This window comes from Eutrigla gurnardus (assembly GCF_963514095.1).
Source record: "Eutrigla gurnardus genome assembly, chromosome: 2".
NCBI classification, from domain to species: Eukaryota; Metazoa; Chordata; class Actinopteri; order Perciformes; family Triglidae; genus Eutrigla; species Eutrigla gurnardus.
The window spans coordinates 12,098,068-12,213,914 of NC_139916.1; the positions used below are offsets into that span (position 1 = coordinate 12,098,068).

General features: G+C 41.0%; 2 protein-coding genes across 3 annotated transcripts; both read left to right on the forward strand.

The window, feature by feature from the left end:
- Positions 1–879: 879 nt before the first annotated feature.
- On the forward strand, positions 880–68,185 carry LOC311024082 (A-type voltage-gated potassium channel KCND3-like; the record flags this gene model as incomplete). 2 transcript variants are annotated; one of them, XM_084026311.1, is made up of 6 exons in its annotated part: positions 880–1,982; positions 52,798–52,966; positions 59,721–59,822; positions 65,487–65,579; positions 66,998–67,260; positions 67,650–68,185. In XM_084026311.1, 6 exons carry the CDS (start codon positions 880–882, stop codon positions 67,885–67,887), a joined length of 1,968 nt encoding a protein of 655 aa, XP_083882437.1. In that variant the 3' UTR covers positions 67,888–68,185. The 2 variants fall into 2 exon arrangements, with proteins under 2 accessions (XP_083882437.1, XP_083882438.1); XM_084026312.1 differs by having other exon boundaries at positions 52,798–52,960.
- A 10,080-nt stretch (positions 68,186–78,265) lies between these two features.
- inka2 (inka box actin regulator 2) lies at positions 78,266–92,063 on the forward strand. The gene is made up of 2 exons (XM_084038687.1): positions 78,266–78,683; positions 88,641–92,063. Exons 1-2 carry the CDS (start codon positions 78,612–78,614, stop codon positions 89,844–89,846), a joined length of 1,278 nt encoding a protein of 425 aa, XP_083894813.1. The 5' UTR covers positions 78,266–78,611; the 3' UTR covers positions 89,847–92,063.
- The last annotated feature ends 23,784 nt before the right edge of the window (positions 92,064–115,847 follow it).

Consider the following 115,847-nt stretch of genomic DNA (forward strand, 5'->3'; position numbering starts at 1 on the left):
AGACTTGGGGTTTTTGTGCCCCCCCTCTCCACTTTTATCGGTGAGTGTCTTTACGCGTTTACTCCATTGCTGTTGTTGGAATATTTAAGTTAACAAATAGTGTAGAACGGCATCATATCTATTTTTAATATTGTGCAAAAAGGCAATTTAATTCTAATGAGCTCATGTTAAAGATTATTTCTAATATCTGCACAATCTGGAGCAGTCTCCTCTTTATTCTGATGCAACAGGTTTGTGTCAGTCACATAATGATGCTGCTGCAGACGGATAGATCTGTTGCTTGTGGCTCTGCTGATGCTGATGTTGTTGGTGTATCTGATTGTATTCACCGCACATCTAACTGTAGTATATCTGTGACAAACGTGGGCTCGGGACCCAAAGCAGAAGTCGTCATGCAACTCGAGAAATTCATATCAGTCACAGTACAAAGCAAACTGTTGCAGGAACTCGAACCCTAAATAACGCAGCGAGATTTTCTGGTCTTTACGTTGAGGTTGTGTGTTTAAAAACCGTGAGACTTCACCTTCACTCGCCTGGCTGGTTTCCCAGCATTCGTGCCTCACTTGTTTCCATATATCAGCTTTGTCCCTGAGATCTGGTGACATTTTGAGGTGGATTTTATGTAGATTTGGACTGAAAAGCAGGGGGAGAGTGACTGGAAATTTAATAGGGGAGGGAAACTCATTTGGAAATGTCACAAGCTCCATGCTGTTTCTTTTAGTACCACAATGGCAAACGCTGATAATTGGCTTGATGGTCCTGTGTGCTGCGGTTTTCAGCTTCCTCTTTTTTGTTGCTGCTTCGTCCCCTCAGATGTCCATTGATTTTAAGGAGAGTCGACCCTGAGAGGTGAGGAGGACTATTTAGTAAGACTTCACCATGGCGACAGGAGTGGCGGCGTGGCTCCCTTTCGCCAGGGCGGCAGCCATTGGCTGGATGCCCGTCGCCAACTGCCCCATGCCCGTTGCGCCAACGGACGGCAGCAAGAGGCAAGACGAGCTGATTGTCCTCAACGTCAGCGGCCGTCGCTTTCAGACCTGGAGGACCACCCTGGACCGCTACCCCGACACCCTGTTGGGCAGCTCCGAGAAGGACTTCTTTTACAACGAGGAGATCAAGGAGTACTTCTTCGACCGGGACCCTGACGCCTTCCGAAGCATCCTCAACTTCTACCGCACGGGGAAGCTGCACTACCCGCGCCACGAGTGCATCTCCGCCTACGACGAGGAGCTGATCTTCTTCGGCATCATCCCTGAGATCATCGGCGACTGCTGCTACGAAGAGTACAAGGACCGGAAGAGGGAGAACCTGGAGCGTCTGCAGGACGACCAGGAAGAGAACAAGGACATGAAGCTGCCCAACATGACCTGCAGGGAGACCATGTGGCGGGCCTTCGAGAACCCCCACACCTCCACCATGGCACTGGTCTTCTACTACGTCACCGGCTTCTTCATCGCCATCTCGGTCATCACCAACGTGGTGGAGACGGTGCCCTGTGGCTCCACCGCCAACCAGAAGGACATGCCATGCGGCGAGCGCTACACGGTGGCGTTCTTCTGCATGGACACGGCCTGCGTCATGATCTTCACGGTGGAGTACCTGATGCGCCTGTTCGCTGCGCCCAGCCGCTACCGCTTCATGCGCTCAGTGATGAGCATCATCGACGTGGTGGCCATCCTGCCGTACTACATCGGCCTGGTGATGACCAACAACGAGGACGTGAGCGGCGCCTTTGTGACGCTGCGCGTGTTCCGGGTGTTCCGCATCTTCAAGTTCTCCCGACACTCGCAGGGCCTGCGGATCCTCGGCTACACGCTGAAGAGCTGCGCCTCGGAGCTGGGCTTCCTCCTCTTCTCGCTCACCATGGCCATCATCATCTTCGCCACCGTCATGTTCTACGCCGAGAAGGGCTCCAGCTCCAGCAAGTTCACCAGCATCCCGGCTTCCTTCTGGTACACCATCGTCACCATGACGACGCTGGGGTGAGTAAAAGACATATGCAAACACACACACATGTCCTTTATGTCCCACGCTATACATACAGAAGTAAAACAATGTTTTCTGGTGTTAATAGATGCATTTTTGTGGATTTAAAAGAATAAATAAAAGTGAATTATTTATGAAAACCACTTGGAATTTCAAATGAGCGTTAAGAAAGCCTGCCCTGATACTTCAGGATGCTACAGCTTATTTGAGACTGCCACTGTGAGTAATGGTGGGAAGGGTGGTATTTATCTACCAGCACAATCACTCCTGGCATCTTTGTTTGCCTCACTTAGAGCTTGCCACATTAGGAGACAGTGGTTGAATACATACAATACATCAGCCCAGATACCACACAGGGCTATACTAAGTCTTTTACGGGGGGCCTTTTGAGATAATGCTGCACAACCTGTAGGTCGACCCATGACACAGGGCAGCGGTGAAACATTATGATTAAAATAATACCGGTGGGAACAGATTGGCCAACCTATTCATAATTATCCAAAAAACTAACACATCCTTACCATGTTTGCACTTTGCACCCTTGTGACATTTTAGATGACACCTCCTCATTGTCTTTGGATGAGAAGTGGTTCAGTTTGACTGCTTCACAGGGAAATTTCTTTTAAAGAGAAAATAGGATTACTGTCCTCATAACTGGGGCAAGAATTCACCATTCTGACCCGGCGATTGATAAATAAAGAGCACCGTATTCATGGTGAAAATGTCCTCGTGTGGAATTAATTTAACGGCGTTATGAAGTCGTATCTCTCCACCGTCATCCTGGAGGCGAAGGCGTCCCATGAGATATCCACCGTCACCTTTATTATGATTCCCCTCTGCTCTTAATCTTTTACACAACCTCGCCGAGACTCGTCGCTACGAACGGCAGGGTGAACTTGAAAGTGTTCCCGAAGTTGGGCTGAGGGAAGTGTTATGACGGCACGGCAGAAGAATACTTAAAAGTTCCTAAAATATTTTCTTTGCGGCTCTCTTGCATGTGGATCTGCCTTTTGGAATACAATGGCATGACACAAAAAATAAAGTTTAACTATATCAGAGACTAATAGGAGTTTTGTGATGATGAATGACGATGTCGATGGAAAATAATTTAACAGATACGTTTTAAAACCCTATAAAAACATTCTTAGTCAGTGTAATTCTTCCTGTTGCCCATAACAGAAACTCAAAATAAGTGGTGTTAAAATGCATTCTTAAGCTTATATGATGCCGTTTGAGTCAGACCAATTAAATGGACGTCTTGTCTTCCAAAGTTAAAGTCTCTAGCTGTAACTAATGATTCTTCAAAGAATCTGATTTCATGAATAATTGATTGATACAGAATTTCAGAGAATATGAAAAATGCTCATCAACATTCCCCTGAGCTGAAGTTGTTGTTTTCACATTCCTTTTTTAGTGTTTGACCAAGAGTCCATATTTAATGTTAAATGAAATGAAACAGAAAAGGCGCTGTTATGGATTATTTGAATAGCTGTTGATTATATGTTTGTTCGGCAACTAATCGATTAATCAACAAATCATTTCAGCTCGTCAGTCTTTTTATTACTAGTCTTCCCATCTGTTTTCCCACTACTGCAAACAACAAAGAAACACTTGCTGCGGAAACACACAAACTGAATTTCTCACTGGAAAGCTTGGAGCTTTTGGCAGATATCCACTTGTTATGTCTAACTTCATCACTTACACTGACGCTGTGTTAGGAATGGATCTGGACAGTAGGAACCATTATGGCATCAAATAACTGCATGTAAGTGTGGTTTAAAGTGTAAAAAAAAAAAAAAACTTTAGATTTTCACAAAATCAAGCCCCATATTTAATACTTTTCTGCTGTAGCCATTCAATATAATTACTATGAATACTATATCTACTGTCATTCGTGTGCAGGGTTTGAATAGCTATCCGGGACTGAAATCTAAAATTCATCCCTTTAAAGCTTGAAAAATGTGAACCTATCATTATAACTATTAAATAGGGTATGCCATGTCAGAAAAAAGAATAAAGATATAGTGTAAGACCCACTTTTAAACAGCAATGTCGTGTGAAATGTTCTGTATTTTCTGCTGTGTGATCCGCTCAGGGACTAAGAATACCATGCTGCACCTCATTAGGACCAAAACAAGAGAGAGACTTGTTTGGGCTGGCAGACTTGAAACAGTGAACAGGGGAAGTTTGGGGCCTCCTGCTAAAACTGCTGCCCCGGCGACCCGACACCGGATAAGCGGCTGAATATGAGATGACTTGAAACACCCTGTCCTATTTAAGGTGACATACACAACTTAAAGTGCCGTCTTTTCCATAAACGAAGAAATGGAAACCGAATGAAAAGTCAAGCACGGACTTGGACCAGAGTAGCTCTATTCGTCTGCAAAAAGGCCTTTAAAGGCTGCCTGACCTTACCTGAGCTAGAGTATGTGTCTGTTTTGTTATGAGAGGATCTTTTGTATCACACAGAATATAAATGCCAAGGTGAAAGCATTATGTAAATGGTGAACCCTGAACAAGGTGTTCGAGTGGGGAGCCATTATGTCCGACACACAATAGCCGGCAGCAACGAGAGTCCATCCACACCTCCGTCGATGGCGCTCGCCGAGGGCAGTCGTCTACAATCAGGAAAACAGTCGATCGATGCATGTTCATGTCTCGCACGCACTCATTACACAAGTGTTCACACTCAGCATCTCTCTCCACGCAGCCACGGGGCTCTGCCTTCATCAGACGTGGTTAATCCTGCAGCAGATGTTGTTCGACATGTTTGTTCGTGGAACTAAATCTAAGAGATTACAACAGCGTATGTTCAGACTTTTCTGTGCTTCTTCTTCTTCCGAGGATAGAATCGGTTCCTTTTGTTTTGGCTTTCCAACCATGACGTGAGAACTTTTCTTTCCAGAGTCCAGATGCCGATGAACAAGAGCAAAGTTCAGAATGTTTGGGATTTTAAAGGCAACAAAAAGTCAGGTTATTTTAAATTCAGATTTTAAAATGAACAAGAATGAATTTTTAATTTGATCTTTGTTCTTTACTGATAATCTGAATATGACCAACACAGTGTCCATGCACTGTAGTGACCTTTGATCAACCAAAATCAAAGCCAAAAGATAAAAACGTATTCAAGAAGTGATGCGGCGTGCAGCGTGTGTGCTGCTGACCTCCTCTTTAACGCGCAGTAAGAGAGGCTAATCTGTGCATCATCACGACTGCAGCAGCAGCTTCTCACGAAACCCGGCGTTCCCTCCCGCCTGTCGGTCTGTTCACCTGCTGAAGGATGACATACGCTCAGGTGATGAGGTCATCAATATCCCATCTGTCACAGCACATAAAGAGCCACGCAATCTTGCAATACATAAAAAAAAGATCCCAGTGTTAATTTACAAATGTTTTTTTTTTTTTTTTTTTACCTCCATATTATATAAGATACTGGAATATTTTTTTGGCTCACTGTCATACCTTTTTTAAATATTGATTTTTAGCAACTGCGAAGCATTTGGCAAATTCACTGTAGGAACACTTTGCATCGTTGTAATCACAAACCCAGATAATGCGTCACCAAACGTATCACAAGTACTCAGGTATTTATTATTGCACATGAGTACAGAGATGACAGAGATCTCAGATATCTTTATTTATATATATATATATATTCTCCATATTCCAAAGAGCACAGAATCTTGTCTCTTTGTCTGCCTTTATGTCCTCTCTCTCTGCGTCTGCATGAGCCCAGACTGCTGGTGCTGGGGAGGGGGGGGGAGGGTCTGACTGACTGTATAATCAGGCGCTTTCACTGTCCAGGAACAGGGGTGTTAAATCAACCTCAGCTGGCTGATAAAAGGATCTGGATTGAATTTCAGCGTGCTGCGCACCCCGCGGCTGCCTGCCGCCACTCGCCGTCGCTGCACCCGGCCGGATACGTGGTCACCAGCATCAGTGAGACGGGATCTTAAAGATTGATGAGGAAGGAGAAAGCCCTCTCTCTCTCTCTCTCTCTGTCTTTGCCTCCCTTCCTCCTCTCATCCCCCATGAGTCTCCCAGAGGAGCAGCTATTTTGAGAACATGGCTCCGCGTGTGAAAGGGAGTTATCTGTTGTTAACTTATTATCTGATACGCAAGCTGAATGGATGAGAGCTGTCGTTTGTTTTACCTGAAAGCGAAGGTTCACCGGCACGTCACCGACTCTCCCAAGTCTCCCACGCCTCTAAAAGCATTATTAACCCAATAATAAGAGAAATATTAATGAGGTGTGCATTTGGAATCTGACTCCGGTGTTATAATTAGAGTGATTCTCCCAGTTGTGGAGTCCTGGTCCTGGACGGAGGCTCCTTGCGTAGCAAGAAAGTGAGAGAAAAATGTTGTTATGCATGTAGGTCATGTTCCCATCTCTGCCTTAATCAGTGGCTATATATAATCCGCTTCTTTCTTCTGAGAGACTTTTTCTGCTATCTCCCCTCTGTGTTCTCCACTCAACATCTCTATTAATCTGTGTGGACTCGGCCCAGGGGCCAAAGGCAGGGAGAGGGAGGTCAGATGAGTCATGTTTTGGGTTCACGAGGACTCTGCGGTGCAGGGTTGGGTTGAAACAAGAAGAAAGTGAAGTGAGAAAAAGGCCAAAACAAAACTTTTCTTTCTTTGACTCCACATTCAAGCGCTTTTTTGATCTTAGTTAACATCGTAAACATGAGTTTGTGGTTTTTAGTCTCTAGTTTCAAGTCTTCTACAATACAGCATGATGTCCATTTAGTAAATGATGGAGGATGAAGCAGCGTATCCTGTAGAGCGTGGCTGCCTTATGATCGACAGGTCGCTACCAATGCAGTTAGCTTCTGAGATGATTTTAATACTTAGCCGAGACGTTTTTATTAAATTATAGAAGATAAGTTTGTTAACGGCTTCACACCAGAAGCCAGATGCAGCCGCTCAGCCGCTTGTGTTCGTCAGATCCACCCGTCGCTCCTCTGCAGTCCAAATATGGTCACTTCCGTTCACTGGTTGCAAAAAGATGGCGACGACCAAAATGATGAACTTCAAAACCGTAGTGAACATACCAATGTGTGTTTTCCACTTCTTATATAGTGTAAGGTGTAGCCACAAGTGCCCACATGATGTAAATGATGTGAATGAAAATCGTATATCGAGTTAAAGCATCTGCATTTAAGTGACATGAGGCCTTTATGGCAATTATGACGCAGGGAACTCATCTGATGTTGTTGTGGTAAGGATATTTTCCTTCTGAAAAAACATAAAACACTTTACAGTCACAAAAAAACATTCAATTTCAACATCTCATTCAATTTGGAGGAACCTATTCAGAGTCTGTTTGGGAGTAATAACTTCATCACTGTTCAACCAAATGTTCACAAATAGTGAATAATGCCCTCGAGGAGTTCTCTGAACACGAGGTACATCAAATGGCTTCTTTTTTTTCAGTCCAAAAAACAAAATGTGTTTAGCTTTCGGCGATGCAGAAACCTGGAAAAAGCAACAGAAGTTTACATTTAACAAGCAAACACAAGCATACTGTTCTGTAATCACTACTGGGAACTATGTGATGGTTAGTCAAAGAAGAAACTATTCCATCATACCATTTTATGTAATTTAATTAGAAAATCACGACCATCCTTATTGTGCATGAACTTTGCTTCTGTTTTAGTTTTAACTTTTGGATAAAAGTGATAAACTGGGTTCTGCGTCTTAAAGTTTGTGTGTGTTAATCTGCTTTTATGTAATGCCATCTTTTTAATTTCATGTTTAATTTAAATTAAATGGATTTAATGGATTTTTATGTGCTCTGCTTTGCTCCGTCAAAAGCACTTTGTAAACTCATTATATAAAGGTGCTAAATAAATTAAGTTATTATTATTATTATCATTAATATTTTAGTAAATCAGGTTATTCTAACTTGGCCTGTTATCTCTGAGTTTGGGGACAACAAAGGAAACAATAATCTCCGACCCGTAGTTCTGATGAAAGGTATTCTTAACTACTTCCTCCTCTCTGTAAGGGGATTAATCAGCATTATGGAACAAAGCATCTCATGTTGGGAGTCAATCAATAGTCTGTTTGAATATTTTAGTTATAAAGCATGCATGTAAGATCTAAAACATCCTTTCTGCCTCTTTTGATTCAAATCTCCTCATTGCGTGAGAAATCATTGGATTCTTGTGTCTTTTTGATTTACTCGATATGCAAATGATTTTTCTATTTTCCTAGTGTTTTGTGTGCTAGATGCATTGTGTTTGCACTTAATAATGGATAATTGGTCACAGAAGTGAGGAGTTTTGCCAATTAATTCTGGAATGACATACATTGTTTTGTTAATAATTAAGGATCTCTGCGCCGCACTGAAACAGAACTGGGATGTCGAGCCGCAGAGTTTGTAAGTGGGAATGTTCTTTCACACAAATCATCAGAGGTTGTATATTGTGGTGGTTTTTCTCTTTTGGCAGCCTGCTTTCAAATAGAATTAATGGGCTATTTTGTTGCCTTGCTTAAACCCCTGGGGTCAAAACAAGTGCAGCTTGTAGGAAATTAGAAATATTCCTGCCTTTATCTGGCCAATATGCTCTTGGAGCCAATTTCCCAACACAAGGCTCTTTAATAGAAACCTTTCTAATGATAGCTGTGGAATTTAATTTAGCTCCAACACGGGTTCATTTAACACCTAAACTCATTTAAAAAGAATTAAACTTGCAAAGGATAGTGGTGTCTGGGAACCTTAACTACCTTGGTTCTTTCTCGCAATTTCTCTCTCTCCCCTCCCTCTCTCCCCTCTCTCTCTCCCCTCCCTCTCTTTCTCGTACGGTGGCATTTTGCAGTCTACAATTCAGCATGCTTTGTGCAGCAGATATGAGAAAGAGATTCAAAGTTGAAGGTGCAATGATATGACAATAGTTTGTGCCAACTGAATGCATTCTGTATGTCTACATACTTTGTAAGGGCGGCCCGGCATTATGTTCTAAAAGTACGAAGAAAAGGTGCTTTGGAAAGCAGGGTCTTCACAAAGGAGCTATCGTCCTCCTCTTATATAGCCATAAAGCAATTATTTTACCAGGTGGGTAGGGTAGTTGCTGACTGAACTACCACACACACACACACACACACACACATTACACAAAAGCATACACAAGGGATCATTCCCACATACAGTCTAATTCCATCACATCTTATGGAGCAATTTCAAATATAGTCGTATAATCTATGCTTTGAGGCGGCATTATTCTGTCAGAACTGCTTGTCAGATGGTCAAATAGCTTTTCAAACTCCCTCTCCCCATGACTGTTTTTTTTTTTTTAGCGTCCTTCTTAATTTTTGACAACAATTTCTGTCACTTTTCATTTGCATAACTGAGTGCAACACTATGAATCTCAACGAAGAGACTGTCCGTGGACACCATCATTACTGCCAGGTGCAGTAGTTATCATTTTACTTTAATCTTCCTTAATGCAGTATCCAAAAGCTTTTAACACCAAATGTACAACCTTAAACGGTCGTTATTGTGAACAGCAAACCATTTCCCATCCATATACATATCCAGCAGACATGTACCAACATTAGCATTCATCTGGAGTTGCGTTTCCGCCCAGCTGATGAATGCTCAATAGCCCAATAGTCGATCCCGTTTTCACTCGCTTTTGGTCTCCACCACCTACTGATGGAAACGTCTGTCTCTTTAGCTGCTAAATGCTTCAATAAGTTCACCAGTTAGTTGCTTACTTTATCTGTCTGATGTTTGGTGCTTGGCAGGAAATGTAGGGTTCAAGAGTTTTTTTATTTATTGTTAACTGATTATCATTATTTATCATAACTATTATTATTGAAAACTTGTGAGATTAAACCACTAAAGTTCAATTGTGGGCTGAGGACACTAACAGCGCCAACTAATTTTTCCTGAACTAAGTGAACTGTAGACTCAGATAATAGTTGTTTTGGGACCTGAAACATTACACAAGTTGTATAATCTATTGTTAATATAAATGTGTATCTTCACTGTGGCATTTCGAGGAATAAATAATTAACAAACTGTTTTCCCAGTGGATCTTCTCTGAAGGTTTTTTCCTCTCCCTTCTAAAAGAGTTTTTGTTTCACACCATCAGTTTAATAACTTCGTTTTTTTTAATTAATTTAGAGAATTCTTTTATAGACACATTAATCTGAAAACAAGCAATCCCAGCACCGCTGAACAATCCTTCATCCACCTTCACAGTGATCCAGCTTGAAAAGGCCGAACTGTTCGCTCTCCTTCTCTGCCGTCACTGGAGTCCAATTTTTTCCCCTTTCATCTCGTTGTCTCTTTCTAGCTCTAACTCTTTAAGCCTCTCCCTCTGCCAGTAAGGTATAACGATTGTTTTTCATACTTGACTTGGGATAATAAAACAGTGAGAAAACCACCGACTGTACGGTAAACACCAGCAGCTTTATGTGCCAATATTCTCTCCGTGTTTGTCAAAATAGCAGTCGGACAAATAATTTATTGGTCTTGTTTTTTGTCGTGATATCGTCATATTCTCTCTGTAAACTAATGGAGAGAAGACGAGCAGCCTCTACTTTTTATTGCAACTGGGTTTGATTTTAGTTTTATATCAAAAGTCTTTCTGCTGTAAACAGACACTATCACACAGACACACACGCACATGCACGCACACACACACACACACACACACACACACCCTAAGCTGCTGGACTTTTCTGTGCATCTATCTATCTATCGATCCATCCATCCATCCACGGGGGGATGCCAACTTTTTTTGGGACGAGATGCAACAGGAAGTCGGAATTTAAGGAACCACAAATCGGCTGTTGGGTTGCCTGCTTGAGTTGCCCGTAGCATTTTCTGTAAGTCGTGCATGTTTGATGTCACCCTGAGAGAAAGACGATAGCAGGCTGTTAGCCGAGTGGCCTTGGGGGAGCGAGGCACCGAGGCAAAGTTGTGTGGGTTGCGTTTGTGTGAATGAATGAGGAGCGTTGAGGCCCACAGCGAGGGGAGAAGTGAAGTGAAGGGATGGGTGATGTGAAATGTAGGTTAAGGGAAAGTCAAGAAGTGCAAAAGCACAGAGGAACATGATATATGGCATGAAAAAATATCCTAACAATGTGATGGTGGGAGGAAACGGGAAGAGATGGAAGGAGAATGAAAGGCAAGCGAGTAGTGAGTGAGCGTCAAAGCAAAATGAAGGAGGATGCAATGCTATCTCGTACAGTTTCCAACATGCTATCTCAAGATGTTTGTGTTTGGGGGGCACAAAAGGAGAACCTTGAATGACACAGCATGCTCCGTACCCCGAACGAGCAGGGTTTATTTTTAGATACTTGGCCCTTATCGCACTACGCAGCTTGCAAAAGGGTTTAGCTCGGAGAAAAGGTAACAGAAATGTACTAATAACCTTCAGCGCGCTGTGAAGGAGGATGTTCGACTGTTACAGCCGCAGAGGACAGTTGAGGTTAATTTGACCGCGGAGTGAAAATGAAATGCAGTGAAACTTTTGATTGTTCCGTTTTGTCAAAACTGATATCAAATGACACGTAAGTCTATGTGTTTGAGTGTTTGTTCTCTATCTAGCACAGGCGAGTGTTCCGGTATGTCTTCTTGACATTGCAAATAATACCAGCATGTTTATGTTTTCCATTACAGTCTCCGATGCCGCTCCAGGATATAGTCTGGTACCTTCCTTTTCACCTTTAAATATCAATTTATATGCAGCCAGAGTTCCTCAGATGTGAAAGAAAACAAAATGTTTATTTATTTTTATTTGAATCAAGTGTTTGTTTTTTGTTGTTGTCCAACTCCAGCATCACAAGTGAAGGTGATGATGTGGTTTTATTCCAACTTTCATGACGCAGGAGATGAAATGCATTGACCACAATGAGCTTTCTGATTGGACGTTTACATTTGTGAGTTTGTCACGACGGTGCGTTCGCATTCTTGTTATATTTATAAAATGTGTCATCATCAGGGAACGGTGTGCAACAGAACGGTTACTGTGTTTGACTCGAGCAGCCATTTATAGCAATAGGATTTGTTATTAGTGTGTCATAAAACACGAAAGTGTTATCATATCATGATTAGACCCTAAAAATATATATATTTATTTACATTTTTCCATTTTGTTTGTGTTTTTTATAAATCAGGAAAATGTTTTGTGAACCAAAGAAAATTGTAGTACTTAAACTAAAAAACGTTATCAATGTTGTTGGAATTTTGACCATTTAAAACAGTTTTTGGAACAAGGGGACGTTGGGTTCGAAATCCTCTTCAACAGTTTAGAGTCATGTCACATTTAGTTATTTGCAAATTTCATGAACATAATATCACAAGGTATCACTCACAGGTGATGACATCTTTGGGTTTAATCACCGAGACACTCTGCACCTTTCCAGTCACCATGTATCACATCAGAGACAGCAAAGAAAGATAGATCACATTATGCACTAATGTTAGACTGACCACTGATGTCACGTTGTGTATGAGACACACGGCAGAGCAGCGCTGTAATGATTGTGCTAAAGGGGCGACGGCTTTTACAACACACAACTCATTAATGTGCAAACTCAAACTAATATTAAATATAACAACTTGGATGGTTCAGACGCGTCGTTTTAGAAGCAACTGTCCGGGGAATCGAGCCGATGTAACAATTAACTTGTTAAATAAGCTTTTGGACACACAAGCTGCACCCATTTACAGTTGCCATAAAAGCTTTGTGAGTCCGACTGACTGACCTACAATTTGAATTTGATGCCTCCAGCTGTGCTTTTATCCAAAAAAAAACACGAAAAAAAAAAGGAAAAGCAATCTATTGTGAGTTAAATTGGAGGGAACAATGACACAGCGTTTTCAACATGAAAGCAGTGACGATTAAAAAGGTAGTGAAGAATGAAACATGTGTCCCTTGTGTTGCTGCTAAACCAGGTGACTGCAGAAGCACCTGGTGACCCAGAATGCAACATTTTGGACTCGTGCATGAATTGAAATAGAGCACGTTGGATGAACTCGAAGGATGTTTGATGTTTGAGCATTGGTGAGGGTTTGATCGTTGTTGTGGAATAATCATATGAGCCGTAGTAATGTAATTAAATAGCAATACAGACAGTATTTAATAATAATTATACTATAGTCATTTTTTATTAAGATTATTTTGCAAGTTACTGAACTATACAACCAAACTTATTTCACTATTTAAAGAAAGTATTGCCATTCAAAAATGAAATGAATGAATGAATGAAAGTAGAATTTCAAATGTAACAATTTAAAGTTTATTGTACATTTTCCAAGTCTCATAGCCTTCAGTCTTATAGTGTGTGTGATTGCAAAGATATTCATGAAAAGTGTATTTATTATAACAGCATCTTTTACAGCACGGAACAACTGGGTGAACAGTGTAAACCTGTTTCTCTAAATTGGAGACAATAATGTGTGAAGGCGAGGTGTCAATAATCAAACCATCCATGATTATATTATATTATATTATATTATTTTATATTATTTTATATTATATTATATTATATTATATTATATTATATTATATTATATTATTTTATATTACATTATATTATATTATATTGTATTATATTATATTATCTCCCCTGAGGTGAATCCACAGCTTCGGATGCCATTTCTGGGAGATGATGATGCATTCGCAGAATAAGAAGCTTCACTGAGGCTTGTTATCCTCACCCGGTTACGTTCTTCATAATTGCTTCTGTGTTTTGAGTTCAAGTGCTGGTGAAGCCGAGTCCACAACCATCATTGAATAGAAAAACAGCCAGAGAAGCTGAATATTTCTGTTCTGTTTAGCCACTACCTTCCATTTTTACCTTTTGTTTGAAATCATATGAAACATGTGTTACTCCCTTTTTTTAACATCTGGAAACATTTAGTCATGTGGGTTAGAGTTCATATTTAGTGTACAGATAAATATAGATTTTACTTTGTTGGATTTGTGAGGTTTTGCCTATTTTTCATGATAAATTGACCTCAGAATTGAATTGTTAAAACTTTTTCTCTCTATAGCAGCTGGAAACATTTGCTGATTACACAAACCTCATAGAACATTATACATTCTCTTCATTTTAGTCTTTAACTATTTTTCCTAAACCTAACCAAATAGTTTTATTGTCTCAACCTCAAACTGTGACTGAAAGCAGAAACTAATAATAATAAAAAAGTAAAGTATCTGTAAACATTCTTCTACAAGACTGAAACCCCCAGTCTAGGACAAAACCTTTAAACATAAACTTTCCCTGAAGTTTTCTAAAGTCAAAATAAATCAAATAAGCGATGGGCTGAACTATCTAACAAATCAGGAAGCTTGCTGTGAGCGGGACGTTGCTACAGTAGCGCTTATTATAATTAAGTTATTTTATCGGCAAAATCGGCTTCAAAATGACCGATAGCGATGACCATAGAAATGGTTAATACCTAATCCAAACATACTTAGGCTTCGGTGCCACATTGTTGTTGAGCCTGAATCAGATTAATATAAATACTACTAGTAATTATATTTAAATTGAATATATTGTGTTTGCTTCTGATACATTTTAGTTTTATCTTCAGTTGGCTGTTGCTGATGTGTTGCCCCCCCCCATCTATTATTTACCTCTTAGTGGAGTATAGAGATAAAACATGTGTTTGAAGCAGGTTGAGCTAACTTTGTTTGATCTGTTTGAAGGCCACCTCTTACCGCGGGCAAGCAGGAGTCTTTCTTACACAAGGTTTCTTGTTTCTTGTGTGTGTGTGTGTGTGTGTGTGTGTGTGTGTGTGTGTGTGGAGGGGCTTTTCCAAACTTAAAGCATAGCCACTTCAGAATGGTGAACGCTGTCATGGTACGCATTAAATGTAGATGTCTTTCAGATAATCACTTGAGTTTATTGCTTGTGATGTCTAGATATATTACAATGAATAGATCTTCTCAGGAGGAGCGGGTTGTGCTGCCCGCATGCTTAACATTCCTCTGATGACCAAACTTTTGGTGAAAGGAATCTATTGACTGGGACTTTATGACATTATTTTGGCCAAAAGGACGTCTGATGAAAAACCAAATGGCACATCTTAACAGCAGGAAAAAGTTTAACGCTGCACTCTGAGACATCTTCATTACTCGTCTGTGCTGAATTCCCACACTTGGTTGAACTCGGGTTTACTCATGAAATCTAAAAATACCGTCCCATGAGAGCCTCTGTGTTCTCACTTCTTTTAAACCTTCCAATCCTCTGGCTCGCACATGCTAGTCAGGTTGCATATCAAAGAAACTTTTTTTTGTGTTTCAATTAGGTTTAGGCCTTATGTTTTATAAATACATCTTCTTTTTTTAAAAAATAGGAAAAGAAAACAGTCTCCAGAAATGATGGCAACCCTTTCAAAGCCATTAAAAATATAATTGAGCGGTCGAGAAGAGATAATGGCAAACCAACTGGAGGAGTAAATTGACCAAGTGCAAGTGCATATCAAGTTTGGATTAAAAAAAGAGCTCCCTGCATTTTTCTGAGCAGTTGCTAATAAATAGCAGCTTGTGCCGACAGATTGGTTCTCCTGTGAGCAACAGAATAATCGTGCACAGTGACTGTCCAGTGCAGTCGTTTTAAATATCAGCAGCAAACGATAAGATACAACAGGCTTTCACACATCACACGACACCGAGGGACTTCTGTTTGAGCGCTGAGTCGTGATGGACATGGAACATGAAGGGTTGCATGATTCTGTTACTACACAATAAAAGCACCCAGGGTTAACGCCTGTTAACCCTGTTTATATTATATGACAACCAATTATTAATAAGACACGTGAATCTTCACTGGTCTCACGTGTCGATTACTCAATGTACAGCCCCAGTTTTCTGTATTAATAATTGCATAGAGGTTGTTTTGTCCAGAGTAGAAAGACGATTTTGATTTGTTTAAAGTGAAAGAATGGTCAGTTTTGCATGTAGTCCAGAGAAAATCCCCTTCAGGTGCTCCCAGATATTCTCTGGATCACATTTAACAGCTCAATAGGTTTCCGTTTAGTTTCTTTTACTGAGTCATCCTTTGTGATGGACTGTTGAACACATTTACACATAAAGTTGTTATTTCACGTCCTTACACAAGCAAGTTTTATTAGTTCAGAAGTTCATCTCAAGTTATGACAGTGTTGTGAGACTTTTATTTATTTATATTAATATTTATTTATTTGTTTTTTTAGCAGCGTGTGCTCCTGTAGAATATATTACGCTGTCCTACTTTTCTACAAGCCGTTTTTTTTTATGCTGACATCGGATCAGTTGTTCACCTTCAAGAGGTTCAAATTTAAACAAGCATCCTTTCTCTTTTATCATATGCCTCAAATAGCCTGTTTTCTGTTGCTTTGACTGGTTCTATATCCGCCTGTCACACATGTTGACTGAGGACCCTGACCATCAAATGATACATTATAAATGTATTCACAGGTTTTATTTAACTCCTCAAAGATTACAGCAAATGAAACTCAGAGACAACCCGTACTGTGATTTTTGTCCAGACAATACCATTGCTACTTTTTATCATACGGTTTCGCAGTGTCCAGGGGTCAATAGATTTTGGCATAATGTTTCGCTCACCATGTGTAGTATCATCGAAGAAGCCATCCCTCATTCACAGTCTTTGCTTCTACTTAACGACACATCATCTTTAAAGCGTCTTCTACTGGCTGGTCTCACAGCTGCTAAAAGAATGATAGCCTGCCGCTGGAAACCACCACATGCATTGTCGATGAGGGAGTGGCTTTCTTCTTATCGGGATATTGCACAGTTGGAGCTCTCTACAGCACGTTTACATTATGCCAAAACATCTAATATTGATTGCTGGTCAAAGTTATTAGAGAAAATAAATGAAATGTTGTAAATATCTATGGTCAAACGGTCCTTCTCAGCTTTTGTCTACATTTGGTCTATGTTTTCCATATATCGTTCGGACTCCATAATGTACATGGTATACTATGTATATCACTTGGGTATTCCACTCTACGTTCTTGCTACTTCCGTGGATATCATCATATGATGGAGGAAAGTAGCACTCATTTAATATGTATACATTATATGTATACTCTATGTGACTTCTGTGGATATCATTATATGATGGAGGAATTTAACATTCATTTGACATTTCTATGTCTGGAAGATGTATATATATATGTATGTGTGTATGTATGTATGTATATGCATGTATATTGTGTATGTATGTATGTATGTATGTGTATGTATGTGTGTATGTATGTACGTATGTGTATATATAAGTGTGTGTATATGTGTATGTGTATGTGTATGTATATATATGTGTATGTATGTGTATGTATATGTATGAATATATATGTATGTGTATATATATATATAGATATTCTCTTTTGAGATTCCGGGGTGGCAAGGGGAAAAGGTTGAGAGCGGTATGTGTGTGGTTTCCCTTTTTTTTTTTTTTTCAACATTCTGATTTCAGGGCTTAGTGGGTGGGGACAGATTGGGTGGGTTGGAGGGAATGCGGGGAGGAGAGGGGGAGCAGGCATCAGAACAAGCAATATTTCACTCTGCCGTTATTACTGCTTATAATTTTTGCTTTCACTTTGTTTCTTTTTGACTGTAAATATGCTTCCCCCTCCAAGATGTGTAAATAATGATTGAATAAATAAATAAAAAATTGATCACAAAAAAAAATGTTGACTGAGGAGTAACTTCAGGTTTCATCACCTTCTCTCTCTTAGCCACATAACGCTTTAAACGCAAGTCTTTACGGCTGTTTATACTTCTAAAATCCACCGCTAGTACCGACAGAATTCACACCACAGATGTCATGAAAAATAACACTATAAATCCCATTCTGCATTCTACTTCTGTCTCATCAGAATGCAGAAGGTCAGCGTTGAAGTGCAGAGTCCAATATCAGTCTCAGGTTTTTTTGCTTTCAGGGCCATTAAGCTTTACTATTGGTGTCCTTACATTATTGTGTATCCTTGATTTGCTTGTTCGGACACCACTGGGCTTTCTGAATATTTCTCTAAGTGGCCCCATAACAAGGCACCATGTCGGTCGCATTCTCGACTTAATTTAATGACACTTCCGAGTGGCAAAGGGTCAAATATAAAGAGCTCATGGAGCTGCCCCCGCTGATGATCACGCCGCTGTGTGTGCGCGAGCCTGTTTTACTTCCATTTATTCTCCACATGGGAATTACTGTTTGTCAATTTTTCATAAAACTCCCGAGGATGTATAGATTTGTTTTTCCACACAGCCAGTGATTGCCACTGCTAGTGATTTTGTTCGTGTTTCCGTCCACCGGAGAGCTCATCTCTGCTTGTTGTATCTGAACCTTTTTTATTTATTTATTTATTTATTGCTTTAATAATTTAAGACGCGGGTTAGAAGATGGAACTGAGGAGTAATAATTGTGATGGCAGATGCCACTCATATGAAAGAGCATCAAATAAAGTTTTAAAAGTTTCGGGGTTTTTGTTGTTCTTTGCGTTAAAGTTAAAAATCCTTAAGCTTTCCATCATAACTGCACTTCTAAAGACAGATTTCTCTTTAACGCCACATGCTATTGTATATCATGTTGTTCAATGTAGTCGGATCACCGATTCCTCTCAGCAGGTCTGCAACATGAAAGTGTTTCTTGGCCCCCGACAGACACCAGTGAGGAGATATCACACATCACGCACCAATTAATCACTCTCATGTAAATATAAATAATTAATGCGCTGATAATTATGGACCTAGTTAGGGAGTTAAGTTCAGAACAAAAGTAAAGATTTGTTTGCCTGTGGTGCGTTTGTAGATCGTCTGTCTCCTTGACAACAAGTAAAGCACCAGGGGAGAGTTTTTCTTTTAGGGACTACTTTTCCAGACTGAAATATCTCATCATCAGTCAGATGGATGGCCGTGACATTCATGATCCCCGATGGATGAATCTCACTGACGTCGGTAAACCCCTCCGACTTTGCCCACCCAGCAGGTTGACATTTTCTTTTTTGTTGTTGTTGTGTGTGTGTCTTATATCTCTAGTGCCACCATGGGTCACATTTTTAATGCGTCCGATATTTTTGGTTTATGACCAAATACCAGAATTTAAAAAATATATATTTCTTTGCTCATTTCAGTTTGTTCATTTTGTGTTTGAATGAATTCTGTGCAGCTCCGTTCCATTTGTCATCGTTTGTCTGCTGTCATTGGAAGACTGAAGACAGACTGATTAAATGTCTCTTCCACGTCACGCCTACTTTTAACCACATAACCCCAAGTCTTGTCCTCGTCTAAAAAAACAACCCCTGAAATGACATGACCCAAAATGAATCAGAAATAGCTCCTCAATCACAAGGCTTATATGCATATTTCTGGTCTCCTTTTAAAGGTAAGAAGCTCAGGAATGTGAGTCAATTATAAGTAAACCTATTTATATTACCATTCCAGACTAAATAGTGATGGAATAAAGGGGGAAAAAATATGATTTTTCCATTACAACTTTTTGTAATTATGCCACAGGAGTGGACCCGGTACCTGGTCCATCGATTTAAACAGGTTTATATAGTTTGTTGTTCAGTGGTGAATCATTTTTATACACAACTGAACTTTGCTTACTGTGTAAACATTAATACATCTAATTAAAGATGACAATTTAGTTTTTTTCATGGTCGTGGCAGACCTCCCTGGCATGCAGAGGTGCTGTGCAATGTGTTGAAGTGCCTAACAAGCCATTTTATCCTTCCTGGAGAGTCGGCAGTCACAAGGTTGCATGGATTGTTGTGGACGCACACAGACACTTTCCCAGTGAGGCTCCACAACATCACTTAGTTTAGTTTCAAGGTTGTGTCTGCCTGGCAAACTCGGTTTGGGTTTCCGACAACGTATCACTAGCGAGAAAGAGAGTGTGTGAAGTTAGCAGTAATGTTATTGCTGTGAACGTAGCGGTGTGTGTGTGTGTGTGTGTGTGTGTGTGTGTGTGTGTGTGTGTGTGTTTATTAGTGAATACATGACCCGAGCCAAGTTAGTAACAACTCCGGCTCAGGCGCTCTTCAACACTTCTTCAACAGCTTTTTTTTCATGTTTTTATTATATATATTTCTTTTAGCGTTTCATTTAACAGATACCATTAATCGATCTCAAGTCTTTTTGTCGGGTCATTGTTAACTTCCCTAAATCTTGTGCGATGCGTAATTAACTGCGCTTGTGATATCCTCTCACGTTAAAGTGTCTTAAATGCATATGCATAAAGGACATCTGTGCACTTCACTGATAGCACATAAAGTGTTCCTCAGATGTCTCGCCAACTGCTCTTCCACGCTGCTGTGTCTGTTAAATAACACAGACTAGTGGCGGAGCACCTCGCCAACAAGGCGTACGAGGCTCGGTCGATCATGTAGAACTACACCCTCAGAGATGATGGGATGCTTCACCTCTTTGACGTGATACTTTTGAGATGCGCTGATGAACTAATCAACCAGTAAACATTGCTCAGGCTTTTCATCAACAGACGCTAGGCCAAATCTAAAGGAAAAAAACCTGCTCAATATAGGAAGTCTGTTTTGATACGCATCACTTAAAGGGCCCCACCTGTTGAAACGGTGACCTGTGAAGATTTATTTTTCTCATTTCTGGAAATATCACTCTCCTCCTCATCATCCTGTTCTCCTCAGCGGCTTTGCTCCTTCATCCTGGAAATCCTTGACATCCTTTTTTTATGAGGTTACACGAGAGCTTCACTCACCTCTATATTTAGCCGATGCTATAATGACAAACCTGTTGGGCTGACAGAATTCAATTACACAAACATGGCGTTTTTCAGAAGCACTTTAATCTCCAGAGTGAATTTCTCCAGCTGTTGGGACATAACGCTCTTAATGCTGATAAATAAGGACTCTTTAAGATGGAAGGTTTGTTGTGGCAGGATGCTTTATTTTATACGGTCCTCACCTTGAAGCATGCCAAATTACGTGTGTCCATTGTCCTCTCAGAGACATCAACTTTCAAACCATTCCTTACATCCGTCACGTACTCGCTTGAATGCTGATGTACAGTTTATTTGGCGATGTGGCATTGGTGCAATGGATGACAAAACTTGGATCATGTCATGGTTTTGAGTCGCAGATCGGATTGGCAAGAAAAGAAACAAGGGGTGCAAATAGACATTTCATGGATAATTTGGCTATTTTGTTGTAGCAACTGGTATAAAAAGGTTCCAGAGCTCCTGAACAATAACATAATCTACCCCAGATAGTCTGTTCAGGGAATTCCTTCATGCTAACATGCCGATGTTTTTGTAGGTATAACCATTACAATGTTCGCCATCGTAGTTTCCCGTGTTAGCATGCTAACATTTGCTAAATTGCATAAACACGATGTACAGCTTGGACTGATGGAAATGGAGGTTTTGACCTGATGATGGTGCAATGTGGTTCATCCCCAAATCTTTCATATAGCCCTGCAGATTGGTGAAAAAATCTTTCACTTTGTAATTCAACCATCAAATTTGGCACTCATTTTTTTCTGGACCTACTTATTCTAAAAAGCCTGGTAGCCATGCCGAAAACATATTTAAAGATTGAACTTTTGTTGGCACTATTGAATTTGTCAAGCCAAAATAGTACATACATTTTGATGCCTAGATCAAAATGTCCGTCATCTTGGATTGTCAGGTGGCTACTGGGCTTTCCTGAAAAAAATAGATCCTAGGCATTATGCATGCCAAATTTGGTGCTTGTACCATAAAGTGAAAGATTATTCTGAAATATTAACTTAATCTGCAGCACTCACTGTAGGAACAATGAATATTCTGACCAAATGTCTCTGCAAACCATCTAATAATTGTCTGGACATTTCACAGAAAAAAAACAAAAAAGTCACCAAATTCAGTAGGATTCATCCTCAGGGGACCATGAAATCATGGTATAGTAATTAAGATGTAGTTATCTCTATCTCTGGACCAAAGAGATGGATCCACAGAGCCACTCCAGGACACACACATCTCTGTATAGACTCAGCGCTCCCTAAATCTTATGGACGGGAGAACTCGATACACATGAGCATGCAGTTGAGCTTGTCGGTGTGCATGTTGGTCAAATGGTCGCTGTGGGAGGCTGCTGGCTCTGCTTGGCCTTCACTGAAAGACTCACACCACCACTGAACCATCACGTTCAACAGCTCTCCTTAGACCCCACTAACACGATAACGAAATGTTATTTCCTCCCAAGGTCATCTCATTCAAGGCGTTCACGTACACGCGTCAAAAAACACCCTCTAAAGAAGGGACATTACTTTCATCTTGGGAGAAGTGCACCGCTTTCAAAGAGAGGATGCTCATGACTAATGCTCCGATAATGTGTTCGTCCTTTCCCTGCACGCTTAAAGGAAGTTGAAAATTCCCTATGGTTGAATCACAAGCGTGGTGAAAGTTCAGCTTTTTTTTTTTTCTTAACGGCCTTTTGGCATCTTCAGCCGCTGTCGGTGGTGTTTGTCAGAACCGTCACGGAGAGATAGAAAAAATGTAATTCAAACATTCAAAGGATAAGATAACAACATTCTTTCACAGTCACCTCCAATGTTTCTTTTCTGGAGTGAAGGTCGAGTCTGAATCACTGTAAGTGCATGCGGCTGCTTGTTGTGTTGCCATTGTCGTACATCTCTTCAGAAAATGTTTTTCAAAACTGTAAATTCAACACCGGCAGCAAAGACAGCATCTGCATGCATAGGAAGCATAAATATAACTAAAGTGCAATGAGGAATTTCCACACATATAAACTGTTAACCTCAGTTTATTGCGATCAGTGTGCAAAATGCTCACACACACACACACACACACACACACATCTTTCTGTATGGTGATTTCGGCTTCCGTCGTATCACCCGCAGCACTGTAGACTCTCCCTTTACATTTTTTTGTTTTTACTATTTACTACTTATTTCAAACCCAAATTGTCTCTTTATGAGTTAGAGGTATACTCCATGTAAATTAAATGTATTGCAAAAGCAATTATAATGTGGGCGTAAGCTTCTCTTTACTGAGTGTCACAACAGTAAAGGTTTGTGGAAATGAATCTATTTAAATAGAGCGGATTAACGTCACACAGATAACTCAGGATGGTTGTGTGATGGAGTTTGTCATGTGTGAGGGATACACACATTTAATTTCCCTCAAACATTGTATAACAAAGTTGAGCCAGCTCTATGCCGCTGCTTAGATGACAAGCTAAACATGAGCGAAATGTAGCAACATCTTAAGGTCACCACTGATTACATTGCATGACTGTTGAAACACGTAGGCATATAGCTATAGCTAAAATGATTTCATTACTCATTTGACATGACTGTCTGTCTGAGTCACTCGATTATGAGATATGTTGTTCAATGAACTGGCTACCACTTGTTGTTGAAGTAATGGGAGAATGCCACATCTCATGGCTGAACGTTATTAATTTCTACTAATAGCACCTCAAAAGATATTAGTCGGGCTTGGTATCGGGTATTCATTCAAAATGTCATGACTGTTATAATGAGCCGTCATTTCAAGTATTCAGAATGTTTACATAACAAACAGTTTTAGTAGATAAAGAAAATGTTATTATTTATAGAAACCGTAAATCAGAAGAATAAAATGTTCTTTTCTGGCTCTCTCACGTCGGATACGTTCTAAAGCACAAATAAACACCTTACAAACCGCTTCATGCTTCATCCTGCTGTGGACTGACTCTGTGATGTCACACACACACATCAGTTTGTAGCTACATGTCAATGTCCTCCACCTAAAATGAATTGAAGACTGCACAAGGCCTATAAGTTGAATTTAACTTACAATAACTTCCAAGACCTCATCATTGTGAGGTGCAGTATGTTTAGATTTTGTTTAAAAAAAAAAAAAAATCTTGTTAGCAGCACCAAGTCAGACCAAGTCTTGGCTCTTAAGGAGTCACCATGGAGACGAATGAACTCGGTCTAGATTGTCTCCAGTGGCCTTTTCGCTCCCGTCATTGTCTCTTCAGACGAAGTGGCAGCATTTCATTCCCTTGAGCTGTCAGTAATGTGTTCCTCTACTGTCCTCAACACAATAGACTGGCTGTCTTGTTTGGTGCTGGTCCTGGAAAACCTTGTGGCTATGGGGAGCTTTGGCTCAGATACAGTATCATATGTGCCATAAAAAAAGCTTTCTGGTAAATCTGACCGTAAGTGATTCATCCAATTATATTTGACTATAGGGAAATGTGCGCTTTAGAGTTAAAAATTCAAAGAACTACTTGTTTTGATATCTGCACTGATGAAGAATGAGCTGCAAAATGTAGCCGTCTTTTCCTCTGCACGCCATCCCATCATTAATTACACCGGAAGGACACACTAATGGTTTCTCTCTGTGCCGTTTTCTCACGTTGATGCCGTCCATGACACTTTAGGGGATATTTTTTGCAAGCCTGATGCAAATTACTGTCAGGGGGGCAGAGGTTTGTCAATGCAATTGTTCAATTTGGTGAGGGTTTTTTAGCAAGTCTACAGATGTAAATGAGCCCGACAGCAGTTCATCTGGAGGGTAAAATAGTGTTTTCTGCTACTGAGCTTTGAATATTGGATGTGAAGGCACTTATAGTTGTATGTGTTCATCATGCGAGGGAAGGTGATGTGTAATAGAATAGCCGAGTTGCCTCATGTCACCTCAACAAAAGACCAATGTGGGATGGATTTATGCAAAATCTGTAAACGCCTTTGCTTGAAAGCCTTATAACAATAAAAACACTATTATTATCTGATTCTATTATATAGAGTATGGAAAAATACAAGCAGGGGGCGACTGAAAGACACAGACAGGTAAAGTCAAAATGACTGGTTGTCGAATGCCCTTTTGTTTGTGGTGCCAAACGAATTTTAAAGAGGTAGAACACAACTTTTAAATGTTTCTGCTGTCAGGAAAGTGTTTCCACTCTCTGAAGTTTTATCATTGTTTCCACCTGGCTACAACACGCTTCCCTCTGCTGAATCATTCTCAACACAATAATCTGTATTATTTGATATAAATAACAAATGTAAGTTGTTAAATTATAAGCATTGAAAGTACATATTGAAACTGTACCAACAAATCAGGCTCTCTTGCTTCAAACAAAAGTGACTCCCGCTGGCTTTTAATCTTAATCTGTGATTCATTACAAAATGAGAAAATTCGAGTAATGTGTGTCCTTTGGGAAAAAAAATATTTCACTACTTTTCTCATAAGTGTAATGAGGTTTGTCATTTTTAGCTGTTTAATTGTCCCTTTTAAGATCTCATTTCCGTTGAATGTTCAATGGATTGATGTAAATCATCAAATTGCATGTCTTAAAATGCAATGTGTATATAGAGAAAAAGAATCCCTTTCAATCAGACTTATGACTCGCTAGAAGTCCGTGGTGTCTGTATCTACAGAGACTGCCTGTATTTTCTATTTTTTCTTATTCTGCTGTGTTCAGGAATCTCCTTGGCATCAGCAAAGAGCATTCGAGCCCCATCTGCCAATGTTATCTCCAGCCAGTAAGCACGGTCTGCAGCCGGTTCTTATTCCCAGGTCAAACACCGTCTTTTTGAGAGAGCACACAGGCCACAGAAGGATGAAGCATTCATTCAAAATCCTGTACCTTCTCGCATGTTTGTGAGGAGGTGCGGATGTGTTTATATGTGCTTTGCGACGTAATCCACGTAACATACATCAGAAGAAAATCATGTTTCCTAACTTAGGTACTAAGTAATCATCGGATAAACTCAGTCTAAAATAATTATTTAATTTAATGGCATTATCCATTTATTTTGTTTGTTTTCTTCAGATGCAGCAGCTGTATAATTTTCCATTCCCTGCTCTAATTCTGCAACATTAAACAGGAACACCTTATAGTAAAATATAGGAGCCGGAACATTTTACCTGCACAAATCTCATTGTAGTCCATTGGTAAATAAGGAGTTTGAGTGTTTACTGCCTAAAGAAGAGGATGTAAATCCTTCCATTCATCCATTGTAATTTTTAGTAACACTTTAAGCTTTCACATGCTTTGTGTCCTCCATTGTGCCATCTGATTTGATACAGTAGACCACACATACAGTATCTAGTGCTTAATGGTTAAGTGGTTGATGATGATGATGGCTTGGCCCCTTTTATAAGTGAGCTACAAGATGACCACTCGAGCATGTGAATGTGCCAGGATTTAAATGAACTTGTTAAACCCACCTACTCTAACTCTTCAGACACGGTCTGTCTCTGTCCATCTCCCTCCCTCCCTCCCCTCCCAAATCTGCAATTAGACCTAATTTATTCGTGAGCAGTGTATCATCATGATGAGCCAGCGGTGCAACTGACTCCCACGGCAAACACACGAAGAGATAAAGCAGCTGATGTTCTGAACCGCATTAGATCTGACACTTAGCCTTTCATGAAGAACAGAAGGCCCCGTCGAGAACAACATGCAAACAGCAACGAGCGCTAACTACTCCAGCTGTAGATCAAAGTGATCGTTGCAGTACTTGTGTACGCCCCAGATCATCTGGCATGTGGTGCAGGAAATCGGAGCCGAGAGCCAATACTCCCTTGAACCCTTGAGTACGTACTGTATTTAATGAAACACGATTCTACTTTAGGGAAACTCAACAATGCCTGATGTCGTTTCCATTAAAACATCCGGATGAGGACTTGAATGTTAATGATTCTGTGCGTCGACATCGTTGATGGATGTCCACCCACTTCCTAACAGGTGGCTTCCTGCAGGCACAGCTATGACACAGCCTTCTCATCAATAACACGCTTTGTTGTTAATAATGTTTGCTTTCCAGAGTGTCTAAAAATGTAGATAGACAGACTGTGTGTGTATTCACAAAAAAAAAAAACATAATCATTAGCTCTGGGACTAAAGTTTCCAACACACGACATGAGCACCAATTAGGACCACAGCCAGACATCGCCATTTTTAAAATGCCACAAAGGCGACGATCTTAAATTCCACTAGAGGTTGTTAACGATAGAAGGAATTCATTCTGTGACCTTCAGGCAATTGTGTTGCATTTAAAGTCATCTGTAGTTCAGACAAATTGAGGTTAGCGTAATATGTGTATTTGTGTGATTTACTGTCTTCTCTTCGGATTTTAGAGTGAATATGCTTTGGTTAATGGAAAGTTTGACTTATACTCTCATATGATACTTATTAAATTGTGCCGTTGTGTTTGTGACCTCAGGGTTCGTATTTCTCCGTAGTCATCAAGGTAGAAGCAAACTTAACACCAATCCAATTTTATTTCACCCAAAAATAAATGAATTGCTGGTGCATTTGGGATTTAAAATCAAATTAAGTGAAAGTTATAACCTGCAATTAGGGCTCAAAACTAATGACAACACAACGGATTAACTGGCCCAATAATAACAGCAACAACAGGGAAAATGGAACAATTGCTTTGCTGAAGATGATACACGGCGAAAGTTGGAGTATCATGATACTTATGCTAGTTTGTCTTTGCTTGATATGTTGCCTGCAGCATATCTCAAGATGTTTTTTTTTTTTTTTTTGTATGATTACTTGGTGCAATTTGCAAAAAAGGTTGACTTTAAATAATTCACTCATGATAATATGGTGCATGCTTTGGGAAATAAATTATTTCACCTGCAATTTCAGGAACAATGGACCCTAGTTTCGTAGACCAGGCGCAGTCAGCTAGCGCAGTCAGCTAGCGGACCTGCGCCGCGCCGACGGGGTGTGTCCGCCTGGACTTTTCAAGTTTCGTGCACCGCGCAGGCTCGCGCAGGCACACCTCCCGTCTCGCCCACCGGCGCAAGTGGGAAAGAGGGAGGAGAAGAAGGCGTGAGTGGGAGACGAGGAGGAGACGAGGCGTGGACTGGGATTAATACAGCCGATTCAGATCTTCACCAATCAAATGAGCTCCTCTCCTCTCCTTTAATGCATTAGGGGAGGTTCAGTGCAAGTTCCGTCATTTGACAACCCGATGACAGAAGCAGCGCCGCCGCTCCCACCACGCTCATCACGCGCTGTGCGTGCGTATCATAATAATAACAATGCCGATATTATAAAAAACAGGAGAGAGAGAGGTAGATGTTTTGGTCCGAGAGGCTGAGTTTCCGTTACGCGTGCCATCCGCCTTTGATCTGACGTCAGATGTGACGGGACAATCTATATAGATATAAATTCACGTGTTGATTCAATGAGTTGCATTAAATAGTGTTTGTTGTGATTATTTATTGCATTTAAATGTGCCTGGAACTGTGGAAACCTGCCTGTGAGGTCTCGGTGACGTGTACGCACTGCGCGCCGTCAACCAAACTTCCGATCCGCCAGCTGTGATTCGCATTGAATGAATGGACTTTATTTACGCCTTGCGCCTTGCGCCGAGAGTAGACCAGGTTGGAGCTGGCGAGCTATCAGTGCAGGCTCGGCGAGGCTTTTTGCCACGAAACTTCCGCTACGCCAAGCTGAATCTGTGACGCCTCCCCCTGCTGCGCCGCCACACCCATCTTGGCGCAGGCGATCCACCAAACTGCCAAACTGACGGTGCGCAAGGCTGCGCGGGTCGAAACTTGCATTGCGCCGGCTCCGCCACCCTGCGCAGCCCTGCGCTGCACCACGAAACTAGGGCCCTATGTGTTAATGCTTTGAATGGATTTATGTTAAGCATGTCTAGCAGATAGCACTGCACTTAAACGCTTTAAGCTTCACAATTGTTTCTCTGCCCCATTTTCAGATGGTAAAAAATGTAAATAATAACACGCCATATGTGCCCTTAATTTCCTTAAGACATGAGTGTGGAGTTGCAGCCAATCAAAAGCTCATCTCCAATTCCATCAGGTCAAAAAAGAGAAATGCAATCTCAGGGGCCATATTTGGAATCAGCCTTAAGCAGCTGCAAAACAACCTTCCATATGACAACAAAAGATACAGGGATTTAGTTCACGCAGCGATGCTGGAACATAAAAACTCAATGGAAACCAAAAGCCTCGTTGGTGTTAATTAAAGTGCTGCAGCTGACTAGACCATCTGTTAATGTGAGTTTTTAACTCTGTGGTGTACATACGCTATCATGGTGTTAACCCAAGGCTCCGGTCCCCTGGGCCCTCGGCAGAGGCTGAGCCAGATGAGTGCCCGATCACACTGCTCAGTGGTCCTCCAGAGACCTCCACGAACACTCGAGTTCACATGAGTTGAATGTGGAGTTTCGATGTACGCTTGCCTGTGACTGCTTTAGACCGAGTGCCTTTGTCTCCTCACAGAGAACTCCAAACCAAAGGGGATGTGAAAATAAATAAGGTTTATCATCCTTTGTTGTTGCAGTTAATATCCCAGCCAACTGCACCATGCTTCAGACAATAAAGACAGATCAAATAAGGCTTCTGGCTCAAATTGAAAGATACTATAGCAGTCCCAGATATGCTGTGTAATCTGACACACAGTATACTGTATGCTGCAGGCTAGAAGTTGTGCCCAGCTTTTGAATGATGGATATGCCGGGCTGAACTCCAAAACTTAAAATCACTGTTTCCCCCCCGATGTGTGAGCAGACAGCAGGCGGCTCTGTAATGACTATTAAAAGATAATATTCTGCTTGGGCCCAGCCAAACTTGGTCAAAGGCATTACCGTATGTACATATTTAAAGTAAAAAAAAAAAAAAAAGACAAATGTAATGGTAGAAATGCAGTAGCTGTACATCCGATCATTAATTTCTGTCTTTCTGAATAGGGTACTATAGAATACCTGATCTGAATAGTAGATTCGCAATAGTAGAGTACCAATCAATACTTGGAGAAAACTTGGTGATGTATCTCCTGTTAGCTCTTACAGAACAGAAAAGACGAGGGGAAATCAATGTTGTTGTTTCCACGATATTTTGAATTGCTTAACTTCTGAACATTAATATAAAAGCCTTGATGCAATGGTATATAGTACCAGACTGCTTTAAGTACCTAGACTGCTTTAAGTGTGAGGGGGTGAATGTGGGAACAACTTTTTTGTATTTTTTGGTCTTGGTTTCCATGATAATATAATGGAGCTGTGTGTATTTGTAGGATGAAGACTGCAGGGGCGTTTGGACCTTTTGCATACATAATGGAAAATAAAGATATTGGAGAAAGAACAGTTTCAGAAAGTTAATCATTTTTGACCACCGCATTCCACATGGGCACGCCGTGTATTAAAAGGAAGAATGAATTGAATTCTGAGAAGAGATATGCAGGAAAAGATTATTTCCCCTCTGACTTCTGTCTCCTCTGTACAGTGTGTCCAGAGACCCATTTCTGTTTCCCTGCATACTAATAACAAATAAGTCATTCAGTCCTCATCCTCTGCATCCACCGGAGCCTTGATCCCAGTGTGGCACGTTGCTGAGGTTTTTTACACCTTGCCCAACGGAGAAATTGTTGCCGCTAAGTGGCTGGATGTAATTTGTGGAATCTGCCGTGCTACTGCTCACTCCGTTTGATTGCGATAAACAAACATCCCTTTCAGTCCCTGACAGCTGGGCACCGTGGACGGCAGTTAAACAAAGGTGATTTGTAAATTACAAGGGCTTCTGTTCCAGGCGAACCGCGCTTGGTTCCCCGTGAGTGGTGGCAAAGGTCGACAGAGTTATTTGATTTCCGCGCTTGCCGCTCGCCCCTCAATAGAGCAAACTTACAGTTCAAACGCTTTTATTGGATGCCATCGCCTGTGTTACAAGAATGCTAAGCCCTTTGTGTTGTGTCATTACCGCCGGGTCTCTCTGTGTTTGTGTATTTGTAGAAAAGCAATTATCCTCTTATGAAAGCCGTGTTAAAAAATGAAAAAAAAAATAATAATAATGTGGTTTACCTCGGGCAATGGTCTCTGGGTGACGTTGGTCTGTCCGCCACATACGCTCAATTGTCGATGTCAAACCGAACAATAATCCAATTGTTCCACGTTCATAGCACCTAGACGAGAAATCTCACTCCCCTGTATTTTCCGTCGGTACCACCATGAGGTTCTTTGTCATTAGCGAAATATCTAAACTAATGGATGCATTACCAGTAAATTTGTTTGAATGGTGGCTAGAGAATTCATCAAAGTGTGTTAACATGTCTTTGTGAGCATTTTTCCATGCTGATGTTAACATTAAGCTCAAAACACTGCTGTGTCTCGGTGTCGACTCTTAGCTATGTTTAACCTGAGGATATTCTGACCAGGACCCCTGCCTCGAGGCTTTAGTGAAATCGCAGAGAAACTGGGGAAGCTGGTCTCCTCGTGCTTTTCTGCTAAAGGTCAAGGTCAGTTTGAAAGGTCATGAGGTGAAGCCTCAAAGTGTGAGTGGGACTGGGGGGTACGTTGGCCTGCAGACTCCCCTGCTGAGCATCACAGTGGGTGGAGAGCTGTGAATCGCTGGAACATGTTCTGTTCTTTGTACCGACCCCATCCTCTACGAGATGAAAGCGAGAGAGAGAGACGTGGTGTAAGTATGCTGCTTAAGAAGGGTCGATAACGGTGTGCTGAAATGTGAGTGAATTTAGTTATCATTTTGAGTTATTCATGGCGGTCGGTCAGGGCCATGCATACACGTGTGCGACCTTTTTTTTCCTTTTTTTCTGGTATACATTGAGATGCCTCGAATTTCCACTCATCTTTTCCTGGCTTCTCATTTCTATCATCTCCTCTCCTCGTAGCCTCCAGCTATTGTGAAACTGATTTGATCAAATCCTTTTCTTCTTTTTTTCTTCTTCTACTCCCCCCCCCCCCCCCCTCCCTCCCTTCATAGAGCATCACCTGCATTTCCTTCCAGTTCCCAACTTGTCAGTGAGTTAGGACTGATCTCAAAGAGATGAGAACGGACACCTTGTTCCCTGTCACACTTCAAAACAGGAGTCTGGCAGGGTGCCAACTGGAGAATAGTTTTTTCTCTCCTCACAAGTACCTCAGTTTCAGTAGCCTGCAGGCTGTCTTCTAGAATTCCAACCTATCCACATGTGTGTTGGCTCAAACTATGGAGTTTGGGGTTTTTTACTCTCTAATCTCAGGGACCATCATTACTTGACCGTTGCAACTACTGAGTAAGGGCGGGAATCACAAAGTAACTCACGATATTTTGCCAACGATGACGATGGTATCGCGATTCTGCGATACACAATATATTGCAAGAAATCATCTGTGATATGCATCACGATATCTGTGTATCTGAAGGAGAAAAGACACCACTGAGCAGGAGTTAATCGTATACTGTGTTTATTCGCTGCATTGTCAGTTTCACAGAATGTGTTATCTTAGTCCCTCTTTAACACACACACTGACGGAACACGTCAACGTGTGACATCATTTCAATATAGACATAAAAGAGCAGTCATGAAGTAGAGAGACTGGTGAGGAAAAATGATAACAGGCTTAATGCAATCAATAGATGACGCCTGCATATTTGAATTATAATTAAAAAAAAAAGATTGTTTCACAGATTCTGTGAAAATATTGTATTATTATCGTATCATGAGTTACTCTGTGATTCCCACCCCTAGTCAATACCAATGCCTTGTCTAAATTTCATGTGAATAGCTGCTTTGGAAATATGTTTTTATCGAAAAGAGCTGTTGACTGTTGAATATGTATTTCCCTCACTGTATCTAAATTCAAAGCATCCCCGGGTGGAAGCGTCAGCCAGGTCTTATCCGTCCCCCCGTTGCCCTTCGTTGTTTATTCATCTCACTCTTGAGTTTTACCCTTCGTCCCGTTTGTATATGCGTTCCTCCAGGAGCAGATTCTTAACCACAGCCAGCCTGCGAAAAAAACTCATCATGATGTGTGACCTCTACACGATGACATTATTGGCTATAATCAGGTTTAAATTTGTGCCGCGGCTGGACTCACAGTTCTACGCCCTTATGTCAGTGTTGTCAGTGTAAATGTAACGTGTGTGAAGGTGAAGTCTTTGTAACATACTGTATTATGGCTCCAAAACAGTAAATGAGTGGAAAGAGAGGGAGAGAGACCAGCAAGATGATGGTCGTACACCAGCTGTGTATGACAATTGTGTGTGAGTGAATGAAATTATTTTTTATATTTCAATGAACTAATAACACAGCATGACTCACGCTTGCACCAGGTGCTCACACAGAATGTTCGGCAGGTCATTTATATAAGAGACGTGCAGCATATTGTAGCATAGACCTCATTTAACATCTCCTGATTGGACGCTCTGATTGAACAGGAGCCACACGTGGCGATGTGCTTTAATGTGATCCACTGTAATCTGTTGTTGAAATCCAGTGAATTGATGAAAGTTATTTGTCGTTGTGCTCCGTCTAGATGAAATTTCGAAGTAAAAATCAGTAGAGGCAGAGGGATGTGCCGAGCCTGTAGGGTTTATTAAGATTCGCTGTCTGATTGTGATGAAAGTTCCCTCAGACGTGATTTGACAGAGGATAAATCTACTGAATTGCATTGCAGGAGACGGACAGGGCACAAGGTTAGGTACACACAGAGACATTTTATTTGATGCTGGTGGGTGGAAGACTGTTTTGGCTGGCTTGTGAAAATGATGGGCTACTTTGTGCATCATTTGGATGGTTTCCTGCAGGTTTCCCCTGTGAAATGTTAGACTCACAGCCTTGATGATGCGACAAAATGTATCATCAGCATCATGTCATTGCTAGATAGAAAGATATATCGGTCTGAAGTAAAACATCTTTATTCTACACATGTACAGGATCAAATTTCATTTTTGGGTAGCTTACATTTGGACATGGAGCGACTCACAGGGAGAGAGAGAGAGAGAGAGAGAGAGAGAGAGAGAGAGAGAGAGAGAGAGAGAGAGAGAGTGATTGGGAGATAAAGAGAGTGAAATGAAATACAAAGTGGACTGAGTCAGTAGAAATGGTGAAAATCACCGGGACACCAACTGGAAACTGATAAGACTGCATTTGTATTTTGTGTTGAGGTGTGAGACACACAGCAAAACAAAAAAAGAAGGGAATTAAATAATGTAGGAAAATAAACATTTGGTTCTACTGGTGCCAAATTGTAACCCCCCTTGTAAAATGTCAAATATAATTTAGTCTGCCACTTCCAGGTAGCTCGGGGAAGCTTTGCTGCCTGACATTTAAAACCAAGCTGAGCTTTAAAATCCCAGCTAAGCAGATGTTTGCCCAGGGAAACGGCAGAGTAAATACTGTTTGTTTAAAAGCCTAGTACACAGAGAGAAGCACCAACGGGCACTAATAGTCTTGGAATTGCCTAAATAGACGCCTAAAAACACACATTGTGACAAAATCCTCATCTGGGTTGCAGCTTTCCCTCACGTTTAGAAGCTTTCATCATTTGAAATGTCATGCTTCGACTGCCAGCTGACCTCATCTGACTGTGAAGGTTCAGCTGTCGCCTTTTTTCCCCTCATGTTTCTAATTTGTGTTCATTAGGTGCCGTCTCTGACATACGCTCCAGATACGACAGGTTTTTCATCCCATGTTTTATTAATTAATAAAACATAATATGCTGTTTATCCTGGGCTGGGTTTTAAAGTGGGCACCAACAATATATAAGGGATACTGAACAAATATTGTACTTTAAAACTTTTGGATTATGTCATACTGTTCTATACATGATCTGTGTGCTGTCACACTAACAGCGAACAGATCATAGATAAAAAAAAAAACAGCCTCTTTTCACGCTGCAATTAAGCATTTATCGCGGCTAAATTTCCGATATTTACCCGATTTTTTTTCTTTGCGTCCTATATAACCTTTCGTATCAAATTTGCTAATTTGCTTTCTGAGACCTCTATCTTATCAACATGATCAATACTTTCCTTAAAAACCTTTTGTATATGACCTGATACATGTATTCTGCCCTCTAGTGGATTATCATTCCACTGCAGGCAGTGTAAAGGCTTTTTTTTACCTCTTCCAAATGGCTGCTGTCAAAAAAAGAAGTTACGGTACGAATAACATTTATATTGTTACTATTTCTTTTCAATAAATATGTTTTTAAATATTAAAACAATGCATAATTACTTCACGATGAATTCTTTATATAACAGTTAAATGGTGTTCAAATGTGCGTATCAAATTTGATACTGCAGGTATATAAGGTGCGTTATCATTGAACGGTCATGTCACATTTTTTTTAAGTTGCAAAATTTATTTTTGTTGATTTTTTTAGAAGGTTTGATGAACATCACATTTAAAAAAAAAATAATAATAATAATAATTCCAGGCTATTTTTTGATGCGTAAGGCTTTACAGGGTTAACTTTGATATATTTGTTAACAGAACTGATCGGCCAGTCAAGATTGATTGGCGGCTCATCCACCAGTTGGATGGGAGATCAATAGCGGTTGAATACTGCAATTTGCTGCAGCAGTATAAGTTAGCTGTGAAATCAGTATTGTATCCACTGTGCCTGAGAGGAAATATCTTCTGTTGTTATTCGCTGATTCTACGACCACCTTGGTCTTCGTGTTGGAAAGAGCTAAACAAGAAGTGGTCTTGTGTTATGTTTTGGGTTTTTCTTCATGTTGGTATGGATTCAATCAGCCCGCGTGCACAATTTACTCAACCAACAAGGGAAAACAAAGATGCCTTAATTAGGAACATCAGAGAAGGGAAAGTCATTACTGTTGTGAATGAGATGAATGGATGCCTGTGGCCGCAGTACTGCCTAATTATTTATTACGCCACAGTGATGGAAAAGAAAAAGAAATGTTCCAAGATATGCACATGTCCAAATATCTCATTAGACATTAAAGATACTTATGATCCTTGATCCGCTTGTTTTTGAAGTCAAATCTCTTCATGGAAAAAAAAAAGGATTTGACCGTTCCTTTTCTTGTGGTGTTCAAATCGGTTTTCTATTACTAAAAGGAAAAAGCACTGAAATGCTGCATATTTTGGAAAGTACGGTTGATGTTTGACTTCATGATGAAATTCCCAGCAACATTTACTTTTTTGACCTTACGGACCCTGTGGAAGAAACTCAAGTTATGATATTTTAGCATCCATGCCTGAAAAAAAATCTGCTTTGCCTTTCTTTCCCTTTTCTCTCTGCATTAGTGAACCCAAAGGCTAGCTGTTTTCATCTTCTTCTTTTTTTTTGGAAAAACAAATCAAGCTACCATGTTGCTGTTTGGTTTTATTAAATTCCTGCTGAGCCGTAACTTAAGTATGAGTCTTAAGAAAAAAAGAACAATCCTATTTATGAAGCCACCATAGTTTGTTCTGTTCAAACACGATGCTCCCGTTTCTTTGTGTTCTTGTCGTTCTGTCCTCTCATTAGTTTTGTCCCTCGTAGAAAAAAACAAAACAACTTTTACTGTTATCATTTAATTAGATCCTATCTTTGTCTCCAGAATTTAATTAAGATATCTTATTTAAGGGCCTGTTCTCTGTTTTGCTGAATTTTGTTTCGGTGCCTAGTAAATTGAAATAGATGGCTCCTGCATTTACATCCTGTCTGGATTAATGGCATTATAAACTTTTGTTAACCGAATCTTCTTCTGGCATAATAACACCACTAAGTCTTCATTTATTGCTCTGTATTGCACATTCTTAAAGGTTTTCTCTCAACGAAAGTTGATTCGTCGTACCTTGGCCCACATTTTAAACATATGAGATAAACGGCAGAGAGACGGAGCGGATTGATCACGCAGTTAACCTTTCCCGCCGTGTGTGTAGTTTGTCATGGATGAGTCAGTGTTCAACATGGTGTGAAGATAAACTGAGGTCACTTTGTATAGTGTTGTTGAAACGGTGCTAACACTTCCATTGCTATCTGTTAAATAGCTGGTAATGGTACAAGTTACGGCAACATTTGTTTTCCCAATAATGTTGCCCACCGTGGCCCAATGAGCATACCGTGGAACTGAAGCCCCACTGGTTTGATTCTGGCTGTAAAACCTTTGTTGCCTCCAATCGTTTGGGAGAATAACATAATTTCCCTTTTGCCTTCCAAACTCTGCCAAATCTCTGTTGAGAAATAAATTGGTTATATGAATATGTGGTTCAGGTTTATTGGGTTCAGGGACAAATATAACTTGAACTAAGGTTGGGGAAACAGGAACAATCGTGATCATTTAGAAAACTAGTTTGACCGTCCAGTTGAAGAGGAACGGCGGCCTCCGCGTTAAAGTGGGATGTTTAGCTGAACCCATCCATCCACCTACAAGAATGTTATCGCTGCATCGCGTCACCTGACTTCCTCCTTAGCTCCTCCCCTTTGCGTCATATCCAATCCAGTCACTTGAGGTCCGTGTCACCTGAGCATGAACTCTTTTTTTTTGTCTTACCCATCATTTCCTGTCTGTATATCTGCTGTCAAAGAAGATTCTTCCTGCTTGAATATTTAATATTGATTATTTTCATTTTCAGCAGTCAAACCAACGAGTTGATCCACTCAAACAAAAGCACCTAAAGAGGGAAGTTTGCATAGGTATTACCAAAGCAGGTGAATGGCCCTGTTATATCACAAGTCACATAAGATTGTAGCGATACAGCACAAATACTTACAAGTCGTAGTTTCTCTAAAACCCCCCTTTTTTTTACCTCCCGGGCGGATGCTAATCAAATAATGAGGAGTCTGTGATTAAAGCTATGGGTTATTGGTGAGTAAAATTAAATTTTCCATGCAATCCTGCTGCGTAACAGCATACATCTTCTGCCCCACACAGAAATAAAATGATCTATTACAAATTTCATGCTTAATTATAATTTAATTAGCAAGGATTACTTCCTTTTATATAATGAGGAAATTAAATTGGTTGAGATTGGCCACAGCAGGAATTAAATGCTGTAATTTAAAACTTTGTCAGAGTTTTAAGACGCACTAAAAGAGGTATACGGGAGATTTATACGCAGCGCCTTTCATGCTCATTGGAATACCAAGGTGTCTTTTGGCTGTAAAAGAGGACAAAGTTAGTGCCAAAAATAAGGATATTTCTATGAAATTGACCTAAAGATGGATTAATTCTGTTTCCAATATTTAGCAAGTAAAGAATGTGAGATATTCTACTCCAAATGAAAGCTACTTTTCAGGTGTTTCATTCCGTCGACCCCGCTGTGAACGAACCCTGCACTCCGCGAGAGGCCGATTATGCTCAATGTGCTGCATCACAACCACCACATCTGTATCCGTCTCATCATGTGGACTCCTGAAGTGAGATGCCACTCCTCTTGAGTGATACACCAGTAGCTCCTTCGGGTCTCCGGAGCCTTTCTCTCAGCCTACTTTCTCCTGTAACCTACTTAGGAGGCTTTTTAAAAAGATCCCAAAGAAAGCTTTTCCATTTCTGCTCTCATCTCGGGTTCTCTAATGGAGCTGGATGGAGACACAGCTGATTGGGGGGGGGGGTGTTGGGAGGGATATACCTTAAAGGGTGGGTGGACATGTTGGTAGGTGCCCATCTGATTGGACAGCATATCTGTACTCGACGTCTTAGCGGACGACTAGAGGTCGAGTGATGTCTGAAATAAACTGTTTATGAAAGCAAAGCATTGTTCAGGCCCTGCCTCATGTTGCCACCAGTAATAGTAACACTAATTCACACCTGCAACGTCAAACTCTTCTTGCTCATTAAAGCAGATTTCCCTATACAGCCACTTGACAGTCTAACACGTTTTCCCTCTGCAGCATTGTGTGGGTTTTAATCAGCCGACACTTTTGTTTGAATGTTTAAAGAAATGTTTAACGAAGGTCGTGACCAACAAGCGGCTACAAAAGACTAGTTTGGCTTTCAGCCTCGTCGTGTATACGCGCTCACGCTACTGTGGTGTTCATTCATAGCCATAACGTTTGCTTTTTTTACTTCTGCCCGGTGCATTCACTAACAAAAATCAGGTGTAAGTAACACAAACTTGTGTTTGCCACAGAGTTTATTTTCTGGCATATGTAAAAAAAATAATAATAAAAGTCCCATTTAGTTATTTGTCGAGGGAACCGCTGCAATGCTGCAAAAAATGAGCCTCCAAAAATGTGTCACCCCCGCAGCTTTGTATTGCTCATGGAAGAAAGGCAGGTTCAGGGTTACGCAATACAAAAATAGATATATACTTGGGTAGGTTAAGGAAAATATTGTGGTTTGGGGTTGAAATAAATACTTTCCGCTAGAAAAAGCCCTGAAGGCAACCTTCTCCCATGTGCCACTTTGTTGCCTGTCACCTTACAACTGTATACCGTCACAATAGACAACCAATAACTTTCATTCTATATCTTCTGTTCGGGTTTGTTGAAACAGCCCCTCAAGGTCCTTGTTTATGTTGAGAATCCTTTACTTTGAAGGCTCTCTGGAGAGTCTCTGGCTGTAATCCAGCAAAACACGTTTTACTCACTAGTGATCAGCTGCTCCTCGTTGAGCATCTGTGGTGGATAACGCGTCCCTACGCTCTCGCATCATCTCATTTCTCCTGCCAACACTCTCTACCTTGCGAGTCATCTGCGTTGTGTCTATCTTATTCATGCAGCTACAGTAGCAGTCTGCATGTGGCAGAAATGGTACGTTAAAAAGCAGCTTGATCGTTTTGAAAATTGAAACTGTAGAAACCAAAACAAAGTTTTATCTCGAGAGCCAAAGGCGCTAAGGTAATGGGATGTTCTCCTGCAACGCGTATCATCGCAGCCTGTCGAAGAGAGACGTGGAAGGTTGTTGGTTTTAAGTATTTAAATTGGCTCATAAAAAGGGTGAAGTGAAACGGATATTAGAGAGACGGAGCACGGCAGAGACCTGGATTAATCATGGCAATATAACATTAAACGTGGGATGCCATTACAAGGCGGCATCCATTACTACAGATACTAAAATTCAATTTTATTTATATTGCCCCAAAATCCTGAATCACAAATTTGCCTCAGAGGGTTTTACAATCCGTACAACATCCTCTCACCCAGGACTCATTGGATAAGGAAACTAATAAAAAAAACATTTTAACAGGTAAAAAACCTCAGGGAGAGACACAGGATGGACAGAAGTGCAATAGATGTCATGTGTACAGAATAAACAACATATTAATTCCAACACAGTCGACCTAAAAGACACACACACATATATATATTTATATATAGTTATATGTGTTGCTTTGTTGTTGGATACTACTTGGTGTTTCTCTGGCTTGTCACTGTTGATGAGGATGGACATGTTTGTGTCCTGGCAGATATCCGATGGGTTGTCATGACATTTTGGTCCAGACACCGACGTCCCCCTCAGAATGAGTAGGAATACGCTAAGCTAAGATGGCGAACAATAAATGTGCCAAACATAAGCTACTTAGCATGTCATTGTGAGAACGTTGGCATGCTTCAACTTGAAGTGCTCTCTAACTGTCATGAATGGCAAAAAAATGATGGATTTAACCTGTTTGTGCATCTGTAATCGTTTACAGCAGAGCAGCTTGATACGAATACAACCACAGCACCCCTGCATGCAAGGCAATAATCTCAGTGTTTAATGGTTAATGAACGGAATTTTTTTTTTTTTTTTTAAACTTGATTCATACTATGGATTTACTGTGATTGTAAAACCAGTATGAAAAGGTACGAAAAAGAGACTGAAATGTTATTTGTGAACTTAAAACATAATGTTTTTACCCCCGGTAGTAGGGGATAACAGGGCCATGGAGACACGCTTTTGGGGTGTTTTATTGTCCGGTTCCACACAGCTGGTGTGAACTTGATTAGGCCGTGTCACAGAATTAGACTTTTCCTCAAAACTCAATTGCTAATGCAAAAATCCCTTCATGTCAAAGCAAATTTGTACGTCATAATCCAGCTAACCTTTGGTGTTATTTCAATTTTTATTGCTCCGATGACGGCGCTCAATCACAGAATTACCACATTGGGCCCATTAGGGAGAGAATGACAGGACAGCACTTCCTGCTTATTAATTGCCACATTTAATTTCCTCGCCCCTCAAATATGACGGAGGTCCAAGTTCTCCAAGATCCACCACTAATTGTGATGCGATCCATCACGTCATGGTTGAGTTGGCGACAGCGCCTTCCACTGGAAACTGGATTCAAGAATGATCATTTAAGTCTTAAAATGTGTTTTTTTGTTTGGTATGATGTATTTATAAACAAAAATATATTTTTTTTTCTGTAAAAAACTGGTTTGTTGTCACAGTGAATACTATTGGCTACCATGTCTGCCTGCTTTTGAGCCAAATAAGCCGAGTAGTGATGCTGCAGCTTGTATTTCAGTTGGATGAGATAATGAAAAGGAACCTACTAACATATTTATATATAAAGGACTTTCTTTTCAAAAACATCAGCTCCCTGATTAAAACATTCACAGGCTTTGCAAACATTAGGTAATTTTTTTTCAGTATTTCATCATTTTTGAAACATTGCAAAAAAAAGTGTTATTATTCAGACAGGATCAGTCCGTCTGCAATTCACTGCAGTTGCAAGTGCTATAAATCCTCTGTTCACGAAGAATGGAGCTTATTGAACAATGCTGTGTTTTACAGCTCTGTTTGTAATTGACTCTGCTATTATTGCCCTCGCTCATTGAAATGCAAGATTTACCAAGTTTAATGTTTCATTTGTGTCTCTTGTTTTTAACCACAATAAAGTCGATACAAGTCCTGTCGACTGGCTTAGCACTGATACACGATTGTTCCCGCGTGATCTGCTGCCCCAGCACTTCTCCGACCGGCTAACGCCGCTGCAGCGCTGCTGATGACTGAAGCACGGAAAAAGCATAAATGAATTTCCTGCCACATCCTCAGGACGCTACGCTTCATTATGTCTGATGATTGTGTAGCTGAAATTGTCACTGAAACCCATGTGGCAGCAAAGACTGTGAGGGAGTCTTGACAAACAAATAGCAAAGAAGCGAGGGAAATTGTTAGTAATAAACGCATTGGGAACGGAGGGCAAATGGACATACTTTCTGTGAGTTTTATATGAGACGTTGGATTCAGCAATTTAGCTCAACTTTAAGGGTCTGAGTGTCTGTATTCGACTGCATAGTTTAATATAGATTTATTACAGGAGCTGATGTTGAAATTCCAAAATTAAAAACGATACTCACACTGTTGCCGACATGTTTGCCATATGCATTAACAGCTGAAATGATCAGAAAATTAAAAATTGAAAAGGCAAACATATCCCTATAGTGAGGCACAATTGTGTACTTTTACTGTTGATACTTAGCTGTTAATAGAAATACTTAAGTAAAATTTTGAATGCAGGACTTTGACTTGTAGTTGAGTATTTTTAATTATAGCAGTATAGTACAGTGAACTTCATATTTGTTTATTTCGGGCATGTCCGTTAAATCATGATCACACATCTTGTTCACACAGTAAAAATACACATGGCCGAAAGGGAAAGCGGGAGAAGCCGAGGCTTATCTAGTCCCGCCCCCATTACCCACAGGGGGAAAAAAAAAAAATAATAATAATAATAATAATAATAATAATAATAATAATAATAATAATAATAATAATAATAATAATAAAAAAATCAACATCATAGTCTTTTCTTGTCTTTTGCATTTTTCGCTTGACATAACATTTTCTTTCACTTGTGACATTTGACATAATATGTTACAGCATATATGTGTATTCATGTATATACAATATACATAACGATAAAAAGGTCAACAACCTTCACCTGTACAAACAGGAGCGTCAATGACTCAACAGTCTAGAGAGAACTTGACAAAGCTCAGGTTCAGGTTGGGTTAATGCCAGCAAAATACTATTCTTTCAGACTGACAACCGCCACATATATTTATATAGTACTTTTACTTTAATAAAAACACTCTTTGGATCACTGTGAATACCAGCTGTTCATGAGCAGGTACATGTACAAGATATTTGATCATTTACATAATCGACACCCCTAAAATGTGACTCTTCCTGTTCATATCTATCACATATATAACCCAAATATAAACAATTCCTACCGCGGAACTAAAACTCTTGTCGCTGGAAATAAAAATGTTTTGCAGTGTCGGGAGTCGTTTCAAGGGTGTAGGAAGAAATGAGAAAATATTACTACAGCTGTCAACACGGTGTCATCACAGAGCCGTGCGGTGACAGATTTAAAGACACGTTGATAGTGAAGTAAAAGTTTGATAAGAAGCAAAAATGTCAAAACAGTCCACGATTAAAATGGGAAGCGCTGGATGGATGAGAGAATAGATTGCATGGTGATGATGTTGTTGAACTGGAGACTTACACGAAGACCTTGAGTCTGTTGTGTGATAACTTCTGAATTGTTGCCATGCTAACAAACGCTCCTGCTATTAAGATCTGCAAAAAAAAAAGAACATTCTTATCAGTTAATTCTGTTTCGGGAACATGTCCACATACATTAAAAAGAAGGCACATGTACTACATGACCCATGCAGTGCAGGCCTGATCACCGGGACCACTTGAAAATGTTTTAAGAGAGTATTCTAAATTGGTGAAATAGTTCTATTTTTTCGCTTTCATTTGATTGTTCATTTAATCGTTGTTTTCCGCAATGTGTAATATCTGCTCCATATCTGAAATGACACATTAAAATAAGCAATGATCAATGTTACGCTCCCATACGTTTACATTGCATTTAGGGCTTTTAGCAGACGATTTTATCCAAAGCGACTTACAATAAGTACATTTGTTGGAAGAAAGTGAAACAGACTATCGCTGTCAGTACAGTCAGGATTTCACAAGAACAAGTTTCAAGGATGCCTGATTGCTAAGTTAACCTGTAGCTGGTGTACAACAGAGACTTAGGTAAATGCCAGCCAAGCAACTACCAGTCGGAATACTTTAAAAAAGGACCATTTTCCTCTTGTTCAGACCATCAGAGATAAATCTAATGCACTGTCCATCCATCCATTGTCTACCACTTTATCCTGTATTCAGGATAAAGTGGTAGACAATGGTGGGGGGGGGGGGGCTGGAGCCGATCCCAGCTATCATTGGGTGAAGGCAGGGTTCACCCTGGAGAGGACACCAGTCTATCACAGGGCCGACATATAGAGACAATCAACCATTCACACTCACATTCACACCTACGGGCAATTTAGAGTCACCAATGAACCTATCCCCATGCTGCATGTCTTTAGACTGGACTTTGAGGCATGAGATTCAACGTAAACCAATTATTTAATGAAAGCAATGGACTGGACATAACTATTTAAATAACAAACTAACAGGCAAGTCATTTGTACTTAAAATCTCTTGTAAAATAAACTCTCCTTTCCAATCATTCAACTCAGCATGTTAAGTTACAACAACTCATTTTTCCAATTGCATTCCGTTTCATTTACTAAAAATGTTAAGTTGTGAAAACTTAAAAATATATTCAGAAATTGTATTCAGAAAATATATATAAAATCTACTTTATTCAATGTTGCAAAAGTCACAAAATGCATCAAATAGAAATACCACAATGAAAAGAATTCACATTTGACGGACAATTTGCTGACACACTTACAGTTGAAGCAAAAAATGAATCATGCAGAAGACTAAATAATGATGCTTTATTACGTCCCACAGCTTCTGATAGAGACACAGGCATGCTGTGAAGCCTGTAAACCATCCGTGTGAATATGTGTGTGATGCTCCGGTGCTCCGGGAGTGTGGGGATGTAGCATCAAGACAGAAGGAGCTGGTGGGATGGGTAGGAACAAAAAAAAAAACACAATGCTTTCACTCAGGAGACCACTGTTTGTGTCACGTATGAAACCTACAATCTTTGGAGCCACAACCTTAAAAGCATTCAACAAATGCTTCCGTGGTCCATTAGAGCGACGCCAAAGGGGCGTCGTGACCAAGCGTCAGCCTTCAGAACAGTTGCATGAGAATGGGCTGCAGCTACACTGAAGCTGTATGAATAAGAGGTGGGCAGTTGGAAAAGGACAAGGCTTTCAGAAACTGTACCTGGGTAAATCATTTATAATAGCCTTCATTCGCTGTTTTTATTGTCTACTATTGTGCAGCCCTTGGCCAGAATTAACCTCCGTTTAAAGCAGCTTTATTCGTGCTTTTGAATAAAATCACAGTTTTTTTTTATTTTAGGGTTAGGGTTAGTTCTGACCTGCCCTCTGTGGCAGGTATGTTTGCCCTTGATGTTAACTCTCCCAGTTGAGATGGACCAGCTTCTAATTTAAACAGGAGCTCCCATACGTCATGATGGATGGCGCTCTCTGTCCAGTGGCAGCAGGTCACAAGAACTAATATCCCACATCCCTCACCACCCTTTGTGTGTGTAATAACAGACATCGGATGGTTTCTTTCCTTCTTTCTTTCCGTTGTTATTCTCAATCTTTTTTCCTTCTTCTTTTCTAATAGAAAAGAGAAAAAGGTGAGATTGTGTGTAAATATCAATACGGCAGGTGTTGTGCCCCTTACGGTCCCCCTGGAAAGATTCTCAGGTCAGCCATTGCTCATGTTGCCTTTCCTGAGGTGTTGCAGATTGGTTTCTGTGTTGGGGGTCAAGAGAGCAACAAACAAGACCACAATGGTTTTTGCAGCGGAGGTGTTTGACCTGCAAACATTTTTCTTGCAGGAGATTTGTATGAAGTGATGTTTAATCTCACTCAAAATGATATAGAGGCAGCAGCTTCCGTCAAAGTATCATGTGACTTTAGACGCTGATAGATTAAGCCCTTTCTGTGAAACACTGCTAAAAAAAAAACAAGTTTAAATTCAAAATAATAACAACATGTTAAATAAAATCAAATAAAAGCAACACTGAATAATCACAGGTTAAAATCACACATTAAAAGCAATTATGTATGAATACTGTACAAGTCTGTGTGCAACGTTGAGTTTATAATGCAACTGTAGCTTGTGGTATGGATATTTAGGGATTTTATTGTTATGATTCATGTCATTATTACAGCACTAAAGTCGATTGCTGAGATCTTGTAGTGACGCCACGTTGCTAAAAACAATGACAGGGCAAAAAAATATATAAATCGGACAATCATTCAGGTCTTAAAGCTGCACTAATCAATATGTTTATGGTAACAATTGGTCAAATGGTGTAGTGTAAGTAAGTAAAGTTTATTTCTAGAGCACATCTCAACAGTGTTAACTAAAGATAAATAAAATATACACTTACAAATCAACAGATTAAAATAAGTAAGAGACAGACACTGAATTACAGACATAGCAGGGTAAGAAAATGAAAACACAGGGAAGGCCAGTGTTAAAAGGTGTGTTTTGAGCCTGGATTTAACAGCTGTGATGGAAGGGGAAATGTTAAAGTGATGAACATACAGACAATTATCACACAACTCTGCAGTTTCACTCTGCTCGCTGTTTTGGTTTCATGGTTTCTGCAAATTCGTCTGCTTTGATTCCCTCCGTCTGCACTCATCAACCCAGTTTCCAGCAGCAGGCAGCTGTTTTCTATCGGGAAAAAAATCACAGATAAACCCACAGTACACGATCTGCTCAGTATCAAACAGCAGACAGACGTAGTGGGCAACTAGCCGGTCAATAAAGTGCAGATATTTCCCTCGGGATTTGGTGGAGACCAAAAACCGAGCTAAAAACGAGAGTGAATTATGGACTTAGGTTTGACTTCCATTGAATTCTAATGTTGCTCTTTGTCTGCTGAATGTGAACAGGCAACTGTTTTCTAACATTTAACATCAACTTTGAAGGCTCCAAGTTTTGTTTTTACTGGTTCTAAAGGAACATGATTCATCCGGACGTTTCTCAAGTTTATTTACTGGTTTTCCAGCAGAAGATGAGCTGTTTTACATTAGTAAGCTAACATTTAGCATCTGGAAAACCATACAGCATCTACACAAAAGAGGAACTCAAGGCCTACAAAGTACTGAGATTTGTCAAATCTCTACTGAGGACATTCAGTCATTACAGGATGTTATGTCTCCCAAAGCAATGCTAAGTTTGTGCTCCATTATAGTGTAAAATAAATCAGCACATGCCACATAATATAATAATAAAATGCTAATAATAATAATAATAATAATAATAATAATACATTTTATTTCTAAATTTCTTTCCATCAAACTGTACAACAAGAAGAATATAAACAAACAAGTTTGGTCAAAACATTCACAGTAAAATTAGAATGAAAAAAAATATTTAAAAAAAATATTACTGCATACCCCCATTCATTCATTCATTGTTTTGCTGCCACCAAAATTTGATCAGTGGTGTATAAAAATATAAAATAGCCTACTCAGCAGAATCTGCACTTGTATCTATAATGTGTTTTATTAAATTCCACACCAAGTGGAGCAGCATTGTATCAGAGCCACTTCCATTCATGGCAGATTATGTAATTTTGTAATGGCTGTGACGAAAAAGCAACCAGGATTCGACTGCTCACCACTTATTCAGGAGATTTACACGAATGTGTTTCAGTAAATCTTTAAAGGCACGAAAGGATCGTCCCTTTGTTGAATAAATGGCTGTTATCAATTCTTAAACTTTACATCTTTTGCTACTTTGATGAATTTAAAAAAAGCCAATTAAATGAGATTTTCAGATCAATTAAACCTCATGATAGCAAATACATCTCAGATCCCACAGCAGCGATATGATGAGGGGAAATCTGGACTAAGCCGGTTCTCTTCGTTCAGCAAGCAATATCTGAAAAACAATCCTCGAGTAGAATCCTTCACCTGCAGCAATAAATCCATCATCTTTTTTTTTTTTTTTGTCAGCTTCAAATCGATTGTGCCGGATAGACACCAGAAGCATTTGACTATTGAGAAAGTGTAATGACGTTCTTGTTGAAGACGAATGAACCCAAAGTTGTTGCAAAGTGAAAAATGAACTGAAAGTTTTTGCCTTGTTGGATCAAAATGTGGTGGAGGATGTGCAGGCGTTACCTCTTATTTTATTTGAATGATGCTGCTCCGATAGCCCAACACCTACACGATGTGCGTGTTAATTAATCCTCAGTGGTTTCTCAAGATTAGTACGAAAAACTTGGGATGTTTGGATCCTTTTCTTGGCATCCTGTAAGTCTCCTCTGTAGCTGGAGTCCACATTGAACACTGTTTCTGCTCTCATGATAACGGCTTCTAATGTTCTTCATCACAGCTGTAACAACATTTGACGTGGTTTGAACTGCCGCTTCCAATCCTGCCTCCCATAAGCAGAAACTAAGCCAGACTGATTGCTTTGGTTTCGCGGTGCCTTTTTTGATGCAGCACATCCAGTCCAATTCTTTTTTTATTATATATATACTTTTTTTATTTCTCTTTTGATGCCCCTCACAGATCTCATGCTGTTCCTTCAGCATGTTTTGGAAGCTGAGTTTCCTTTTAATGAAAAGCATAACAAGCTGGAGATTAGAAAGGGTAAAACACACGACTGAATAAATTCCCTCACAATTGATTTGTTTCCACTCGCTTAGGCCTCTTTTTCAAACTGTTGCAGATGGGGAAAAGCACAGTAATGAATCCCTGTTGAAGACCACTTACCGGGGAAATGGCCCTACTGCTGTGTTCCGTGCCTTGTTGCATCATTTAACTACTCTTTCTTTTCCTGAATAATTCCTTATTTGCTTAATTTACTCTCTACTTGCCTGTTTCTCATGCTGGTGTATTGATTCGAAAAGGTTAATAGCTGTCATCCTGTCATCGAGGCAAACCATACATTGATTATATTTGCTTATCTGGGAGACGAGCACCTTCCTGCACCTGCACTGTTAATGCATTATTTATACACAAACTCATTGACTGCATTATTAAGCCTTAATATTCAAGCAAAAGTTTCTAACGCTTGACATTTCATACTGCAACCGCTGTCTGGACCAGATGCAAATTTATAGATTTGTTAATGCAAAATGCAGCCGTGGGATTCACTGGAATGTCTCGCAAAACACTAACAAAGTAAATGAAAGACATGCATCTGGTTTTAATTTCACTCATACACACACATTCAAATTGTTTAAGTTTAACGTTGTTTACTGGTTAGTTTATAATGCTATGAGACCCAACGATCGCCAGCTAGAAAACAGCAGAAATGCTGCGTTCAAAGTAAGGAATGAGGGTTTGCACATACTTGATTGGTCAATTTAGCATCTTATTGAATCCCATTAATTGCATCTGGGTGTCGTGGTTCAAAGGAAAGATCGAATCTAATCACATGCAGTTATAAGGAAACAAGTTTCAAGTCCATTCAAGTTTAAATTGTTTGCATACTATTTTAAAGAGCTGTTAAAAAAAGAAAAAAGACTCTCTGGTCACCAATAGTGGAGCTATTGATTAAATTTAAATGTTCGAATGAGAGAAAGTGGCTGTTAACAGTTTGATCACCATCATGAATGAAAGGCCAGCTTTAAAAATGATTTATTTTTCTGCATACAAGCAATCACAACAAACTATTCATAATCTATGTGTTTTGGCGTCCGTCATTTTACTTCAAAATACGACCCCCGTTGTGAAGGAAATCGCTGCAAAGAGCAAAGTTATGAATATTCCAGTGTAACTCATTCCTAATGACGTTTGACGCATCATAATGGGTGTGAAGTGTCAAAGATTACAACAACAGAGCAGTCGGAGACGCTGAAGGAGACCTCTCATCTGCAGACACCGAGAGGAACGGTGAAATCATCCGTCTGATTGTCTGGTAGCCGGCAGCGATGACAACAAGCCCTGTGGCCAAATCAAAAAACATATATTGAGGGGGTCAGGACCCCCCCACCTTTTAAAAAAGTTGTCTGCTCCACTTTTTCTTCAATCTGATTGGCTCAGCCTGACCCTCGCTGGGTCACTGACTTCCCTCTGAAGTTACACAGAGAAAACGAAAAAATGTTGAAACGAAAAAATGGTGGTGGAGATGAGAAAGAAACAGCGTGGATAATTTAAGTAGCTGAAAAGAAAGCCTTGTGTAAATTGACAATGCCACGGGCTACAGACTGGTGTGTTCAGAAGGGTTGAATAAGGTCAGACACCACCCACTCCCGAGTCTCTACGACCCTCCGTTCCCGAGATATAAGCAGAAATGTGAAAATTGGGGTTGTTGTTAGGGTTAGGGTTGGGGCTAGGGTTGTCATAGGCCTATTTTATTCTCATTTTCATTTCTAGGAACAAGAGACATTAGATACGGAAGAGACATCTTCTAAAAACATGTTAGAATGCACGAGAATGTGGGAAATTGCATTTACTTCATTCCAAAATTTTCTGGGGGAGGACCCCAAGAATCCCTGCCTAAACAGGACCCCCCAATATATCAAATGCTGCTTACGCCCCTGGCATCACCTGTGCGCCTCTATTGCTTTGATCTTTATTTTCCTCGAATACGAAGTATAATATTTACATGACATAAAGTAAGTCTTACAAATATTAAAAAGACACAAAAATAGAAAATAAATTGCGAAGGGATAGGAGGAAGCTAAGCTCATCATGTCCTGCCTCTTCTTTACATGATCATGTTTTATTTACATAAAGCTCATATATCTGTGTGAAAAAGTCATTATCCAAACCTTAGTATGAGAAATGTATCCAGCACAAAATAATAACATAAGAATTGTGAAAAAGTAACTTTCAAAGAGGGTTTGAGCAGCGAAGGCTGGGTTTGTGATAATCCCCCAACCTTCGGTGGAAGTCTAACGAATATTGGGATTTTCACGAGTGTGGCGAGCGAAAAGCTTTCAGCCCCCCAAAAAACCTCCAACAGTGTGAAAAGTGGAAAGCTAGCCCCCAGCCAGGTCCGGGCAGAGAGCGGCCCTCAGGAGACACAGTAGTGCTGGGCGGTATACCGGTTCATACCGAATACCGGTGTTTTTTTTGTTTATGATATGCATTTTTCATATACCCCAATACCGGTGAGTGTGTAGCGTATGAACGTCGGGAACGCAGAGCGGCGGAACGTCGCGCCGCCGGACATTGTTTGAGAGGGGGCTGTTTAGCAGCTGCACCAAACAAGCAGCATGCGAGAGCACAGCCTGTGTTGAGCGTAAGATGCGGTGAAAAAATAGATAAACACGGCGAAAGTTTCTTTTTGCCGAAACTTTCGCCGTGTTTATCCATTTCTTTTTTTCGCCGAAACTTTCGCCGAAAGTTCCGAACGAGCAAGCAATGAAACAGAAGAACTTGTGCCGAAAAGAGGAGCCGTGTCTGTTGTTTGGAAATTCTTCGGCTTTAAAAAATCGACGTCGAACAAACAACAATATTCTGCAAATGCCGTCGGGCTAAAGTTGTAGCCGCTGTTCGCACTGCGGGAGAAGAGACGAGTCAAATGTCACTCAAAGACGCGTTTGCTAGGGGGACTGCCTACGACAAGAAAAGCAAACTGTGGAACTATTTATTTTTTTTAATTTATTTGTTTCAATATTATTTATGGATGTTGCCTTAATTGATGTCCAGTGGATAAAGAAGTCTTCATATTGCAGTTACAGGAGACGTATTGTTTACATTGTGTAGCCAGTTGGTTTACAAAAGATGTTTTTTCAAGTTGCAAAACAATAAAGGGTTCTGTATTTTGACTGCAACAGTCATGCATTCTGATTCCTTCACATCATTAATGCTAGTGTGGACATTAATGTTTTTCTACAATATTCACTCCTTATGACATTAAAATATGTCAGTCCAAGCCAATTTACTGCAGTAATTATTCTCTAAATTATTAGAAAATTAGGTTAACACCCAGTCGTGTTTGAAAAAAAAAATACCGTCAAATACCGTGAAACCGATATCATTTTGAAAAATACCGTGATATACATTTTTGGTCATACCGCCCAGCACTAAGACACAGCGGTCAACAGTGCATGGGGCTCACCTGTCAAGAGTCTCGTTGTGTCGAGAAGGCAGTGGAGAGGAAACTCGGAGGAGCCAACGAGGCCAAACGCCCGAAGGTGCAGAAAGAAAGGGCGTTCTGATGTGTGCAAGTGTTCTACGGAAACTTTGAGGAGCAAAAATCAAACTTCCGATGCTCCATCCATTCTTTTTTAAAAGGGCCCTTGAGGAAATCGTCACGCCGAGGACTTTGGTTTACGAGAACGGCGTCTGAGGCAGAGCCTGCCCTCGTCTCTCCGCCTTCGGAAGCAGAGATGAATAAAGATAGTGTCGGTAGCATTTTTGTGTTTGTAGAACAGAGATAGAGGTTAGAGGCCAGAGAAAACCTGTTTTTCATAATATGGGCCCTTTAAGACTAGTCTGAGCTCTTCAGAAAGCAGTGGTCCAATCTCTACCTCTGGCCAGCTGTTATGGCAGCCAGTCACCTGTATGATCGAATTATCAGAGGCACGAATGACAGGAGTTACGCTGTCTGTAATCCCTCCATTATTTACTAATTTTCTTGAATCTTTATGAAAGAGACTTAATGTGTTTCCAGCTTGTTTTTGCGATGCAATGAATGCAGGTTTAGCTTTATAGCAAGCAGTGAATTGGAATTGACTAGTTTGCGTCCTCATTGAACGGTGTAATGTCTCATAACTGATTTTTTTTTTTTTTTTGCAAAGTGCGGTGGGATTTTTGGCAAAGCACACTGAAATAAAATGACAAATATTGTACTCTGAAATTGAGATTTCACTACACTTCAACAAATAATAATTCAGACCCAGTCGGATCAGGAAGAACTTTTGAGATTGCAGGAATAATTCAACCTCGTTTTTGTGTGACAATGTAGAGCCATTATTATGTTTCGGCAAGACATTTTGGCAAGATAAAATGATATGATAAAAGATAAAAAAATGTCCATCGTCATGTTCTTACATATTTTTAATGTGACAAGTTTCATAATTAGATGAGTATCAGTTGTTTTAACGCTTTCTCTAAAATCTGTCTAATGCAAGTTGTAGTCAAAAAACAGTTGGTTTTTTTCTGTGTTTTATTGCATTTCTACTTCTTCATGCACAAATTGAAAACAAGTGTAAAAACAGGTGGAATGTAAACATAATACGTGAGGTCAAGTGAACGTCATGCATCTAAGATCGCCGTCTAACCTCACCCGTCTCACTTGCAGGTACGGAGACATGGTGCCGAAGACGATCGCCGGGAAGATCTTTGGCTCCATCTGCTCGCTGAGCGGCGTGCTGGTGATCGCGCTCCCCGTCCCCGTCATCGTCTCCAACTTCAGTCGCATCTACCACCAGAACCAGAGAGCAGACAAGCGGCGTGCTCAGAAGGTAAAAGTCAGCGTCTTTACTTCATCCCATCGGCTCCAGCAGGGAGATTCAGGAGTTATGGGTGGGGATAAATACGTCTTTCTGTTACTGGAGTGTGTGCTTTGGTTTTCAGTACCACAGGGTTATTATATGTATTGTTGTTTATGTTAATGAGAATGAATGGGAGGTTGATGAGGTTAAGGTTAAGCCAATTATTTTTAAGTAGACCGATGAAACATATTACAACTTTTTTTTAAAAAAGGGCAATGGTGACAAGAATTGACCCTGTTTAGGAATTGTATGTGTGAATTGCAAAGTCCTTCAACCTTCATCATCATCATCATCCCACCACAAAGGACATGTTTCACCCTTCAGACCCACATTATTCAACGTCCTTCCACACACAAACACACCCTATCTCGCCCTCTTTCTGGCACGCACACACTTTAAATCCAAGTACTAAATGTTCGCTCTCCACTCACTACACTCACTCAGTGGGCTTGACCTTTCTGCAGCGATAAGATTGCTATGAAGTTAGAGAGCAGCCGCTGAAGGCTCATTGAGGAGGGAAACATCCAGGTTTGAATCTATCGCAACTTAAGAATCCGAATTGTGTATTTCTTTCTCATTAATTCATGGCTTTGAAACAGCAGAGGTGAGAAGGAAATGAAACAAATCAAAAGTAGGTGTCACGGTTTGGCTAGGAAGCAGGAGGTGAGGACCCAAATGCAGTGAAAAAGGGTTTTATTTTAATAATAAACGAAATACAAACCAAAAACTAAGACTCAAACAAAGTATCAAACAAAGGAGACCACGAGGGCGAAAACGACTATCAAAGAAACACTTACTAAACAGGAACCAAAACACGAAGGGACACGGGAGGCAGAAACAAACAAATCCAAGGACGAGACGTGGGGCAGCAGACAGAGTGACATGCAGTGACAACGACAGACGACAGCGACAATGATCCGACAAGAGACAGGGGAAACACACAGACTATATACACAGGGAGGCAGGGAGCTGACGAGGGACAGGTGAAACACATCAGGGCAGGCATGGTAATCAACACGAGAGGGTGGGGGAGTCAAGACAGCGGAAACAACAAGGACCAGGAAGTACGAGACAGGGAACCACACTGAGGACAAAATAAAACAGGAAATCAAAACCAAGGAAACAGAACATGACAAAACACAGATCCTGACAGTAGGTTTCCATCCCATCAAGTAAAAGCATAATAGTTGCATAGGATTGATGGATAATACACCACAACAATTGTATTAGCTAAAAAGCTAACTAAAGGCAGATTACTGTTTGGCATTCTAACGTTTTGTAGTCTCATGTAGCCGCTTGTTAGCCACCATCTTCTTTAAGGAATGCTAAACCTTCAAATTTCACGAGTGGGATATGTACCGACATATTTATGTTATAGAACAAATCTCTCAAGCTTAAGACCTTATTTCATGCATTAAACAAAAAAAAATCATTAAAAAAAACTGTTGACTTTGAGATGAGAGAACCAAAACACCTAACTCACTTTTATTTACTTACTTTACCTACTTACTTTACTTACTTACTTTTCTTACATTACTTACTTAATTTACTTACTTACGTACTTAACTTACTTACTTAACTTACTTACTTTACCTACTTACTTTACTTACTTACTTTTCTTACATTACTTACTTAATTTACTTACTTACTTACTTACTTACTTAACTTACTTACTTACTTTACTTACTTTTCTTAATTTTCTTACTTTACTCACTCACTTACTTTACTTACTTTACTTCAACTTAACTTTTTTATTAAGCTGAAATGCAATATCTTCATATTTAGTGTCATGACTTTTCACTTTCTGGGTAGTTCTCCCATTTATTTCCTCTGGTTTCATTTGTTAACGGCTCAATTACTTTTACTTGTTTCATTAGATATTTATTTAATAAATAAAGGTTGAAATTAAATGAAATATCTCTGCACACGGACTTAGTTTCTGCAACTATTCTCATAAGGTCCTTATCCTAACCCCCTCTGGCATTTTTTCTTTTTCAAAATAGAAATTATTTCTTCACAAATATGTATTTTTTCCACTATTGAAAACAGGACAGGACTGGGAACATAGCAGGAAAATTATGTTTCTAAATAGATTTCTCCATCATGCTTTTAAAAGTTGTCCTTAACCTCCCCATTATCTATTAAATATTGTTTTGCTATTGCTCATTTGTATATGGGCATGAATGGACTGTTGCCTAGCAACAGCTACTGACAGCAGGAGAGACAAAAAGTGTTGGGAGGACAGACAACTGTCAGGATAATAACTCAGGGAGCTGTTGTTTTTTTGTGAGTCATCATCTACAAAACATTATATAATGCCAACATTATTTAATCGCTGATTGATCAGCCACATGGATTATCTAATCTTCAAATATGTAAATATAAATATACAAACTCTTGACTTGATGCAATTCGGCAGCAACAAAGAACAACTCTTTACTCTAGTAGCATTTAATGATCTGTTGGTCATTAGTATTTTATACTTGTTGTACAAACCATTGTTTTTATATGGATCTGTTGATTTCCCCTGAAGGAAATTAAAGATTTTCCTAATTTTTTTAACAGTAGTTGTAAAACGTGTTTTTTAAACCACGACGGGACAATAAAAGTCTTCACTTAAACAAATTCAAAGGAAGCTCTCGTAGAATTAGTGTCTCTCTGGTTAAATGCCTGTTAAATTAATCAGGAGAAACTCTGGGATATATGATGCACTTTAAAAGAGGAATTAATTCATAAAAGCATTATTGAGCTGTTAAATTAAAATTACATTTTAATGCTTTTTTTCTGCTGTGGGGAGCAGGAATGGAAAACACTTTTTACAACAGTATCAACGTTTTTAAGGCCAGACGTGTTTAGACTAACACTAAACCTTGGTATTGTTCTTTGAATCAGTGAATTGAGTGGATGTTGACGGGGTCGGACAGTAAGATTTACTCCAACGGATTAGTAATCTGCAGTTGGTGCTTGGTTTATAGTACAGTGGGTTTTTAAGGCATCTGTTATCAGCAAATACCAAAAACGATGACGATGAGAGAAGTGAGAGTGAACCGAAACACCTGCTGAAAGACGTTCCCGAGCTCAGAGGAACTGCTTTAAAAGCTTGAATTAATGTCCTTGGAAACCGCAGCAAGAAGTTCTGAAAGAGATCGAAAAAACTGCAAACATTTCTTCAGTATTCACTGATGGACCCCGGCAGACAAATAGTTTTCTCAACAGCTGTTTCCAAAGTTGATAATTGCCTGCTGGAAACCCGGAGCTCTTTGCTGGATGGCTCTGTGTCTATTCTTCCCTTCCTATTCATGCCCACAACTGTAAAAAGGTTACCGACACATTTACTGCACACCTGTGAGCGTCCACCAATTCACAGAAAAGCCCTTTTTATAGCAACATGTGCTCGATTGTTTTTGCCGATTCCATGAGAACAGAAAGAGGACGAAAAGTAGAAAAGACTTGTTTTATATTAACCCTGCTCGCCGGCTCTCCCTCCCTCCTCTAGCACTCCGTCTCTCCTGGCCTCCCCCTTCCTCTCTAGGTCTCCTTCGCCTTCTTTCCTCCTAACAACAGGCTGCTCCCTGCTCCCATTACAATTATGCAGTCATCTGGGGATTTGACTTTTAAAAGGTCTTCTCATGCACCCATTGTAGCTTCCCCCGTCAGAAAATAGAAAGTGGAGAATCTAAATTGGGTTTAATGATAGTCGTTCCCTGCTAACTACCGCATGGTGGGCTTCAGTGTGGAGCGCAGCATTGTCTCCTCCTCGTGTTCAGTCACCCACAGATGGCACAACTAACAGGAGAAACAACCCCCTGATACTAATGTGCCTGATTCCCACATATAAGAAGAAGAAGACAGGTTTTATTTGGGGGGGGGGGGGGGGGGGGGGCGGGGTTGCACCCGGCGTAGCCACCGTCAGTGTCGGGAGCGTCGAGGCAGTAAATGGACTAAGGTCACACCGGTAATGGGACGGCAAAGTCAAGTGGAGCTGCAGTGAGAGGATGACAGGCTGTCGAGGAAAAAGAAAAGACCGGAGAATTGATGGCACAACAAGATGACAGGAGGAAAAGAGGAAAGGGAGAACGAGGTTGGACGTGAAGGAAAACGACGAGAGAGAGAATACAATGGAGAGGCTGAAGAGGGGCTGATTGGGGTAAAAGGGGGGAAAGGAAATAGGGTTTCTATGTGCAGGAGTTTCAAGGCTCACTTGTCTTCCAGCTGAACATTTCATGCCTTTTTCTCCAGACTGCTGCAGTCTGGCTGTCGGACTGTCAGACTGCGGGTGGTAATTTTGGAGCATATAGGTTTGATTTTCAACCAAGACTACAGATAGAGGGGGCGGAAAAAGTTCAAATCCCGAGAATCCATCAGCACTCGAGAGGTGAGGGGGTCCATTAGGCCTCTCTATGAACAGACTGTAATTTAAAAATAATTTACCTCAAAGACGTTCTCCAGCCGTGAAATACTTCCTCACCACCACTCGACCGTTGCCTAGAAACTTAGAGGTCATTTTATGGGTTATTGTTGTTTGTAAGATTAACTTAATATAGCAAATGTGTTAATACCAGGATAGATATTCACGTATTCTACAGCCTGATGAGCAGACATTTAACTGGCAACTTGATCGTGTTCGAAAGTGTTCGAAATCTTCCACAGAGATAAACAAAAAAAAGTTCCTTTGATTACTATGAACATGGGCGCTGTAGTTTATTTATCCTGCTGCCATAAATACTCACCAGAGCAGTATATGGTGCGTAGAAAAGCACATTATTCCTGTTTGAGCAACAATTGTTAAAAAAAAGTGCTCAGCTGTTTCAGGCAAATTATTACACCTTTCCTAATTTGATTTAAAAGAGGAACTCCGTCAGATTTACACATAAAGGCCAGTTTTCTCATCTAATGGACCAGTGGAACTAGTTGCATATTCTGGAAATATCCACAGATACCCAGTTTCTAATACTGCAGATAAATAAATATTGCGATACTCGTTTGGCCGTCGCTTCATCACCATTGTGTTCCAGCCTTCATGGAGAGATAATGACATTTATTTCAATAAAAACCTTTGTTTTGCAACTTTGAAATCTTACCTCAACACTTGATAATGACTTGGACCTGTACTTACATTTGTGACTTCACCAAACGTGAGCAGAGTACCAAGAGTACTCAAAGGACCATCAGAGAAGACGGAAAAATAACACATCACCACATCAGTGGGATCAGTTACTTATTCTTTGATATTTTACTTTTTTCTTTTCTTTCCTTGTGTCAAATGGAGCTTTTGATCAATAAGAGAAGCAGGCAGCCAACGACAGCGCTTTCCCTTTCAAATCCATTCACACTGTTAGCTGAAGCTACGTAGAAAGAAGTGGGGAAAGGATGTGTCACCCCCACCTCACCCCCACCCCCTCCATCTTCCATGCTGCTGTCATTATTATTGCATCTCTATCTCCAGCATTCCTACAAGTATCTACTGTCTGACGGACAATTTCTGAAGCATCCAAACTTAATTGCATTACTTTTTTTGATTCACGTCCGGGAAGAAGATATTGCTCTGCCCGTATCCCGTTTCTGAAATGTATTTAGCAGAGAGAGGGAGAGAGAGAGGGAGAGAGAGAGGTTAAAGAAATTGCTCAACTGAATGTATCCAGAAGCAACTTAGGACAGCTGTGTATCGTACAGAGTCGTCCTATCCTCTTTATTTGAACAAATTCATACCATTTCACTCTCATTTCCTGTCCCATCTCTCTGTTCAAGTTTTAATGTCTGGATGTTGAAGGAGTTTATCATTAATCTTCATGCAGCACCAGATTGTGGACGAGGACGAGCTGGACAACAGGCTTTGAAAGTGAACAAAATGTTGTTTTATTCAGCAGACAGGTGCAGCAGAATCAGGTCTGATGCAGTAAACCGTCCTTTAGTTGTGTGATTAAATCATAAAGTGCCTCATTTTCCATTTTCATCATTGTTATTTTTTCCTCGTTTGAGGATTCTTGTTTTTTTAATCGTTTTTACTGATAGTTTGTGGTTTAGGTTTAATTTTCATTATTTTACTATTTTTACAGGATTAACCTGAACTGACTGTGGACTCTCACACAAAAAAAATACATAAATTGCAGCTTCAACAAAGTGGCTGTTGGCCTCACTGGAGTGGATAGAAATAAACGTCACTTTAGAAAAACACATTATCGACGGAATGAGAAACAGCAGAGCAAATCAAATATTAGCATCAGAAAATACAAGGACTGATTTTACAGATGAAAGGGTAAACAATAAAAATCATTCAGTCCCAAAACAACAATATTCAATCACATCTAATTAAATCTATCAGAGGTTTAATCTGCTTTTGTGTGAGTGAGGTTTGACTTTTTCTTTTCCATCTATGGACACCAGTATGTAGACAGTAAACAATGACTTTCTATATTTCTTTGTCAATATCACAAGTTCATAAATCCCAAGGTGACGTATGACAAAGCAGAAAGTCTTCACATTGTAAAAAGTTGGAACCGGAGAATGTTAGCCGTGTAGTTTATGTCGGTTGGAGTTCATACAGAAAAGAAAGTGCTGGATATCTGAAATAGTTGGAGTTAAAGCAGAACAGCAGCAGCTGTGAAGAATTACTACAGAGCTCGGTTGGTAAATTGGCAGATTCTCACCATTAAATACTTCATTACTCATCTTCCCTGACCTCCCGCCCACCCCGTCTGATGCTGTGACCTCTTCTTCTTCCCACGCCCAGAAAGCCAGACTGGCCAGGATCAGAATATCCAAGTCAGGCAGCGCCAACGCCTTCCTGCACAACAAACGCAACGGACTGCTCAACGAGCTGCTGGAGCTGACGGTGAGAACGACCTCTGACCCCGCCGCACACTGAGAAACGCCAACGGGCAGAAGTGGGCGCGCTGTGATTACTGGGAAGTGATTTCAAATGTGTTCATTAAAAAAAAAAAATGACATGAAATCTCTCCAGATTACAATTCAGCATGAGAGATTAATCATATCGTTCCTTGTCAAACACCCTTTCTACACACACACACACACACACACTCAAAGTGACACACAGTTACTGCCACGATCAAGTGAAGGGGATTTAGAAGTAATTTAGAGGCCCTAATGGAGCCGCAGAGCTGCATTCCGGTTGTTATACGCGGTCAGAGGGGAAGCAAAGCGTTATAATAATCTCCCATGTGGGTTTTGCTATTTTGTTCTTGGTAATAAGTAGATGCTTGATACATAAAAAAAACATTACCAAAAGTAGAGGCTGAGGCAAATATCAAAAGTGCAGCAGTGATCAATGATCCCACACTCACTCATTTAGACTCCTGTTCCTACAAGGTACATAATGTTCAATGTACAAATCACTTAAACCCCGTTCACATACGTTGCTACTCGCCCATCTTCAATGAATGTGAATGTGTTCTAGCGGAATGTGGCCAGGACAGGCGATGCGATGTGGGCGGGTACGGAGACAAAATAATTTTAACTTTCTGCGATGCGAGTGAAGCGAGTACCAAGCGAGTACCAATCACAATGTAGAATAGAGATGATTGACGGTTGACATCAACAGAGGGGCCGTCCAGACGAAGCAAAACAAACCTTTTTTCTCCGTTTTGCCTTGGCATCGTTTCAAGAAAATCTGCGTCCAGACGAATCCACTGAAAACGACTCAGCGCGCTGTAGTACATATTCCAGGCCCTTATGCGGCGCTGTTTCTGCTACAAAAATGCAGAAGAAGAGACGGAGCTTGACCGGATGTTTGCCATTGCTATGGCAACACGTGAGAGTTACAGCTAATCTCCGCCCGACCACCGATCAATAAACACCCATAAGATGACAATTTATATAAATAAAACGTATAAATAAAACCAACAATAAGCATCAACAGCCGTCACCCTAAGGACCTTGACGAGGCGTTAAGGTTAATTAATTAGACAAATAAATGCCTACATTCACGCCGCAAAAACGCCGGATTCGTATGGACGGCAGGGCGAAACGCACAAGACTTCTGCGTTTACGCACTGAAAACGTTTTCGTGTGGACAGGCCCAGAGAGTTCCACAGAGAGTTGCCGCTTGAACTAGCCGGTAGCAGTGAATTTTTTTTGCCAGCGAGTAGAATTTAGCGAAAGAGAGGGGTGATGGGCGAGTAGCGACGTATGTGGATGCGGCATTAGTGTGGAACCAAAGATGGCAATTAGCTTAGTTTCATATAAAAATTAGCAATGGGGGGGAAACAACGAGTTCAGGATGCCAAATTATTATTATTAATTTTTTAGCGATATCCAACCTTCTTTAACCAATTGTTAACTGTTAACAGTCAAGATGAGTGCTGTCGTTGACGTGGCTTTCCCCAGCGCAATGCTAACGAGTGAAGTGAGCAATAACGTTTGACACCTGTTAATTAAAGTGAAGGGGGTTAGCCCCAAAGTTAGCAACATGATCTGCGATTGCTAGCTTAAGGTGGGCTGACCTTTTAAGGTGGACCAGCTGTTTTTGTGCTATAAGTGACATGTTGCTTGTCTGAATTTTGCTGAACATATTTTTATGTTTCATTTAATAATTTGTTTCACGGGTCAAATATTTATTGTCATTTAACGGCAAAACTATTTACGTCCCATTTAGTCAAGCTAAGCTAATTAGCTCCTTGCTAAAATATGCACACCAACACTCTCCTCTCACTCTGACAAAGTAAATGTTTAACATGTCGATCTACTCATTTAAATTACATGTACTTCTCTGTATCGCCACTTGCAGGCGTCGACCAATTTTCTCCTTTTGAAAGTAAGCATTCACCGCCATGTTCTCCACTTGTTATTTTTAACTTGTCACCACCATGGTAAAAAAAAAAAAATGTGTATGGCAATGCATGAGCAAATTGCCTATATCCTTCCCATTCAGTCCATCACCCTTTGCTTTCAGTGACACACTCCCCTCCTTGCAGATGGTTACTAAAATGCATTTGAATCTAATCGAGTCCAGTGTGAAAGCTCATGGGTGTCTGGAAATGGTAAGAATTATCATATAAATGCCATCTGTGAGTGCTGAGCGACCCGCATCCCTCTGTGTGTGTGTGCGTGCGTGCGTGCGTGCGTGTGTGCGTGTGTGTGTGTGTGTGTGTGTGTGTGTGTGTGTGTGTGTGTGTGTGAGATGGGGCTGCCAGAGCATCAAATTACGGTGGTGTCATTGCTGTCAGTCAGTCTGTGGTGCTGCGTGGGTCTGAGGTTGGGAGTGAGTGGGCATATATATATATATATATATATATATAATGACTGGCTGGTTCTCTCACAACCTATAGTTACATTAGAAGTTATGCTCTGCTGGTCATCCCCCCCCCCCCCTCGAAGGCTTTTTAATTTTCTGACAGCCATTTATGTATTACCCATGATCACCGGCTCATTATCATAGAGGCTGATTTATTGAACGTTTATTACAACCTTGCATAGAAACACCTTACAGCTTCATCCCTTTAGGTATTTTTAGCTCATTTTTCACTTTAGAATGACAGGACGCGGAATTACTGCCCGCTGTCATTTTTTAATCCTAGATTTTTCTCCAGAGGGGAAATTGTAATTATTCATAACACATTAGCAATGAAAGAGTATTATTGTGTTTTTATCATAAGTAGTAGCGACCACCCGAATGCAGGCAAACGTACCAAGGTGTCAAACTTTCCTCAGGAGACACACACACATCCACTCAAAGCAATTTGGGGTTTAGTATCTTGCCCAAGGATACGTAGACTGCAGGGGCCGGGGGTCGAACCCCCGACCTTCTGCTTAGCTGATGGCCAACTCTCCCCCTCGAGGTGTATAATAGCTGTACTTAATATTTTTAGTAGCCCTAAAGTTGTATGCGGCCCCAGTCTGGCACCTTCCACTGCAATCAATCAGTCCTGGCTACACCAGAGACGCACCCGCAGCGTGACACCGCGTGGCACTGTGGGACACTCTCGGGGTCCTGAATTTTCATTATCAGGGTAATCTCAAAATCTTTTTAAATTTTTTAAATTCTTTTTAATCCAGAGGGTATCATGTAATTAAAAAACGTCTTGCACAATTTTTCAATTTTAAATACAACTGTATTCATTATTTATTTATGCAGGTTATGATTTATGATTACCTTATTTAAGATTTTTAATGATTTGTTCTTCACTAAACAGGATGTTCGCTAGTAAAAACGAAGCAATAACGCAATAAAATATTTGTTTCTTAGCAAAATGCTAAGGTATATGCTAACGTATATTTTGATGATGATCGGAATAATATCGCGAACCTCAATTATTTTGTGCAGGATCATCGTGACATGATGTTTTCATATCGTCCCCGTGCAGGCCCGGTTCCAGAACAGAATGCCTTGGGGTGCATCTGAGATTACAGAGGGTGCACCAGTACTATACTAAAACCAGCTACCCAGCTTCAGTTCGCCATAGATATACTAAGGGTGCGCGCATTTTGCACACGACACACAACGCGGCCGGCCACCGGCCGCCGAAGGCTATCACAGCAGCGCTGATATAGAGCGACAACATTGCGACCTCGAGCGTGATATTACTTTATACAACAGTTATATTTCGTAAAATGTACTGTTAATTATAATAATAATAATTGACAATAGATTGTGATTTGTTTGTTTATTTAATCATATAAACGGATGAAATTGCTTCCGCCAACAAAAATAGATCCCCACTGAGCGGACTGTTGCCAAGCAACATATAAACAAAACACCATACATAAATGCGGAGTGATTTTGACAGTTGAACAGTCAGAGTGATGTTGGAAGCTCATATCTCAACGGTATTTAATGGAAATTGTCACAAGTTTAACTACAATTTGTTTTGTGAGCAAGTATTTTATTATTTTTATCATATTTCTAAAAATGAAAATCTTTTTTTTTTTTTTTAATTGAGGGTGCAAACTATTTTTTTGGGGGTGCAATGCATGCTTATGCACCCCCGTAGAACCGGGCCTGTCCCCGTGCCTAATCGTCATATCGCCTTTAGATTATTGTCTGAACTTTTATTCAGAATTCAGAGATATCAGCACTTTAAAAGGTTGCTGTTGAGCTCGTTGTGGGCAGCGCTGCATAAATGAGACCCGTGTGGGACTTTACAACCCACATTTACAACATCCACCTTATCTCGGACTCTGTGCCACATATCACAGTCAGGCATTCAGTCGCTGTTCACAGTTCATAAAATGTGCTTTTAGTTAATAAATTTAGCTTTTGTGACTGAAATCACCCTGGGAGCTAGTCATGCATGATTTAGAGTCCTGGATAGAGGCTTTTTGGATGATGTTCCTTGATTTGTCAGGTATTAAATTTACTGGCTGAGCCAAAAAAAGAGACGGTCCCATCTGGTATTACGTCTCATCTACGCTTGAAGTGTCTCAAATGTGTCTACAATGCCGTATGAAATTATATATACCATAATAAATGTTATCCATACTCAGAACATGGGGAGAAATTAAAGAGCCAGTCCATAAATGAGTAAACGGACTCTTCACTTAAGATATAAGACATTAATAAAAACTTCCTCAGTGTAATTTAGTGCCATCGGGGTCACATTTCAAATGGATTGTATCAAATCAGCGTTCTTTCATTGTGAAAATAACCTTGAACGCTAGTTGGCAGGGGTCTCTAGCTGTACAATGTGTGTGATGGGGCCTCTGCCAGGGGCCAGATCCACACAGTGAGACATCAGAAGGCGTAAGTTTTCTCTCTCGTGCCCACATCACTTTATTGTTCATGTGTCTGGAATCTGAATGAGAGTCCTTGGGCTGGATCGCCACCCACCCATATCCTTTGAGTAACAATGTGCGCTGTGGGGAGGGAATTAATTTGTTTTCAGTTTTTCATGTTTTTTGGCAATTGTGATTACTTTGAGACTAAGCTATACTGAGGCTGGAGCTTTGAAACAAAGTCCCGTTTGGAGAAATACCAAAAAACAAAACAAAAAATGTTTCCATAAGTTTCCCCTCTTTCTCTCTTTCCGAAGCTTCATCAACATGAACTGTTGGGCTGCCTCTAGCATCACATGCTGCCCGCTGGTACTCACTTAGATAATTAAGCAACGACGCTGGCAACAACACGGTTTTACAATTGCATTGGTTCAATAAATGGAACGAGGCCGTTATTCTGCAGCCTGCTTACACAGGGAACCAAACTCGAGGCAATTACCAGCATTAATGCCACGAAAGACGCGGAATAGAGACCAATTATTATAAACATACGGCCGTGCCAAGGCTGTTCACACCAAGCAAATCCACTCTGTGAGTAATTGGCTGTAAGTTATTTAAGCAGGAGTTGTCGGTCACCTGCTCACGATGGGAACGAGAGTGAAATGAACGAGTGCAAAGCGAGATAATTCAGGTTGGAATGGGAACAAAAGAGTCACGTCTGACTCGAGTCATTCTGTGCTTTAATGAGATACGAGGATAAACCAACGTGTGAAATCTGTCAACATTCATCAATCGTGTGTGTTTGTGTGTGTTTGTGTTGCTCACTAAGGATACAGAAGAGGATGAGCAGAAGCTGTTTAAGTCCACCTCTCTGTTAGAGAGCCAACACCACCACCTACTGAACTGTCTGGAGAAAACCACGGTAGGTTCACCCCAACGCTTCTCTGGCTGTCAAATACAGTCGCCTCAATTATTCATTGTTATTTATGAAATTAAAAACACCTTTCTAATCCTTTTGGAAAACATCCCTTGTAATACTGAGCACCTATTTAACAATATATGCCATAAAAATATGTCATTTCTGTGTCAAAATTCTATATATTTTTCTTCCTGCAAACAAAATGGCATGCATACATGAGCTGTACCAACCAGTTTCAACTTAATAATATCCTGACATCCATCCCTCAATCAATCTGTAACTTCAGTTCTGCATGTGAGCTACTTATTGGAACGATGGAATCAAATGTCCCGCCTGACTCTCCCGTTTCATTCAGAAATACATCACAGTTAACTAGATACGACTTAAATGTCGTTTCAGCTCCACTTTAGGTATTCATCATAGTATGTTTTACAGTGTAAAAGATGGTGCTGGCAACTAGGAGACAAACACGACATTAGAAAAAAACGTGTGTTTGGAGCTCTCGGTAGTAGTGATCGAAGTATTCCCATCCTTACTGAAGTACCACGCGGTAAAAAATACTACTGTGACAAGTAAAAGCCATGTATTGAAAATGTTACGAAAAATTCTCAATGCAGAAAAATGGCTCGCTTCACAGTTTTGTTATCAAATATAATAACATGATTATTATTATTACTCATGCATGAATTTTAACTTTGTTTTTACAGGACAACTGATATCGATTGACAGAACATGATCTTGTCAGATCACCACGGAGAACAGATCCGTGATCACGTTTTAGAGTTTGGCAGGTTGAGTAACATGTTTGCTCCCACAGTCGCTTCATCAGAAGTTTGTACTTGGCAGACGTACCTGGTAGCTCTCTAATCCTCCACGTCTACAAAGAGTCTCCAGGGTTTTTTATTGCTTTCAAAAACTGCAAAAAAAAGTCATGTTTCCCTCTCGTCTCCCTGCCTCCAGATCAGCTGGGAAAAAAACACATTTTTGTGTGAAAAATGCCTTCAAATGTTGGTTTGACAGTTTCCCACTGCAGTTTGACGTTTTGTAGAGGTTTATCCTCATGAATTGGATGTTCTGTGAGTCTCTGAGCTGCTCTCTGGAGATGAAGTACTTTGTGAAAGTACTATTAGTTCTATTAGTTAAATATTAGATGTTTTACTTTTACTCAAAACATTTCATCTAACTGATTATTATTATTATGAAGTGAGATTCGCCTTGCAAAGAAAAAGCCACTAGAAATGTCCTTCATAGGGATATTTTTTACTTTTTACTTTCTACCTTTCAGAGGCTGTAGTTTTCTTTTTGAACACAAGTATTTGTACTTGTACTAAAGACTGCTTTTAATCTGCTTCACATTCTGTTGCCCTCCCTGCACCACATCCTCCCCGTCTTTAAACCTGCGTGGCGTTTCTTCTCTGCAGGCTCACGAGTTCGTGGACGAGCAGATGTACGAGCAGAACAGTCTGGAGACGGCGCTGCAGAGCTTCCCGTCACGCAGCCCTTCTGTGTCCAGCCGCGGCAGCAGCTCCGCGGGTACCTGCTGCGGCCGCCGGGTGAAAAGAAACACTCCCCTGCCCAACGCCAGCCTCCCCTGCAGCCTCCCCGTCCCGACGCAGCAGAGCCCCCTGCAGGAGCTCAGCGCCATCCACATCCAGCTGGGTGAGCCGCCGTCACACGCCGCCAGGTAAGAGTCGGGACGGGCTGGACCACACAGCATCAGGGGGGGGAGACGGAGGATTCTGTCCAGAACTGTGATCCTCAATAACCCATTAAATAAACTTTTCTTTTTTGGAAGTTAACACATTCTTTTGTAAATACGTCCAAAGTGTGTGAAAACAGAGCGTCATGTTAAATTTATTTTCAGCTTTTAGCCCCCATTAAATCAGGAAAAGTCACTGAATGTCAACCCTCTTTTTAGAGATGCAAACACTGAAAGGGGTCAAGTTGACCCCGAGGTCACAGTAGGGTTAATCCTGTCGGTACCAGTGGATGTCCAGGCTACAGTCTGCACATGGTCCGAGTCCACATGGACAAAACTCTACATAGTCTTTTTGCATTTTTCTCTTTCTCTAGTCGTTCGAACCTCAACCGCAAAGCCGATGAAAGCAGCCGGATCAACAGCAAAGGCAGCCGGATCACCACGGCGATCATCAGCCTCCCGAGTCCCCCCGCTTTGGCCCCCGATGGCGATGGCCTCCGCCGGCCCCCGCACAGGAGGCCGGCCCCGGTCCCGGGTCACCCTGCCGCTCCGAGCATCCAGACCACGACCAGCTCGGCCGGCAGCAACATCATTAAAGTCTCGGCTTTGTGACTCTGGCTGACGGACGAGGGAGACGAGGAGACTAAGAGACGAGGAAGAAGAGGTCGAAGCAGGTCACGCTATTTTTAATGGACGTGTCCCGTGTCACGGGCTCGACGGGGACCGATGACGTGGAGCATCGCTGAGGCAGAGGACTGTAGACATGTGAACCACTCGTGGTGTTGTGTACGTACTCTAGATACGGACAGAATGGCTTCTCATAGTTTCTAACAGCAGATGTTTGACAGCATCACTGCTGAGAAGATGGAGAGACATTTGTGCAATTAGCATAACCGTGCAGATGCTGTTCGACGTAACCGCAAATTCATTTTACAGTGAATTTACAGTGAAATAGTGCAAAAGGATATTTTGTCGACTTTAAATGTGTTTTGACAACTGATGAAGAGAAGTGTTGACTGTGTTTTCCTTTGATTGGTCTCTTTTGTGTTACGTGTTGTTTGTCTTAAGTATTTAGAAGGGAAAAAAAACGTTTAGCTTTTCTTCACAGCATCTTTTTGATACTTCACCGTACCTTCGATGCTGCTGATGACATTCTGCTGAAACGTGAGTTTGATGTTTGCAACACTGGAAAAAAGTGTTTTTATTTTATTATTTTCTTTGTTCAAATCTATTTGTGGTGTCAAAGACTCAAACCAAACTGTGCTTCTTCTTCTTCTTCTTCTTTTTGTTTTGCTGCTTTATGTTTGAATTGTGCAGAGTGAGGCTGACCGACACTCTTCATTGTGGGATTTTATACTTAGAGACAAAGCAGTGGGTCTCAACGTGACATGAAACCCCTCCAGCTGACCACTGATTACAGCTTTTTTCAATCGCTAACAAGCACTTACCCATACTTCTTTTTCTAAACTCTTAACACAGACTCACACCTACAAAACACAATTGGCCAAATGGATAATTTTCTTCTCAAAAACACATTTTGATAAATATATACTAACTCTTCATTTCAAAATAGAACACATCTTTCTCTGCACACACACACTTTACCAAAACACTGGAAATCTGACTCAGAATGAAATTATTCTGTCAAAGAATAACAAAATACTGGCTATTGTTGACATTACAAAAACTGCATAGACTTTTATGTTTCGGTTTTACAGGTATTTGCATACAAAACATGCAATCCACCGTTTTTACACTACATTTCTTGGTTGGGAACTGTATGTCTACATGTAATGTTCACATTCAAAAGCATTCCAGTTAAAAGCAAATCTGTTTTTTTCCTTTACTTTTTACTACAGGAGATACAGTAGAAATACTGTTTACAGTATGATAGAACAGAAACAGTTTTACAGTATTGCTTACATTGAACAAAATATCCATGAAACACACAAGAGCATTCTGGACAAAAAACAACAGATAAAAGTCAACATCACTCCTCAAAGTCCTCCTTTCACTGTATAAGTGTCAGTGTAATAGAAAAACATAACCCCTGCCACTGAGTCTAAACCAGCCCAATTTACCCAACATAAATCAGCTGTGTGTCAATTATTCAATTGTTTGTTTATTATCAGCTGAGATATATTGTTTTTGAACTGATATCATTGCAGAATCAGAGGTTTTATACTGTATCTAAGGTTTGGAATATTGTTTTTGCTATTGTGGGATGTTGTGTGTTAACATTCGTAAATAATTAAAAAAAAACAATCCATCATTTTGTTGGGAGGTATAGCTTGTCTGTTAAGAAAATGTAAGCATTGTGGAAGTGTGTTCACTGACTGCATATTGTGTGAAAACGACATGAAATGTGTGAATGGTACAGAAGACCGATGCTGTGCTTATTGTGTTTAGAGTTTTGAAAATGTGACATCTGGTTGGACAAACGCTTGTTAGCAAAACTTACAACTGAAGGTTTTCTGTTGTGTTTAAGGAAGGAGGTCAGCTTTATTCTCTTTTTTCATCGTCAACAAATCTCTGACCTCTTGCTGACATTCTTTCTCACTCAGACCTATTTATTCCTGCTGAGGACAAAAATTAAAAATAAAAAAGACATAGAAAAAACATAACACAAACAACACAGTTGAAACATTTTCAAGCTGTAGCTCTAACGGGTGAAAAAAGTGATTCATCAAGAAGGATGAATGGACATTTGTGGTATTGAATGCCAAAAGGTTTGAGCACAGCTGCCATATCAACAACCACACCGAGGGAGTTTGGAAATGGAGAGAACAGGTTAAAATATGCAAATGAAAAAACATATTCTGTGCAACTATTTATTTGGCTGGAAATCTTATTTTGTTTTTTAAATTATTTTTCTTTGTCTAAACAAAGCAGAAAAACAAATGCTCAAATCGGTTGCCCTTGGTGGTTAAACAGTTAAACTGTCGATGAAGATGTTATTTCACAGCTGACTACAGTGTGTTCACGAGGTGGCAACGTGACAATTATGTTTTCCCTTAAGTATGACAGTTTATACAGTTTTAAATGTACGGCAAACAGCAGTTTGACAGAATAATTCCATCTCAAGCTTCTCTTATAACACAATATTTCATCAGCCAAGTGGAGTTTGCGCCGTCGTCATGGAAACCGAGATGTTGACACACAAAAGACGTGCTTACAAAGTCAACATGTAGAAGTTCTAATCGTGCTGCAATTGAAATAACCGCTACGGTGCATTGCGTGTCTGTCAACAGTCTCCGTCTCCATGACAACCGGGCAAACTCCACGCGCTGATGAAGACCCTGTGAAATGGTTGAAAGCCTCAGCAGCAAAAGACATTGAGAGGACTTTGGGAAGCAAGAATAGGCAATTAATTAGAATGATGATGATAATGATGAAGATGGCAGAGAGGAAGAATTCTGAAACGAAGTGATTTGAAAATGAGTTCAGCGTTTGGCCTTACTGCTGCATTTACATATTATTTATATCCTGCTGCTCATTGTGGTTCATTTGAAGTTGATAGCTGCCGGTGTTTGGAATAGTTTGTGACTTCTCGTGTGCTAATAGTTATGTGTCAAATAAACACTGTGTTTATTTGTCTTTATCAGGTTTATTTTTTGCTGAAGCGGAAACTACGGTTAAACTTTATGTGTTTTTTCGATCACGAAGCACCAAGTGAAGTTGTTTTGGCTGTATCGGTGTTCTTTGTGTTGCATTCCTGTATTTTTGTCGCATTTTTAAAATGGAGGTAAACGTGTTTGTGCCAAAAAAAGGCCCCTTTTCCATCCTCTCTACCAACAACAAAGTAGTAGCACTCTTTCTGCTAATATAGAAAGAGTGCTACTAGCTACTAGCACTCTTTATTTATATATATATATATATATATATATATATATATATATATATATATATATATAAAACATGGACTTGGTTGGCAAAGTATTTACACATTAGAGCTTTTTGCCGAAACACACTTCAACAACGAAGAGCACTTCTCTCACACTGTATGACGATTACTTGTCATCACATGATGGGCTTCAAAAGGCATTGTGGGGGTCACTTTTTGTAAAAGTCTTGGCATTGCTGTGTGTGTGTGTGTGTGTGTGTGTGTGTATGTGCGAGTGTGTGTGTGTGTAGTTTCTTATCTTTTTATCCTTTGAACTGAGCTTTTCTGTCTGTTTGCTGTGTTTACAGTATTTTGTCGGTTTATTTGTTATTACGGTTATCAAGTGTCAGATGAGAATTAAAATCTGCCACAACAAACGAGTGTCGTCCTTCCTCTCGCTCCGGTCACCGGTGGCGGGACTACAGAGTCCTTGTTGAGCTAACACTGGGACAACAAAGTCACACACATGACACATTTACATGATTATTGATGATATTCAGCACGTTTACTTATGAGTATAAGCTGCAGTACCACAGTGTAGAGGTCCTGAATTCAAAATGTTACATAAATAATAGTACAAAAGTACTAATTACATCAAAATGTACTAGTGTTAATTGAAATTATGTAAATTAAATCATGTTAATCATCACTTTTTTCAACATTCTATAATATGACTTTTCAACATGCTATACTAGGATTCTGTTAATTCCTTTTTACAACTATGACTTTATTCGACATGCCATACTGTGACTTTTTTAATTACTTTTTTTAAAACGTTTTTTTTTTTTTTCAAAAAATAAAGAAAAGTCATAAAGACCTAATTGTATAGTTTGTTGAAAAAAGTCATGAAAAAGTCACAGTATAGCATGTCAAAAAAAGAAATGAAAAAAGTCATAGTATAATCTGTTAAAATAAGTCATAGTATTGTAAGTCGAAAAAGGTCATAAAAATGTCACAGAAATCATAGTATAAAATGTCAAAAAGTCATAAAAGGTTATTATAGAATGTTGAAAAAAGTCTGAAAAAGTTGTAGTGTGGCATGTCGAAAAAAGTCATAAAAATGTCATAGTATAAAATGTCAAAAAGTCATAAAAAAAGTAATTTCATAGAATATTAAAAAAGCCATAAAGTCATATTATAGAAACGTCAAAAAAAGTCACAGTATAGTCTCTCTCTCTCTCTCTCTCTCTCTCTCTCTCTCTCTCTCTCTCTCTCTCTCTCTCTCTCTCTCTCTCTCTCTCTCTCCTTCTCCTGATTGGAGGTCCTGGTCCTGTGCAGGATTTCCACTGAGGAGAGGAAGAGAAAAAAGAAATATCACCATGGACGCGATTCAATTTGTGAAATGCTGAAAAATGCTGGTGATAAATCCACCACTGTCAAAAATTAATTTTACTCTAGAATAGATGGAACATCAGCATGTCTGTGGTGAATATCTGAGAGGGTTTTGATCCTAAAAACTTCTGTTTGTGAATAAATGAATAAGAAATAATTGTATCTTTAAGAGTGAAACAGCACCGTTTCTCACTACTTTGAGTTCAAAATGCACTTTTGTTTTTGCTCCCATTTTTCATGAGATGGACTTAAAGATCTAAAATTCATTCCAGATACACAATATTACCATTTCTCTCAAACATTGTTCACAAATCTGTCTAAATGTGTGATAGTGAGCACTTCTGCTTTGCTGAGATAATCCATCCCACCTCACAGGTGTGCCACATCAAGATGCTGATCTGACATCATGATTAGTGCACAGGTGTACCTTATACTGCCCACAATAAAAGGCCACCCTGAAATGTGCTTTTTTTTTGCTTTATTGGGGGTCTGGTGACTCAGAACCAGTTAGTATCTGGTGTGACCACCATTTGCCTCATGCAGTGCAACACATCTTCTTCGCATAGAGTTTATCAGATTGTCAATTGTGGCATGTGGAATGTTGGTCCACTCCTCTTCAATGGCTGTGCGAAGTTGCTGGATATTAGTGGGAACTGGTACACGCTGTCGTATACGCCGGTCAAGCACATCCCAAACATGCTCAATGGGTGACATGTCCGGTGAGTATGCTGGCCATGCAAGAACTGGGACATTTTCAGCTTCCAAGAATTGTGTACAGATCCTTGCAACATGGGGCCGTGCATTATCTTGCTGAAACATGAGGTGATGTTCATGGATGTATGGCACAACAATGGGCCTCAGGATCTCATCACGGTATCTCTGTGCATTCAAAATGCCATCAATAAAATGCACCTGTGTTCTTCGTCCATAATAGATGCCTGCCCATACCATAACCCCACCACCACCATGGGCCACTCGATCCACAACATTGACATCAGCAAAGCGCTCACCCACACGACGCCACACACGCTGTCTGCCATCTGCCCTGAACAATGTAAACCGAGATTCATCCGTGAAGAGAACACCTCTCCAACGTGCCAGACGCCATCGAATGTGAGCATTTGCCCACTCAAGTCTGTTACGGCGACGAGCTGGAGTCAGGTCAAGACCCCGATGAGGACGACGAGCATGCAGTTGAGCTTCCCTGAGACGGTTTCTGACAGTTTGTGCAGAAATTGTTTGGTTATGCAAACCAATTGTTTCAGCAGCTGTCTGAGTGGCTGGTCTCAGACGATCTTGGAGGTGAACCTGCTGGATGTGGAGGTCCTGGGCTGGTGTGGTTACACGTGGTCTGCGGTTGTGAGGCCGGTTGGATGTACTGCCATATTCTCTGAAACGCTTTTGGAGACGGCTTATGGTGGAGAAATGAACATTCAATGCACGAGCAACAGATCTGGTTGACATTCCTGCTGTCAGCATGCCAATTGCACGCTCCGTCAATGCTTGTGGCATCTGTGGCATTTTGCTGTGAGACAAAACTGCACATTTCAGAGTGGCCTTTTATTGTGGGCAGTATAAGGTACACCTGTGCACTAATCATGATGTCAGATCAGCATCTTGATGTGGCACACCTGTGAGGTGGGATGGATTATCTCAGCAAAGCAGAAGTGCTCACTATCACACATTTAGACAGATTTGTGAACAATGTTTGAGAGAAATGGTAATATTGTGTATCTGGAAAGAATTTTAGATCTTTAAGTCCATCTCATGAAAAATGGGAGCAAAAACAAAAGTGTTGCGTTTATATTTTTGTTGAGTGTAATATTGAACAGTAAAAGTACTCACACAGGTTAGTTTTCTGCTTTGACTTTTAATACTTTAAGTACTTTTTTTCTGATTAAACTTACATAACTTTTCAAGACTTTTAACTTTGTAATGTAGTATTTTTTTACAATGTGTTAGTACTCTTATTCTGGTAAAGAATACTTCCACTCCGGTGCATCATAGGAGCCAGACAATTAAAAAGTTACACTGCATAGTCTCATCAATGTGTTCCCATCTGCACTTCTGTTCAAGCCCCACTAGATGGCAGCATGATCACAATTCATCTTTCATTGAGAGTACAAGGAAGTCACTGTTAAACGCATTATTTCTGCATGGTATTGATTTTTATCATCATGTTTAACATACTAATCAAATATTCTCAGTGACAAGTGTGTTTTTCCAAGATAACAAGTCATTAAAAGAAAAATCAAATCTGTTTTAACAACTCATCATTTTTAACATTTACTTTCTCTTATACATTTGTTTCTCTTGAGTCCCAGAATGCAAAATCTATGTTTTATCCTTACTTATTGGCTTTTTAAATATCGGAAATATAGTTTTGAGCGATGAGATTTCTTACTGGATATGATGCAAATCATATTTCAATGATTAAATCACAGATGTATAGTGTAGTCATGATATTGCTCCCTACGTTTATACAAAAGGTTCATCTCTACACCAAAGAGTGATGAAACATCACATGAACAAACTAGTTATGTGAATACAAAGCTCAGCAAAAAGAAGTTGACTAATATCATGTTAAAGTTCTGTTTCTGACACACCTGTTAAACACAAGGTTCAGTCTTAAACCAGGTGTTTCACCGTCAGAAGTGACTCTGACCTTTAACGGCTCATCACCATCATTAGTGGTTGTCTGGCTCACAAGCACTGGATGACTCAAACACACCATGACTCATTCAGTTTTTCAAAATACAATCCCACACACCAACTCGTTCTCAGAAAGAAAGAAAAACAGCTTCAATGTTGGGAGGAATTATTCAAACACTGTATGTTCTGTATATCTGAAATTGTATTAGTTGACGCCTAAAATTCATCAAATTAGATTTTCTGATACGGTGAAGAGCCAAAACAAATGTGTACTTGGACCGATGTGTGATGTGAGGATGTCTGCCTCAATTACTGCCTCTCTGTCACTATATTAAAATGTAATTAATACTGTTCAATTACAAAATAAATCATAAAAATCCTTTTAATGCTCATAAACACTGTAACTGAATTGGAAATGTAACTTTTTTATGGTTTGATTAGAGAACAGCTGCCGTGTTGACGGGCAATGAGGGTCTAAAAAGGTGGGGAACGACCTGCATTTGATCAAACCAAAGAGATGTTGCCGCCCTGTAATAAAACCCCCACAACTACAGTAATTACGGCCTGTGTTCCTGTGGTGACACATCCTGACCTCTAGATGGCAGTATACTAACAGCTGTTGCAGAAGGAAGCCATGAAGTCTGCTTAAAAAAAGCACATACTGTAACAAAAAAATAAAAAATAATTTCTGCTGTAAGACTAATTAACTCTAGTAGATAAATAAGACACTCCATACGAGTCTGTCCCCATATTACCACCTCATAATCTAATGCCTCACTGATGGTGTAATAAAAACAAAGTACTGAGTAATAAAGTAATAACTCAAGTAATTGGATTCGTCTTATTCCTCCCATTATCATGTATGAGTTTGCTTGTGTGAGCCGTGAACAGTTACTGGTTTATATATCAGGATCATAATAAAGAGGTTTATGACATATTTAACAGTTTAGGCATCACAGATATTCCATTGCCTGCTCCTGTTTGTATTTTATAATCTGAAAACATGCCAGCGTCACAGTGTGTGTGTGATTCAGTTATTCTCACTACAGAGAAGTGATGTAAGAGCAGGACGATGAGGAGACCTGATGCATAATTAAGCTAAACTTTAAAACGGGGTTGACGAGTCCTTAAATGCACGTTTACCTCTCACTTCACTGACCGACTCGGCTGGTGGATTCCCACATTACTGCGTGAGAAATTTGGACTTTAGAATTTATAATCTGATCCGTTTCGCTTTAATATGCCCGGCGGCGTCACGGTTCACAAATAACTGTTGCTTGCAAATTGTGTGTAAATTTGCAAATCTTTTTAATTAATTTTAAATAGTGAAATCATCTCAGATTACAAACTGCATCTCATGGTGAACGTTTGGTGCAACGTGACCTGCATATACATTAGTAGAGGCAAAGTCCCGGAGTATCATTATGGGATGTGGACAAAGTGAACGTAGAGTGGAGAATCATTCATTCTTGGACATAAATGCGTAAATTGATCCGTTTCTTATTTGGGTTTTGATCTCTAATCTGTTATTTTGCTCTGCGGATGTATAAACTGCAGTTGTGTGTGTCAGTGCTGAGTGATCCGGTGAGACGCTTCCTTGTGTGATATGTGTGCATGTGACAGCTGGGAGGAAGTGGACACATGACGGAGAAGCAGCTGCACGTTAAAGTCCGGCCTCCTGCCCGATGAAGATATAACTTACAGCATCGTTACACTCACTTTTAAATCAAGACCTACACGTGATGCATCTACGTCAGCAAACGATACCTTCAATTCCTGCAGGAGTTTGTGATTTCTAATGTTAGTGAATAGTTAGTGGGAAAGATAAATTAGTAAAACACCTAAAGTCGTGAAAGAATCTGCAGTCGAAGTGACGGAAAGTGTTCTGAACACAGCAGGAAGCTTTGTTGTTTTCTTGATATGCCAATAAAAGATGAGTGAATAAAAGATAGAAGTCTCTTCCTCTCGATCAGAAGTTAAGCTGAGGTGATTTATCCGTCTTCCCGTTTCATTGCCTTTGGAATCTGAGTTGGATCTACTTCTGTCTCCCTGAAGCTCCACCAACATCTGGCCTGACATGCAAACCTCCAGATGACAGAAGCAGGTCAGAGGTCACCGAGTTCCCTGACCAAATTAAGATGTTATCGTTTATATGATGCACCGCGATGAGAGTCTCCCTCGTGGATTACACAGAGGCGAGTATCTTAATGTCAATATGATTAAAGAGTTTCAGCTTTTTACTGAAGAAGACAAAAGTTCTAAAATCATCAATTATGAAACCGTTTGAATCAAATTCTGGAAACTTAATCCTACAGGATGCATCAGATTATATCTTTTTGGGGAATATTTCAATAGTTTCCTTTTCTTTTCAGCAACACAATCATTTCAAAAGCTCGGAGGAGATGCAGCGACGTTTTTTTCTACCTTTCACAGATGTCAGATCTATATTGTGAGTGAGGGATTGATAAACAACTTCCAGATGGGTTTGCATGTATGTTGCACCTCTTCCTTCCCCTCCCCTATAAAGCCGTATATCTGGGTCATGCAACAAAAGCCCCCGTGGGTCAGGTGTTTCCTCGGCGAAGGAAGCCGGCCCGATGGCTCGTTTCAGGACACATAAGCTTTCTTTTTCGAACACATCCTCCCTCTGACTTCCTCCTTCGGTCCGGCGAGCAGCAGCAGAGAATCTGCTCCACTAGTCCGGCTGCGTTCTGGGATAGACTTCTTCTTTTTTAACTATCTTAATGTTTCAACCTGGATTCAAAAGGTTTCCAGATGTTTTTTAGTCTCTTCATATCTCTGAGAAATCATTGCAAGCTGCAGGACACAAATCTGGGCAACTCTGTCCTTAATATCATGATATTAATATATAAATGAGGGATCCTCGTTTGATCCTGGTTTGAATGAGACTAAGTCCGTCCTGAGAGGCTCACTCATTGGAGGAAATTGAATGGGCAAACGGGGCGCTCCTCTTGAATGGGAAAATAGCAGAGAGCGGGGAAACACACACACACACACACACACACGCAGAGAGAGAGAGAGAGAGAGAGAGAGAGAGAGAGAGAGAGAGAGAGAGAGAGAGAGAGAGAGAGGCTGATAGTAGCCAAGCAGCCACTGAGACTCACTCACACGGATTGCAGCCTCAAGAAGGACCACCTCGTCATTATTTGGGCGAGAAAACGCATTTTCGTCATCAGGAGTTGTTTGTTTTGTTTTGTTGTTGTTTTTTAAATCACAGGATTGGCGTCACGAGCCGTGCGCGCGTTCCACGGCAGGATTTTTTCTTTTTTTTTTGCGCATCTCTCCAAATGCAAATGGTGTTGTGTTCTCCGCGGGAGCGCTGTAGTCGTCGTGTTTCCTGCCCGGGAGAAAGCTCCGGTGTAGTCATGCTCGAGCGGCGGCCGGCGGCGCGTTTCATCTGAAATCTCAAAAACAAGAAGAATATAGAAATTAAAAAAAAAATTTAAAAATGGAACAGCAGCTCTCCAAACCAGAATCTAAAAACATGGACGCGTGTCTGAGGCGACTGAAGCAAGAACTGGTATGTTCCGTCCTTTTCTACTTCCACTAGACTGCAGTTACAGTTGTGTCGCTCGACTTTATTGTAAAACGTGGACTATTTTAATGCGCAAACAAACAATATCATTCATTTATCAGGATCATCAGATGTGGCGCTTTCTGTGCATGTGTGTATAGTTTGGAGCTTCAGTTGGGGGTGCATGCGTGTTTTATATATATATATATATATATATATATAATCGCATTAATCTGTGTAGGCTTACAGCTTTGAGCACACCAGAGGCATGTGTACACATCCGTCTGCTCTCAGTCCGCGCATCTGGGACAGATGTTTTTAAGCTTAATGAGCTCCAGACACTTTCTCTCTCCTCCTCCTCCGAGGAGCTCTCAGAGAGATGCATCCTAACAGAGATGGTGTTCCAATAGACTGGAACTGGAATTGGAACGATTAATCGGCAATTATCCAGCAACTATTTTGGGGAAACTTTAAAAAATCGTGTTTTGATTCACTCTGAAAGCAAGTTTGCTGCTTCTGGCTTCTTCAATGTAAGAATTATTTGATGCTTCTTTCTGTTTTAATATCATTGTGAAGATGATATTTGGGGGTTTTGGTCACGGTGAGCTCTGGGAAACATATTTTATACAAAACAAATGAATCAAGACAGTAATAAACAGCTTGAATATGAAGAGAATAATAATAATTGTTAGTTGCAGGCAGCCCTATTGCATTATAATGCTCTAAAATAACTTATTTAACATGTTCATGTCCACTTTAAACAAATAGGTTTGATGGTGCCGTCTCCGTCCTTGAAACACTTGAAACCCTCACACCCAAATCATTTGGCTCGTGATTCACTGTAGACCTATTTTCAAAAAGGAGCCTTTAACTGGCACAGATTTCATTTGGAATCATCTTCAAAGCAGACACACATTTCTTTCTTCCTTTTAAACCCGGCCACTGGCCCCGCAGAAAAGCCCTCGCATGGCTGCTGCCTGTTTTGCAACATGATCTGCTGCTCCCTCCAAATCAGCCACACGTCTGTGAAGTGACACTGGAGATGTTTGAGGAGGACATGATGCCTTACATAGCTGCCATATCGCAAGTTTGGTAACGTAATAGAAAAAAGACCAGGATCAAAACAGAGAGCAGATGCCAGTTTAAAAAAAAAAAAGAAGCAAACTCAAAGCTCCTCTCCCGCAAACAACCATGTGGGACGCAATCTGTCGTTCAGGAAGACCCGAGGGGGGGCATCTACACCAAGGTTGTCACTCCATAAACCGCCTCCGTCACCGACTAACACCTGCTGCAGAGTCAATGATATCAGTTGTTTCTGCAGCCTCAAAGACTGGGATGTCTAGTGAATATTTCAGCCCATTAATCACAGATTAAACCAAGTGTTAAAGATGTTTTCCTGTATTAAAATCTGTTAGCGGACGGCTGAAATTTGCTGGAGTTGTGGAATCGATCACACTCAAACATCAAGTTAATTTCATTAAAGATGCATCGTTGTGATTATGCATCTTGATTGCAGATTGATTTGACTACATTACCCATGAATGCCACGACAGGTTTGACAATAATGAATGCAGACGGTGAAATAACTACACAATTTAAGTTTAATTGAGCCTGATGATCGGGCTAAATGGAAATTTAATTTCATTTTAATAGTCATTATTTTGCCCTAATCACTAGAGAGGGACGTATTCGACAATCACCATATAAAGAGCCGTACGTCTGGTTCGATCGCATCATCTTTTTATGGCGATTTTAGATTTTCTGCTGCTTAAAAATCAGTGATTTTTACCGGCTGGCAGGAACCGGTGAGAATCTGAAAGTGCATTTGATAAAGGATACCACCTTTATGAAGCACGTGTGATGTTTAAATAAAGAGAAACTACTGTCATCATTCAAATGTTCACTTTAGTTCAGTCTGAAACCCTAGCAGCTCTAAAAGAAGAAGCCTGTTATCTGAAAGTGTGAACACCGTGTCAGGGGTCCCAGGGGGGCAAGTGTAAGGTCACGCTCCCACATTTGACCCCTCGACCCCCCAACATGGTCTGGGGGCCTATTTCTCCTAAATGCTGACGGTACCCGACATGCCAGTGATGCTAAAACTCTAAAATCGACAGGTTTGTTTTCAAGTCGGTTCAAGTGCTTCATCGGAGTTTCTCTACAGGCCGTTTGCTCCCATTTGTTCCTATAAAAAGCTCTACAAAGGCTCCATGGAACAACCTGGGGATAAAACGCTAACAATGAAATATATTTTAAGCTCGAGCATGACTCATTATTCACCCACAGACAAAGAGTCACGCAAAAAAAACACACACACTCCTTTCCTGCCGGCTCAGAGTGCGAGATACAAATGCCGACATGCCTTTTGAGTCACTTCGTCTTTAAATGAAGGGTTCACACCTGCGTCTCAGACACTACAGTCAAAATCCTTTTCTGATTTCATATGCATCATCCTCACCTGAGGCTCATTAAAAAAAAAAAAACATGACATGTCAGCCTGGAATGCAACACCAAAGCCAGCAAGCATGAGGTCATGAAATCGGAGAAAGAACTGGTGTGTGGTGGATTCTGTTTAAAAAAAGCTTGTGTGCCTCCAAGTTGCTCTTTGTTACCTTTAGGGTGTGAGATCAGAGACCAACACAAAGAAGCTTAGCGATCTAACTTAAAGCCCGTTTGTTTGGTGCCGTCGCCGTGGCGGCAGCTCTCCTACCTGCCCTTCCTTTTCCCTTTCGGCTAAAAGTGGCTCTCTCGTGGCGAGTTGGGAGAGTTGGGTTCTGCAGGCTGGTCATTGTGTTTGAGATGGAATCGCTAACTTTTCATTATGAGACACAATCTGCTTCATCACGGTTCACAGGGTAGAAATCACAGCTGAAGAACTGAGCGCTGAAAGAGATGATGAGTGGTTAAATATGCTGCTGCTGTCCTCGACCCCACCAGGCGTCCCTCTCTCCTCTGTTTGCTTTTATCTGACGAAACATTATTTCTCCTGGGTATCGCTGACGTTCAGGTCAATATTGTGCTCTCTCTCTCTCTCTCTCTCTCTCTCTCTCTCTCTCTCTCTCTCTCTCTCTCTCTCTCTCTCTCTCTGGAGTCTGAAGTTATTGCTTTCGTCTGTGGCCGAAAGAAATTGGATTTTTGGAATTGTTCCGCTACTAAAATGGAAGATGTGTTATAGAATGTATTAAAACGGCAATAATTGACTTTTTTGGGGGCCACTTGAGGGCAGCAGAACAAGCTTTAAACATAACATCACGTTATATCTCAATTATTCTTGTCTTTGGTCGCCACTGCGAAAAACATCTGGATCTGCAGCTGCTAGATGACAGTTAATAGCCAACTATCTGCATGTGGTTTGGTGCCGGGCAGGTTGTGTACTCTAGTGGTGGGACAATATAATGAAATACCGATATATGGATATACATGTGATACGTGATACTCCCTGCTATACTCGATACACTGGCGCCAAATATCAATATAATAATAAATCATAATAAATATGCAGGTGATATTTACGGATTCCATGCGTTATGCCTGTTGATGATTTCTTGCAATATATCGCGTATAGCAGAATCACAGTATCGTGATATCATCGTTATCGTGGGCAAAATATTGTGATATTATCGTATCGTTAGTGACTCTGTGATTCCCTAGTGTAGACTGAATTATATCATAGCTGCTTGACTAATAAAAAAAACAACAACAATGAGAACCGTGAGAGTGAATCATAACAGTAAAGTTGCAGTCAGTAAAAAAAAGAAAACTGAGCTGAAAGGTGCTAAAACGCTCTGTAAGGATGAGGGGAAACTGCAGATCTGGGTGATAATTCATCAGTAAATTACACATTTTATCATTAATGAGTTTTTTCAAAAGCCCCATTTACGCCCACAATTTATAGAATCTGTGTACAAGACAAATAGTCCTCACTGCACAACGGTCCTTAACCACAGTATGACAGTAAGTATGGCTCTTCACTATAGTATGACAAGCATTAAAGCCTATGGAGTCTCATTTACTCCCCATTAATCTCTTGATCTCAATTAGCTTCAATGCTGCACAGAAATCCAGCCTCTCATCACTAGAGCTGTTGAGACTAATCGGCCGTGCACTCTCACTGCCCACGTGCGAGGATGCTGACGTCAACTGCTATCAAAAGATCTGTGTAATAGTTGTTGCGTCCAACAGATTGGTTCCCAGATTTTCTCTCTGAATGTCATCCGACTGCCAAAGATGATGATACGCATCAAGATCATCCCGTGTCTCCCTACAGCGACGTAAATGAAGTCGAGCAGGAAACGAGTTATTAAACCGCCTCCCGTCTCCGGAGAGGTCATCAGGTCGTCTTCGCTGGGCAGCAGCTGATTTATTGTAGTGATGAATTTGGTTTCACTAAAAAAAAATGTTTTAAAGTGATAGTTCGCCCACTTTTCTTTCTGATAGTTTGGGGTTTTATTTGCCAAGCTTTTAGGGAAATCTCGCTTTTTGATGTCTAATTCAACAGGAAGTGATGCAAAATCACTTTGTGGAGCTCACAGTTATATTTGAAAAAAATGAAACAAATCCCCAGAACTCGGTATCAGGAGTTTTCACAAGAACTGTTTGTTTTTGTTCCAAAAGAAAAAGTTAAGAAGTATTCACGGTGAGGTCTGCAGATTAGCCAACCCTTGCTTTTACAAAAAAACATTCCTCGGTGCCTCTCAGTCCCCATAGGTTTGGAAGTGTGCTAAAAAACGGGAAAAAGTAACAGCATATTTATATGTGGAAAGATCAGAGTCATTTTGTTGCCATAAAGTAATGCACACAGCCACTAAAGAGAGTTTGGAAGTTCCACAGTCATTCTTCTATGGAGGTCAGACTCAGATCATCCATATTTTATGATTTAGGAAATACCAGATATCTCAATTGTGCTGCAGTGGGAACTAAAAATCAAGACGCAAATGTCGCAAATGAATCTGCGCAACTGAAACCAGAATAATAGCTTCCTTTTGAGGGCATGAGTCATGCAGCAGCAGCAGCATCCCATCATATCTGAAATAATAAGTACAAACATTCAGGTTAGAATGTCTACATTTAACGAGCGTTTTGTCATACAGAGACGTACTCGTGACCCACATTCCTCCGTTGGACATTCCTCACACTTCTTCCCGTCTTGAGACCCTGAAGACATTCAGAGTTTCGTTTTTTTTTTTTTTTGGTCAAAGAGGCATTCATTGCCGTGTGCACAGTCATTTATTTCTTTCACAGCTTTATTGCCCTGCTGATCATGACCTCGGGGGCCACGGCGGGCCAGCAGCTCAGTCACAGAGACCGTCTCTGTGCCCCCCCGAGACAGAGACCCCCATTCCTGTCCTTGACCCACACAGCCCACCATTCATTTTTAATTATAGGGGTGGAGGTGGTGGGGAGGGTGGAGTACACTAGCTGCTGGCCTGCTCCTTATAAACAGGAAGACCCCCCCTCCAGGCAATAACAAATAAACAACAGTGAATATAGTATTATTTGGAGTGGGAATAGAGCTGTGATTTGTTTTGTAGTTCTGGTTTGTGTGTTTATTTCTCCTGTAAAAAAATTAATTATGTGCATATCAGTGAACACACATTCCAAAAAGACACCGACTTCATTCAAGCAAGGCATGTTGGGACATGTGCGACTCCGTGAGTGTCGGTTTGTGAATATTTTTTTTTCCCACCGTGAGGTAGGGAAGGAGGTGACGTCGAGGCAGAGAGCATCGATCTCAACAGACAGCAGGAGGAGGAGCATTGATTTATCTAGACGTTGTGGTATTTAATTCCACTTGCATGGAACATTGAAAGGATGCATCTTCACAGTAGATGGACTTGACGTCTGAATAGAATATAAAGAATCACTTCATCAGTTTCCTTTTTAAATTAAAAGGGCCCGAGCGTTTTAATAAGCCTTTCGATGGACATAATTCAAAAGACTGCCAGCCATTGTTCTTAAACTTTGAGGCATTAAGCCTTTAATTGGCAATTATGTCTGGTTGGCTGGGATCGCTGCAGCCGAAGAAGAAGATGAAGAAGAATAAGAAGTATGGGGGGGATGTGGACAGCCCCTGTTTGTCTTTCGTTCAGTCACTGAGCAGGATTTCACTCAGCTTTGTTTTCAAATAATCTTTTTATAGAACGACACGCTCGATGGATTGAAATAGTTTGGAGGCTCGAGTTCAAAAAGGAGATTTAACGAAACTTAACAAGACTGGGTTAATGACGCCAGTGTTTCTGAAATCCCCCCGCAGCCCCAATTTCATCCCAGTTCTCTTATTAAATTAGATTAGACTTTTTTCCCCCCCTTCTCTCGTCTATGTTTTATTCTGGGTAAGACCTGAAGGTGCTCGCGTAGATCCTGTCAGGTCTTTGTCCTAACGAGGCCTTGAGCTGATTCACACATCTGTAAAAGTGACATCCGGATGAGCAACATCTGTGTTTAGACTAGAAATCGCCCGCGGGACATTATTTTAAAGTCACTTAGCAGAGTGAGAGTTGACATATTTGGGCCACAAAGTTCAGCTGTTGAAACGGTGGAGTGGATTCAGCTGGCCCGGTTAAGGTGGAATAATCAGTGTTTAGCTTACTACCGTTCTTCTGTTTGTTCCACGGGGCATAATATGAATTATTAATGTAGCCTTAGAATAGAAATGCCAGCAAACAACCTCTGTGCGTTTTTTAAATAACCAGGAGGGAGAAACGCCTGTGTTGTTTTAGGGGGGGTGCATAATGGGAAAAGTTGCATGTGAGCGGTGAATTAGGGTGTTTTTGGTTTCGCGTGTGCAAACAGGTTCTGGGAGCCCTTTATAGACGGCCGGATAATATTTCAAAAACAAGATTTAATGCATTTAAGTGGTCCAGATTTCACCAGCAGCTCAGAGTGCGGTAATCTCTCAGCTGATCCCCGAACAAACCTCCAGCGAAGCCGCACGCCTGCCTCTGAAGACGGAACGACAATGCATCATTCTGCCTTCAGACTTGTTGACCTTTGATGTGGAGGAAAGTAAAACCGTAATTATGCACTCACTCTCTCCCTCTCAGCCTCTCCCAGGACTCAGCCAATTATAGCTAATGAAGTCAGCCATATGTGGAAGGCACAAAAAGACAAGAGACAACCTGATTGTGCTAATTACTCGTACCTTCACTGCCTAATTTGGCGATGCTAACGGGAAGCTCGGAGGCTTTTGTTCCCAGCATGTGCATTGATAGGCTTATTATCTGATCTTACAGGCTGTTAACGCCCCCCCCAACCCCCCCACCTACTCTGCCATATGTTAGTGATGAGCAGAGCGTTTTAACCCAGAGGTTCAATGTTAATGGTGCAGCGTATCCGATACGTGTCGAGGTGCAGACCTCCTGAGCATTGATTAACAGGAAATGGATCAACAGCAGTTCCGATAAGCAATTAAGTAATTTATCGTGGACGGATGCCAAATCATAGTCTGGTACCAGCTCCTTAAATTCATATATTTCCTGCTTTTCTCTGCATTATAAAATTCTCTATAGAATGCATTTGCTTTTAGACTAATCTGTTTTATAGGTGAAATGATAATAATCGAGAAAACGGCAGAATAGTCCAATGATTTATAAACATTAGGTCATATAATTATATTATTATAAATAATTATATCAGAATGTTGTGCAAAGTCAAATATTAATTTATTTTAGAACAAGACTAAGTCTACAGTCATGCTAGTGGCTCTATGAGGTAGTCCTGAACACAACAGTACTTTGAGCTAAATGCTACCGTCACCATGACAACATGCTAACATGCTAAAATCGGCAAATTATCGCTCAACAGAGTACAGAAGAGGCTGTAGGCTATATCATTAGTTTTTTGCAGGCAAGTATTTGACTAAACTGAGGGTGACACTCGATAACTACCACTTCTAGTAGTAGTACTTGTAGTAGTAGTAGTAGTAATCTAGAAGTTCTTGCAGCAGCAGTCATTCATTCTCAAGGGGAACATAAATGTCTGCACCAAATTGCATGGTAATCCACTCAATAACTACCCAGACATTTCACCTAAAACCACAAATGTCAAGCTCATAGAAAAAGTCAGGGGATCACAAAAATCGGTGAGGTTCATCCTCAAGGGACCGTGAATGTCCGTGCAACATTTCATGGCAAACCATGAAATAGCCGTTGTCTAGATCTATTAGTGGTGGAAAGGCCAATGAACTGACATAACCAGCCCCAAAGAAGAAGACAAAACTAGAGAATTAAATACATTTCTGAACATATTGGGAGGCTCATGTCTGAGGGAATATTTTCTCATAGTCAGATTATTATTTTTATTATTTTTTTATATAAATGTAGCCCAAGTTTTAGTTATGGATTCCCTTTGTGATTTTTCCCAGAAATCAGACATTCTGCAACGTCTCTCACGGTGCTTATGAGTTTATAATACCGTCAGTCGTCCTACGCAGCTACTTTTCCCACCGATCAATCACTGCTCCCTCAAGATTAAGTATCACAGCCTGGTGACCCCCCCCCCCCCATGTGTTCTTATGGTGTCATCCATAATTAAATCCATCAACAGTTTTCTCTTCGACATCTAAACATATGGCGAGGAATCCCTCCCCGCCCCCCCCTCCCCTCGCATCTTCCCATCCCTACTCACCCGGCTGACTCTCACTCGCTCCTCTCATTGTCTGTTTCCGCCTGAGTGACCCCCCCCCCCCCCCCTCCACACCGTTTGGGGGATTACAGTCTAGACGGGCAGCGCTGATTGGCTGTCACGCCCAGCGGTGTCCCCAGATTGGAGAGAGAGAGAGATATATAGGGACCAACAGATCTGTTTGAAAGGTGAGAGACAGTGACGGACTAACACAGGGAGATCTACGCCGCCTGCTTAGTGGCAGTTTATTGAAGGTAAGGGGCTTCCAACGATTTAGGTTCTTTAGATATTGTTGTTCATTTTCAGATTTTGAAGTACGTCTATAAAGAAGCGGCTTGATGTTATTATAGAGGCTGGTTTTATGTCTAGTCGACAGATCCTGACAGACAGGTTGGTTTATAGGGAACGTGTTGATCGCTGTCTTTCAACAGCCAGCCTTTTCCCACAGACACTGGCACGTTTCTCAAAATTCCTTGCATGCTTCCTCTCATCTTCCCACGGATGTTTCTTATAATAAAGAGAGAGAGAGAGGCCTCCCGGCAGGTTTGCTCTTCAGTCAAGTTGCTACGTTGTTGCCGATGTGTTCTCAGACGAAGATGAACCTGTTGTTATATATCGAGGGAGCGATTAAAAAAAAAAGGTCTGGGTCAAATGATTCAAGCCGGCAAGTTAAGACACAGGTCAGCATGCTGCCTCTGGGCTTTCTGTCTGCCTTCTGGAGGAGACGGTTAGACCAGATCACATGACACAGGCTGTTACAGAGATGAGAGAGGAGGAGGAGGAGGAGGAGGAGGAGGATGTATGAGTACTGCTGCACAGTAAGGGTAAAGAGAAAAAACAAAGAGCTCGGAGGAGAGAGCAAATATGGATTAAAAGTTAATGGAGCTACAAAAGAGTAGAAGAGAAATGAAAAGCCAGTGTTTTACAGCTGTCGTGGGTTTGAATCCTGTCTGGTTCTCAAGCCATATGGAAGCCCTAGTCTGGCATCCAAAACTAGGTCACATGACCCATAATTAAACAAGGTGGGCAGCCTGAAAACACGAGAGAGAAGAAGACAAACAGCAGGACTGTTTCTGTAATTTTAACTCATTCATTCATTCATTTTTTATACATGAATTTGATGTGTTTGATAACTGACGGTTGATGGTTTGTAATTAGATTTTGAGATAAATGATGAATGGGGGGGGGGGGGGGGGGCTGTGAGGAAACCAGTCTTTGATGGATGACCCTGCAGGAGTCTGAGGAATCAAATGACTTCAGCTGTTTAACCAACGTGGATCTTTTTCATTTTGTTCATCATAATCATCTCTTAATGTATCTCTTTGTCTCTCTGTCTCCCTGCAGCTGTGTATGAAAGAAGCCGGCGATGGCCTCCACGCTCAGATGAATTCGATGATGGGAGCCCTGCAGGAACTCAAGCTCCTTCAAGTTCAGACGGCGCTAGAAAGCCTGGATATATCAGGCCGGCCCATTAATAGAGGACTACCACACCCGGCTCCTCCCGAAGCTACAGCTGCTACGACCGCAGACAGGGACAGCAGTGACACCTTTAACCAAACCATGTCCGAGGAGCCCAGCCGGGATCCAAGTCCGAGACCATCTCTGGAGAGCAGAAACACCTTCAGCCGCGATGACGGGACCCTGTCTCGGATCAGAAGCAGTCTGGGGACCTCGTCTTCCTCGGCGTCGAGCCTCGAGAGCGAGAGCGAGGGAAATGAAAGGAGGTGTGCGAGAAGCGAGAGCGATCTGGAGTCGATACCCAAGAGGTGGTCCGGGTACTCCGCCCCGCAGGTGGATTTCTACGGGCCGACGGTGGGGAACCCTCCACCGGAGCCCTACGCTCAGCCACAGGCTCCCTGCCGGGCTCAGACGGTGGACCTGCCCGGGATCCTGTACAGCCTCTCCAGGGAGGGCCCGTCACTGGACAGCGACTACTCCCAGGACAGCACGGACGACGCCAGCGACTGGACGTCTTCGCTCATGAGCCGCAGCCGCAACCGCCAGCCCTTAGTGCTGGGCGACAACGTCTTCGCCGACCTCGTGGGCAACTGGCTGGACCTGCCCGAGGTGGACAGGGAGGATGGGGAGGAAGAGGAGGAGAGGAGGATGATGATGATGATAACAGACAGACCGGACACCCCGGCTCACCCTCTCCGCCTCAGCCGCTCGCAGGAGATCTGCAAGAAGTTCTCGTTGACCACGAACATCTTCAAGAAGTTCCTCCGCAGTGTGCGACCCGACCGGGACAAGCTGCTGAAGGAGCGGCCCGGCTGGATGGCCCCGGAGCCGGCGGAGGGGGACCTCTTCAAGAGGCCAAAGAAAGCGGCGCCCAAGAGCTCGAAGGGCAGCTTCTACCTGCCCTTCTGGGCCAACGGACAGCAGGGCAAAGGCAGGCCGTGTCCTCATGTAGCCGAGGCGGATGGGAACCTCCGCTTCCCCCACGTCCACCAGCAGCCGTTCGCTGGGATTTATTTAGACAGGAGACAGCCAGAAACCGGTCTGGACAAAATGCAGCCCTTGTTCGACTACAACACAGCTGTGTGGGTCTGACAGCGGGGCCAACGGACTGCCGGCGATGCCAAACCCAGTGAGTGACAGGTGCTGGGCGGCCATTTTTTATTTTTTCGGCTGCCGCTGGGGGGGGGGGGGGGGGGGGGGATGAATGAAAAGACTGAATGAGAGGATACAGTTATCGTCCAAATAAATGAACTTCACACCCCACAACGAGATTATCAGGGCAACATTTATGTCTTGACAATCCTAAAGACCTTGTTTGCTGTGTGTGTGTGTGTGTGTGTGTGTGTGTGTGTGTGTGTGAGAGAGAGAGAGAGAGAGAGAGAGAGAGACATTTTTGAGGACTTATGCTGCAAGTTTTGTATGACTCAGCTTTCTTCTCGTGTGTATAAACGCATGTACGAGTCTCCGGAAGACTTAGAAGACGGTACTCTCAACCCGACATCATTCTCAGAATTTCGCCATCATTACAGATCTTCATATTAAATAATCCACTGCTATGCTACAGGACTTGCATATATATATCTCACTTTGCATCTATGAATAGAAAACGCCAACTGTCGGGTGATTGCATGGTTACCATTTTTTTCCATAAGGGATGCTTCATAAAAACAGCTGTTACTGAACGCACTGCCACTAAAAACACACACATCCACAAGCTCACATTCGTTTCCAAAGACATCTCATTCACCTCGTTCAGGGAATGAACGTCACAGAGTTCAAAAAGGTGCAGAATGACGAGATCGCTGAGCATTTTAATTTGCCCGTTGCAAAACGTGTGCTAACGGCGCTAACGGTACAAACTACTGACAGTCAGGACGCCGGCATGGCTGACAACACACACACACACACACACACACAGTTGCAGGACTTCATACTCTGCTCAGGTAGACATCTCTCTACTATATATATATACATAGCAAACTGTTAGTTTGCAGCTTCATCACTGCTCTGAATGTCGTGTTCTTCTTTTTAAATCTATGGCGCATATTAGTAGGTTTCAAATGAAGCTTGCCTACGATGACGTAAGAGCAACACAGTGCACGTCTACTTCAAAGACTAATTCACATTTTGCTCTCATTCGTCTTAGAATGAATATATGATGTACAGAACGTTGTACATAATCTGCCATCCAACCAAACAATAATAGCAATAATGTACATTTAATGTAATATCCACGTGGTTTTCATCATTCTGCTGGGATAGATATGTCACATTACAATAAACACCACCACCACATGTGTATCTTACGGTGTTCTCTTGTATCATAATGAACGGTTTCTTCTTCTTTTTTTAAATTCAAGCTGCATCAAAACAATTAAAAACAAACTTCATGGATTGACGTAAATATCAGGATACCCTCAGGATAATAGAGGACACTGTCCCCTCAAAATGCTTTGCTTTTTTTCTATAGAGGACCAATGTTATGCAAAGGACAATCTGATACTCTTAACTTATTATTATTAATATTGTGAAAAAAAACAACAACTGTTAATTTAATTTAGTTTTAAATGGGATCCCAGACCAATCAACGCCAGCAGGGATTATAGGGGTCTTTTCAGTGTCTTGGCCAGTTCCATATGGTGTTGTCTTCAGTATTCAGGTCAAAATATACTATATATTCAGATGGTCACACACACACACACACACACACACACACACACACACACACACACACACACACACACATACACACACACACACACACACACACACACACACACACACATACACGCACGCACACACACACACACACATACACACACACACACACACACACACACACACACACACACACACACACATACACGCACGCACACACACACACACACACACACACACACACACACATACACACACACACACACACACACACACACACACACACACACACACACACACACACACACACACACACACACACACACACACACACACACACACACACACACACACATACACACACGCACACACACACACACACACACACACACACACACACATACACACACGCACACACACACACACACACACACACACACACACACACGAGAAAGTCGTGCTACGATGAGGCACGGTCCCATCGTACAGTCTGTGTGTGTAAATGTTACATAATATTTCTATTGTCTGAGTGTCATTTTCAGCACTGTTGTTGATCTTTTTTCATCAGGGTTCTGCGAACCTCCAGCCGTGATTCTGTGTCATGTGCACCGTAAAACCGTCGCCGACTTCTTTGTACATTAAATCTGTTTTCAGAAAGAAATGTGACTCTGACTTTTAATGGTTGTGAAACTGTGGAGCTGAAACTTTCCAGCGTTAGACTAACGGAGCGTGTTTTCTAAAGAATCACAAAATGAATGGGAATATTTTCTTTATTTCTAAGCACATGGTGATATGGGAATGCATTAATATAATATGAATATAGAATAATTAAATCTCATATATTCACATGCATTAAAATCACAGGCTTGATCTTGGAAACAGTAAGTTGAGTTGATGTTCTGGAGGTTTTTCTCCGTATTAAACAATCGTCTTCGCGATTGAAGATTTTTTATTGTCTGAGCAATGAAATTCTTATTTTGCAGGTTCCCTTCACACAGTGACCTCGAATGGAAAATACAATAGAAAATAATACAGATATATACTAAAAACTAAAGTTCTAAATGTTTAAAAATTTAAAAAAGTATTCAGTCTAGGCTCTGAAGTTATGAATATATTGCAATCACATTTATTCTTCATAACCTGGCATACAAAATAAAGTTTAAAGCTGGTCTCAAGCATCCAGCTCTTTGCTTCCAGCCACGGCTCTCAGCCTGCTTGGCTCCCGCTCACATCCTCACCGCCGTAAAGTGCTGCTGCACGGCTAACAGGTTCACTGAGCCAGCAAGTCACTCGCTGCATCAACTCGGCTTCAAATTGATTCTAAATCCGTACCAAACAACTCCGTCAGGGTCTTCGTGACGCTCGATCCCTGAGTTGCTTTTCAGGAGAAAACACATCAAAGAACATCAATCAGTTCATGTTCTTGTCCCGGAGCGCTCCGTCCGGAGGAAAGCAAGCAAATACCTGCAGAACATACATCTGCTCTACGGAGCAGAAACGACTTCCTCAGCATGATATTCTGTGGCTCTTTTCAGAGATGAAAGTATGATTGACTCACCAATCAACAGAAAACTCTACTTTTATAATAACGTGTGATATAAGTGTTTAAGTCATGTTTTGATCTATTTTAATTTATTGTAAACTGAATATCTCTGGGTTTTGACGGTTGGTTGGGAAAAAAAAGTAAAAAATAAAAAAAGAAGTAACTTGAAGACATCATGTTGGACTCTTCTTTCTGATAGAAACGCGTATTAAAGCAGTTATGGGTGAAAAAATAATCTGCATATTATTTAATAATGAAAACAATCTTTAGGTGCAGCCGTAGACTAGATTATGTTGTTGCATCATATTATTGTATATTTGACAAAATTAAGCTTTTCTCAGTCAAAGAGATTAATAATTGCAGTTTGCTGGCGTTACTCTAACATCCCTATTTTTAACTGACATTAATCATTAATCAGTTACACAACTGACAGGAAATCAACAGAAATCAATGATGATAATTTATCATTTCTGTAAGTTTCAATCAGTTTTTGATGGCAAAAAAAAGAGGTCCATCCTTCCACGTAGTAATTTGATGTTCTTATGTAATAATTCATCAGTCATTGTGTTTAAAATAACAGCAGCCTAGATTCCAGGGGGGGGGGTGATAGCCATAATTTAACATAAACTTGTGTTTTAACCTGAAAGTTCAATCTGCTTCGGATCAATATTCTCTCAGCTTTAACAAACGTCTCACAGGAACACATTACAACTTTACATAACTCCCCCCAAACAGGTCAGTGAGCATTCAAGATTAAAAAAAACAGCCAAGAATAATCTGTGTGTGTGTGTGTGTGTGTGTGTGTGTGTGTGTGTGTGTGTGTGTGTGTGTGTGTGTGTGTGTGTGTGTGTGTGTGTGTGTGAGTGAGTGTAACAGCTGCAACTGTAGTCCCTTCCCCTCTGGCTCCGCTTCCCCCCGGGATCCCTGCAGTGGACGCTGACTGCTGTCGGACCACCACCACTCCCACCACTTCCACCTCCCCGTCTCCCCCCTCCACCTCCTCCTCCACCTCCTCCTCCTCCTCCCTCTCTGGTCCCAGCTAGTCAGCTGTCGCTCTCTCACAGCCTCACAAACACACCCGCCCCAAATCTGGGGCACGCAATGCCCGAGTGCAGCAGCAGCAGCACAGTTGTACAACTCTTACGAGTCGGAGAGCCCGAAGAACTACAAACGATCCGGCACTTGACTGTCACTTAATGCCTGAACATAATGATGGGACGTGTGTGATGATCATCATCCTTTTTTATACATAATAGGGGATTGTATGTATTTATGTGTGTGCATGTCTGGGTGACCCCGACTGTGGGCTAACGTCCTGCCAGCTCATCTTTCAATAAGCCCTCTCAGCTGTGCAGCCTCACACCTCGGCCCTCAGGAATGCGCTCACGTTTCACTTTCTTTATCATCGTCAGCAGCTAAAAAGTCCAGCATCGTCGCCCGGCGCGGCTTTTCTGCGAGGAGTTCCCACAGGAAACACGAGACCTCTTCACACATTCTCCAGGTCATTTGGTCGTGGCACATAAACGCCCTCCTCGCTTTCACAAAAAAAAAATGAGAAAGTCTACGTCTTTGAAAGCCTTCGACGGCGGAGGCAGATTTGGCAGAGAGATAAACGCAAGAGTTAAATCTAGGGCGAATTATTTGGGATTTAACATCTGGCCTCTTTCGCAGCGCGATGCTTATCGTTCACGATGAGTCTCACACTCGCTTGTTCGGCTAATGCTTCACAGACATGAACCCATGTTGCATTAAACATCATTAACACCAGAAATACATTAAGAACACTTTTAAACTGGTTAAAATTAACGCGTAAGAACGTGATGGTGAAATATATGCACGACATAGAATTATTGATTTATCATTTATAGTATGCAGGGAGATTTAGGATTCATGCTCACATTATTTAAAATGGTTGGAATGTTTATTTTATTGTTTCCTTTGTGCTGCAATATTTGTCCACATAATGTAAGGTAAATGATTCCAGTCCTTGAGCATGTTTTGATTATTTATCGGGATAACATCGCAATTATTTTTGGTGGGGATAATGATGACGTGACATTTTCATATCGGCCCATGTTTACGTGAGACTGCAGCTTACATAGAAGGAGATGCATCATCGACATATAATATATAACACGCCCAGAAAACAGCATCATGTTGATTTTGAGCGTGTTAATTAATTATAAGTGTAGTGTGACGTTTACTCTTTATTGATGCTGCAGAGACTGAAATCAATATCACATAATAACACAGATTAATAGATGGAAAAGGTTACGCAAAAAAACAAGATTAAAGCAAAATTATAAAATGATAAGCAATGGAATTAACCATTTTCCATTATTATGTGATCGATTTGAATATAATCAGCGAGTCTATTGATGAATTGTTTTAGTTACTTCTCAAGCTGAAGAAATAAACACTTTACCGGTGCCAGCATCAGATATGATAATTGTGAGTCTTTGTCTTATAGTCTGACTATAAAGTAGATTATAAACATGTTTGGGTGTTGGACTGTTGGTCGGATAAAATGAGCAACATGAGTACATCATCTTTGTCACACAGGCAGTAAAGTAAGCGGTGGTACAGCAGATCTACGATATATCCGGCTGGACTGCTGTTTCTGAGCAGAATGCACCCGCTGACCGCCAGTCAACACAACTAAAATGCACCAAGACCGTTCTCCACTTGTGTTGAAGGACGGATCCCTACAGAGCTGAATATTTTAACCACTTCCAACCTTTTTTTATGGGTCAGACTGCAACATGACCCCCCCTCGTTAGGTGCTCCCGACAGGTGAACCTAACACGCAGGAATGTTTCCACGCTCTGATCTCCTTCCCGCCCGCCAGCCTTTTGTGAATCCGAGGAATCCGACGTGTATTTGTACAAACGCAGGCCGACGTTGCTCTAAACTGCAGCAGCAGACTGACTGCTGTTTCAGGGACGTCGGCTCCCCGACTCCTGCTGGGTCCCACCCAGGTGGTCTTCTGTCGGACGCAGCGAGGGGGTTTGCAGTCAGGGTTCATCAGAAAGGGTTACGCAGACAGTGAGCTACTGATCATTTAAGTGAGTCATGAAGAAATAACATCACCTTATATGGGAAATGGTGAATTGCACATTTTTACCATTTTCTATTTTGACCCATTTCTTATAATGACTCATCAAAAGAACTGCAGACAGAATGATCAAAGAGCAAACAATCATGTTGCAGCTGTGATGTAATGCTGGGTTTACACGTTAAAGCTAATTACAGATGCAGCTGGAAGTAAAAAGCACAAGGATCACATCTTCAATTTGTTCCACTTATATAACCACCACAGAAGTTTGGACATGAGTCATCATATATTACAGTTACAGGCTGCAATATGAGTGACCTAACTGGTCGTTTTGGTTTCAGTCAACTCATTTTTATGTTTTTTTTTTCATGATGAATGACTTAATTCTCAGAAACGTATGAACATTTCTTTGGTATACAATAATTAAAGTGGTAGTTATTATGATTATATAAGACAAGAAAAGGCAACTACTTAAATTCACATTAGTCGGAGTAACAAATGTGGGAAAAGATAACGACTAATTGACTAATAGAGATGGAAATTAGTTTTAATCTCATTAATTTACATGAAAATGTACATTAATATATATTGTCCCATTTGTCAGCAAATGCTGCTGCTGTGATATTTTAGGAGCTCCTCTCAGATCCGAGCAGCATGGAGCTTATTTGTATTTTTTTCCTGCTTCATAAAGCATCGGCATCTGATCATTTGTCATCATTAAACGGGGGCTGGTTTCATGCCGGCCCAGTCATAGAGGGGAAGACCACCGACATCCACTCAGATTAGAGGTGACCCTACACCCTAGATTTTCATGAGGACCCTCCAATCCCCCTCCGATGCTCTTTAAACCCTTCAAACTGTAAATAATTGAGCCTTGTACTCAGCCGGTCTTATCTCCGCAGGGTGTTGCTCTCATGAAGTGGCTGTTTGCACTCACACTTGTTTAAACACTGATGGATAGACTACACACACACACACACACGCACACACACACACACACACACACACACACACACACACACACACACACACACCATCCTCCACCCCTTGCTCTATTAATGTCTTCCTCTCTCTACATTTCTGTCATTCCTGCACACACACACACACACACCCACACACACACACACACACACACTCACACACACACACACACACACACACACACACACACACTCACACACACACACACACACACACATCACAAACACACACACACACACCATCCCAGGGGGTCTGCCTCTTCCTGACTTTCATTAAATCATAAACTGTGGGCCAATGGGGGCTCTCCGCCTTCATTAATCCAGATTAAACACAAATCCCACACACACACACACACACACACACACACACACATTTATTTAACGCTGCATAGCGTTTGTTACTCAACATATTTGTGTTATCTGGACTTTTTTGGGGGGGTTTATAAAAGGTTTACTTTTGCTTGTAAATGTGTTTGTGTATTGTAGCATAATATATATATCATAGAAACTAAAAGATAATATCTGTGGTTCCTGCGTGGGAAACAAAGTCTACACTTTCCAAAAAGCAGACGCATATAAACTGATCCGTCTGACATTTGTCCTCCAGAACTAACTCACTAACCAGTCTGTCCCCGGTGTCTCCCCACATTTTCCTCCACGTCTCGATGCCAGAGGAGGTTTTTTTTTTTTAAGAGAGGAATGTATACCGTGGGAGGGAGAGACTCGACTAAATGTATTTCCAGGCTGAGGACGAGCGCTGTGAGGTCTCTTTGAGTCGTCCACACCAAACAGTCTGCTGAGTCTTTGCTATATTAATGTGATAGTGGACTGATCGATATAGAGATACACAGATCTATCACTCCTCTGTGGGACCAAACAAAACACTAAAATCACAGCGTGGCAAGAAATATACTGCGTAGATAAATCTTAACCCAGACCTGCCTGATATAAAGCAGCAAGGTGCAGCAGACACTTATTTACTTTAAGGTCAAGGGAAAATGTAATATCCATGGGTCAGCACTTTTTCAGCATTATTCAATGGAGGGGAGGGGGGGAATTACAGGTGCGGTGAGGACGGACCGTAACCTTCTGTTGCCAATGTTTTTTTCTCCTATTATAATATTTTATTTCTCCTTAGAATCCAACCAATGTATAAAACCGGTTTACTACAGAGGCTCAGTTCAGAACGCAGCCTGTGTTCTCGTCCAGGCAGCTGTGATCTCATCACGCACACTAACGTCACCAACTCACGTTAGCACGAGCGGCTGGTTCTTACCTTCAGAGATGCGAGTCCGTGATCCGCTAAACTCCGTTAAACTGCCGACGGTCGATGCACAAACACGCCGCCGCTGAGTGTCCGCGGGAAACAAACACGGTTGCCCTTGGTTATAGCTAGGCTGCACTAGCTAAACGTTAGCATGTTAGCAGGTGTTGGCAGGTGTGTTCCAGAAGGTTACAGAGGTAAAACAAGGGGGCGGGGCTCTGACGCGCTAAAACACGTTGACGTCGAAGGGTGCGCAGATTTACGTTATGGCAGGTATAGCTAGCTAGATAGCCAACTAGCCAACTAGCCAGCTAGATAGATAGATAGATAGATAGATAGATAGATAGATAGATAGATAGATAGATAGATAGATAGATAGATAGATAGATAGATAGATAGATAGATAGATAGATAGATAGATAGATAGATAGATAGATAGATAGATAGATAGATAGATAGATAGATAGATAGATAGATAGATAGATAGATAGATAGATAGATAGATAGATAGATAGATAGATAGATAGATAGATAGATAGATAGATAGATAGATAGATAGATAGATAGATAGATAGATAGATAGATAGATAGATAGATAGATAGATAGATAGATAGATAGATAGATAGATAGATAGATAGATAGATAGATAGATAGATAGATAGATAGATAGATAGATAGATAGATAGATAGATAGATAGATAGATAGATAGATAGATAGATAGATAGATAGATAGATAGATAGATAGATAGATAGATAGATAGATAGATAGATAGATAGATAGATAGATAGATAGATAGATAGATAGATAGATAGATAGATAGATAGATAGATAGATAGATAGATAGATAGATAGATAGATAGATAGATAGATAGATAGATAGATAGATAGATAGATAGATAGATAGATAGATAGATAGATAGATAGATAGATAGATAGATAGATAGATAGATAGATAGATAGATAGATAGATAGATAGATAGATAGATAGATAGATAGATAGATAGATAGATAGATAGATAGATAGATAGATAGATAGATAGATAGATAGATAGATAGATAGATAGATAGATAGATAGATAGATAGATAGATAGATAGATAGATAGATAGATAGATAGATAGATAGATAGATAGATAGATAGATAGATAGATAGATAGATAGATAGATAGATAGATAGATAGATAGATAGATAGATAGATAGATAGATAGATAGATAGATAGATAGATAGATAGATAGATAGATAGATAGATAGATAGATAGATAGATAGATAGATAGATAGATAGATAGATAGATAGATAGATAGATAGATAGATAGATAGATAGATAGATAGATAGATAGATAGATAGATAGATAGATAGATAGATAGATAGATAGATAGATAGATAGATAGATAGATAGATAGATAGATAGATAGATAGATAGATAGATAGATAGATAGATAGATAGATAGATAGATAGATAGATAGAATGAAATATGAATAAAATGTAAATACTAGTAAATAAAAGTAAATTTTAAGTCACTGAAGCAGATTAGTTGCATATGAACACGATTTGTATTTGAGAGAGTTTAAACTAGGGAAACGTCGTTCTCACTACTTTGCTTTTATCCTCCCTCGACCCTTCATGTGGCCTCAAGGGGAAGAACTCACTAATCGTGGCCCCGATTCTGTCTGGTATCAGGGCCCACAAAATCCAATCCAGTCTTCCTCATCATGCATGCTGGAACATCGGTTCTGCACCACCAGCTCTCCTCAGAGTGAGCGAGGAATACGGGAGTGAGAGTATGGATGTTACCAAAAAAAAAACCACACAATGCTTGTCATGTACAAAATACATGCTGCAGCTCAGCATCGGGAGCAGAAGCCAAGACACCCAGGCGTGTTGAATAAATGTTTGTTTCATAGTTATTCTCCTAAAACTCAATTTTACCTTTGTTGTGACCTTTTGAATGCCCTCTCTTCCAGGGCCAAATGTGGGGTAAATTATTCATAAAGATGAAGTTTCAAAGGTTTCCCCTCTTTCCTGACTAAATAATGAACCTGGCCCCATTTTTGAAAGCACATTTTAGTCTTTTTTTAGCCTTTTCTTCACTTTGCCCTTAAGCCCTGCACCTGACCCACCTCCAGTATGCTGAATCACCTATATCGCTTACTTTCCCCTCTTTCAACTCATCCTCCTTTATCTCCACCCTCCCTTCAATGTTCAATGTTTCTCCTCTACTATCTCCTCCGTTCTTCTTCTCAGTGACGGACCATTGTGCTTCGTAAAAAAAAACACAGTCGCCTCGAGTCAAAACAACAAACACAAAATGTCTCAGCTGTAGTCCGATTAACGCTGATAGTCACGGCTGAAATGTCACGGCCTGCTGCCGACTCCCCTCACATCTCCTCCTTCACACTCCGAGTCGAGAAAATGAAATTGAGCTTAATAGTATAAAAAGCGAGTTCTGGCTCTATTACATCCAAGTGCTTCATGCAAACGATGATGTACCAAATTAGAACGGCTTAGTGGAAACTGCAAAGTCTGATAGCAAAAACAAACCCCAAAAAAGGCCTTTTATGTTCCAGAGACGTTATTTTTAACATGCGTAATTCTGAAGTAGACGTCTTTGTCTGCAAATGGTGATGAATACACATTAGTGGAATGGAAATAGAAAAAGTTCTTCATGTTGTCTGTCAGGGGAGATGCTATAAATAAGCCATAAGCCCCATTAATATGGGAAAACATCTACATCTTTACTTTGTTTTAAAAAGGCCTGGGGGCTTTTTATGGTGCGTTATAGTCTGAATGCAAGGGTCTGAATGCAACTAAAACATATGTTTTCAACCTAAAACATCCCTTTTAAAGATCGTGGAGAAGAAAACATTAAAGACCATCAGGGTACGTGGGAGGATTTAAGAAACACAGGTTCCCTGGAGCTGGGAATATTTATGTAAAACTGATAAATAGATGGTCGGTGGGAACCGCACACATTTCACTTCAAACACGATAAATATTTTAATGACGCTGGATGTCCAAATCAACTTAAAAAAAGAGAACTTGGAAATAGTGAAGCTGCTGCAGGGGGAGAAAAGATTAAATGTCTCCAAAACCATGCAAAAATAAAGAGATTAGGAGGACGATTGTGGGTTTTTCTAAAGAATGGCATAATTTGCACTGCATGTCTTCATTGCACTTGGGAGGAAACAGGCACTTAAGTGTGTGCAGGCGGTCGGGGGCTGAAGGACGCCTTGCTTACGCAAACCATGTGTCATCAGCTCAGAAGGTGAGAAATAAGTTTGCAATAATATTCTCAGGTTCTCCTTTAGAACTTCTGAAAGTGACGAGGTCTCTTAGCCTGCTGTAGTTTTTAGTGAGTGAGTGTGAGCGGAAGCAAAGGTGAAAACAGAGTGGGAGGAAAAGGGAGGGAAGCCTGTCTGCCCTTTATCTGAGTGTGAGGAGGTAGAGGGGGAGGAAGAGGGGGAGGAAGAGGAGGGTGATGGGATGAGATGAGACATGTAGCGCTGCCCCTGAGGATGAACAGCAGTAGTGGGGAAGCCTGATGAGGAGAGGAGTGTGTGTGTGTGTGTGTGTGTGTGTGTGTGTGTGTGTGTGTGGTGTGTGTGTGTGTGTGTGCGTGTGTGTGTGTGTGTGTGTGTGTGTGTGTGTGTGTGTGTGTGTGTGTGTGTGTGTGTGTGTGTGTGTGTCTGTGTGTGCGTGTGTGTGTGTGTGTGTGTAAAACCTAACCCTATTCTAAATTTGATGCACTCTCATGAAATTAATGAGACTAAATAAAGCATTTAACATTTGAAGAGTGCACGCATGATGTTACATTAGCACCTGTGCATGCGTGCAAAATGTAGTGCATCTGCATGCACGTGTGTGTGTGTGTGTGTGTGTGTGTGTGTGTGTGTGTGTGTGTGTGTGTGTGTGTGTGTGTGTGTGCGTGTGTGCGTGTGTGTGCGTGTGTGTGTATGTGTGTGCAGACAGCATGTAATGAATGACCCTCAGTTTACCTCAACTTCTCTCAGCTCTGTGATTAACTAACCCACATATATCCCAAATTAAAGATGTGGGTTTCAACTTTAAACCCGTGGAGCGGCTCGACTCGGCCCAGAGCGGGTGCAGCTGTTGTGGCCTGGCAATTAGAGGGCTCTTTGATTCGATCCAAAACAAACCCCCATGTGGCGAGACTGAGACTAAATGTAGAGAATAAAGCGGGTGACGACCCCCTAAAAGACCCATGGACAGTTGTACGACACGGATGCAAAAGCTTGTTTTATCTAAGCATTGTTTTTGATTACCATACTCATATTTTCAACCTCATAAAATGAGGTTGAGGTTTTTTTCTCAAAGTTCCTTTGATCGAAAAACTCCATTTATTTCATTTCATGTTTTTGTTTATTTGGGGAGGACAATGCATATTAATGAACACTTGGTGCAAATACATCACTTTGTGTAAATATGCCGGATTTAGCTAGCAGCTCATTTCCATTTTATTAGGAGCATAACATCATTCTGCATCCGTGGCTTTCAACTTGGCTGGTCAGCAGCGCATTTCTGTGCCATTCTGAGTCAAAGTCAAACCCTCATAAGAAGTTATAAAACACAGATTCTGCAGCTTTTTTGCAAGTTCAAAAAGTTAGTGAATGTTTGTGCCGTCCTGTATTTCAGTAGAAACAGTTTTTTGTTGAACTGCAGGGAGACTCCAAAGAGATTCCTCGTTTAAATGCTGATTTGAGCAGTGCTGTGGTTTAATGCTGCTTTGGTCAAAATGCGGTTTCACAGACTTCTATACTGTCAAAAAACATTTTCTGGAGTGAAATACTGGACTTTCTATTCACTTTTCTGCCTGAGACAAGCATTTATGCAGTCAAACTATGTATAGTTTTGTAAATCCTAAACAGCTCCGACTTGATGAGCGGTATTTATTAGCATCTGATCCAGATTTGGTGTTTGGGGGGACATAAGTCATGGAAAAGTGTAACATTCTGGATGCCCGACTTGTCTGGTGAAGCTAACTGTAGGCTATTTATGAGCTAAAGCCAATCTTAGTTAAGAAATAATAAAACACAAACTGTTACAGACGCTGCAGATCTGATGTTTCTTTTTTTAAAAAGCTTCTCTTCCAGAACGTTTCGGTGGCTTAAGACCACCGAAACGTACGGCTTCTGTAATCGGAGACTCAGCGTTTCCCTCAGGTGATGTTGTTCACTCAGAGTCAGACATTCTGTCAAAGTAAATAGCCAGTTGATAAAAGCTTCAGCTAACCGCTTCAAATATAAATGCATCTTATGTATTTTTAATTTGTGTGCTCGGTTAAATATAGGCGATACAAATGAAGCCGCCGTCATTAAACAGTAGCTGATTTCTCAATAATGTGTCAGCACAAATCCAGAGGCACCTTAATGCATGGGCTTACCTAGGCTTCAGCCAGGGGCCTCGACCAATCAGAGGCCTCTTAATAATAATGAATACTAATGATGATAAACGTCCGTATTTGTGGACTCTGGAGGTACTACCAAACATTGAGCACATCGCTCTACAGTCATTTTTTGTTCGAAGTCATAGTAGGATAAAGCTTTAAATGTTTGATGGACTTCATTTCCCAGAAATCATGTCACAGGACATCAGTAAAGAGCACAAAAGGAGAGACTTGCAGTGAGAATATTTAGATCAATTTAATAACGAAACCCGATGCAAAGTCTCAGATTCAGCCCTATGTGTTTATGCAGAGACCATTCATGGCATGTAAATGTCTCTTTCTGCAGCTGCTTCCATCCTGCCCTTTGTCCATGCCTTCACCCCCCAAAGTTCAGCGCAGCAGCAGCGGCCATTAAACTTTCAGCGGCTGACTTTTACCAGCTTCTCAGAGCAACAAAATCCTTTTCCCCCGGCACATGAATATGCAAGGAGACTCTGTGGAAGCATCAGCGCTGTGAAGGGCACGGCTTACTGAAAGCCTCTGTTGTGTAGCCTTACATCACATCATCTCCTGGTGCAGAAAAGCACACTACTGGAACACTAACCCATTAGACTTTCTGTGTCACGGCTTTTCTTTTCTGTGTCACCCCGACTGGAAGTCATGCGGCGTTTCCCCAGATGGGTGAATCTCTAATGTTTCCTATTTCCGTCACCGTCGTAGGAATCAGTGACAGGATTTTTTCCCAAACCGTTCTTAAAGTAGCATCGAGCCACTAAATGTCTTCGTCTCTCACGTCAAGGCCGTTTGCTCCCGTATAGTAAAGAGTGTTTTTGACGAGGTTGTGCACAATACGATCTGACAAAGACAGACTGAGGTTAAGATGAAGACATCACAACAATTATATCACTTTTAAAACTTAAAGGTTGAGTAGGTCATTCTATTCAGAAACACTTTCTGTTATATTACTTGAAATCCTCGTAACGAAAGCTATTAATACATGAAATGCTCTGACATTTAAAAAAAAATGAACAGGATTTGAACAGAGGTCTGAAAAAAGGGGGCGGGACTTTGTCAGTTCAGCGATGCGTTCAAAGTCAAAATCTCTAGCAGCTCAGCAGCACTTTGAGCTTAATGCTAACATAAGCATGCTAAAATACTTTAAATTTTAAACTGATGTTTAGCAGGTTTAATGTTTAACATAATTAGAATAACATTTACTAATCGGTACTAAACACAGATTACAGCTGAGGCTGATGGGACGTGTTTTGCAGTCATAAAGTATTGGACAAATTCAAATTTCCACTGAAAGATGAGCGGATCACAAAAGAAAACCACACATTTTAATCTTATGGTTGTTTTGTGGAAGATCGCCACGGTCATGAGGATTCATCATCATATGTAAATCATGAACATCTAAACGCTAAAAATCATGTGTCTTGTTCCAAAGAAATATGGATGAAAAAAAAACAACTTTAAATTTCCCCTTGAATTATATTACATAAGTTCAAAAGTGACATTTAATGGTGTTTCCTATCATGTTGAGTCAATGTGAATAAATAAAATGACTATCAGATTTGATTAAATCAAATGGATGCAAACTTCATGCATTTACAGTTAAGGGGAATTTATACAAACAATGTGTTTATTCAAGTATTAAAATGTATCAGAAAAACACAAAACACATGCACAGTTTTAGAGGTCAGGGTTGTAATAACGTGAAGTTTACTGGATACACTTAGGCATGTTATTTTTAATTATTAAATAAAATCACGAGTTGATCGAAAGAGTCCAATGAGCTTCTTTGAGCCGCAGGTGCACAAAAACCGCAGCGACGCAGAGATCATGTGACACCCCGGGATGAATTCAGGTCAGTTACAAACGCTCACCGACAGGCAACATCACAGAGGTTTACGGTTGCGTGACTTGCTGAAAGGCACAACAGTAGTATTTGCTATGGGAGAGCATTACTCATTCACACACTCAGTTGGTATATACGTCTCTGTCACAAGCCCCCTTTTCTATCCCTGCAGGCTTATGTTGCCCTATTTACACGAGAAAATGAGTCGGGACATTTCAGCCCTTGCTTGTAGCTGAATTTAATTCAATATTTGAAATGTAAAAAAGTGTGTGTGTGTGTGTGTGTGTGTGTGTGTGTGTGTGTGTGTGTGTGTGTGTGTGTGCCTTTGCCACCAGCAAAGGACCACAAGCGACAGTGAGCTGAATGCAAGGCCACAGATGAATTAAATCCAGATGCAAAATTTAAAATGGAACGTTAGCCGACACCTTAGGCGATCCCTTGGCTTCTCTTTCGGACCCGTCTCCAGGTCAGACTTTAATTTGTCTCGACGCCGTGGGCGTTTAAAGAAAACTTGATACAGCGTAACAATGAAAGTTGCTCAGTGGCACATGAAGCAAAATAAGTTTGAATTTCGGGTATAGAATTCAGATAAAATGACTCGGATCAGGCAGTATTTCTGGATCTGGCTTTAAGTGCATTTTACAGCTTTAAGGACCTAATGGGTAAATCAATGGCTATTAAATAGTTTGTATTGGGAAGTTGATTTACCTCAAGAACAAAACCAATCTGTTAATTTACAGACGTCTCTTTTTCCACGTCACTCAAAATTTAATTCAAATCTGCCACTCTTCCTGCCGGCTCACCACCTACCTGCAAAATGAATGACATTCCCATCAGCCTCAGCTGTACTTCCTGTTTTGTGGCTAATTGGCTGGTGTTAGCGTGCCAATATGCTTAATGTTAGCATTGTCATTGTCTCTAAAGCACTATTGAGCCTCACAGAGCCGCTAGCATGTCTGTAGACTGTAAACTCTTCCTGATCAATAGTTAACATCTTATTTGGTCAATTTTCCAATTAGCAGGAATTTCGCAGTGCAGTGATTCTGTGCAACGCTAAGACGCCGAGGAGTAAAAAGAAAAAATAGTAACACCAGACAACCATGGAACACCATTTATTATTGAGAATAAAAATGCCTCACAGGCGTTTTTTGCTTGTCAGGAGCTTGAGGGAATCTTCGAGAGGTCAAACACTTAGATTTCCAAGTTAAAATCCTTTCCCCTCATATAAAACTGTAAGCAGGTTTTGGACCGTTTCCTTCTGGGAGATTAAAATAAAAAATATTCAAGCCTCACCTGGCCTGAGAGGCTTCCAGCTGCTGTGTGAAGAGGAAGAGAGAGCTTTACTTCTGTCCGTGTGTGTGTGTGCCCATGTATATGTATTTATGTGTGTGTGTGTGTGTGTGTGTGTGTGTGTGTGTGTGTGTGTGTGTGTGTGTGTGTGTGTGTGTGTGTGTGTGTGTGTGTGTGTGTGTGTGTGTGTGTGTGTGTGTCAGCGGAGGTCCCAGGGGGCTCGTAGTGTTACAGACAGTTCTGCTGCGTTTATTAACTGGTGGCTCCTCGGGGCCGCATGAAAAACACAGTTCAGCTTGTTTTCAGCAGACGAAGCGTCGCCGAGTGGCTGATGTTGGACTCTTGCGGGTCTCATTTGTTCCCAGAGTCAAATATTCACTTTTACATTGTAATTCTTTTAGATGTAACACACATATAAGTTGCTTTCAAGTACTGTAATTAAGTACACTATGAGGTACTTAGAGTTTTCTAGTATTAGTTCCACTTTAGGCCACATTATTATTTAATGAGAATATTTACTTCTTACTCCATTGTTTGGATAGTGACCTCACCAGCAGTATAATAGTGCTGATTGAAATGTGTAAATCTTAAACACTATGGGATAGAATATTCCAGCCACAGATCCTCACACGACAAATACCAGCTGCAGGGCTGTTGCACTGGATTGCATAACACTGTTGATTAAACCAGCGAGTCCATCAACAGAAGAGAAATGGTTGTTGTTCCAACATTTAAGCGCTGCTCACATGTGAAGGCATCAGTAAGAACACCATATTACAACAGTAACAGCATGAGAGGGACCTTTTCTGCAAGTACATGATAATATTTATGTATTTGTACTTGCCTTGCTGTGTTTTTGTTTTTAAATCCCTGCATCATCGATGAAGCAGTCTGATAGCATCATATTTGCATGCAGGAGTTGCAGATGTGTATTTTTCAGGGCTCGTCGTTGGATCCTGCAGCACCGGAGGAGAGAAAGGCGATGGAAGCACAAGGTGCAGGGAGGACATACGATGGAGCGTTAAAAAAAAAAAAACCCTGTGGATGCTCCCTTCCCCCCCTTAACGCTCCGTCAGCCTCTCGGTCTGAATTAAATGGGCCCCGTCTTCTCCCCTCACAGCTGATAGCGGAGCTTAAACGCTGTAAAACAAATGACAGACGCACACAGTGTTCTTTACCAAGCGTCCTCCCTGCTGTGCAGACAAGTCTCTGCAAAAATGTTGTGTCATTTTGTCATTTTCGGTCGAAAAACAATTACTTAGAGCCTAAATGCTAATGAGAGCAGCACGCTGACAGATATAATTAACTCTATTAGCTCTTAACATTTCATGTTATGAAAAGGAGGCACAGGATGTGAACATGACCCGGACCTATTTTGGTTTCCGTCTGTGGAAGGATTTCCATTAAACCACACACACACACACACACACACACACACACACACACACACACACACACACAAGCAAAACCCAAAATGCTTACAAACACACAAACGCACTAATAGACACATACATCAATTGAAACACTCATTAAACCCAACACAAAGTGGCAAAATCCGTTCGCATGCAGACACACGCGCACAGAGTCACATTCATTAAACACAAATATTCCCTTCGGCGAAGTAAAAGCAGAGCAGCGACTGTTTGGTGTTTATTTACAAAACAGGAACTCGGGCCATAAACTGAAAGCCTGGAGGGTCCAGAGAGAGATGACGAGGGGTCCGTGTACCTCTTTGTTTTTCATCCAAACCTCTCTCATGTTCACTTGTGTTTGCCTTTTAACCAGGCAAAGACCAAACCAAGGTGGGAATTCAGTGCAAAGACATTTCTTTCTTTTTCAGGGAGGAACTGGATGCCGCGTTGCTCTCGTTCAGGCGATGAGTTTGCGGTTGGTGGCGGTCCCGGCGGTGCTTCGCTGTGCTCTGATGATTTTACCAGATGACATGGTTTTAAACATCAGTGCATCTTCAGTAGAGACACGTGCACGACACTGGGAGGCGGAGAAGCATTTATGTGGGCCATAAAGCCCCAAATAAAGAGAGGGGGAAAGAAATCGAGTTCCTTCTTTCATTGGCCATCGAAGGCAATTTGCATTTGTGAAAAAAGAAAACCTGCTCATGAAACCAGAGAACACCAATCAAGGATTCCCCCCCCAGCAGAGGCAGAGCTTCTTCATGCTTAAACATTCAAATTAGCTTACAACAGAACATGTCCATTTCCCCTTAACGTCACCCTCGGCATTTCCACTCCTAAAATCCCGCTCACATTGATACTCACACTGACATTGGTTTGTTTCTTGCTTTTATATTAATAAGTGAATGTTCAGCTTGAGGGAGAAATGTGCTCACGGTTGCACAAATTGAAATGCAATATTAACAAGATACGACTTATGAATGAGCTGTTTTGGAGTTGAGTTGAGTTGGAAATGAATGTTGCTATAATAAACATTTTTTTTCTGAGCAACGCTGCCATGCCATGTTATTCTGGATCGTCAGAGGATGAACCCTCCTGACTCCTGGTGACTCCTTGATTTTCCTCTGGCACCACCAACAGGCTGACGTTTGTGGTTTTGCTAGAAATGATTTGACCCCTTGGATAAGAGGATAAGGATCAGGATAAGACTCAAATTTGGACGTCAGCTAAGTCCTGCCCCTCGAAGGCCAACCGGCCAATCATAGCGCAGCATCGGCCAGCTCTGACAACGACCCCGGCTCTGCTCCCATAGACGCTCATGCATGTCATTTCAGATATTTGCATGAAAAGTATTTTCCACAGATACTCGTCCCAGAGGTCGAGAACGACGAGACAATGAACATCTGTCTGTCTGTCTGTCTGTCTGCCAGAGTATGAATGCATTAGAGTACCTCCATCCTGCACACAGCCTGTATCTCATCATTATAAAGATGAAGATATGATTGGAGGAGACAGATTGACAGAAAGCCCTGGAGGGTCAAACCAGCCTGGATCGACCTTCAAGTCACCGAGGAGGAGCAGCAGGTTCGCCTGAGACCCATAAACATCCATCCCCACGTAGATCCATGCAACAGGCACACACATTCACACCCATCAGTATGCATGAGTGCACACTGTAAGCATGTATGCTATTGTACAGACACACACACACGCTGCACAGCAGGAATCTCGAGTTTTATTACACACTCGGCTGAGAGAGGAGGCCCGATGTTGGCAGGTCGGCTCCGGTGGAAGCTGGATTTGCTGCACCTTGATGCAACGTGTCCAAACATTCAGACAGCATGCTGGGCTCTGATGTCAGGACTAAAGCCTCCATTTGTAAGTGAGAGCCACAGCAGGACGGCAGGGCGCCGTCACAACAGCAGCGGTGTTATGCAATTCAGCCGTGCAGCGAGTATCTGTGTTAACATGGGCAATATTTACTTGTGAAGAGGAGGGTCTCTCAGGCAGTGACTGGTGGGCTTGTTGTATTAGAGAATATTACATCCCATAGGCATCCCTTTATTATGTTTTATTTCTAAATGAAAGCAGCTTAATGTATTAGACCTGAAGAAAGAAGAGGCCCTATGCAAACAAGAGATGCTATTTGTTTGACTTATATTTGCACATTGACGGGGCAGGTTAGGTTTTGTTGCAGCGACTCCGACTGGCGATTTCTTTTCCAGGTGTTGAGATTTACAGCTTTCATGAATTCATTTCCAGCCCACATCGTCAAACTGCCTGTTCCCTGCTGCATACAGCGGTGAGTGTTTTATGGATTGCGAGCGGAGGACTAGCCTCACACGTGGTTGTGTGCAGCTCCTGCACCAGAGAAGGATGGGAAGAGGCCTGTGCAAGTAAAAGAACAAATACAAGACTGAGACTAAATACACAAGGGACTAATTGGGAACCAAGACACAGGTGGGCGGACATGAGGGCAGGCTGACGGCTGATTGGAGGAAGACACAAGGAGACTGGCGAGGGCTGAAGACTAATAACACACAGGTGATATAGAAAAAGAGAGGGAAAACACAAGCAACAGGAAGTCAAGCTAAAACAGGACACATGAGACAGAAACGAGAAGATCACAACAATAAAAACTGCATAATCGCTCATGATTACATTGTTCACACTGCTCACGTTCAGCTTTCACAAACCCACAAATCTCCAAATTATTTTTTATTAAGTGGGATCTTTTTTTGCTGTAGGTATGAAGTCATGTTGTGAGGTGTCTTCACAGATTCTACCTTACTGTGTTTTTCTATGCATTTTGATTGCAGTATAGACTGTATGTCCATGTAAAAGCCTATCTACAGCAAATGACGATTACTTACTGTGAAAATCTTTAGATTTGCTATGGGATGTTGCATGTGATAGACGACCAAAAGAGCATTTAAAGGTTCTGGTTTTTAGGTGCATCCAGACAGTAACGTACTCATATATAATGGACGTAGTCGTGGTTGCCTTTCTCTACACAAGTTGTGTTTGGGACGCTACAAACCTGCACAGGTAGGAAACAAACAGACAAGTACCAAATATCATCTTTTGGATCCGTTTTTAACTGCAGTACTTAAACTGTGCAGGTTGTTTGGCACATTGTGTATCCTTGTGATCTGACTCTGCACCATCATCTATCATTATCGTTCCCGCTCCTCGGCTCCGACGGGCCCATCCAGCAGCGTTTTCTCCAGCCTTTGTTACGCCGGAGGAGACGAGGGCCACTCAGGCCACTCAAAGCTGACAGCAGCTGTGGAAACTCCGTATGTCGAGGCGATATTTTGAATGAAATATCAACCTGCACCATTTCCAACAAGCCCCCCAACACAGAATCCGAAAGGCAGGGCGATGTGTTCAATTCGCTGTTGTTGTGGGGAAATGAGTATTCATCTGGGTGATATTCAGCTGTGGGTCCTTCGGTGTGTAATCATGCTCCAATAAGCAGCTCAGTTTAGTCTTCTCTGGTTGGTTAGTAGCACACTGGGACGAGGAGACAATATTCTAGTTATTATGTGTGTGTGTGTGTGTGTGTGTGTGTGTGTGTGTGTGTGTGTGTGTGTGTGTGTGTGTGTGTGTGTGTGTGTGTGTGTGTGTGTGTGTGTGTGTGTGTGTGGTGATGCCAGTTGGCCAAAACCTTCCCCTTTGACACAGATTTCTTCAGAAACATGAAACACACAGTGATCTATTTGATTGACCATCAGAATTCTCAGTATGTTTTACTTTTAAAACGAATGTAAAGTGATTTTATCTGTAGTAAGTAATTAGCTGAAACGCTAAACGCTATAGGTTAAGTTATGTGAAGACAAACATGAACATTCCTTTCATGCTCTTGTGTTTTGGGTTTTGTGCAAAGGTAACGAAAAGCAAACAAAGACATATAAGGGTGAGGTTGTTGGTGTTTTGTAATCGACTATGTGGAACATCAATGATATTTATTACAAAACAGCTACTCATGGTGGAATATTTTCAAGAAAAGCCTTCAATTTACAAAGCGAACATAACACCCTGAAGTGCTCACACTTCACACTAAATCAATTTCCTGTAACGTAAACAGATATTTCTGTTTCAGTGCAGTTCACATTTTGCTGGTTGTGTTTATTCAGATTTCACCAAAGGCATAGTGTAACTAAATTTCAAAACCCAGGTGAGGACTGGATGTGTGAGCAATTATACCTTGAAAATGACTTTCTGGGGGTCTGATTTATCTCCACCGTGCACTCTGAGCAGCTTATGAAACCCATCAGATCACAATAAATCCCCTATTACGCAAACAATGAATCTCATCAAGCGGTAGAGCAGAAGAAGAAGGGGGGAAAAAAAGATCCAACCATCCATCCTAGGTAGAGTCATGGTGTGTCTACCTCGTGTTGAGCTGCAGCAGAGCAGCCTACACAATCCCAGGCAAGATATTCATTACAGCCACAAACCTCCAAGTCAGCAAAACAGGAGAGCAGGATTCAATGAGGGAGCAGCCGATCTCCAGTGGCTCTGATTTCATGCTCCAAGCCGCATTTCCCCCCGGTTGCAGGAAAACCAACCCCCACCCTCGTTTTTCCATTGTTCCAGCCGTTTTTCCCCTCGATGTCGGCCCATAAACGTGACTGCATGCAGAAAGTGGCCATCACACTCGGGATGCTGCCAAGAGCAGAGGGATAGGGGGTTTTATCAGCTGACAAGAGCTCTATTTGCCGGAGCGTATGCGTGCCCTTAATGTGGTTTCATCCATGAGGAATAAAACATGCTCCTGTGTCTCTATATGATATAAACTGTAGTAATATGAGGTCCCCTCTGCTCCTTTGTTGGGGGGTTAAATCAATGGAAGAGTGCTCTGCAGCCCAGACTCCTGTTCCAGGTGGATAATGGCACAGAATGTATCAGTGTTCCTGCACCATGCATTGTTCTGTCCATTGTTTTATCCAGTTTTGTTTGAATATCATGCAGCTTTAATGACTGGAGTATCTCCACACATGGCTGTAGGACTAACGGGAGGGAAGCATGGGATAATGTGCAGCGACTCCGTGGCTCCACGTTCAAGCCTCTCTGTCTGCAGACGGCCATGTGTCAGCAGCTGCCTCATGAAGAATGTGTTTCTGTCTTTGAGGATCACCTCAGGGTCAAAGCTCGTTTACTGTATAGTGTAGTGCCCAGCCGGTTAAACACGACTTCCGCTAGACTAAATAAATATAATGCACGGACCAGAAAACCAGAAACAAAGACTACACCGACGAGGTTATAGCTCCAATTAAAAACATAATAGCTGCAAACGTGATAGGACTTAATATGGCATTTCATGGTTTTATTTGCAGTAAACACAATGTGGGAGATAACAGAAAAGGGTAAACGATAAGTGATTAGATCATGACATTAACAGCCCAGTTAATCCCACTGAATCAAGATAAATACAGCAAATAAAAATCCTACTGATTAAATCCCCGAATAAATATGGTGACAGAGGGTACATTAAGTCTCCTCGCCACCCCCTCCTCCTCCTCCTCCTCCTCCTCCTCCTCCACCACCATGAATAACTATGCAGGCCAATGACCTGTCACTATATCACAGGGTGGGGGGGTAGATTAGCAAAGAGGGGGAGCAGCAGAGAGTGAGAGCCTTGAGAATTGATATTGAAACATCACAAACGCCTCCTCTTTAATGACCAGGCATACGTCAAAACACACACACACACACACACACACACACACACAAATATACACTCGTTGTCGTGGGTAACATGTTGGAGCTGATGACCAGGAGGGAGAATGAGGTAATGATGGAGAAAAAAAAGCTCCCCCTTGACAACAAGAGAGGAGAGCGCTCCTCTAATGAGCTATTGACATTTCCAGAGGAGACATGCTTCAGCAGCTGGATTGCAAAAAAAAAACATCAGACTGTCGTGAATGATTTGCATTTAAAGCTAAAACGTCGGCGTGTGAACACGATGATGAGGTTTTTACCTCACAGAAGAAGGTGGGACATTGCAGACGATTGAAGTGGAGACGAGAAGCTACAAAAGATCACAAAAGCAGAATATCAGGTTGCAAACACTCAAATGAGAATTCCCATGAGGGCAGTTCTTTATGCCTACAATAATGTTAATGTGTTGAATAATCATATAAAACTGTATAATCAAGTGATGTTGTTATCTTATGAAGTGCTCTAATTGATTGAAGAAGAAAGAAAATAGCACACAGGGAGCCGGAGCTGCATTTTCCCTCTAATTATTACCGCAGTTTGTGTTGTTTGCGTCTGTCTGATTACAAACATTGATTAGTGTATGAATTGATTGACCTTCTCTTTTCTTTTTACTGTTGCTGTTTATTTGAGTGTGATAAACTGCATGTCGGAAAATATAATTTGTGGCATTCGTTGCTATGGTAACATTGGTCGTGTGTGGTTTTGGGGTTCTTAGACATGCGCCAATGGTCCACACTAAAATATCCCAACAACTGCTTTATATATTGAATGTGAAATTCTGGACATTCATGGTCCCCAGAGGATGAATCCCGCTACCATTGGCGACCCTCTGACTCTTATCTCAACAATCATTGGATGGGTTGTCACGTACTTCAGCAGTTAACCCTCCAGTTACCCTCAAACTGTTTAACATTCGTTATCCTTCAGGTCAATTTGACCCCAGCAATTCAAACCTTCAGAAAATGATTATAATCAAAATCGTTACCCAGGGTTATGCTTCAGGAACGTCATGTGTCTTCGTTGTTAACCTAAATAACCCATTATATAAAAACATAACCCCCCCCCCCCCCCCCCCTTTATACATCCAGAATATATATTAGTGACTCGAAAAAATAGGCAAATCACGAAAAACTGGACCATTGGAATTATCCATTTATGGAAGTTAACAAATTTTTTTGCAAATGCGTCCAAAGTGACATTGGAAAAAAAATCTTCACGTTAATTTTATGTTTACCTATTTGTCCCTATTAAATTAGCATAAGTCACTGAATATCAAGCAAAAAAAATATTGATAACCCTCAATTTCGAGATGATAAACAATGAATGAGGTCAAATTGACCCCATGGATAACAGGAGGGTTAAAGGATCTGTTAACTTTTTCGTCTAGCGGCATCATCAGGTCAAAATTTTAATTTGTCCAATAATTTGGTAAATGACCAAAAATACATGCAAACTAACAACATTCTCATTAAACTTCGTTTCACTATGTATTTATTGCTAAAATACAAATGCTGGCATCTAAACTGAGCTGGTGAAACATGGTAAACAGTATACATACAGTACATGTTAACATACTGACATTAGCGGTTTTTGCTCAAAGCACTGCAGGACCTCCAGAAACGGCTGTGGACTCGTTTAGTCACGTTATGGGTTCAGAGTGCAGTCACAACCACAGATATGTGTGGTTCTTGTTCTTCTTCATCTTTTGGTGCGTCCACATACTTGTATCTGTGAGTAATCGCCGAATAACCGTCAGAAAATACAGAATCACATGGCCTTCATCAGTGCGGCGAGACTCACACTGTAATTACTTCCTAAAAGTTCTGTGGATGAAACATCTATTGAACTGGCAATTTAAAACAGATCCATCTCCAAGCAATCTGAGCAATCAGCTGAC

Excerpts from the sequence above, each read along its gene's own strand:
- inka2 (XM_084038687.1), top strand. The coding sequence starts at position 78,612 with ATGGAACAGCAGCTCTCCAAACCAGAATCTAAAAACATGGACGCGTGT. Across the intron at positions 78,684-88,640 it reads GGCGACTGAAGCAAGAACTG|CTGTGTATGAAAGAAGCCGG; the intron begins GTATGTTCCGTC and ends GTCTCCCTGCAG.